Genomic DNA, 144,179 nt, shown 5'->3' on the forward strand with positions numbered 1-144,179 from the left:
CACCGCATTGTGGTCTCGTACTGTAGTGCCAATCTCGACTGACGCGTCTCTTTTGAAGTATTCTTCAATTTTGACAACCATCTGCACAGATTACTGGTTTCTTTCCACACATGCACAATTAGAAGTTTGCTGTTGTTCTTCTGTTGCTCAGACTGGATCAACCCATCATAGATCATGCAGAATAACTCCCAGATTTGTTTATAATGGAAGTACCATATGGATTAAAGTGAATGCATATGTGTGGCATATGGGCAAACTAAATTAACGAATAAAAATATGTTAGGCTGCTTTAGAAAGTTAAATCATTTAAAAGACGCTTCTTAATCTATTTAAAGTTTTTGTGTTCGCATTAACCAAGAGGAAATGTTTATTGCTCAGATGTTTTTAAGCATAAACTTTGTCTCAGATGTTTCTCCTACAATTCCTTCGGAGAACAAAATAGACATGAGGATACTCTGAGAAGCAAGAGATTTAAGCAGAACATCAGTTAGCGTTACCTCATTTCTGTTTATGAGAAACAACTGAGATATCAAAGAAAAAATCCAGAGGAAATTGTTATAGCTCCGAGGTTGCTCTTTCAAAGCTCAGGAGAATTATTGGAGATCATATTTATATTTTTTTTCTTTTGTTTGATTGTTTTTTATCATTTGAATGCCAACTTTTTCCCTTAACCCTACTGTATCATACACATTTCTAAGGCCTCTAAATTATCAACATGATTAAAACTTTGCTGAAAAAAAAACTGTTCTACACAGTCTACATGCCTTCTGTTGTCTGATTGATAGTTGTACTTTTTAAGCAAGTATAATGGCTTTTAGTATAATTGTAAAAATGTCCCCCAAGGTTGTGATACATGTTTGATTTTGCTCTGAAATCTTTATTGATTTTTATGACATAAATGTATGAATAACTTTTATATTGTTAGTGATATTTCAAAAACACTTACTGAACTGAATCATCTTAGATTTACTTGATTATAAAATTTTTTAGAAAAATCATGTTAAAATGTGAGTATCAAGTATGATACATGAGGCTTTTGAGGAATGTACTCAATCATCATTAGTTTTGCATTATATGTTTTGGGAGATATAGTGACAACTGACAACTGATATACTGTTTGCTTTTTATGCAAGTGGTCTGCTATATTGTTATAAAGATCTTATTGATTAACATTACAAGCTATCAGAATTTAATCTTGTTTTGTGACCATATAAATATCTCTAACTGCAGAAAATTGCATATTTTTCCTCAGTTTGGGTCTTTTTTTTTTTTGCTCCTCGAGTATGAGCTACATATTCTCTCATGCATTGCTGAACCATAAAATCCTGATGTATAAAATATAGGGGTGTAACGGCACACAAACATGTCGGTTTGGTATGTACCTCGGTTTTAAAGTACTGTGGTTTTTTTTAACAAATGTGCCTCTGTGTATAAATAAATTAAATTATAATTTATAGTTCAATTCATAGCTAATGCTGTAAATTATATAGGGAGCCCTTACTTGCACATTACTATAATATTAAATGTTAAAAATTAACAACAGAGCCCAAATTATTAAATTCTGTTGCTATTTATTTTTAGATATTATAATTACTCAAATATATAAAAAAAAAACCCTTGTAAATTACATACTGTAAGGCAGGTTTTGTATTATAATTATAAAGTTCATTTTCACCTCCAATTCAATTTTGGAATAAAATCATTTACACAACGGCTGTCATAACATGCTTTCATGACAAATTTATTTAAACATATATTAATCAAGAAATTGTGCATATACGAAATGCTCCCCTATACAGTTAATTCCTCTAGAGAACCAACATGTTGTAGACACTAAATGCCTGAGGTAAATGTAATGCTACGTGGGATATTATTCTCAAGCTGTTAGGAAAAAAAAAAAGCTTCATTTAGACACACAGAGATGATATCTTTCCACAGTGCCACCAATGAAACAGAAGACATAAACCAAAATAGTAAGTTATTTGATGACGTATGCAGCCTACAAATGTGAACTGAAAAACTAGCTGACGCAACTTAATAATTGAGTTCTTCAAAACTTAAAAAATTAAGTTGATATCTTCAACTCAAAAATTCTGTGCAGTCGGTTGCCTTGAAAATTTGAGTTGAACTAACTTTTTCTTTTTTACAGTGCAGCAGCTGGTTGAGAGATTTGCCTTGTCCAAATACCCGCACTTGCGGTCTTGGCCACTTGAGAGCTCGTGCACGCGACAGGAAGTAAGTGCACAAGACTGTCTTAAAAAAGCCCAGTGCAGTGCCCAGTGCAAAGTGTTGCGTATTTTATTGATGCAAAGATGAGTGGGCTATGTGTATTTTGTACAACAATTGCAACTGCTTTTAATCACTAAAAGAAGCACCACAATTTTAAAATAGTGTCTTCTGTTAGTTACATAGCGACCATAGTGTATTTTAAAATGTAGAGTATTGAAAATAATAATTAAAACAAAAAAGCTGTAAATGCTTGCATTTTTTTGCAAGAATATAAGTGTGTCCCATCGGGCAATCAAAAGTTCTACACACATTTACGGTCTTCATGCCCACTTGAACACTTGAGCCAAATACTACGTCATGTAAGTAGACAAGTGGTCATGTGCAAAGACCGCAAGTGTGGGTATTTGGACAAGGCTATTACATGTAAAAATACTGATTGATCATCGCTTCTTCTGTGATTTTTACTGGTAGAAAACAGCATTGCATTACCGAATGCGCCCTCTTCTGGATTGGAGTGTGGATCGCATGTGACCAACTGTATTCATCGTGTGCCTGCATGAACCGAACCGTGACATCCGTATCATTCGGTTACACCTTTAATAAAATATGATACTCAAAACACATATACAAACTTTTTAAATTTGAATATTTCATTTAAAGTTCTAAGTTTCACAGTATGAGACACTTTTGAGATCTCTTTCGAAACACGTGAAATTATTTGGTATTTTTCTTTGTAAAAAAAGCCCATGACACTTCATCAAAAGTCTCAGTTTGATCGCCATTTTATTCTAACGCTAGAGGAAACCAGTGGGATTCAGAAAAGATCTTACGTTACTTTTCTCCATTTGTAAACCTGAAATAGCAAGCATAGTATGGTGCAAATGTGATATTTCAGAATAAATGCACAAAAATAGTCTTGCAGTGCTGTTCAGAGATCCAGCTCTCTTCTTCCTTTGTTGTGCCTGTCAATTAAAACATTAAGTAGTGTGTGCGCATGCAGCGCGATGATAATCTTCCACAAATAATGAGGACAGGCAATGAAACTACCATACACAAATGGCTGCAAGTATCTAATCAATTTCTCACAGGGATGAGAATTGGGTTTTTTTTTCTTCTTCTCTCCCTATTTTATTTTTCTTTCCCCTCCTCCAGTAAATACAAATTGCTTATGCATCAGAATAGTCATTATCTCAGCTGCCAAGGTACATTGAATCTCAGAAACACGTGCGTTTTCCTGCAGTCTCCAGATCACAGGGATAGGCTAAAGTTGCACGGCTATTACAGCGGAATACAGGCCCGGTGTCATTCTAATTATTCCCTATCTGCAGATATGCAAGCACTATAATCTGTTTGGGTGAAATAGCCATTTCTGATCAGCGGTGCTGCGTCGAGCTGTTTAGGAATTCACCGCGTTTTTGATCTAATCACAACATCAAAATATTCATGACACACAATGATATCTCTCCAAGGCAGGCTGACAGCCATTAATGGGGAAACATGGGTAATTTATTAACACTTATCTAGACCTGAAAAGGCCTTTCACTCTGCTCACCACAGAGAGAAGAGTAAAATAGTTTTATGTGATACCAAATGATTTATAATGGTCAGTAGTTATTTGCAAAAGGGATTTAATTAAAACGTGCCCAATTTTGTCCCGAGATCTCCTGGAGGAAGTTCCCTAGAGAGGGAAAAACAGCTGTAGGGTTTTGTTTGAACCACCTTTGCTATATTGTGCATATTGTAAATAACAGTCCCCTCTTTGGTTAAATTGTACGGAAACAAGGTGCGATAAGCCCTCAAACAATCATGCTTTACAACAATGCCCGTACTTACTTCGCTAACTGCTACTGCTAAGTTTTTTGTATACTCCCAGAGGCTAGGCTAACACGGTGGATCTCTTTGTCTTCTCACAACCGTTCAATTAACCCAATCACCCACCATCAGAGCCAGCTGCGAGCTCTGATCGCAGTCTTGATAAACACAAAACAAATCAATATGAGCGTTGTAAAGGTTAAATGATGTTATGTTGTCTGTTGTAACGCCGCTGTGTGCTAGAGCAGTGAGCCACTGACTCGCTCTTACCTTGCCAGACTTTGCGCAAAGCGCTTTTAACTCATTGTATTTACATTCGACCCACCAGTAATTCATTCAAACCTTAGTTTATTTCATGTTGTTAATCCAAGAGCACACATTACGCTTGCTAATTAGTCTAAATTAGCTGATTCTCTCACACACATCTTTCTTCAGAGAAAGGTTGTTTAGTCGATCCAACAAAAACACGACTTTGCTGTTGAAGTGAACATTTTCCAACTCAAATCCTGTAAAGGGTCCAGCAATCTTTTCTTACAGGCATACAGTCACTTTCAAAAACAATTAAGCCAATGACATCACTGTAATTACACTAACTAATTACCCTCTCTAAATGAACAGCTTAGCACACAGAAAGCACGCACACACAACACAAAGTGGTTGCAGGAATAGAGCGTCCACTAAACTTCTTTTCTGCTCACCTCTCAAGACCACACAAAGGAAGCTCTTGTTTTAGGCTCACGTATGCCTCATTCTGAAGGTACATCATAAATATTTGCACTCAGTTCTTATCAGTGAATTTGCATTAGTCTCTTATCAGTCCTCTTGCCGGGCTTAACTTGATAAGGAGGAAACGCATCACACGCCTGCTATTAATGAACCTTTGCTTAGTCTGATGTCAATCTTTAGCCAAGACTTCATCAGCATCAAGGAGTTTGCATGTTAAAGAGTTCCCCTTTTTAATTGGGTTGGCTAAAGCAAGCATCACTAATGCTATTGCTAACATTTAAAGTATTAAACTTTGATGTGTAAACTGTCCTCAATGTTTGTGTTACATATATGAATGATACCTTAAATCACAAGGCTTGTTGAGGTCTGTTAGTACTTTAGACCTAAGCTGCAGTCACATTAATATAATTTTCACGGGCAAAATCCAGGCATTTCAGTAGAAATCCACGCGATTGGGAATTTCAAGTGAGGACATTTTTGCGATGGGTTCAAGCTGGTCATGCAGGTTTGCTGCATTGACCAACAGAAAGGTCATTGCTTACCTTATTTTTTAACATAAGAGCAGGCGTGGACATTAACTTAACGCGAGAGGCATCCAGTGCCATCCGCTTTACAGTTATTTTAGCTGTACAAAAACATTCCATAATGCTGCTTGATGTTGAAAACTGGTATTTGTTATCATTATTTTATTATAATTATAAGCACAGTTAATAACATTTTTCTAGTTATTTACCAATAGCGGCTAATGAATTTGAAGTCTCGTACATTCACAGAAAACAGTTTCCTTTCAAGTGGAACTTGATGCTGCGTCATGGCGTTGACACTATGAGAACGCTGTGATTGGCTGATCAGGATGACATAGTATAGTACATCACTGAAACCATAAATAGACGCCAGACCAACGAGTCGTCAGCTTCTTTGTCTTAAGAAGCTGCATGTTTGAGCATGTGTTTGCTGAACTGAATGTGTGAATTTTCTGTCTTCAGGAGTTAGATTGCAATGTCAGGCTCAAAGTTCAGGAGATGTGTGATGCCTTGCCTGCGTTATATTACGGGTTTTATATTATGGGGCCTGAACCATACTCTTTGGACATACAGGTTCAAGATGCTGACCCTCAAACTAATCATGTCACAAATCCAATTAGAGGATTTGTTTGTGACGATAGATCTATAGACGATAGCTTCTGCCAGAACACAGGAAGTTTCTCAGGTTCGTTTTTGGGGCGAGGCATACCAATTTCGAGTTCTTCCATTAAGCCTAGACTTATCCCCACACACTTTCGACAGAATCAACATCGAAACTTTTCCTCCCATACCTGAGGGGTTATCATGTGTGCACAGACAACACATTAGTAATCTCTTACATAAATCACCAGGGCAGGCTGTGGTTGCATCTCCAGGAGCAGCAGATCCTACTATGGGCAGAGGAAAACTTCTTGTCTCTGAAGGCAGTTTACATTCCGGGGCATGCAAACTTGGGGGCAGATATCCTGTCGAGGCAGGGACTGAGGCCTGGGGAATGGCGACTCCATTCTCAAGTGGAGGAGTCCATATAGCAGAGGTACAGCAGACTGGAAGTGGACCTGTTCACCTCGGAGGAGATAACTCACTGTCCGCTCTGGTTCATTGTCACACCTCTTGCTCTTCTGGGGCTGTATGCCATGGTACAGACATGGCCGAGGCTGTGACTGTATGCCTTTCCTCCGATAGCTTTGATCCCAGGGGTTCTAGCAAGGGTTTGCCAGGACCGAGTCCACCTTCTCCAAGTGGCTCCGTTCTGGCCAGTCCTGGTATGGTTCTCGGACCTGGTATCTCTCCTAGACAGCAATCCATGTGAGATCCTGGTTCAGAGAGATCTTCTGTCTCAAGTGCAGGGGATGATCTACCACCCCAAGCCGGAGATCTGGAGATTTTCGGTCTGGCCTCTGAGAGGTACCAGCTCATAGATTCTGGTCTCTCAACCGAGATTGTTGAGACAATTTTGAGTTTTAGAGCCCCTTCCACCAGGAAACCATATGCCCTAAAATGTGGCCGCCATTTCAACTAGCCTCATATCTTTAGATGGAGCTTTTTTTGAGAGACATCCTTTCATGTCTTGGTTCTTCCGGGGTGCCAGATGGCTGAGGCCTTAGTTGGACCTGGCTCTTGGGATCCTTAGCTGAAGCCCCATTCGAGCCTTTGAAATCTCTGAAAAAAATGCTGATTCTTAGGTGATGATACACAGGGCAACTTTTTGAGCAATGTTGCTGGGCAATGTTGCCGTCAACGGGCAACCTGATGAGACAAATCTAATAGATTTGCTCTCCTGATGAGCAAATCTATTGCCAACCCAATAAATACTTTATTATAAACACTTGTTAGGCACTTTATTTCAACTTTTTAAAGATTTTCTTAATTTTGATTAAAAATAAATGCCTTTCCCATCTGATTTGTGATAGGAAAAGGGAATAAAGCGAGTTCAGCAAAAGGCGGATTCAAAGCCGGGTCGATTGCATCAAAAGCTACCTTCATTTGCCATACGCCCTACAGCCTACTACAGATGTTAAACAGAATCCGTCTTTTTAGTATTTAACTGAAAACATTCAATGGCTTAATTACAGCTTACACGCGTTACATTGGACAGTTGTTGGTATTTTAAGCAATATATAAGGTAAATTCCCTGTTTTGGGTTGACGCATGACAACTTTCTAGCGTAAAAAGATATAAGTTCACACTCCTTTTCTCCGCTCCACTGCCGCTGAGAGGCCGCCATCTTGTCTGAATTTTTTCTGAAATCTCCGAACCGGTCACGTGATCCCACGACCGATCTAACGTATCCAGATATAAATTTGTTGCTCATTCTCAGTGGGAAAGTGCCCAAGCAACATTGCTCGGCAACATTGCTCAAAAAGTTGCCCTGTGTATCATCACCTTTAAAGAGGCTCTGTTACTAGCATTGACTTTGCTAAAGAGAGTAGGAAACTTGCAGGCCCTGTCAGTAGCCTCTTCCTGCTTAGACTTTGCGCCAAGTGATGTCAGAGCTATACTGCATCCCAGACCGGACTATCTAATCCAAAAGCTAATTAAATTTATTATATGATGAACTGTTACCACACAAAAGCTGTTTATTCCAGGAACTGGGAAATCATCTCAATTCACTTACATTTTAAAAAAAGAGTGAACATTTTTTAACATTGTTGAACATTTGAAAATTGTTGAACATTTGAACATTGTTAAACATTTCAAAATGGTATTGCTGTTGATGTAAATAACCTAGCAACATCCTAGCAACCACATAGCAACATTCCATAAACCACTCACGCTGCATCCAAAATCACATACTGTCTAAGTAGGTAATACATTTGAACTTACTTAAAAAAGTATGTTCTATATAGTATGAATATGGGTAGTATGAATGAAATTCGGTAATACATCTAAGTAATAGTAATACATCCACCAGTTGTTACTGTCACTTGACTTAACAGCATCAGTTGTGTCACTTCTCTGCCATTCATAAACTCTCCCGTGGCCTAATGGTAAAGATAGTAAAGTGTCCATCGAATGCGCACTTCAGAATCTCGGCGGAAGTAGTAGGTCATCCAGGGACATTTCACCTTCTGTTTTTCGAGTACTATGTATTCAGATGCACTACTCTTGGCATACTGTATTCAATTTCAAGTGCAATGTCAGAATACCTTAGCAACACATAGTGTTAGCAATTACTACAAACTAATCCACATAACAAGACCCTGACCACTACCCCCAAAACTCTAGCATCATGGAAGATTTACACAGACGAGAACCACTCAAATCCTGGTTTTCAGGAGGTTTAATAGGGGCTAATTAAATGTAATATGTTCTGCCTAGAAAGAAATTTAATTTAGTTTCTAACAAACCAAAAAGGCCAATATTCAATCAAATATTCTGGTTTAAACACATTAAGATATACAGTCAAACCAAAATTTATTCAGACACCTTGAACATTTCATTCATTAATACAGTTTATTCACTATAGTTAAAAAAAATGGTAATAAAATATGACAAGATCTCAGAGTTAAACTGTGTCAGAAAAAAAAATAATCTTAGATAACACGTAAGCAAAACATGGTCAGGTCAAAGTGTCTGAATAATTTTTGGTTACACATTTTTATCAATTTTACTGGTAGTCTACTGTATGAAGAATTTTTGGGTATAATATGTTACAGTTTACTTTATTTTGCTATCCTCTTTTACATAAATGAACTATAGTGTCCTGCCCCACTAGTAAAAATATATCAAAAATATCAAAAATGTCTGAATAATTTAAATGTTTAGACAGCATCTCTATTATGCTGTTGATCCCTCAGAAAATAATTTTAACCCTGTGGGGAAAAATGCATTTATAGTAATGCACTTACTGTAATGCACAATGGACATCTATGTGAGAAGACATTCATGAGGATTGCAAAGTAGCAAATGGGAATAACTGTGAAGCTTTTATTAAAGCAGGTACTGTCTTCCATACAACCTTGTGTGTAGTTTAAGTTGTAAAATTCAATAAATTGTCCTTTTAAGGTGGGGACACTGTTTTAAGTTCTGTTTTATTACTGTTCTACTTTCATGCTAATACATATAATATTCAAGCCTTACAGATCAGCTTTTAAAACAACTTGAATTTTAACATTTATTTTGATGCTGTGCCATCAGACTTCGATACCAGGTACATTACTGTAAATTGTCTTGTTTTGTAAAACATCATGTCACAGATGCTGTCCATGAGCTGCAGAGATTGGGCTGGGATGTTGGCTGCTGCTGATGAAGTGTTTGGAATGTTTTTCTGTGCCTCCTCATCTTTCTCTTTGCTACTGATTTGAAAGAACGGCCTCTCTTCACCTCACACTGTGAGATTCCCCCATCTGCTTCCCCTCCATTTCATCAGCGCACCGATCAACGGCAGCCCTTCCCTCTATCACAGTCACCTCACCGCATGCCACGGATTTGAAGATTAGCTACTCCCATATTTTCCCTTTCAGCTTTTATCTCCTACAAGACACAGCCATACTGAAAAAGGGCAAAATCACAACGAGCCATGCGGTTTCTAATGCCTTGAGGCATTTTAATTACAAAACCAATGAATAAACTGAACTGAGGAGCGGTGTGTGTTAAAATTAAGGAGACAAATTCAATGTTATTTGTGGCCTCTTAAAAATTCCTTGTCTCATTGTATTGCTGTCATTGCATTTTTTTTTTAGATGAAGACAATGAAGCCATACTTAAAATTAAAATTGCTTTCCTTTCTTGTGTGCCCTTTTATGATTTTCAGTCTTGCACTATTGTAAATTATCATATGTTATCAACTCAGCTCTAAATATGTTACAGTTTAGGATTAATTGTAAACTGCTCTGAAACCCTCTGATGTACTGACAAATCCATCCAGTGTAGTTGGGTCCGAGACATGCTCCAACATCCCAGCAACCGTACATAGAACAACGCGGTTTGAAAAATGGATGGATGTTCCCAAGGGTGTGTATTTTCCATCTTACCCTACTTTTAAAAATTAAAGGTGCCCTAGAATCAAAAATTGAATGTACCTTGGCATAGTTGAATAACAAGAGTTCAGTACATGGAAATGACATACAGTGAGTCTCAAACCCCATTGTTTCCTCCTTCTTGTGTAAATCTCATTTGTTTAAAAGACCTTCAAAAAACAGGCGAATCTCAACACATCACCGACTGTTATGTAACAGTCGGGATCATTAATATGTACGCCCCCAATATTTGCATATGCCAGCTCATGTTCAAGGCATTACACAAGGGCAGGCAGTATTAACGTCTGGATCTGTGCACAGCTGAATAATCAGACTGGGTAAGCAAACAAGGACAACAGCGAAAAATGGCAGATGGAGCGATAATAACTGACATGATCCATGATATCATGATATTTTTAGTGATATTTGTAAATTGTCTTTCTAAATGTTTCGTTAGCATATCTGTATAATTCATAAACACAACTTCATTCTTTATAAATCTCTCCAACAGTGTGTAATGTTAGCTTTAGCCACGGAGCACTATCAAACTCATTCAGAATCAAATGTAAACATCCAAATAAATACTATACTCACATGATCCGACGCATGCATGACAAACATCTTGTAAAGATCCATTTGAGGGTTATATTAGCTGTGTGAACTTTGTAAATGCACTGTATTATAGCCGAGAACTCGGGGGGCAGGGAGTGCACGATTTAAAGGGGCCGCAGCCTGAATCGGTGCATAGTTAATGATGCCACAAAATAGGCAGTTAAAAAAATTAATTAAAAAAAATCTATGGGGTATTTTGAGCTGAAATTTCACAGACACATTCAGGGGACACCTTAGACTTATATTACATCTTGTAAAAACTGGTTCTAGGGCACCTTTAAGTTTAAAATTATGAATGCCCACACATCTGATGCAGACACCAGCCATATTAGCTGATTTATTTTACATGGAGCAGGTTGCCTCATGGGTGGCAACATGTCACAATCAAATGACCAGTCTGATACTCACTTTATCTGGGTAATCACATTATTAAACTTGTTTGCACAATAAATAAATTGGTCTGACAGCAAATAAAGAATTTGTATAATGGCATAAGTAACTAAAAAGTTTGGTAACACTGGTAACATTTTACAATAAGGTCTCATTTGTTAACATTAGTAAATGCATTAGCTAAGAATAACAATGCGCAATATATTTTTAAGCATTTATTGATCTTTGTTAATGGTAGTAAAATATAATTGTTCATTGTTCATGTTAGTTCACAGTGCATTAATTTATGTTAGGGCCCAAGCCCTGAAAGAGAGATGCACACGTCAGAGATGCCATCCAGTAGACATGAGCAAAACACTAGAAATGGGCGGGAGTAGGCCCTTTATAGCACCAATGAGGACACAATTATAATAACTTTTCATTTAATTGTAAATAACATGCAATTAAGTGTCCAAAAACAGCTAAAGTGTACTCCTTTTTCACAATGGGAGTTTCATCACATTAACTATCAACGTCATCCGCTAACATCTGACAACCACAATATGTCACCATAGTTTGAGTTTTCTTTTTCTTTTTTTTTTTTTTTACAGAATATCTATTGGTTTATATTTTAAAAACTTGTTTATGTGAAAAAAAGTGTGCTTGTGCAATCTTTCTTTCTTTAAAATAAATAATGAAAATAGTTAAAATGGTGTTAACAATTAATAAATAAATAATAATAAAAATAATAATAAATAATAGTAAAAATAATGAGTTATTTTGTTTTTTAATACAATGACCATTGGACCATTGATGTCTAAAAGACTACTCTTTGAGGCTGATTAAATAAGTATCAGATTTAAAGCTTCAGTAAAAAACAAATGGAAAATAAAGACATTCATTGTACGATACAGACCATGAAGCAGCACAATGATGGATGTTTCATAACTCTATAAGAGATCCTCGTATATGGAGATGACACTCTGAGAGCTATTGTCTTCTCATACGCTAACAGCTGTCTTTATCTTTTGTTATGACACGACAATCTCTGACAGAAGCCTAATTACTGTTTAAGTTAATTACCAGCACTACACTGATGCTCTGCCTTCAGTTCAAAGCTCTCAGCAGCTAATTGACGCGTCGGCTTCTGCATATTCGAACCATAATGGTGGCATGCCATTATCAAACCTCTAATGATCAGGTGCTGGGCATTATATGAGGAAGCAGGGCATTTCTGTCCAGGCCTCTGAACTCCCCTCACCCCATGTGATGACTCTCTTTGCCCCCATCTCTGCTCTGATGCACGAGATGCTACAGCGGTGACAGCGCCAGAAGAGAATGTTCTCAGAGAGCGGAAGTGAGCATGTGATGGATAGTAATTATGGAGTTGTTCATTTGATAATCCTGTCTGCTGTCCCACAGGGAGCTAATTAAACACTGGGAGCATTCATTAAGCCTGCACCTGTCTCACTGCAAATGATAATGGGCCAAAGTTCATCTAAGATGAAAATGTCAATGACGGAATGGAGGAAGTCAGGAAACAATGTATAAGAGCTGCTGTTTTGAACAACTGAAAGCATCAATGTATTTTATTTTTGATGGACGACTTTATAATCTAAGCCCACTGGGAAAACAGTTTTGTTTGATATTGTTTTCAGATTTTTAAGGTGTCCTCTGCTGAACATTTTTTCCCTACTTAAAAACAACATGAAATTAAAATGGACCTTATTTACTTTCTTTAAAAGGCACTCTGTAATATCTTTTCTCATTTAAAAAAAAAAAAAAAAGTACACATATTTCATAGAATTATTTAATTAATTAATCTAAATCAGGGTCACAGTCCTATAGAGTTTAGTTCCAGCCCTGCTCCAGCACACATACCTGTAGTGCTATTTAATAATTAATGAATTATTATACATTTCCAAGAACTTCAATATTCCTCATAACCTACAGGCCAAATGAGCAGAATTATTCAATCTAAGTGACAGACTGGAGTCAAATGTTGTCTTGATGACTGGAAGCATCGTGTTTTATTTTTGATGAAAAAGTGCTTAAAGGGTGTTTGGTGGTTAAGTGCATGCGAAAGAGGTGTGTCTTGAGCTGCTTCTTGAAAGATGTGATGTTCTCAGCAGTTTGGGTGGAGGTTGGCAGCTCATTCCACCAGAGAGGAACAGAGAGAGTGAAGGTTTTGGAGAGTGACTTTTTGCCTTGTTGTGAAGAAAATACAAGGCATCACTCATTTAGTGACCTTAGCTGGTGAGAGGGAGTGTACACTTGTGGGAGCGAATTGAGGTAGGGAGGTGATGTTCCAGTGGCAGTCCTGAAAGCCAGCATCAAAACCTTAAAATTGATTCTGGCCCAAATGGGAGCCAGTGGAGTGAGATTAGGTAGTCTTTACAGTCTAAGCCCACTGGGAAGCCAGTTTTATCTAAATGTATAAGTGTTTTGGATTTTAAATTTTAAGGTGTCCTATGCTGAACATTGATCAGTTTTTTTTTTTTTCTACTTAAATCTAACATCAAATTAAAATGACCTTATTTGGGCGTTTTAAATATTTTTAGTAGCTTTTATTTAATAATTCATAAATCACATATGCATTTCCAACATCTTCAATATTCATCATAACCTACAGGCCAACTGAGCAGAATTATTCAATCTTATTTTCATAATCTATTGTTATTATGTTATCAATTAAAAACATAGACCTGTATGGGTGTCACATTTTCAAGGGTCCAAAGACTAAGATGAGTCAAAAGTTCCAATCCAAAGGTATTCAATAAAGGAATAAACACAGGGTAATCCAACACAGCATACTATAACAGCGTGCTCAATACACAAACAATAGCCGACAATGAACTGAGGAAACACAGGAACTTAAGTATACAATGATAATGAACTAAAAAACTAACAGGTGTGATGATCAAACGAAATGCCAAGGTAACTGATTAGAGTGGGAAAAGTGAACAAACACAACGGGAAATAATGAAAAGCAAACTAAGTCCATGAAAATGAAACTAAAAGAACAAATGAGTAAATATGTGACAATGGGTAAGGGGAAGCACTGATTGATGATATTGTGAAAATATCTTCTTGGATTTGGTGGAATTCAGATCCAATATTGGGATCACTTGAGACAAGACTTACTTTGTTCAATTTTAATTATAAAACAGAAAGTTCCTGTTTTGAATGCTGATTGGTCAATGCAGTTATAGCAGTACATCACTGCATAAAGTCCATAAAGTCCAGCTATCTTTATTTACATGTCAGGGGGTTTACTTGTTTGTGCAAAATTGGCACTTTGTGGATTTTCTAAAAGAAATGTGTGTCCTTAAAGGGTTAGTTCACCTGAATTCATTTAATCAAAAATATCTTAAATTGTGTTCCGAAGATGGTCTAACGGGTTTGGAACGACATGAGGGTGAGTAATTAATGACAGAATTTCCATTTTTGGGTGAACTAACCCTTTAATATTTATTATTGTGTTGATTTATGTAGTTTAACAGTATTCACAATATATTAGGCCTTTTTGTTTTATTGCTTACATACTGTTTATATATAGGTCTTTTGGATTTATAGTAGATGTATTTTTGTTATTTTGGTATTGTAAAGATGAATATACTAATAATGTTATACTGATTATGTAAACCTTAAAAGCACACAAAACCACAGTTAAAAATTGATAATTAATTAGACTTCCTACTTAATGACTTGTAAAAATATATTTTAGTGATCTCATAACCAGAGCTGGCGTGACAGGGGTTGAATTTGCTCTGTGCGAGTGTTATTAAGTAGAGGTGTTGTTCTCTTAATGATTAATTACCTAATGTCAGCGTGCCTGTGCGAGGGGCAGCCACACACAGAGACTCCGTCAGGTTGTTAGTATGTGTGATGATTAGCAGTCCAAGCCCATAGGGACACATATTAATGAGGCCACATACAGTGTTAACAATTCATATCAATTCTTAAGGCAGGGCCTAAATTAATTAAGCTCTCATTTACAGGCACACAGAAACCCCTCTGGATTTGACCCGAAGAGAGGGTGTTAATAATGCTTTTTGGAGTAGCATTTACACAATTAATTAATTCTCATTAACAGCTAGTGAAATATAACAATTATCAAAAGGATGTTAAGGTGATGTCTCAATAATGACAAGCCTGATGCTTCATTACCTCTGTGGTCAGTAAAATCTCATTTAGTCTGAGCGTTTCAGTCAAATATGATATACATTGCATTATGCTGCTTTTAAAATGTGTATATATTACAGGAAGTGCATAGATATGTATGCAACACAAAGGAACATTTTATTGATACTTATTACAGATATCATTATGCTCATCATCTATATATATTACCTTTTTCTAAAATAGACTACAGAGCTGTATATACTGTTCTTCCGTACCACATATACATCAGTCTTGGAAGAATTTGATGAGAAATGACTGAGTTCTCTTCTGACATTTTAGAGGAGACATGTGAGATGGCTGGGGTCTTTTTCTCAGGATGGAAGTCTGAGAGACAAGGGACTACCAGATGTCTCAATTTGATCTAAATTTTTATCTTTAAGCATCAAGCTTTGTTTGAGATGAAGAGAAATAAAAACAGGCATAAATGTGTAGCATCTGGACCAGTCAGACACCCACAAATGATTTGTTATATTTAATGAAAATCTTCGACCATGACAGAAACAAACCCACTCCGCAAGTTTACCATCATTTCTTCATCCAATGCGGAAGAAATCGATTGCAACTTCAGCACCATTGGACCAAACTCTCAGGACTTTCTACTGCAACAGTATATTCGGATGCTCTTCAAACAGTGCAAGTATTGTACGATATACTAAATAAATGCTGCTAGTTAAGTAAAGTTGTGAACCCCTTTATTAACAAAGGAGCTTTGTAGTGAGAAACTCATGGATCCTATAGCTTCATTTTCTGTTCCCAAGTTCGGTTTCATTCTATCACTCTTCATTTTACCTATGTACGTGTGATTGTGTTTGTATGTGTCTGTTAGAGTAGTTGTGTTCGTGATTTAGCTAAAAAAAACTTGTGCACAGTACATGTTTGGTTCTGACTCCTTGCCTGCAGATAAATTGTCATTTAAATGTTCTCGATCTTGTTACACGCTCTAAGTGCTGTAAATGCTAAAAAAATAATTATTTTTCTGTGGCCATGAAAAATGCCCTCTTCTTAGAATGAATTAATAATCAATACTGAGTGTTCACAGGATGAACTGATTAATTGATTGTAATGTCAATGTAGGTACATCAAGTTAATCTGATTAACTGATTCAAATATTCATAATTAATCATAACAAGTTGTGAATAATTATTAATATTTCCCCCTTTGTGCTACAAATGAATCAATTGTTGACATACAGAGAGTATAGTAGAGTATCGTTTCAACATTGATAATAATACAAAATGTTTATGGCACAGCAAATCAGCATATTAGAATGATTTTTTAAGGATCATGTGACACTGAAGACTGAAGTAAATATGCTGAAAATTCAGCTTTGCCTTCACAGGAATAAATTGCATTTTAAAATATATTCAAATACAAAACAGTTATTTTTAATTGTAATAATATTTCAAAATATTACTATATTAATATTTTACTGTTTTTACTGTATTTTTGATCAAATAAATGCAGCCTCGGTGAGCATAAGAGATGTCTTTCAAAAACGTAAAGAAATCTTGCCACCCCAAACTTTTGAACTGTGTATATGCTATAAAACAGGGGTCCTCAATTCTGGTCCACTTTCCTGCAGAGTTCAGCTCCAACCTTGATCAAACTCACCTGTCTATAACTTTCCAGTACAGCTTGTTCAGGTGTTTTTGATTATTGGAGCTAAACTTTGCAGGAAAGTGGAGATTTGAGAACCTCTTCTGCAAAACACTTAAAGGTGCCATCGAACGTTTTTTTACAAGATGTAATATAAGTCTAAGGTGTCCCCTGAATGTGTCTGTGAAGTTTCAGCTCAAAATACCCATAGATTTTTTTTAATTGATTTTTTTAACTGCCTATTTTGGGGCATAATTAGAAATGCGCCGATTCAGGCTGCTGCCCCTTTAATTGCTCGTGCTCTCCACCCCCTCCCGAGCTCTCGACTCTATCACTGCATAAACAAAGTTCACACAGCTAATATAACCCTCAAAATGGATCTTTACAAAGAGTTTGTCATGCATGCTGCATGCATACATCGGATTATGTGAGTAAAGTATTTATTTGGATGTTTATATTTGATTCTGAATGAGTTTGATAGTGCTCCGTGGCTAACGGCTAATGCTACACTGTTGGAGAGATTTATAAAGAATGAAGTTGTGTTTATGAATCATACAGACTGCAAGTGTTTAATAATGAAAATAACAACGGCTCTTGTCTCCGTGAATACAGTAAGAAACGATGGTAACTTTAACCACATTTAACAGTACATTAGCAACATGCTAACGAAACATTTAGAAAGACAGTTTACAAATATCACTAAAAATATCATGATATCATGGATCATGACAATTATTATTGCTCCATCTGCCATTTTTCGCTATTGTCCTTGCTTGCTTACCTAGTCTGATGATTCAGCTGTGCACAGATCCAGACGGTAATACTGGCTGCCCTTGTGTAATGCCTCGATCATGGGCTGGCATATGCAAATATTGGGGGCGTACATATTAATGATCCCGACTGTTACGTAACAGTCGGTGTTATGTTGAGATTCGCCTGTTCTTCGGAGGTCTTTTAAACAAATGAGATTTACACAAGAAGGAGGAAACAATGGTGTTTGAGACTCACTGTATGTCATTTCCATGTACTGAACTCTTGTTATTTAACTATGCCAAGGTAAATTCAATTTTTAATTCTAGGGCACCTTTAAATTAGCACAGATAATTTGGTCTTGGACAGTCATAAAAACTGATGAGAAATGTTCATATTGAAATGTGAGAAATTTGTGAGATCTGTGAAACTCTTGAGGAGACAGTTTTGGAAACTTCATGTCAGGTGAAAAAAAATATATAGGAGAAACAACTGAAAAATAGTTCTTTACCAATAATAATAATACATTTAATAATGATTTGGAGCATGCAGCGCTTTTAGTATCCACACAGCGACAAGATTGTGACAACTGACCCTTTTATTCCCTACGCATCAATGATGTGCGATAGCACTACAGAGTGCGTGTGTGTGTAAACGAACATGTGTGGCAGCCCCCGATTTCTGGCCCCAAGGACTTGTTCGTTCCCTTTCCATCAGCAGCCGTTTTCAGGTGGCATGCAGTAATTTCATGGCTCGTTGAGGGTGTGCAAAACCTGGGCCACTGTCACTGTTAACTTTCCTCTCGCCTGGAGCCTTTAAATGAAGTTATTAATCCAGCAAACACAAGCGGACCGGTCGCTCCCGTGGGGAGGAGCAAAATTTACTGTCCCCGTCTACATCCGTGTCGCTACGAACCGTGTAATGACAATTTCATTTGTTTTTTTGTTTTTTAAAGATAACTTTGACGTCACCTCAGTGGATGTAACCCGTCAGGCCCGGTCACACTTCCACTTCCTCTCGGTCTTATTCTCCACGTCGCGTCCTCCATGTTTCCACCGCTGGTTTCCCAACTTCCATGTTCTGACGGTGCATCTGTTTCCTGTTTAATTGAATCAAGCCTTTCGAGTTTCCATACACCCCCTGCACTGAGTAAATGTGGTAAGACCACAGAAGTAAACATCAGAGGTAGTAGGAAGCAGCTTTTGCCATTCACAGCTTATCACCAAAGACCCATATGTTCACATAATATGCCTCCAATTTGAAGGAAAGGATAACATTGTCTACAAAATATCCCTCACAGACAATGTTGAGAGACTAATACATCAAACTAAATTTGTTTGCCTTACTGTAAATATAATCTTCTGCTTTGTTTTTTAGGGGAGACTTCAAGCACTCCTGTAGGGGTTGAGTTATTTTAGCAAGATTTGGCCATTCTAGATTTTTTTTTTTCTCTTTATGGATAGCATACAGGTGGGTAAAAGGTTGGCGGGGATGATGTTTTGCCAATTTATTTTATCAAATGAACTAAAAATGAACTTCAAATATATCTCACGCCAGAGGCGAAAACATATGCAAAACCCATTACACAGGCTTCACCCTACCCCATTTCACACTATAATTCTATCAGATATCCTTTTAATGGTCTTCAGAAATGTGAAGGTGATGGAAGGTAGGTGCAAGGAGTTGAGGGCTTCAGACAAGTCAGATAAAGTAACAGGATGAATTATGCCTTAATTGTTACCGCTCAAGTCAATCTTCTCAGAGAGATGGGGAAAAATGCATGGAGATGCATGTCACAAAAGTCAAGAACTGTACCTACCTCTGTTGTTTCTTGAGGAAAATCTCAGTATTGTTTGTTGGATAGATCTTTAAGTGCACTTTAATCATTCAGGATGTGATGTTACATCCAAACCATCATGGGTGATTAACTTTGTTTATTTTTATTTATTTATTTTTTGGCAACATAAATGGAAAATGGCTTGTTTGATGCATCTCTATTTCTATTTCAGTGGACAAATGTTTAAAAAAATACACTTTTGGGAGGTACATTTATTGTTTCACAAGTTCATATCTGCTCATGTAATCCTTGAATATAATGAAGGTAAACAAATTTGGCTTGATGTCCAAAAGAGGAGGCTTGAACTTGAGACTCTGAGCTCTGAAGTTTGTTATGAAATGTATAAAAATAAAGGTGGAGCTGCAAGAACTGGTACTTTATGCTACTGAAATATGCAGCTCTTGCATTATATTTGACAATATTAGATGAATTTCCTCATCCAGAACCTTCATTTAGAACATAAAGTAAAATGGGGTAACTACATTTTAGTGTAGTTTACTGAGAACAAGACATTCCAGGAATGTTGTACACTTTAGCATATTTTAAAAAGAGTAAATTTTCATGAAATAATATACTTTAAAGGAATATACTTAATTGTGAAATGTAATGTTTTCAGACACTTAACTGAATGTTAATTGCTACCAAATGAAAATATATAGCTTAAATTTAATCATTTATATTAACTGCAGTTAGCTGAGCTTTAGAGTGCTTTTTCTAAGCCACATAAGTAGGACCTAATATATCTTTTATATGTAGTTTCATCATTACTTTTATTGTCTTTGAAATATAATTAAAGTGCACTACCGAATGACAAGGATTTATGGGAAACTAAAATATATTTTAATGCCATTTCTATTGAAACTTGCATGTCATGTATTTGAATACAATTGTAATTACAATAATGATGAACTTTAAAGGTAATATTGAATAACACACTTAAGTTAAAATGATTATCAAGTACTTTACATGTGCTTTATGTTAATCAACACATCAAAATAAGTGAACGTCTTTAAAGCATGACAAAAGATTATTAAATCATCATGATTTATTATGTACTTTAAAGTAAAACTTAACTTTTAACATTATTACAAAGCGCAATTTTTAAAATTATACTCAAGAGTTAAAGAAAGTCATCAAAGTGTACTCTCTTTATCTACACTTAAGAAGCCTTTTATTTCATTAATATTATATTATCTCAAGTAAACATACTTGTAAGATTTTAAGATTTTCTTTTTCACAAGGGGTAAGATTTCAGTTTGAACTAACCAAAATGGGATATATTCATAGTGCCCTCTAAAATGTATTGCACCCTACACTCTTCAAAATAAAAGGTTCCAGTAAAAATATAGAAGCCCATTCAGTGTTTTACAGTTGGATGCCATAAGAGAACCATCTTAAGTTTTACAAAGAACGTGTCATTCTCTAGTTCTTAGAGATCTTGTGCTTTAAAGAACTCAGAAATAGTTTGTTCTTAAGAATAACACCAAGAACTTTCACCCTCCAAAGAAACAAAACTTCCTACAGAGTGACAGGAACCTATTCAAAGAACCACTGAAGAAGTTTTATTTTTAGGAATTAAAGGTTAAGTGGTTGTGATTTATTGTAAGAGTGCAGCATGCACTTTCACCCATTCTGTATCTTCTTTACCATAGAGGTCATTCTGTCCTCTGTGTTTTATAGACTGTCTTTCCCCTGCCATCATTTTACAGCACAGTTATTTACATCGCCCTCTCGGTTGAGCAAGATACGAGCATAATTGCATGTTAGTTTTTAATTATAAAAAAGTAAGGCGATGGGCTGTAAGGTAGCATCACATTGTTCCCGTCTTATCCGTGCTCTGTGATCGTGTGAGGCTGTCTCCTGTGCTAAGTGATGATAAGCCTGCTTTCTATGCTCGCTCATAATTAATCCATCTCTGGCGCGCCCCCGCCCTTATCGCGCTCGTTCCCGCGTCTCAATGGAACTGGAATTCTCCATTGATATCTCCCATAAAAAGAGAGTTGCAAATCCTTTAGTTGAGCCTTAGATTGAAGACATGATTCCCATTGCGCTAAATCTCAGCATCTATACCCTGAAAATACAAGGAGGAATTTTAGGCTGTTGTATATAAGTGCACTTGACATAACTGAATGTAATTTTTTGGACACCTAATTACATGCCAATTGTAATTGAATGAAAATATATGATAGTTAAATTTTATATTAAACGCAATTTGCTGTACTTTAGAGTTTTTTTTTTTTTGACCCACTTAGGTAGAACTTAAGTACATCTTTATGTTATTTCATAATTACTTCTATTATCTTTGAAATACTGACTGATTTATGGTAAACTAAAATATACTTTAATGTCATTTCTATTGAAACTTGTATATCAACTATTTAAAAATATTTACATACATTTAAAAAATATATTAACTTTAAAAGTAATATTGAATAACTCACTACCGTTAAAATTATAATCACATACTTTACATGTTACATGCTTTAGTATGTTATACAAGACATCAAAATAAGTGAACACATTTAAAGCATGCCAAATGATTATTAAAATATAATGATTTAAAATATACTTTAAAGTAAAACTTTTAATTTGGCATTGTTACAAAGTGCACTTAAAAAAAAAAGTGTACTTAAGTATGTTAAGAAACAGTCATGAAAGTGGATTCTTTTGTACACTTAAGGTGCCTTTTATTTCATTGATATGTTATCAGTTTTTTGGTTGCACTTTATTTTACAGTGCCATAGTTACATTGTTATTACTCAAATAAGTACTGAGTACTATTAATTAACTACATGTACTTACTATAGAGTTACAGTTAGGGTTAGGGTTTGGTTTAGGGTTAGTTACTTGTAATAATGTATAATTTACTGTTACTAGTAAGTACATATAGTAACGTGTAACTACGGCACTAAAATAAAGTGTTACCTTTTTTTTAAATACATATATATTTTTAAGATCTGAAGTACACAGCATATGCACATTCATTACAACTAAGTGTACTTTTGAATTATAAGCAGGTTTATATAGATTATAAGTCATATTCATTGACATTTCAACATTTTTTGCCCATTTTGAGTCAGCTCAGAAAGTACGAAAATCAAAAGCATTTAAGTTCAGAAATGCTGTCTAGGTATGGCAGCTCACTAGGCATATATTCAGAATGGAATACTTGCACACTGCTTATACTGTGCAGTAAACACTGTAAACAGCCTTCTGCTTTTTGTGTGTGTGTGTGTGAAATGCATAGTGAAACATTTCAAATAGTAGTGTGTATGCATGTTGAATTCAGCAAATGGCATCCAGCAATCATCTCGGAAATAAAAATGTTTCTTTCAAATTTTATGCAAAATAGCCTTATCTCTTTGTAGTTCGGACATGCTAAAAATGGTGGTATTTCCAGTTCTTTCTCACACTGGGAAGGTAAACTTGAGCACATTGCATTGTGGGATATAGTGTTGCACAAAGTAAGCTCTGGCCCTGTCTCAAATGGTGCACTTGATGTCTATTTTGATGTCTTGCAGAACCAATGGTCTATGGCATTACATCAGGTGTGGACTTCACGGTGCCATTTGGGACGAGGCCTCTGTTGCATGCGGTACATTTTAGCAAAATGCAGTAAATTATCCAGTCATAACATCCCATAAATTATCAAAATTTGCAAACCACGCAAAGTATGCATACTGTATACTGCAGAAATAGTAGCCTACACGGTTTTGAGACCTGTTCAGTGTAACCTTTTACATTGTGTTGTTCTGAAAATTTCCAGCTAATATGATAAACAAAACAATAAATAACCTATTGGCTGTAACACTTTTTTTTTTTTTTTTTTTTTTTTTACAAACAATCAAACAAAAACAAAACTCACATTAACCCAGAAAGTTACATTTACACCGTATTTAATTAGACCTCATACAAAACCATCCAGAGAGGAAAGAAAAAAAAAAAAAAAAAAAGAAAGAAAAAAGAAAAACGAGGATCTATTAAAATACTACAGCGCAGTGAATGTAACTTGGCTGTAGTGTGTGGAGTGTGTGAGTGCTGCTGCAGCTCTACGGCGCACCGCTGCGCTCAAACCTCCTGCAACAAAAGCACAACACGCGCTCATCTGCGCTGTCAGTGTGCGCTCGGATCACAACACAACTTAACCCTCTACACGACGACACCAGCTAACCCTGACTGGAATCAGACAGACACTGAAACACATCCGAGTCTTACAGACAGCGCGTTTATCTGTGTTTGGATGAATCGCAGTATCATTTTTTAATCTCGAGACCAGCGCGCGGAGCAGGAATGTCCCGGAGGAAACAGAGCAACCCAAAGCAATTCAAACGTGAGTTTGCCAACGCGGATATTCCTCATGCTTTTTTTTCCCCTCAAAAGATGACAGTTGTTTATAGTAGTTTTAGTTCAGCTAAAGTTGATACACAAACGTTTCTTTAAAAACATTTCGATTTGTGATCGGAGCTATTGTGGATCAGAAATCAAAGGCTTGTTTTGTTTCATTGTATGAAATAACTGATATTCTTCTTTTATATTATATCGTAATAGAAATGAAAAAAAAAAAAAAATGAAATTTTGAGATCTTTGGAAAGTTAGTAACTCTTGATTTGTCTGAATGGCTGCATGCAATGTTTGTGAAGTATAAGCCATGTGCATTATTATTACTTTTAATACAGTTAAAATATACACTTGAAAATTACACTTATAATCTTGTCAGAAAAAAAAAATGATTATTTTCTATTGTTTGAGAAATTAATGTAATGAAAAAAATGTCTGGAAATCTGGAAGTTTTTAAAATGGCAACAACTCTTTTTTTGAATAAGGCAAACATTGCAAAATATACATCTTGGAACTACAGAGAAGTGCATTGGTTGACGCTTGGTGGAAATTAAATTTTTATTGAAGCAAACTTGAAATAACAAGGACAGGTCTCTAAAATATGTTATTTATTTTCAGTCTTGGCATAAGGCACTGGAGTTTTTATAGTGCTGAGACTGTTTGCTTAGCAGTCCAGGCATATCAGCCTTCATCATGTCTGTTTTCTGCTTTTCAAGGTCTGCATTATACAGAAGGCAGTTGTTGTGATATCTCAATCTGCAGACGTGTCCCACATATTTCTGGAGTGATTTGAAACACTAGCACAGAGCAGAGAGTTCTTGAAATGACTGTAGGCTAGAGAGCGCAGCAGCACCTGTAAGGAGCACAGCTTTACCAGCCACCTGCTCATAGCAAAGGACAAAGAGGTTGTTATGGGTAGAGACGCTCCTCTCTTTTTTTTTTTGTTACATTTTGTTCCCAATTGAACGCACTTTGCCCTGTTATCTGAACCCTGGCGATTCACCCTGGATTTTCATATTTTGCCTATTCCATTCTCTGGTGTGCCCTCTGTGAAGCAGATAAAGCGAGAGCACTGAAAGAGCTCCATTAATTTGCCCCGATGACTGTGGCGATAAGGGCAGATAATGGGTTAGATAAGCTGGGGAAGATATACCATCAGAGACCCCATTATTACCATTAGAATTCCAGGCCAGCAGTCTGTTCCAGCCTGATAATCCCTCCCCCATCCTCCACTTCGCATGATAAGACAAGGAATAGTCAGTCCGCACTCTCTTTATTAGCCCGCCTGGATATTCAGATAATATGGTGATAAATTATGTATTTTCTTTTCTCCCACTATTTTAGCCCTATTGAAGGATCTGTCTTTCTCCTTATGGAGAGATAAAAAGGGCATTTTGGGTCATCTTTTTTCTTTTCCCATGCAGCCCTCCCCCTCTGCTGGTGTTTAAGGTTTTATTGTAATAAGAGTTTGATGGTAAAGTGAGATTGGATGGCCAAGGTGTCTTGGTGGGAGAGTAGCCGTCAGTGCTATCAGATCAGCATCTCCAGCACAGGCTGGTACCAGCTGTTCATCTCAACCTCTATCACCTCCACGGCCAAGCGCAGTGTAAATTTGTCCAAATTGTTGGTCAGCACATGCCGGGTGCGCCAAATAAATGACAGCGGATTAAAAAGCCTGAATGCGACGAGTCTAGGTTTGGTTTCCGTATGCTAGCATAATTTTTTTTTTTTTTTTTTAAACTTAAACGTTGAGGACGTTCTTATTATCTATGAATGCTTATAACAGTAAATAACTGATTCTGCATGTTATCTTTGTATTTTGACAGCTAAACTGTAGATTTACAAATTGACAAAGTGCCTTGTCTCTAATGCAAGAGAAAAACGATTCACTCTTCATCTCTTTCGTCTCCCATATTTAAATATTTTTAACTGAAATCCATATAATCAGGTCAGGCCATCATTAATACATTAATAAACTCCTTCAGAAAATGCAGCGGCTCCAAAAGTATTTGGACTGCTAAATGATTATGGTCATAATAAGACATACCTGTGGTTGCTTTGTTATGATACCTGTTTGAACATGAGGTGACTGACTTCATACATCCAATTAAATCACCTTGATAGTAAAGAAGTAATTTCAGAAATGACTCAGATAAGTTAACTGAGAGTTAATAATTGATATTTTGAAATTTAATTCAGTGATATTGACATGGTGCTGGAATCGTAGCTGGAAATTACGTCACACCCGAGTTGATCGCGTTCCAGTAAACGGGCCAAAAAGCTAACATGGACGCGTCCAGACAAACCTTTGTTGTGCTTGCTCTTTTTGAATACAAACACATATTTTGCGCAGATAATGCCGAGTATCATGTCCACAAAAATAGGTTGGATATTGTGTGCATCACTGAGTTTATTTAGACAAAAACGAACAGAAGTGCTAATAAACAATAAAGTACTACTGTTTCAGTACGGTTGATGCATTGAGCAGCCATATTGGATTCTGAAGATTCTGGGGTTGTTGTGCTTCCCCTCGAGTTTCCAAGTCGCAAATAGGACTTGAGGGGGCGTTCAAGTTAAAAGTTCCTACTGGGCACTAGGACTTTTCCACTTCCGAGGACAAATGGAACCATAAGTGTAACTTAAGTGTCCAAATGGCGCCACTGTATATCCTTCTAACTACTGAATGTGTAACTCTTTCAATATGGTGTAACCGCTAATGAAGTTTTATCACATAAGATAGTCTCTCAGCTCTTGCAGCAGTGAACTGTCAAAGTATTCCTCTTTCTCTCATTGTTCATAACACTTCAATTATTTATTTGGTGGCTGTCATTGGTAGTTGTCGGCGCTAACTTTGTGCTGTCAAAATATGATAATTTATTTCATTATTATACCCTATCAAGGATGTCAGATTTGTTGCCTCTCCTTTATTCTTTTTTTAATCCGTTTTGATTAACTTCATCTGCCAACTGTCAGCGTGAGGCATCCCTCATTCGTGAGCTATCTCTCACAGATCAGTGCAATATGAAGAGAGGGCTTATTGCGTGCCAACTTTCTCCCCAGCATCTGTTCAGCACTAATGAGCTATGAAGTGCTGTGGCTCACTAGGCTGCAAAAGGAGGAGGGGAGATGGAGAGGACAGGACAGGAACGCCACGCGCCTGTCTCACCCTTCTCTGGGAACGCTGCGAGACATCTGAACAGCTTAGGAATGTAGCCACTGTTTGTCTTTGTTAGTTGCACAGAACAGTTCCACAAGTCAGTGATTAGTAATACCTGGATTCTAGTCTAAAGCAACAAGCCACAAGAGGCTGTGCAAAGGGAAGGGCTAAAATCATTGTAATGCATGGCCTTGCAATATGATAAAACACCAATAAATTATGAGTTACTTTTATTAAAACCATACAATATAAATTATTTCCAAAATAGTAATAAAAAAGCATGTAATTTATAAATACAGTCAAAACCAAAATTTATTCAGACACCTTGAACATTTCATTCATTAATACAGTTTATTCACTATTAAAAAAATGGTAATAAAATATGACAAGATCTCAGAGTTGTGTCAGAAAAAATTAATCTTAATTATGTCAGATAACATGGTCAGGTCAAAGTGTCTTAATAAATTTTGGTCCCAAATGTTTATCAATTTCACTGTATGAAGAATTATTGGGTATAATATGTCACAGTTTACTTTATTTTGCTATCCTCACTACCTACACACATAAATGAACTATGGTGTCCTGCACCCACTAGTTAAAATGTATATCAAAAATATCAAAAATGTCTAAATAATTTTTGGTTTGACTGTATATATATATATATTATGGATGCCAATATAATATTGAACCATTCGGTACAGTACATTCCATACATTACAGCCCTTTTTTTTTTTTGGATTTGAGTTTAAAATTCTGTACGTTTTATTTCTCTCCGAAAGGACTCTATGCACAGTCACTTCCGCGTTTTTCCTCAGACCCATATTTACATCTGGTGCTGCACCGTAAACCACTGGTTTCTTACCTAGAGCTGTCAAAATGACAATTTTACCTTTTACGCCAATTTGATCAGCACTTAAATTTAAGAGTTTAACTTTATAAGCCATTCACCTCAAGGAAACAGAAATTATTAGTTCACCTCTCGAGTCTTTGGGTCCGAGTTGTTCGTTCTTTTGTCATGTGACAGACTTTAGTTAATAGGTTTATTTATTTATTTATTTTTACGTGATGCATTTCTGGTCTCATATTTTTTTTTTTTTTTTTTACAATTTATAAATTTGTGAGCTGCCAGTGTTAATTTTTAAATATATTTATTTAATATTATACAATACACTAATGTGTAAAAGTGGATTTTTTGCTTTAAAGTAAAATAAATAAAGAAAGAGTATTGCAATAAAAATTATTTTTTTCTCCTTAACCTCTTACTGTTCTTTTCGCCTAAGCGTAGAATAACAAAAAACACTCTGATGTGCCAAGCCATCAGAACCAAACCCAACCGAACCGAAAACCGTGGTTAAAAAAAAACGAGGTATGTATTGGACCGTGGGCTAACTATATTGTTGCATCCAAAGTCTCTTTTATGCTCACATAAGCTGCACTTATTTGATCAAAAATACAGTTAAAACAGTAATATTGTGGAAAATTATATATATAGAAAACAGTTGTGCTGCTTAATATTTTTTGTGGAAATTGTGACACTTTTTTCAGGATTCTTTGATAAATAGAAAGTTTTTATTTGAAAATATATGAAACAGAAACATGAACAAAAAAAGGTAGCTGGCCGCACACTGAGTCCAATAAAGAATGAAAAACATAATTTATTTTATGAATTGCATCATGCCATCGTGCCAAAATATTTGACATAGAAATATTTTAATTGTTCAGTAGATATTGGCTCCAGTTATTGAAACTTCTGTATCAGTCAACCAATACAAAATACAACCAAAAATAGAAGAAAAAAAAAAAAAGACAAAAAGACCATGTACAAAAGGCTGTTCTTAAACGGCATCTGTAGGCAGCCTCTGGGACAGTAGCTCTAAAAGAGGCCGACAGAATCAATGCCAAAAACAAGATAAGCAAGATGTTTATTTGACGAGCCTTAATCATTGATGCCCCTGCTGCGCTAGATGTCCTATCAGTGAGGTCCAGCGGCTCTAAGGGAACACGCCACTTTTATTCTCCTCACCTTCATTGAGCCTTTAGAATTCAATGATGTTAAATCAATAACTGTTGTCAGATGCACAAACTGGTGGTTGGTTTTGAATGGGAACAAAAAGACGGCTCAATTAGGGTGTTTGTACTGAAGGTTTGTTAAAGAGCTTGTCCTTCGAGTTACACCAATGTCCCTTTAAGTCATGTCATTTTACTTGGCAGCCATCTTGGTAACTGTTGTCTACTTAAATGGGGAAAGACAGAAATAGCCAAAAGTGTTGATCAAGATTACATTTGAACAATATCTAATCAGCAATAGAATATCATACAGCAAATAAAACATAAAAAACACAATTTCACTTCTTTAGCGTTAGCATATTTAGCTTTTTGAAAGGCAGTACTTCTGTTCCAATACTCACCATTTTAAGTGTTACTATGCTCCCATTTATTGTCCTAAAAGTCTGCTCCTCCTAATACTATTTTATATAAGCAAATTCTCTCCTGGCCAGTTGTGGAAATGAAATATATCTTCCTTCTGTGAATGCTAAGAGTTCTGTTTACTGTTTGTTACTTAGTCTGTTACCTGTAGAGAAGTGCTGAGATTTTGACTGGGTCAGGTGGTTTAAATATTGCTTAAGTTACGGGGAGAGAAATATACAGGCTACAGTAAATATAAGTGCAGCAGAGCTCAGAGCTTTTTGCTTTTTGGATTCGTTTTTTGATGATTAGTGTCTATCCAAACAAAGATGTTAAACATGGGACATGGTCAAATAATCTGGTATTTGGCAAAAAAAAAAGTCTTATAAAATGCTTAATAAATGAGTTATTTGAAAAGCCAAATATGTTTGCTTGTACAGTGGCTTCTGGTGCCACAATATAGAGTGTTTGTTGGGATTAGAGAGCTCTGCGGTCTAATTTTTACTTCAGCACCTCCACAGCAAATGTGATGGCATGCTTTTAAATGCGGAGTGGAAAATCGCTAATGGCACAAATCCGGGGCACTAATAGGTGATAGCTGAAGTTTGTGCAAGCATCTTTTGCGAACTGCGCTTAAAAGTTCATAATTCAAAGTGCTTTTGGGGTTCAGTCTGCAAAGCTGTTGATATCAAATGACAGCCTTTAAGTTCTTTAATTACCTTAGTGATTGCACAGCGTGCTTCCAGGATGCTTGAATTCTGTTAAAGCTTAATTATTAGTTGTGCTTTCTGTTTATATCAAGGATTTGATATGTCAGTTGTTTGGAGTGGTTTATTTGCCATGAAGAATTAACAGAATTAGGATCATGACAGATAAATCACAAAGGAGATCTCCTTAATAACTGAGTTGTTTCTCCCAGACAGTAAATGACAAATTAACAAACGGAGACTTATGTGTAAGTCTGCCTTTTCCAAGATTTTTCCCCTGGGAAAACAACCCAGACTCTCACGTGGATCTCCTGCAGACTTTCACAAGAGATTTTGAAGTCTCTCCATTTAAAAGCCAGAGATCTCAGATTGTTTTCCAAGACAAATGATCTGAGTTGATACTTAAATGAAACATAATGTCCTCAATCTCTGTCTTATAAAATACTTTAATGGAAATTTACCTTTCAGTAGAGTAAATGCCTGTATAATGGAGACTTTAGCTCTGATTAATGTAATTGATTATCTTATGGTGGATTGATTTCTTGTTGGGTTTCAGTGGTTGTGAGCAGATAATTCAGATCTTTGAAGTCAGAATCGTTTTTTTCAGACAAGGGTGCTGTAGGTCATTGTGTTTCCTCTTCAATCACAGTTAACACAGTTTCTCCATCCAGATGTCAGCTCTTATATGAGCCATTGTTCCTACAATTCTCCCTTAAATACTAGTTCAAGGATAAGAGAGTGTATTATAGGATGAGATCTGAACCTTATTTGTGTTTCTAGGCTGTGTACTAATCGTTCATATAATCTCATTTAAAGATCCAGCAACACAAAGGAAGGACTGAGCATGTGTATATTGGGGGATTATGAGAACATGGTGGTCGCTGATGGGGCTTCTGTATGCTAAAAGAAAAAAAAGTTCTCATTGTAACTCTAATTAGTCATGGATTTTTTTTATTCTTCCCAACAATCACACACTGAAAAAAAAGAAAAGAAAAAGAACAATTTTTCTTTGCAAGTTTTTGCATATTGCTTTCTTTTTTAAAGTAAATTTCACATGTATGGAATCAGGTGAAATCTACTTAACTAAATTATGTAATATTAAATCCCTGGGTATACTTCCTTTTTTTACGCGTACGCTAGTGTACGCGCATAGTTGAATCCACAGCCTTGGAAAGTATACTTCATTTGACTCATATGCGTTTTGAGCAATCTCTCGCCACGAGTTACAACCCATGTAAACATCTTTGTGTTCTTTAATGCTAGAGTTGAACAAATGAGGGCACTTTCTAACCTCTTCGCAAAATCTCTCGTCTATGTAGGCGTCCATTGTCGCTGTAGCTTGCATGTGTTCCGGTCTGTTCTGTTCATTCAGTTTTTATTCAACTTGTGAATCGACGGCCCCTGGGCATGGATACCACCTTGTGGATAAACTAATTACTGCCAAAAAATTTAATATGCACAGTATTTACAAAGTACAGTTCAAAGTACTTCTGATGACGAATTTCGTGTCGCATGCACTGTACGCTGACCCTCGCCTACACAAATATACTTTGGGCTTAACAAAGAGAATAAGTAAATTTTGCCTGGTCTATCAGAGTTTGTTGAGTAATTTCTACTTACTCATTTGAAGTTTACTTTGCAGTACTCTGTTTCAAGTACATTTCACTCACTCTTTGTAATTTTTTCTCAGTGTAGCACTGAATTAAGCCATGCTTTTAAAATGTATGCTCTACTTAGAAACATTTAAGTAAACAACACACTTAAGACAACATGTCTACACAATACAGGTAATGAGGTACAACTGAACACAGAGAATGCAATGCTTGGTACACAATACACAATAACAGTAACAATCATTGGATAGTTTTTGTGTATGAATGGGTTATTTTGAGTAAGCATTGACAAATCAAAAATGTATTCTAGATGCCACAAAACAGCAAGTTACTAAAGCTAACAACCAAAAGCAACAATAAAACAGTGTAAATACAACTAGAAAACAGGGAAAAATGCAGCCTTATTAATTATTCTTGCCCCAGAGCATGATGGTAACACCAGTATCATAATTGAGTTGGTTTTACTTAATTTTAAACTTTGGACATAACAAACAATATAAGATTTTTATCCAAGATGCTTTGCACTATTTATTTATGTCACTCTCTGTGGACTGTGCAATAACTTTTGCACCTTTAACTGCACTTTCTTTGTCTTATCTGCATCATTCAGGTTTATACATGGGCTGTGATTATGTTATTGTGGTTTATGTGAGGATAGGTTTTGTAGCACCTCTGTGTAGTCTCTGAAATTTCATTGCATCCTGATGCAATGACAATAAAAGCTTGATATTGAAATTCTTCAAGCTTGGTTTAGAAAACCAGGTTAGTTGCATGTAATTAATTATGGCTAATTTACTGTTATTACTACAGTAAGTACATGTAGCATATTTTGATGACACTGCAAATAAAGTGTTACATAATATGACATTCTTAGCTTTAGGTTCTTGGGTAAAAATGAAAAACACATTAACTACACTACCATACCCTTGTGAATAGGAAGTACATTTTGGTATACTTTTAAAAAGAATACTTATTATGGAAATAATATATGTTAAAAGAATATATTAATGTGTGAACTGAATGTACACTTATTTGTGTTTTTTTAACAATTAAATGAAACTGTTTTATTGTTTAAAATTTTATAAAATGCAACTTTGAAAGTTTAAAAAGCTTTTTGACACTTAATTAGGACATTTTCAATTAAAATGTTCTTTAATGTCATTTCTATTGAAATTTGTGTATTTAAAAATATTTCAAATTACAATTAATCAAAATAAGTGTACTTTAAAAGATGACAAAAGTTTATTAAAACAATGATTTAAAATGTATTTTAAAGTAAAACTTAATTTTACATAATTACAAAGTGTTCTTAAGTGTGTTAAGAAACAAAGTCATGAATGTGGACTCTCTTTAAGTACACTTAAGTGGTATTTTATTTCATTAATATCTTATCATCTACAAGTTCAGTTTTTTTTAGATTTAAAGTACAACACAAGTGCACTTCTTTTTCACAATGGTACAACGTGAACACACGGCCAGATACGCAACAGTGCACCATAGTGAAAATACTGTACTCCTATCCATCTCAGCCTGATTTTATTTGATTGCATCCAATTAAATGTGGCATCTACCCTTGACTATGGTCTCCCGGAGGTTCAAGTTGATCTTTAAAGGACATTCTTGGTTCACAACTTTTCTGAATCCGCTCTTTCTTTGTCTCTTTCTCTATTCTTTCCATTCTCTACATCTCTCTGGCCCATCTACTCCTGGGAAGAACCCAGCAGAATGACTGAGATGTTATGCCACTGAAGTGATCAGGCATGCAGTACAGTGCCAGGCTGCCACAGCTGTTTGTTTGATGTTGTGCCGATGTTTAGGAATCTAAATCTGACATTCACACAGAGAAATGCATGGAAAATTTTATTCTATTTGGAAATGTAATCAAGGATGTATATGATGCATCTTAATTTTTGTGGTATGTTAAAAATTGCAGATATTAAATTAGGCAGGTCAGTTTTTGGAAGATGGACATGTTTGCAATACACAACACCATATAAGTGGTGTGTTCGGAATGCAACACTGGCGTACTACTGTTGTATACTGAGTACTTCGAAGCTTTACGAATCTTTTGTTTCGAATCAGTGGTTCGGAGTGTGTATCAAACTGCCAAAGTCACATGAACCATTGAAATTTCGAAACGTTTTGAAACATTTATGACATAACGAGCCTCCTTTACTGAAATAACATGACTTTGGCAGTTGGATACACACTCCGAACCACTGATTCGAAACAAAAGATTCGTAAAGCTTTGAAGCTGCATGAAGTCGCCCATTATTAGATATTGTTGAATAAAGTCGTTATTTTGTGTTTTTGAAAAAAGTATTCTCATCACTTCATAACATTAAGGTTGAACCACTGTAGTCACATGAACTGTTTTAAATATGTCTTTAGTAGCTTTCTGGGCATTGAAAGTGTTAATTATCTTGCTTTCAATGGAGAGGCCTCATTGAGCCATCACATTTTATCAAATTTATCTTAATTTGTGTTCCGAAGATGAACGAAGATCTTACAGGTGTGGAACGACATGAGGGTGAGTAATTAATGACAGATTTTTCATTTTTGGGTGAACTAACCCTTTAATTTTTGGCACTCCAATAAAAAAAAAGTCAAAAAACAAATGTTAAAAGTCGATATTGCTGTCATTAATTTTGACAAATCTAGTTGATCATATTCTCTGCACACAGAAAATTTGCATCGTGTGCACTGTATGCGTTCTGCATACAACTTCTTTCAAAAATAATAGATAGAATGCCATTTCAACTCATCAATCTTTGGTCAGATGTAAAAAACTATACTGTAGAATACCAGGATAGAAGGAACAGGCCGGAATGGCAAGGAAAAGAAGGCTGATTTCCATGCGGCTCGGTGCTGTCAGATTGAATTAGCTCAGGTGTAATTAGAGCGCTGGAGAGCGTCCTGCTTTGGCTGCGGTGTGCGACGGGGCAGCATGGCTCTACACTGAAGCCAGCTGATACCGAGCCGGGCCGCTATCACCATGCAAACACACGCCTCCAACATCGCAGGCGAGCAGCAAATCCAAGCATGAAATTAGCAGTCACTCAGATCATGCCCGCATACTTGCATATTTCACTTAGTGTGTTTTCAGATTTGTGAGTATGTGTGTGTTTTAGTGGCTAGCTGGATTGTAAGTGCAGTGTTTTCTGGTGGATTGTTAGGAGTTTGCAAACAGCGTGGGTGCATATAGTGACCTTTTTGTCAAATTTAAAGTCAACGTAAAAAAATGGAACTTATTTACCAAACTTCATATTTCTTTATAGTCTTAATTTTTGCACAATTTGTCAGTGCATTCCAAAAAAAAAAAAAATCTCCATTTAAACTTTAATAAAAAATGTCATAACTTACTATTCATCAAATTGCCCTTTCTTTCTTAAAAAAAAAAAAAAAATCTAAAAGCAATTTAGAAATAGGTTCTATAGATTTGTATAGAAATCAAATCTGAAAATCTGTAAAAAGGGTTTCATAGAGGGAAAAATCACAAATTAAATATCTCTATTTTCTGATAATATCCATAGATCTACAGTTTTTCAGACATTTTTGATATATATTTTTTTTTTTTTTACTAGTGGGTGCAGGACAAGTGAGGATAGCAAAATAAAGTAAACTGAGACATATTATACCCAAAAATTATTCATACAGTGGACCATCAGTAAAATTGATAAAAATTTGGAACCAAAAATTATTCAGACACTTTGACCTGACCTTATTATTTTTTTCTGACACAGTTTAACTCTGAGAACTTGTCATATTTTATTACCATTTTTTTTTTAACTATAGTGAATAAACTGTATTGATGAATGAAATGTTCAAAGTGTCTGAATAAATTTTGGTTTGACTGTATATAGATGTTATGAGCTTCCCAGTTTTATTTACAATTACAGTAACTTACTCCTGTTATTTACAGTCATGGGATGAATTAATAAAAAGTTACTGTGATGTGACAAACTATCCATGATGATGCAATGCATGTTACAGTTAAGTACTGTATGATAATATTACAGTCATTTTCTGGTCATTTTGCAGTTATTTACCTCAAAAACCTTATAACATCATATACTATAACAATGTATTTAATATCTATAGTTTCTCCTAAAGCTCTGTTAAAATTATTCCAAGATTAAATCAACTGCTATGCACACTTATTTATACTCCAAAGGAATTTTCAAAGGAATCTTTTTATACTAAAGTTTATGCCTAAGTGAGAGCTACACTGAGTCTCCTGAGCTGTGGAGGAGTAACCTCTCAGCAGTAACATTGTCCTCTGGGGAAGTCTGAACATTTATGGTCAAATATGGTAAAACTGTGACCTTGTTCAGCACATCTCCTCTCATTACGTCCGTCTCGATTCCTTTCATGCACACAGTCATTGCTGCCCTCCTACAAAAGGGCCATTCATAAAGCTAATGAAAAGAAAGAGTTTACTAACCCAGATCACAACATCACAGCTCTTTCTCTCTCTCTCTCTCTCTCTCACACACACACACACACACGGACACACACTTTACTAATAATATATACTCAAGACGAAACAACCCAAAACGGAACCCTATGTTCTGGAATAAAAAACAACACATACTTTATTCATGCCTCGTTTTTCTAACTGAGGACATCTCCAAAGGGAGCTTTTGTCAGGTTTAGTTCACTTCCCGAGACAAATTTGCACACAGACTCTCTCAATGAATGTATATTCACCCTTACAGTTTTCATCCCTGTAAACATGGAAGCGTTGAAGCCAGAATATTTTTTAATATCAAAGGTGAAATACACGCCTGTTTAATTTTGTTCAGGTGGGTGCTACTCCTCCATGCCCCTTGATTGAAGAAAAAAAAAATATTAATATGCAAATATCAAAGTACATGTACAGCTGGAAGGGAAAAGGACTCTCTTGATAGAATGTAGCCAATGTCTTTTTTTTGACAGAGGAATGAAATTAATCAAACAGAGAAAAATGAACTTTGTGATTGCACGGGTGTACCACCCAAAGGCATGGCAAGCAAATGAAAAATCAACATTGTACCCACTGATAAGGCAAATTAATAAGAAAGTGTGCTATGTCTACCTTCAATGCTGCTGCTTGCGTGAACAAGTTATCTTGGAGCAGACGTAACCTTAGGCTTTGGATCTGTTCCTGTGTTGGCTTCGCTTGAACACTTTGCAGTTGCCTTCATTTATACTTATGAAAGGTAGAAAAACATTACAAAACAGACATACTGTCATATTTTGCAAGGTGCATATGGTTTATGACTTGTTAGTGGCATTTGCATCCCGTGGTGTTTGATGGATATGATGTCATGTTGCTTGTTGGAGAGAGGTGTACTGTTGCCTTTCTAAACATCAGACTTACTTTGATTTGGGCCAGTAAGTAAGTTTTCCACTATCAAAATTGTAGTCAATTTTAATATTTCAGATAGAAGAGTTAAACAATTTGCAGTAGTTCATATACTTTTGTCTTTAGCTATGTGCTTCAAATTTTAAAGTATTTAAAAAAATATTATCTATTGCACATTATATAATATTAATGAAATAAAAGGCCACTTAAGAGTACTTAAAGTAAACTGCATCCGATATCGCATACTCTCTTGAGTAGGTACTAATTCTGAATAAGTAAGTATGTAATTGCTTCACGACTGCTAAAAAGGTTAGTTCTATGTAGTATAAATGCATGTAGTATCTTTTTAATCTGGGCATACTACATTTGCCATGTTGTCATTATCATGTGACCTACCAGTCTCAGTAATGTTGTTTCACCACCATATACAAATCCTCTCCCATGGCCTCATGGGATAGTAAAGTGTCCATTGTATGCACACCTCAAAATCTCACCGGAAGTAGTAGATCATGCAGGTACTTTTTGCCTTCTCTTTGGACACACTTCTTTTGTCATGTGCTGTTTGTTGCCTACTATATAGTAGGGAAGTATGTGATTTCTGATGCAGCCTATACGCATAAGTACACTTTTAAAAAGTGGACTTTGTAAAAATGTAATAAAGTACATTTGAAATCATTGTTTTAATAATATTTTGTCATGCTTTAAAAAGTACACTTATTTTGATATGTTGGCTAACATACTAAAGCACATGTAAAGCACTTGAATTTTAACTGTAGTGTGTTATTTGATATTACATTTAAAGTTAATATATTTTAAAGTCCTCCTGTAGTCAGTAATTTTATCCCTTAAAACTCATCTTTGATCATCAAAGATACATATTTAAACAATTTTTCATTGAAAAAAAATTCTTCATGCCTTAAAATAGCTTGAATGTAACTCTACACCCTTGCCTCATTTAGTATACGCGGTTCTTTGAATATGTAAATTAGCCCCGCCTCTACTCACTCACACCAGCTTAGAGGTCCACTAGTTGACATTCACACTTTTTCATGATTGGTTAAAAGGTAGTTTGGAAGTCGAACTGCATTTTTGTCTTTTTTTCACTGCAGTTTCAAGGAGAAAATACTCAGCGATGGTGTTGACTTATTAAAAACATATTAAAAGCATATTAAAAACACCACATAGACATATAAACAACATTAAATGCTTGATTTTCACCAGGGGGGTGATTTTCATCATGTTGATTTGCAAAATCAACATTACAAATGTGTAATTAAATATATTTAAATATACAACATACATATTTCAATAGAAATTACATTAAAATTATATTTTAGTTTACCATAAATGCTTGTAAGTACATTCAGGAGTACACTTTAACCATTTCAATAACAACAGAAGCAATTATGAAATTACAAGTAATGATGTATTTAAGTCCTACTTAACTGGGTCAAAAAAGCACTCTAAAGTTCAGCTAATTGCATTTAATATAAATCTAAACTACAATAGAGTTTCATTTAATGCAATTAACATGCAATTAGGTCCAAATGTCAATTCACTTTAGTGTCTTCTGAAGTGTTAAAGGTGTGCATTTGTTTGTCCTTTATTTGACAGGAATGTTTGAAAATGGGCTTGAGACAGACTCTGAGGAGATGGTCTGTGAGAAGAAGGAAATATTGAAAGAAGACAGGTCTGTGGAGGACGACCCACTTTACTTCTCTGACCCAGAGAACGTCATCTCTAAAGACGGAGATCACTTGAAAAATGGTGAGCTCATTTCCATTACAAAGATAACCAGAGGAAACTTTTATTGCTCAGAGCTTGCTCTTCATAGCTCAAAAGGCTTTTAAACTAAAATACAAATACACATTAGCATGTTTATGTTTTGTGGTGATAGGTAGTATATACGCTGCACAATATATTGGTTTAGCATCGATATCACAATGTGTGCATCTGCGATAATCAGATCGCAGCATTTGCAGTGTCAAGTAGGGATTGTAGTTGATACATGATCCGTATGGACCATTCACCACGGTTCAAACGCATGTTATTCTCAGATTAATTGCAAAATTGAACTGTCATAGAATGAAAGTTTATCATCTTCACGTGTTTTAGGTCCTGTAAGTGTAAACATTCAAGTGATTTTAAACCATTTGAGCACACAAAAACACAAAAGAGAACTTAAAGGAACTCTTTTTTGAAAATAGGCTCATTTTCCAACTCCCCTAGAGTTAAACAGTTGAGTTTTACCGTTTTCAAATCCATTCAGCCGATCTCCGGGTCTGGCGGTACCACTTTTAGCATAGCTTAGCATAGTTAATTGAATCTGATTAGACCATTAGCATCTCGCTCAAAAATGACCAAAGAGTTTCAATATTTTTCCTATTTAAAACTTGACTCTTCTGTAGTTACATCATGTACTAAGACTGGCGGAAAATGAAAAGTTGCGATTTTCTAGGCCGATATGGCTAGGAACTATGGTACGGCAGCAAAGTGATTATTATGCTGGAATGAGAGTATAGTTCCTAGCTATATCAGCCTAGAAAATTGCAACTTTTCATTTTCTGTCGGTCTCAGTACACGATGTAACTACAGAAGAGTCAAGTTTTAAATAGGAAAAATATTGAAACTCTTTGGTCATTTTTGAGCGAGATGCTAACGGTCTAATCAGATTCAATGAACTATGCTAAGCTATGCTAAAAGTGGTACCGCCAGACCCGGAGATCAGCTGAATGGATTCGAAAATGGTAAAACTCAACTGTTTAACTCTAGGGGAGCTGGAAAATGAGCCTGTTTTCAAAAAAAGTGGAGTGTTCCTTTAATTCGGAACTCGTGTTTTCTGTGGTTTTTGCAAACACGCAGAGCCACGAACACCTAATTCTGTTCTCTCTTCAACTGTTTGCACTTGAAAGGACACATACATGCAAAATTATGTCAAAATGCTTGTCTTGGCGCCTGTCCTCGTAAACACAGTCGCTTATGGCTAATGTGAATGTAAAAATAATCAAAAATCGGCACACTGCCACTGTTGCTCCCAAAGATAAATTGATTAAAATGGACACAAGGTCTTCGTCAGGCCATGAACGTAATGTGAACGTCAAAAAAGAAAATGGTTATGTATCGTTATCTAATATACTTACTGCTGTTTGAGTCATTAATGTTAATCAAACTACAAAATACAAAGAGAAAATCACTTTTGTAGCTTTAAAAAGGTTTATTATATTTAATTCATACAGTAAAGACTATGCAGTGTTATTTTACATTTGATTATTCAATTTTTGTACCTGAATACTGTTAGACTTACCTGAAAAACATAGGCTGAAGCACTGTTTATTTCATTTGTATCTTTGTTCTGTTGTATTTATCCATGCTTGTAATTTGTTCATTATTTTCTATGCAGATTCACTCCCCTACAAAATCACCCCAATCATCTAGAATGATTAATTATTTCAAATAGAGCTATTCATCTGGTGAAACAGTTTTCATATCGCAATACACATTATATTGCAGAAAAACAAAATATTGTTAGTTTTTTCCAGTATCGTGCAGCCCTGGTAGTATGTATCTGATTGGAAATCTGCCACAATACACATACAGTTCGTAAAATTCTGTGGATAATTTTAAATCACACATATGGGCTTGTTTTAATATGTAAACAAATACATCGCTACTGTAATTCAATATATAATGTGTGTGTGTGTGTGTGTGTGTATATATATATATGTATATTATATTCCACAATCCTCTGTAAATGTTAGAAGTATCAGACCTTTTCTAGAACACACAATCTTTTCGCACCTTCCCACCGCAGCCCCTTTAGCTCAAAGCAATGTTTGGTTTTGTGCTGAAATTGAATTTGAATATGAAAGAGAAGATTGAAGAAATATGGCATTTTGAGACCTACTGTATATGTTACTAACAGGGTTATTGGTCATAGTAAATAACAACAGAGTTGCTGGTATTTGCTGCAGGCTTCCACCATCAAACTCGAGCTAATAGCATCAGCTCTTTGAACTGAAATTCAATTACAGGCGTTTCTGCCGGCCACACCTTACCGTTACAACGGGATAATTCAGAGCCCCCCCAGCCATTTGAAATTCACTCAGCGTCCTAACGTTATGCTTTTCTATTTGTAAACGATGAATCTTCTCTTTGAAATGCCTGTCTCGCTATCCCCAGTGTCCAAAAGTTTGCGACGGCAAAGTGAACTGCGTAAACTACCTGTTTTGCCTTCGAGCGTGCAATCTTCAAAAGAACAATCACTTTCGCTTTTTTGTTCAAAATTGGTTGAACGATGTGTGCCGGTTTTCTTTTGTTCTTGTTGAAAAGGAAGAGGGGCAATTCTTTTTCATTTTCTCATATGTTTTGACCTATTAAGTTTTGAAGGGCAATGGCAAAGAAACATTTTTGAATATTTATTGTTTTTCTTGATACCCCCCCCCAAAAAAACTTGATCACATAATTGCTTTTTGAATCTGTGAACCGTATAATGGAAATGTCAAAAATAAAAGTATAGATCATGACACCTATACCTGATGAAAATGAGTTATGATTTACCGTGTATGATTTCTTCTGTGGGGTCATTTTCAAGCCGCTCTCAGGACTGCAGGAATGCTTATTAATTACTTGAGCATGAATAAATAAATATGTAAAAACGTCAGTTTTCCGGGCGAGGTTCATTACCGATGTGTTAAGTTATATAATAGAATATTTCATCTGTGAACCGTATAATGAAAATGTCAGAAATAACAGAATAGATCATGACACCTTGATAAGTTATGATTTAATATTTATAATGAATTAATTACTCCAGAACAAATATATGGATCTGTGAAATGTTCACGTTTCCTGTTAAGATGTGTTGAGAATATATCCTATTGGGAAAAAAATCCTATTGGAATCTTATTTTGCCATATGTTTTGTTATTATATTGCTCTTTTTTTACTCTTAATTTGCCCAAATACATTAAAACCCCCTTGTTTGAACACACACTAGCTTTTAGGTGCTATTTTCTTGTCCCTTCAAGAAGGTTTAATGCTTGGCTCTGTCTCTGTATTTATTCAGCTTGAGTTTTAAGATCATAAGGTTTTATCCATTCCTGTCGCTAGAAAGGAATTTCCTGTCCGCAGAGGACACGGACTGATTCCCTCTGTTTGTGTGTGTGTGTGAGAAGTTGTATGAGGATCTGAGGTAAATAGGCCTGTTCTTGGAGTTAACTTCTCTTGCCTGTGACGGTGTTAAATAGTACTTTGCCCGTGGTGTCAGAGCCAAAGGCAGAAAATCCTTAATCACAGCTTAATTAAGGAATCATCTTGTAGCTTAATTTCTTTCCCAACACTGTAATTAAACATTTCCAATAAGTTTCGTCACAGGGCTTAACACAGGCAGCGAGTCTGTGATCAAGGTGGGTCCAGGGACTTGCTCTCTGTCTCTTTTCCATTCTCTCTAAAGAAATGAGCATAAAATCCCACAGTAGACACTTGAAAGAATCCAAAATGAGAAACTGCACATTGGAATTACAAGGAATAAGGGTTTTAAATGAAAGAAAATGAACAGCTGCTGCCGGTGCGAGAGCCTGATCGGCCGTCGCTGTCGGGTTTCCTGATTGTGCTACGTTTTAGCCGCTTGTTCACATATACAGCTAAGCTTTGATGTCTTTTTACAGGTGAATTGTGTGCAAGTTTAAAGGTGGAACAACAAGACAGTGATGGACAAGAGGAGAGGGTCCAGCCCAGCCCACTGACAGCAGAGGAATGGGACGGTCCAAGTAAGACAGCTGTTCAATCACATCTCAACCGTCTTACCACATCTTACATTTATACAATGCAACATACCCTTGTGAAAAAGAAGTATACTTTAGGATACTTACAAAAGAGTGCGTATGGAAATAATATACTTTAAAAGAATATGTGACTCTGGACCACAAAACCAGTCATAAGTCACATGGGTATATTTGTAGCTATAGCCAACAATACACTGGGTCAAAATTTTCGATTTTTCTTTTATGCCAAAAATCATTAGGATATTAAGTAAAGATCATGTTCCATGAAGATATTTTGTAAATTTGGCTCTGTACCAAAAATGTCTTTTTGTGAGTGGATATGCATTGCTAAGGACTTCATTTGGACAACTTTAAAGGCGATTTTCTCAATATTTTGATTTTTTTGCGCCCTCAGATTCCAGATTTTCAAATAGTTGTATCTCGGCCAAATATTGTCCTATCCTAACAAATTATTCAGCATTCAATTAAAAAAAAATTGACCCTCATGACTGATTTTGTGGTCCAGGGTCACATATACTTAAGTGCATACTAAAGGTAATGTTTTCGGACACTTAATTTACAATTAAATGAAAATGTATTATAGTTTAAATGTATATTAAGTGCAATTCATTGAACTTTACAGTGCTTTTTCAACACACTTCAGTAGGACTTCAGTTTATCTTCATATTTAATTAAAAAATTACTTCTGTTGTCATTGAAAAATGGTTAAAGTGTACTGCTAAATGTACTGACAAGCATTTATGGTAAGCTAAAATATACCTTTAATGTATTTCTTTTGTATCTTGCATGTTATGTATTTAAATATATGTGATGTGATCTGCAAAAACTCATCAAGTCAAGTCAAGTCACCTTTATTTATATAGCGCTTTTTACAATGCAGATTGTGTCAAAGCAGCTTTACATTGATAACTGGTACATAATTTTTGCTGCACAGCAGCTCTTCAAGAATAGTGTCAATGCAGGCAGATCAAAGCACTGTTGAATAAATGTCAAGAATACTGTTGAATATCAAATGTCAAGTCAAATGTCAAGTGTCCCCAACTAAGCAAGCCAGAGGCGACATGGTAAAATTTTACATATCACAGATTTCAATACCATATGAAAGCTGGATTTGATTCGAAGCTGGATTACTTCTTTCATAGATTGTCTGTAGCAAAAGTTATGGTTATCTGAATTCGGCAGATCGTTCTGATTTTCAGGAACGTAATTCTGAGAAAAACAGGTTTAAATAACTGTCACCCCCTTTTTTTGCATAGACATGAAAATGCACTATCCAAACATAATTGGTTGTAATTCAAGAATGCTTTGGAATATAGACATAAGGCTGGTCTTGTTTTAAATAAGACACTAGTCAGATTATTGCAGAAGTGAAATAAATTATGAAAGTGAAATAAAAAAAAAGTTATAGAAGTTTAATTTTATGAAACTGTAAAAATATAATTGTTTATATTTTATAATAATATATTACAAAGTATGTTTTACTCTTAAACTGCAAGAAAATAAAAGCCAAAAATGTCAACATTCCAAATTTTAGGTTGAAATATTTCAAAAATGAGCTTTCAGTAAGATTTTATTTGGGCGCAGTTCACTAGATGACATCCAAGCTCCATATCTGACCATTTAAGGGCACCTCCATTTATTTGAGTGATCTGAACCATATATTTCCATATTTTCATACATTTTATGAAGTAGTCATCCTATTTAGAAGTAGTACGGGCAGTTTGGCAGCATTTGATTTGAATTCAACCACTAATAAACACATAATTCGAACATGTTTGTTCATTATAGCTCTGTTGTTCTCTTGTGCTCCGCCTTCTCACGATAACGTTGTATTCGAAAAAAAAATTAAAAATTCTTTGCGTGCCGTAGTTTATACAGGACTGGCAGGAAATTTGCATTAATACATCTTCATTCTACATGTTATGTGGTTTATTTTGATAGGTGAACTGTCGTTGTAGTGTTAACCCTTAAATGCATACCTCGGGTCTTTAGTGACATCATTCACTACCCTCCTCCTCGTTCATTTTTTAAAGTTAGACATCAACCTTCTTGGTATTCCTCAATCAATTCATTATAAAGAATATAACAAGAAAAAAATCATAAAATTATAAAAGAATGCCTATTTTTGTATTCATTTTTTGTAAAAATTGTATAGGGTCGCTAATGACCCGAGGTGTGTATGAGTGTAGGTATATTTTTTCTTCACAACAATAATTGAATCTTAGATGACGGAATAATTGCAATTCACCTTTATTCCACAAGGTGGCAATGTCTGATACACAATGCTGAAGTGACGACTCATTCAGACAGAAAACAAAATAATAAGAAAAACATGAAATGGCTCAGTGATTTACTGCAGAGCAAGTACTGAACGCAATCAAATATGACTGTAACTATTATTGGATGGATCTGGTGAAGCTGTTAGCGATCGAAATATTGATTTTAAAGATGTTGAAAATTATACAGATTTGAGAATACGTTTGAGATCGCGAATGGGCTCATATTCGTGACCTCAAACATAAAGCTAGCCTATTATTTGCTGAGTTTACTGGGAAATGAGCTCTGACGAGGACAGCGGTGATGGCATAAAACATCTGCTCAAACGGAGCCCTTTCAAGCTCCAAAAGGTAACAAAATATGCTTTATTTTATTCTTCTGTAATTGTTACTCTAATATCAGAGGAGTTTTATATTATCGCGACAGGTAGAGATCCTTCCGTGTTAGATATAGATCCGGGTCGATAAAGACCCGAATATGTAAGAATGATTGGCGAAACAGTCATGCATTTAAGGGTTAAGAGAGGGAAAGCTGTGGCCCTTTTTTTTTTAACCTCCGCTGGGTGTGTTCTTAAACAGTAAAGTTAGAGAAAGACAGCCTTACCACTATAAATCGCTATCGCGAATTTTGCCAAGATATTTTCAGAGATGATAGACAAGATGTTATAAAATGATAATTTAATGAAAACCCAATTTTGACATAAAAATGACATTCAAACTATTTTTTGACTTTACTGAAAACGTTCCATCGCAACATCCGACGGGTTTTCCCAGATCGCATCACGTATTTGTAATTACACATTTGTAATAATATAGATGCAATTTAGTTCTTTTAAAGCATATTAACTTTAAATGTAATATTGAATAATACACTACAGTTACAATTTAAATCAAATACTTTACATGTGCTTTATTAGGCTGTCAGCACACAAAAAATAAGTGCATTTCTTTTTCACAATGGTGAGCAAGGACCTCAGAATATAAACAAAACAGAATAAATAGGTTTATAAGTAGGTTTATACAGATTATAAATCGTATTCATTGACATTTAAACATTTTCCCATACTGAGTCAGCTCACAAAGTACCAAAATCAGAAGCATCTAAGCTCATAAATGCTAGATAGGCAGCTCAAAATACATTCAAAATAGAATACTTGTGCACTGCTTATATTGTGTGGTAAACACTGTAAACAGCTTTCTTTTTTTGTGGAAGAGAATGCATAGTGAAACATTAAAAAAATTATATGCCACAATTGTACAGAAACAACAGCGTAGGACAGATACAGATACAATGAGTCTGAAAGGTGCAGCCAAATGATGTAATGTAATAAGCCTTGTTCTCTTTAAAAGCATGAAATCTGATAATGTAATAATGCCATTTTGGGAGGTGCTTTATCTTGCGTGTTCACACTAGATTTACACAATACAGTCACTAGTGCCAGAGCCAAACTGAGCTGACTTCTCTCCTATCTTTATATCTGATCACGGGTCTTTGTAATCAGTTCTTGATGGTGAGATATCACCGCATACTGATATTCACGCTCTTTGTTGCGGTCTCTATCTCTGGATTCTCTTTCTCTCCCTCCAGTCCTCTGAATAAACATGATTAGTTAGGTTACAGACTCATTCTAACAATAATGAGTGTTTTCTTATCTGATCAGGAAAGAGTGTTTTTGTCTCCTCTGAACAGTTTGAGCCTTGGTATGCCAAGCCAATAGACAGAGCATATCTAGAAGTGATGCTTAATTTGTGACCCTGGATCACAAAACCAGTCACAAGTCACACGGGTATATTTGTAGCAATAGCCTACATTGTATGGGTCAAAATTAGCGATTTTTCTTTTATGCCAAAAATCATTAGGATATTAAGTAAGATCATGTCCCATGAAGACATTTTGCAAATTTCCTACCGTAAATATATCAAAAATTTATTTTTGTAAGTTGCTAAGGACTTCATTTGGACAACTTTAAAGGAGATTTTCTCAATATTTAGAGTTTTTTGCACCCTCATATTCCAATTTTTTAAATAGTTGTATCTTGGCCAAATATTGTCCTATCCTAACAGACCATACGTCAATGGGAAGCTTATTTATTCAGCTTTCAGATGGTGTTTAAATCTCAATTTAAAAAAAAAATTGACCCTTATGACTGGTTTTGTGGTCCAGGGTCACATTTGTGTCATTTCTTGCACCTTTTTTGGTTTTGGATCACCTCATAAGCTTCTAAAACAATTGTACAGTACAACCAGAAATGTTGTGAAATATTATTATTATTACTTATATAATGTAATTTATTTCTCTGATGGCAAAGCTGAATTGTTAGCATGCAGTCATCAATTCAGTCTTCAGTGTCACACGATACTTCAGAAATCATTGTAATATGCTGATTTGCTGCTCAAGAAACATTTACATTTCTTCTTATTATCATTTTTTTCTTCATCATTTATTTGAAGTGAAAATCTTATTTAACATTATATATGTTTTTATAATGCCTTTATAATTGACTTTTGATTAATTTAATGCATCCTTGCTGAATAAAAGTATTAATTTCTTTAAAAAAAAAAATGTACTTACCCCAAACTTTTGAATAGTTGTGTATGTTTGATGAGAAATATATATATTATAATGTTGTCAAGTGATATCACCATAAAAATGTAAAACAAAAAGTAACAATACAGTGTTTGGTTAATCATAGAAAAGAGGCGGCACACACTGTTTCTTGTGTTTCACTATTTTTTATTCATAGAGGAGAGAATCTTCTTTGCTACAGTAGCACAATAAACCTATTTGCATATTCATTTACCCCAATGCATCTTAATAGGAAACCATTACTGTAGTAACACTTTTTCAATGCACATCACACTCAATCTGTACTGAAAGCAAGTGTCATGACACAACAAAACAAAGAGTACTTGCACACTAGAGAAAACAGAGCGTTTCATGAATAGGAATATGTTAGATCCATTTAGAGGATGTGGATGTAGTTAATACAGCAATTTGGATTTCCACAAGCACAACTAGACCTGTCTGTCTGAAGCTGAATTGCAACTACTATTTTATAGTTTTGTTGATGGGAGTGATGAAGTTTTTAGTGTGTCGGACCACTCTTTTTTTCTTTTGTTTCATGACCCTGCCAGCTGGATCCATCACTAGACCTTGTACTTGGACCTCATAATTTACAAATTAAAGCATTGCATGTAATGACTTCCAACATCTTAAATTGAATTAGCATCTACAGTTCTAACTTCCCAATGAATATTGCAGTGGAAGAAGGAATGATTGTCAAAAAAAGAGTGAGAGATGAACGAAAGGAGCCCGATTCTGTCCGACTCCTCTCAGAAGAAGGCAGGATGGAGTGAGGGATTTTAATGAAAGTGTAGTGGATTAGAGAAATCCCTGGAACAATATGAAATCATTACAGCTGCAGTCGACATCAAAGTCCCACTGATTGAGCCCCCTAAAGCCTTTTCACACAGGGAGCAGGAACACGGCAGAGAACATGTAAACCAGAACTGAGAGCAGCTGACCACTGAGCTCACAGCCAACTGGAAGAGAGAGAGAGAGAGAGAGAGAGAGAGAGAGAGAGATACATGTACGGATTTCAGACTTCTGACATTTAGACAGAGCATCATGGGACATGAACTGAATCAAACTGAGGGTATTCATTATCTTATATGGCCTCCTTGATTTCAGATTGTTTAAGCAGATATTCTCAACTCTTTTAAAGGAATTTTCTGAGTTCAGTACAAGCTTAAACTCATGGACAGCATCTATGGTAAACTGTTGATCACCAACTTATAATAAAAAAAACCAATAAAAGATACAACGCACATATTTCTGATTTTAAAGTAGGTTTGAAATGGAAAGTCATTTTTTTATATATATATATAAATGGATCTTTTCATTTAAGTAGTTTTTTATGCTCTTATTTTTAATGAAAAATGTCAGGTTGCACTGTATTTTAAAGGATTAGTTCACTTCAGAATTAAACATTTCCTGTTAATTTACTCACCTCCATGTCATCCAAGATGTTTATGTCTTTCTTTCTTCAGCTGAAAAGAAATGATGGTTTTTGAGGAAAACATTCCAGGATTTTTCTCCATATAGTGGAATTTAACGGCTACCAATGGGTTGAAGGTCCAAATTGCAATTTCAATGCAGCTTCAAACGGTTCTACATGATCCCAGACAAGAAATAAGGGTTTTATCTAGCAGTCATTTTCTAAAAAAAAAAAAAAAAACTTTTTAACCACAAATGCTCGCACTAGCTCTGCAATGCGGCACATATTACGTAATCATGTCGGAAAGGGCGAAAACATCTCTTATTTTCTCCTCCATCTTCAAAATCGTCCGACATCGTTGTTTTACCTTTTTTTTTTGTAAAGGCCGTTTGACTTATTCTTTGCACAGTACTTCCGCTTACATTACGCGTGACGTTTTCAATGTGATTACATAATGCATGGCGCGTCGCAGAGCTAGTTCAAGATGAGCATTTATGGTTAAAAAGTATATAATTTTTAATTTTTTTTTTAGAAAATGACTGATTGTTTCGCTAGATAAAACCCTTATTCCTCGGCTGGGATCGTGTAGAGCCCTTTGAAGCTGCATTTAAACTACAATTTGGACCTTCAACCTGTTGGTCCACTAGTCCACTATATGGAGAAAAATCCTGGAATGTTTTCCTCAAAAACCTTAAATTCATTTTGACTGAAGAAAGAAAGACATAAACATCTTGGATGACATGGAGAAGAGTAAATTATCAGGAAATTTTAATTCTGAAGTGAACTAATCCTTTGTTATCTTTGTTACAGTGTAATTATAATACTACTCAATGTAAGTACTGAGTATTATTAATTAACAACATGTAATAATCTTACAGTGACAGACTTTGGTTTAGGGTTAGTTGCTTGTAATTATGCACAGTTTACTGTCATTACTATAGATGTAACATGTATAACAAAGACTAAAGTATTACCAAATGTCATAACTCAACCTTAAACCCCGCCTCTTTCAGGGGGCAGTCGTGGCCTATTGTTTTGGAGAGTCAGACTGGTAACCTGAAGGTTGCGAGTTCGATTCCCAATACCGACAGGAAATGACTGAGGTGCCCTTGAGCGAGGCACTTAACCCCCAATCGCTCCCTGGGCACCACAGCAGCTCCAGGTGTGTGTGTCTACAGTTTGCAGTGTATGTGTGTGTGTGTGTTCGCTACTCCTAATGCATGTGCACTAACTTGGAAGGGTTAAATTCCGAGAAATTTCACTTTCTTACAGCCGACTGCAAGCTCGCATTCAGATCTGCCTCCATCTAACCGGTAGACAGAACCACTCTGATTATTTTTCTTTTTTATTAATTGTATGCCACAATATGGAAGAAAAGATTTGCCATCTGTTACATTCTGATTTAAACCCTCCCTTCCCAATAAACAAAAATTGCTTGTTTTTGTCCAACAGAGGGGAGTCAAAATTATTTTCTGAGGTAGTCTTAAATAGGAATAGAAATAACTAAACATGCATGTGACCTTTCTGTATAGAATAGCATTAGGACAGCATTCACTTCAAAAATCATCCTGAGCCGGGAGATCTTTGACTGTCTGACAAAAGTTTGTGGCTCCTCTTGACCCCTCCTCAAACGGACACAATGTGGCTCATTCATTGTCTGTACGATACGCCTGTCCCTCCTTATGCCTGGAGGAGGGGTGTGGGGGGATGGGGCTGTCAGTTGAATTAAAATACCACGTAATAATAATAATAATATAAATAATGACATTGATAAAAGGGCTAATCTACACAAAACAAAACAGCGTGTTCCTCCCTGATTGTGTGGGTTGTTGCGGTATTCAATTAGGCCATTTTCACTGGCATATTAATCATCTTTTCAACAAACAAGCCGGCGTTAATTAAAGCGGAGCGCGAGGATAAAGACGTGTTGCTGGATCATCACTCCGTTTATCAGCTGTGCGCACACACACCCCGCCGTTTAGCAAATCCCGCGCAGCGCTGCGAGGGGAATTTCAATGCTCTCTGGTTTGGAGCTGGTTTTTGGGAGGGGAGGAGGTGGATTTTGCGAGTTTCAAATACGGAGGCTGTCAGTGTGAAGCCCTCTGCCCTTCACCGCTGGGAGATGAATATATTCGTCAGTTTTATTTCAGCTGAAAAAAAGAGCCCGGAGAGTAAATCGCTTTAGCCCGAAACACACGCAAGAGGAAGTCGAAACTGTGCTTCCCTTTTAAGGGCCTCGACGGGGAAGGTAGTCAGATAGACACCTTTGAATGGGGTTTAATGTGATGAATGAGTGGATGTTTGACTGATATTAATGCACATATTAGCGAGCTCCCAAATGCACATAAAATGTACATAATTTTCATCCTAATTGTTAAATTTACAGTTATATTTAAATGTATCCATTTATCTGTTGGCCAAATAATATAGATTATACATACAGTACCCAGTGCAATTTATTGATCGCAAAAAAGCCATATACAAAATTATGGAGATTAAATTTACACACTATTTTATAAATTAAAAAAAGAAAAATGTGCTGATTATTTTTTATATCTTCTTAATTACGTTTTACACTTATTGAGCCACGTACATGAAACACAAGCAGAGCAAATTTATGCCTAAATCATTTATAAAACTATTCTTATGTATATCGTCGCATTCGGTTCATCGTGACAATCTACACAACAATAATTTAGATTTTGATTTTCATAATTGATCTTAAACAGAGTACAGTTATATTCTTAAATAAACCGAGTACAACATTGTGTGTAGACAACATTGTGGCAGACGGTATGTTTGAACCCTACTCATCCACGTAGTGCACTTTGCCTCTGACATCTCTGCCTGCGAAGGACTACATCGCACAATCATGCTACACTCCCACAATCCTTTTCTTCTCTGGCTGCTTGACTCGAAGCACACTCAAACAGCCTGCTACACCACACTGAGATCTTTCTCATTCTCTCGCACATTCTCTCTTGCCCTTTTCCCGTCTCTCTCTCCAGGAACTCGTGGCAGAGAGAGAGGAGAGAAGTCAAAAACCCGCGACAATGTGCCAGAGAAATATCAGAGTGGCTTTTTTTTTTCACTCGTCACCCAAGCCAAAGATGGGCTGTCTCCAAATCCTGCTGCCCTATCAGACAAATTAAAGTAAATCAAGCATGAAATGAAGCAGGAGAGCCCGGAGATAAGGTCCCTTTAAGTCCCTCACAGATTAGACCACTGAGAGAGAGAGAGAGATGGAAGAGAGGGACAGTATGGAAGGAGAGAGGTGCAGAAAAGGGCGGTTTGCTGGTTTCTCTGTGGCAGACAGTGCTTTTGATTAGTTCACTTTGGCTCTAACGTAGAAGAACAGTGGATCAATTCCCTCAGTCATTTTTTTTTTTATAATGACTTTTGTTTATTTTAGTACTCCGACGTTCCCGAAGTGCTTTGGAGTGTGACTACATTTTTGAGTGACTATATTGCGAGTGTCCTAATGTTCATTTGATGTATTGAAGTGGAACGGTACAAAATATTTTGAAAGAAAAAAATCTTTTTCCTTTAACAGGAAAAAGATTCCTTTAAGTCTGTTCTTAGTTTTAAAGTTAACATGAAATCAAAATTGACCCTTTTTATTTTCTCAATACATGCTGCTGTTGTTATTGTGAATGATCTGAGAACATGATTGCAGAGAGAGAAAAAAAATTGTAATCTTTTGTCAAAATGTAGTAACTTGCTCCACCTCTAAGATAACTTTCCTTTTTGGGTTATGTCAAAAATCTCTTATACTTCACCCCACCAACCATCTGACTTCCTAAAGAAGTATTTTGAAAATTGTTGGTAGCCAATAATTTTTAGTTCCCACAGACTTTTATTGTGTGTGTGTGTGTGTGTGTGTGTGTGTGTGTGTGTGTGTGTGTGTGTATAGTGAACCAGAACCAGACGTGTGTGTGTGTGTGTGTGTGTGTGTGTCTGTACAATAGAAGTCAAAGGGAACAGAGACTATTTTGGCTACCAATATTATCCAAAATATCTTCTTTAACCTTTACAAATCTACTTAGTTCTGTAATGTGTTTTCATGTTAACTTGAAATTTACAGTCTAGATTTAGTCACTCTCATTTTGCTCTAAACTCATTTGGCTTTCTTTCTTCCATAAAGAACACACAAGAAGATGTTCTGCAGAATGTTCATTATGCTCTTCTCCATACAGTAAAAGTGAATGGGGGAAAATTACTATAAAAGTAGACTATAAAATTTTGTTGTTATTTGCTGAAAATCTTCATTTTCATTGCAGCTCTTTTATTATTTAATTATTTTTTTATTATTTTTTCATTATTTAAATGGTTGAAAAAAAAGAAAATTCTGTCATGAATTACTCACCCTCATGTTGTTTCACACCTTCGTTTATCTTCAGAACACAAATTAAGATATTTTTGATAAAATCCGATGGCTCAGTGAGGCCTGCATTGACAGCAAGATAATTAACACTTTCAGTGCCCAGAAAGCTACTAAAGACATATTTAATGCAGTTCATGTGACTACAGTGGTTCAACCTTAATGTTATGACGGGACAAAAATACTTTTTGTTTGCCAAAAAAACAAAATAACAATTTTATTCAACAATATCTAGTGATGAGCGATTTCAAAACACTGCTGCATGAAGCTTCGAAGCCTTAAGAATCTATTGTTTCGAATCAGTGGTTCGGAAGTGTGTATCAAACTGCCACAGTCATGTGATTTCGAAATTTCAATGACTTTGGCAGTTTGATACACACTTCTGAAACACTGATTCGAAACAAAAGATTCGGAAAGTTTCGAAGCTTCATGAAGCAGTGTTTTGAAATCGCCCATCACTAGATATTGTTTTGAATAAAGTCAATATTTTGTTTTTTGGCGAACGAAAAGTATTCTTGTCACTTCATAACATTAAGGTTGAACCACTGTAGTCACATTAACTGTTTTACATATGTCTTTAGTACCTTTCTGGGCATCTGAAAGTGTTAATTATCTTGCTGTCAATGGAGGCCTCACTGAGTCATTGGATTTTATCAAAAATATCTTAATTTGTGTTCCGAATATGAACGAAGGACTTACGGGTAAGAAACGACATAAGGGTAAGTAATTAATGACAGAATTTTCATTTTTGGGTGAACTGACCCTTTATTATTTAAATTTTAATTAAATTAATTTATTTTTTATTTCATTAAAAAAAATTCTCACTTATGCATAAATTTAGTTCCAGTCAGTTATAAGACGTATTTGACATGTTTTCCCCTTAAATTGTTCTGGAGTACAAACATAGGTCATCATATGTAAAGTATTGTTATGTATAATTCATAAAAAAATATATGTATATTAAGCATTTTTGAGTCATGCCCCCCACTTGTGCCCTTCTGTAGTTAAATACATCTATTAATCCAGAGAGGGGATGGGTGTAAAGGCTTAACCCTGATCTCCTGAAAGCACTGCCTCAAGATTCTCTTTATTTATCAATCCATCTGCCTTTTGCATTTCGCATCTCCTCCTGAAACTGGATAATTTAACACGCTTCTGCACTGTTCACATCAAAACTTTCAGCAGAAAGAGGCTTAATCCACCTTATCTGAAGCCCTGTCAAAGCAGTGAGCGAAAGCCTAATCAAAGAGACAGGCAGGGTCACCCAGGAGAGGGTCCGATGGATGGGTGTATGATTTCTAATTGAGCTCCTGTGTGCTCACACTGAGGCTTAGTCTGCTCATGGAGTTGTGTGATGTTTTGGTTAATGATCTGGGCTGGTAACTGTAAAAAAATGTAGGTTTGAACCTGATGAACTTTCAGCATTGTGCCCTTGAGCAAGAATCTAAACTACAGGTTTCCCCAGATGGGTTTTCCCTGTAGTTGAAATGCACATAATATACAATACAATACATTACATCATATTATATAACTACTACCTGCTGCCCTGTACACATACCGTGCAAAAGTTTGGGGTCAGTAAGATTTTTTTTATAGAAATAAATACTTTTATTCATTAAAGATGCACTTAAAGGAATAGTTCACCCCAAAATGAAAATTATGTTATCATTTACAAGTTGCTCCAAAGCTGTATAAATGTCTTTCTTAATTTCTGAAGGATCATGTGACACTGAAGACTGGCATAATGATGCTGAAATTCAGCTTTGCTATCAAAGGAATGAAATACATATTCAAATATATTCAAATAGAAAGCAGTAATTTTAAATTATAATAATATTTAACAATATTATTGTTTTTACTTTTTTACAAATTTGGCAGCCTTGGTGAGCATAAGGGACTTTGTTCAAATATATTAAAAATCTCACTTCCCCAAACTTTTGAACAGTGGTGTACTTGGAAGAGATATTTTTAGTGTAACATCAACAACAAGTTAGAATCAGGCTGAACTAGTTTTTGTTTTTTCTTCTACAGGGGAGCTGAAAATGGTTGGTGAAGGAGGGGAGAGAAGGATATTTTCTTGTCAGGCACTTCTACTGGGCACCACGTGGGGTCCTTTCCCTGGGAAGATTGAGGTGGCCACAGGAGGAAGTGACAAGGTGGGTTTTTTTGTTTTGCTTATTTGCAAAAATATGGACATGATAACCTGATTTTCTTAGGAGAGTTCTTTCTAATTAGTTCATAATTCAGAGCAATGTGTAATTCGAAGCACAGTTGGGTTTTACTTGTTCTAAGAAGCTTTTTTTGATGCCTTTTTTATGCTTGAAACAAAATGAAAATAAAATAAAACACGTTAGGTGTACAGAGAGATGCAGTTGTGTGTTTATACTTTTAGCAAAAGGGCTAACGAAGTGGAAAGTGAAGTGTAACTTCACTTTAACTTCATATACAAATGATACAATCAACCTTCACAATAAATGTGTTATTGTGACTTAAACCAGTTTGCTTCCATCGTGATTCTTTAATTGACACCCATAGTTTTGATAATTATGACATTGTTGTGGTGTTTGTTCTGGTACACTCATCTCATAAATACCATCATTATCACGTGACTTAACATTAATTGGTACTGTTGTGATTTTGCTTTGTCCACCAAATTTTTAAAGGCATACATACAGTCTTAGTGAATCGTGGGTAATTACAGTAAGACTATAGACATAGAGACCAAGTTGAAAAGAGAGCAAGGGAGAGAAGTTAAATCATTTTAAAGGTTTTTGTGTCCATTTTGTATTTTGAGGCCTTGGAGAAGGTGGTGTTGTGTTTTGGAGTGTATAAGAGAGAGAGTGAGTGTGTGTGTCACGGGTAATCTGTGCCCGTGGCAGGTTTACCCTGTGAAGCGGACTGGTATCGCAGGCCCATTGTTGTTGCTCCTGTCAGAGTGGGGAGAGGCCGATGGAGGCCTGTGCTGGCCTGATAAGGGGAAAGAGGATTCAGCGGAGAGAGAGACAGGCAGAAAGAGAAAGAAATGACTCAAGGAGAGTGGAGTGCTGTGTAGACTCTGTCTTTTTCATGAAGTATTCCCACACAGTCAGATCTGCACAAACCTCTCTCTCTTTCTGCGGCTCCATTCTGAGGGTGAGGCTTTAAAAGGAGACTCTATACGTACTGTAAGTGAGTACACAGGTCGCACGTGGAAGGTAAACAAACTACGCAAACTGTTTGTTTGGTTCTCACATGTTTTTACTGTTGTTTAGTAAGACAAGGCAAGCGTCACTGTTACTATCACACATGTTTTATGTTTGTGATCTTAACAAACCTCTAAGCGTAAGAATTAAAGTTCTGTGCATAACTCAACTTGCACTGAAAGGGGCACCTGGGACATCTAGAGACCAGAATGTCATAGATACATGAGGGTGAGCTAAGTAACCATATAGCAACCAACTAGCAAAAGCTTAGCAAGTGTATGAAAAATGCCCTTTCAATCACTCACAACACCCTACAGCAGTGATTCTCAACCATGGGACCGGGGCCCACTACGGGGCATCAGCAAACTTCCAATAGTGCTGCAGGAAGACTCAGAGGTGTCCAATCTAGGTCCTGGATAGTAGCCCCTCACTGCAGAACACAAGATCCAGGGGGCGGAGACGGGTAGGTTTAGGGATATGTAAAGTGGGAATAGTTGGATCCAGATCCAGGGGGTGGAGATGGGTAGGTTTAGATCCAGGGGGTGGAGACAGGTAGGTTTAGGGATGTGTAAAGTGGGAGGAGTTGGATCCAGATCTAGGGGGTGGAGATTAGATCCAGAGGGCAGAGACGAGTAGGTTTAGGGATATGTAAAGTGGGAGGAGTTGGATCCAGATCCAGGGGGTGGAGATGGGTAGGTTTAGATCCAGGGGGTGGAGACGGGGTAGGTTTAGGGATATGTAAAGTGGGAGGAGTTGGATCCAGATCCAGGGGGTGGAGATTAGATCCAGAGGGCAGAGATGAGTAGGTTTAGGGATATGTAAAGTGGGAGGAGTTGGATCCAGATCCAGGGGATGGAGATGGGTAGGTTTAGATCCAGGGGACGGAAACGGATAGGTTTAGGGATAAGTAAAGTGGGGGGAGTTGGATCTGGAACCAACCTCGCCCCCTGGATCTCTTGTTCTGCATTGAGGACCATCTCACCCTGGAGGGCAATATTCCTGTGGAGTTTAGCGCAAACTTGCCTCAACACACCTGCCTGGAAGTTTCTAGTATGCCTAATGAGACCTTGATTAGCTGGTTCTGGTGTGTTTAATTGCAAACTTTGCAGTACAATGGAACTCCAGGAGCAGGATTGGACACCTCTGACTTAGGTATTTAAAATGAATACATTATTAATAATATATTAAAATACTCCAACTCTAATCTAAATTCAAATGCTAAAAAGTGAATCATGAAATATGATTGAAAAGCTTTTATCTTTAAAAATATGTGCACTGATGAATTATTCATAATAAGACCAAAAACATTTATGAAGTACCTCAGTTTTCATTTCAGTTTCACTACTGCTTTTATTTTTCTAGAAAACAATGATCACATGCATCTACCCTAGAGGAGATCTCAAAAATGTCTCAAATTGTGCTTGGATTTGTCAAGACACCAAAATCTGCAATCAAAAGAGATTTCAATATGAATATTTCTTATCAAATTCCTCTAAAGGTTGGAATATAAACTACACAACTTTTGCCCAGATTTTCTCTCGATTTACAATCTGGAGGTGTCAAAGCTAGTTGCCAAAAGTCAGAGGTAGTCTGCAGATTTGGGCCAGTCAGAGGTGACAGATTTCACAGAAAATTGCATAGTGTATGATGGACACAGACTCAAATATGTTTGTTCAAACATGTTTGTAATTTTGAGATGATTTTAGAACACATATTGTTGTCACACGTCTCCTAGTAACAAGACACATTTGTAGCTGCGCCCATATTCAGAGGCTGCAACTTTCGAAGGCCATGCCTTCAATGTCTGCAAAGTGTCGTCTATGCCTATGGAGGGTTGCTCTTCCTAGCAACTGTGTCAACTGCCTCTGACAAGCAGCTAAATATGTTCACCTTAGTCCATTTATGTACATAATGAAGAGTATAAACTATCTATAAAATTGCATCTTAGTAAAATATCATTCAACATTTGAATGGCTTTAAAGTGCTTTTTTTTTTTAAACCTTTGATTCGTTAGATATACGAGTAAATTGAAACCCAATACTTACATTTAATCCAGCATTTTCTCTCTCTCAAAAAAATAAAATAAAAATAAAAATCCAGTCGTCACAGGCGTACAATAAATTCTGGGATATGCTAGGCTGCAAATGATCCACTCGTTCTATCCTTCGCTGCACAAGGAAAGAAGGATGCATTTGTAGGCCGCATTCGAAGCAGCCATCAAATTGGGACAGCCTTCATTGTGCAGCTATGATGCTTTCGGCCTTTAAATGCAGCCTTCGAAGGATGCAGTCTCTGAATTGGGACACAGCTTATGTGTGACTTTTGTGTTCGGAATGACATGAAAGCTCAGTCCTTTAGTTTATGATACACATTTTCTCTCTTTAAACATTTACAAATTAATCAAAAGATTCTAAAAGTTGTGTAGTGTATTCCAGCCTTAAGTTGATTTATGGGACCCTGTATTTTTAGTTTGGCATAAATGTCTACATTTATATGGAGGGACCCCAAGCAGAGCCCCATGTCATCAATTTGCACTAATTTCAGATTAAGTCATCACAGCCCTTTGAGGTGAAGTGGATATGATCTCTGCTACCTGTAGGGATCAGGAAACATCACGCTCTAAAATAGCATCATCCCCCTTATATCCCTATGGGGGAGGAAAGGAAACCAAATGCTTTCCAGACTCTCAGACTGTTATCACTGTGCTTATCTCTCCAGGAGCACACGCTCCCTCTCTCTTGGGCCATATCTGCATTTTTGCTGAATCGTATCATCTTCCTGCCGACTGGTCAATCCCAGACAGGGCTGACGGGGCTTTGTCTTATGGCCTATTAGAAATAGAAAGACAGACACAAAGAGGAAAAAACACTTGTGAAAAAAAGTACACTTTAGCATACTTTTACAGTTTTTTTACGATTACTTAAAGGGTTAGTTCATCCAAAAATGAAAATAACGTAATTTATTACTCACCCTCATGTCGTTCCTGCTTCGGAGCTTTACGAATCGAATCAGAGACTCGGATCTCCTATCAAACGGCTAAACTGCTGAAATCATGTGACTTTGGCGCTCCGAGTCACTGATTCGATTCGCAAAGCTCCGAAGCAATGTTTTGAAATCGGCCCATCGCTATATTGTTGAAAAGTCATTATTTTGTTGTTTTGCCGCACAAAAATATTCTCGTCGCTTTATAATATTAAGGTAGAACTACTGAACTTGCATGAACTGTTTTAAATATGTTTTAGTACCTTTATGGGTCTTGAGAGAGGAAATGTCATTGCTTTGAACACAGGCCTTACTGAGCCATCGGATTTAATCAAAAATATCTTAATTTGTGTTCCAAAGATGAATGAAGGCCTTACGGGTGTAGACCGACATGAGGGTGAGTAATAAATTACAATTTTTTTCATTTTTGGGTGAACTAACCCTTTAAGCACAATTTTAAAAACACACAATTCACATATTCACATATTCACACACACACACACACACACACACACACACACACACACACACACACACACACACACACACACACACACACACACACACACACACACACACACACACACAAGTAGCAGAAACTTGTGAAAAAAAAATGAAACTTCATTTGAAACTTTAAAATAATTTAACAAGACTCAATTTTGACACCATATGGCACAAATATGGTTCATACAATCTGATTCTGTTTGAACCACTTACAAAGTGCTGTGCTCAATCTTAGACGCTAGTAACATTTCTACTTTTCTAATGATATAGACTGGGTTTGATTTTTGTTAGAGTAAAGTAAATGAATATATTGCCCAAACACAGCACACAAGACCAGTACTGCACATTTATTACTTAAATATTTATACCTCTCCACATTGTAAAATCAGCCAATACATCCGTGCATTTCCAAAGGTTGCATTTTGCTCTGGAAATCGGAACATATTCTAAATACAATATAGTACATGAACAAAAACATTTGTGGTGATAAAATGAAAGCATGATTTTAAAAAAGAACCTAAGAATCATCTCTTCGCCTAGCTGGATCTGGCCATAGCACCACATCACAGGCGATGTCCTCTATGAAGAATCTTCTTGAATGGCGAATCCATCCTTATACAGACCCTGCATCAGTTAGGTCACAGGCCTCCTCCATGGCTTAAATGAGAGGTATCCTGATATAGGGCTGGAGATCGTAAACTTTCCACCTCCATTCCAAAAAAAAAAAAAATTCCTCAATGGGGTTAAGGAAGGGAGAGTATGGAGGGAGGTATTGAAGTGAAAATTGTGGATGCTCATGAAACCAGTTTTGTACCAGAGCAGATCAGTGGAAAGATGCATTGTCCCAGATGACACTGCTCTGTATCCATTTGGACTTCTGGTGTGACGATGTTGTGTAGTCTGTCTAAAAAAATGTCAATATAGGCCTACTATAAATGTACATGTAAAAAGGTTCTGTGTGCAGTACACAGTTCTGAGGTGTACATTACTTACCTACACATATTCATGCTGCAGGCTTTTACTCTTTCAGGATTTCTTTTAAATGGCACTTGGTAGAGTTATTTCATCTGTATGTGATTTTTTTTTTTTTTTTTTTTTTTTTTTTTTGTTTGTTGCTAGAGAGACCTGATGGACATAATTGAAAAATATGTGGTCATTCAGGAAGTTTGTTTGAATTTCCCTGAACCGTATCGCATTACTGGCCAAAACCATGTTTACGATAGCTTTCTGTTGTTCTTCTGTGAATATGGGGCCCCTTCCTCCTTTACGTTCTCGACATTCAATCCTATGTAGACCAATCAAAATACATGTTAAAGGGTTAGTTCACTTTCAAATGAAAATTACCCCAAGCTTTACTCACCTTCAATCCATCCTAGGTGTATATGACTTTTTTCTATCTGATGAACACAATCAGAGATATATTAATAAATATCCCGATGCATCCAAGCTTTATAATGGAAGTGAGCGAGACCAACGAGTATGAATCTGAAGAAAGTGCATCCATCCACATCCATCCATCATAAACTTACTCCTCACGGCTCCAGGGGGTTAATAAAGGCCTTCTGAAGCGATGCGTTAGTGTAAAAAAAAAATCCATATTTAACAAATTATGAAGTAAAATATATAGCTTCCGCCAGACTGTCTTCCATATTCAACTTACAAAAAAAAACGGAACTGGTGTCGTGTCAGTTAAGCTTTTTCTGTTGAATTGGGAAGGCGTAAGATGTAGCATAAACATTTTGAAATACGAGAGGCATTATGCTTTCTTCGTAAGTTGAATACGGAAGGCGGTCTGGCAGAGGCTAGATATTTTATTTCATAACTTGTTAAATATGGATAGTTTGTATACATAAACGCATTGCCTCGCTTCAGAAGGCCTTTATTAACCCATTTATAAAGCCATGTGGAGTAAGTTTATTATGGGTGGATGTGTATGGTGGATCTTCAGCTTCATACTCGTTGGTCTCGCTTACTGCCATTATAAAGCTTGGACATGTCAGGATGTTTATTAACTCCCATTGTGTTCATCAGAAAGTCATATACACCTATAGGATGGCTTGAGGGTGAGTAAAGCGGTAATTTTCATTTGAAAGTGAACTAATCCCTCAATGTCACAGGACGGCACACAAGATATTGTTTCAAACATGGAATACAGTGAATTGGTACCAAAAAGAACTGATGGAGGTCATAATATAGTAGGCTACATTGTACCAATTGTACTGTTGACAGTAGAGAAAAATGTTTTTTTGTTTTTTTTTTTAACCTGTGCTCTTGTCGAAATGTCTGTAATTACTGAAATTACTGAAATACTGAAATTACTGTAGTAACATTCTGTCAAGCCTCTCTCAGTGTCAACCCATGGTTTACAACATGGTCAACCAAGGTTGCCTGAATCACATCTGATAAATTTGGTCCCCGTCTTCTTTGTCCATGTCCTCCTCCATGTCTACCTTTCCCTCTCCCTCTTACTGCCTTCCATTTTTGTTGAAGATGGGTAAACTCACCTGTTGCCTTTTTACAGTGCTTACACCTGATTGTTGAGTTTATAATTAAGCACCTAAGTGCACACCTGTCGGCCATGCATTTAGTGTTTTGCAAAACACTGTGTAGTGTTTTTGTGTGTGAGGCTGAGAATGTGCTTATAGTTGTACAGATCTGGACTGAGGTTTTGCTCCTTGAGTGTCAGATTTCTATAACTGTGTGTTATTTTTCATTTTAGTGTGTAAGCAATCGTAAAAAAACTGCAAAAAGACTACTTACGACAAAGGTATCAAAAACTGAAGCATGATCAAGCGCCTTTAGTGTCACTATAAGACGTTAAAGGTATCCCTAGGCAACGCTGTATCTACGAACTAGGAAATCGGTTGGAAAGTAGGAAATTGCTTTCAATTGCTTGCCTTATGTGTCAGATTAAGAAGCATTTAATTAGTAAAACAATAAATATTATATGGATTTTTTTGAGCACCTAATCCCACCCCAACTCTAAAGGCAGGAACACACTGAGCCGATGGTCGGCTGTTGGGCAGTTTTTGTTCGTCGGCCGACTAAGTTTTCTCAGTGTGTTCCGCACCGTCGCTGAAGTTAGTCCTCGTCGCCTTTTTTTGGCCAATTTGACATGTTGAATCGGCGTCAGAGCTCATCGGTCAGTTGGGCCATCTGATCATTCTGATTGGCTGTTCAGCTACTGCCACCTGCTGGTACGGAAAGGCATTTCATCTTAAGCAGGCGCAGAACGGACGTGCTACTTGGCTATCGGCTGTCGAGCATCGATTTGGTGTGTTAGGGCAACTTTGGACTCAGACGCTGCCGATGTGAGCCAACCCCAATGTCTGCTTTCGTCGCCACTAGTTCGTCGGCGTCGGCTTGGTGTGTTCCTGCATTAAACCTAAACACTTCTGAACAATGGAAAACTTGTAACAGCAAAAACTGATTAAATAACAGTATAAAAGTATTACAAAAGAATTGTGTTGCATTACAAGTCTTCTGAAGCCATACGCTATCTTTATGTGAGTGAAACTTAAGGTTTTAATTGTTTATCTGGAAGTAGTTTATAAAAAATATATATACTTTTAGGATTTAAAGTACACTACAAGTGGACATTCAATAATTAAGGGCAATACAATTAAGCACACTTAGGAGTACCCCAACATCACAGATAACACACAGTTGTGAGCACAGTTTTATTATTATTTTAACAGAAAAATCCATTAATTTCAGTCATTCTGCTTCCAATTATGAAATCAAATCTTCTGTCCATCTCTTTGAAACCCATGCCGGTTCTTTAAAATCCCAGTGTGGCGTCTCAGGAAGCTGTGATGCTGGTGATAGAGGGGCGCAATGTGTCTAAAGATCAGTGCTCAGCATTCCGATTCTTCAGTCTCCAAGTCCATGCCGCTCCATTCTGGATTCCAAACCTCCCAAAGGATGAGATCTAATCAGGTGGAACATTCAGAGGGTCTCTAACAATACAGCCATTCAGAGGGTGAGCGGGACAGGGTGTGGCTTCCTGCTCGCCTCTCTCTTCACACACATACATGGAGATAAAGCTTTGGAAGGGCTTTTGGGAATGATGCATTTATGGTTGATGTTGTTTAAACAAGCTCACTAAGACATAGTCTCAGCATCGGATGGCATGTCCACAGTCCATCACTGACCGTCTGGTGTGTTTGCACACAAAAATGGCAAGTTTTGGGTGAAACCAGTTCTAGGCTGTGGTTGGTTGATCTATATATCAATCAGATGGTTTGTTCGAGTTGGCAGTTCTTAGAAACAGCTGGTGTGTGTTTTGTGTTGCAGGTTTCGCTGATGCTGAGTGGAGGTCCTCGCTGGCTGATGGACATGATGTGGGTCAGTGCAGAGGATGGAAAGAGCAACTGTGCTGTTTACAGTAGAGGTGAGAATTTATTCTTTGGGTCTATAAATGTATTTGTAATTCTTTTCAGGCTTCTGTGCTTGAGAAAGTGTACTTGAATGGGGTGTTGAAGACCCCATGAAATGGCAGGACAACACAACTGACAACAATTGATAGCAAAAGGATATCCATCAGCAGAAATGTTTTGATAAATACTAACTATTTGTAATGGATGACTTTGTAATTGTGTTGTGGGTAATGTAGAGTTATCAGTGTTTATTGGATCAAGTCTTGTTTATGATATACTGATTCACATCAGTGAACAATGGGGTGGAATGAGACACAACCAATGATGTGTTGCTTGATATTGCAAGAGAGTTGCAGGTGGTATTAGAGCACATTCCAATTCTAGAGAGCATTGAAATCTTTTTTTTTTTGAAAGTTCAGAAAGATATGGTGTAAAAAAAAAAATATTATAATTAATACATTTTTGGGGGTTAAATATTTTATGTTAAATGGTAATGTGAAAACTGTTAAATTGATAAAAACAGTAACCGTAAATATTTCAGCATTGTTACAAAAAAGAGAATCCATTTCAAATAAAAGCTGTTGTTTGGAACTTTATATTCATAAAATAATCCTGAATAAAAATGTATTGTGGTTTCCACAAAATATATTAATATAAAAATACATAAAAAATACATTATATATAAAGTATAAGAAGAATAAAAGTTAAAAAGTTAAAACAGTTATTTTTAATTGCCATAATTTTTCACAATATTACTGTTTTTATTGTATTTTTGATCAAATAAATGTAGCCTTGGTGATGAGGACTTCTTTGAAAAACATTAAAAGTCTTACCAACCCCAAACTTTTGAACGGTAGTGTATTCATCTGCGTTTGTATTTTTAGAAGGGGTCCCTAACAATGAGATCATCAAATTTAGGGGTCTGTGGTATTAAAAAGTTTTAAACCCCAGCACTACTATATACTGTAGATGACCTCAAAGCTAGCACACATGAGCTAAAAGCCACAGAACTCATAATTTCAATTTCATGGGGTCTTAAAACCCCCATGTCTTGACTTCATATGTACAGTGGATCTAAAAAACCATGGGCCATTTTCCAAGATAAGACCATGGCCCCATTTTTACCAAAAGAAGAAAAAGTGAGCAGTAATAACTTGCCATTCCATGAACAAATACTCAATGTTTAAAGAGCAGAAAGATAACTCTTTGTTGCTGGTGCTCTCTCTCCTTGACTAAAAGTGATATTTCCGCTAAAGTGCTTCACTTTTTTTATTATCTGCAGGGGCTTAATTGATTAATCTACTTACAGTACATGTGTAAGTTCAACAGAGAACAATCCCTTCTCCATTTTGAAAAAAGACTTGAGGATATGAAAGACTTAAAGGCCTTTATCGCACTTATCTGAGAACATAGAGAAATAGAATAATGGTTGAACATCTCCAGCAATGTCAAATTTCATTATCAGTGTATTCAAACAGCACCGCCCCCCTGGAGGAGTCGACTTTCCAGCAGCGAGCAGCACAGCGATTGTGTTTAATTAAAAGACAACGCTGATGAACTGAAGGGCTTTCAGCAGACAAGTTATTAAGGAACTGAAAGAGGGCCGGGATCGATTAGGCCAGGCTGCTGAATATCTCTCGAACTCTCAGGCTTTCTATACTCAACCAGATTGCGGAGTTAGCTCTCCCAATGCTGGTCGCATCAGAGGTTTTTGGGGGTGAGAATTATATACTGTATGCATATTACAAGGTTATATTCACATATTCTGGTTTGGGGGATGAAATATTAGAGTTTCAAAGCGGTTTTCACATTTGATTAACTTACTTAGTCCAAGTCTGAGTATCGTACTGGTCCGTTTTCACATTATTTGGCTCTGAACTATGTTTGCATCATCAGTACAGGACCGCTTAAGTTCAGTGGGCTTATAGACAAACATTATGTGACATTTTCCAAATCGATTTTCACTTTGGTGAAATAACTGGGACTTGACATGGCACTTGCATACTGTTGCAGTTGATTTGATTGCTTCTATTATTCTTATTTTGTAAGTCGCTTTGGAGAAAAGTGTCTGCTAAATGATTAACCCTTAAAGGTGCTAAAGAGGATGTTTTGTTTTATACATTTTTGCAATATTACTTGAAACTGTCTTTACTAACTGATAAAAGACTATTTATTAGGTGCACTGAAAGGAATAATATTAATATACATCATCTGTGCACAAGGTAGGGCCTTAAAAACATCAGATGATCGCGTAAACGATTGGCCCTCTGGCTTGTCAATCACTGCTATTACGTTCCTTGTGAAAGACATGCGCGGATTGGCCCTCTGGCTTGTCAGTCACTGCCATGACGGCCCTTGTGAGAGACATGCGCGGCTGTGCGCTCCAGTAACTTTCCACACTCTACAGGCGCCGCATGCAATGTTTTTGTCAGTAGACAGGAGTAACAACTGCAGATTATGAGTTACCTGCGGTGAGTCCGACATAATGAATCCACTAACACGACACAGCAAATGCTGGTGGTAAACACTCGTGTTCCAATACTCGTGCATGAGTTTTGGGAGGCCTTCCCTCGAAATGAGCTGTGAAGGAGGGGGGTTGTTCTTACACATGCGCTCATTTCAAAAACTCACTAACAGTCTTTGGTTTCTCAGTCGACAAAAAGATCCTCTTTAGCACCTTTAAATGCATACCTTAGGTCTTTATCGACCTGGGATGTCATTCACTACCCTCCTCCTTATTCCTTTTTTTAAAGTTAGACATTAACCTTCGTAGTATTCCTCAATCAATTCATTATAAACAATATAACAAGAAAAAAAAAAAAATCATAAAATTTTAAAAGAATGCCTGTTTTCCTAATCAAATTGGTGAAAAATCTGGTGAAGGATTTTGAAGATGTTGAAAATAATATAGTTTTTTTTTTTGAGTTCACAAATGGGCACATATTTGCGATCTCAAACATATTCTCAAAACTGTCATTTGCTGAATGTACTGGGAAATGAGCTCTGATGAGGACAGTGATGATGGCATGAAACATCTGCTCAAACTGAGCCCTTTCAAGCTCCAAAAGGTAACAAAATATGCTTTATTTTACTCTGTAATTGTTACTCTAATATCAGAGGAGTTTTATATGATAGCGACAGGTGGAGATCCATCCGTGTTAGATATAGATCCGGGTCGCTAAAGACCCGAATATGTAAGAATGATTGGCAAAACATTCATGCATTTAAGGGTTAAATGTAAATGTTTATTTTGTTCCATAACTAGTAGTACAGATGGCGAGATGTTAGGAGGTGCGCTACAAATAATGTGAAGTTTTGTTTTGTTCACACATCTACTCAAAACTGCATAGACTGAAAGATTGATCTTTAGATTTATGAATCAATATCAGTTCATCAAAATGAAGATTATTTGATATTGTCGACCCAGTCCCGGTTGGCGGAGCCTAACAAGTACAGTTATTCCCTTGTGCACAGTCCGTCAGACTGGACAACTATTTTCAAGTTGACTTGCCTGATAAACATTTTAGTTCAATGACAAACTAAACTTTTTGATGTCAAACTCTCTCCTAAAGAGTCTCAATTTAAAAACCCATACTGGTTGACCAACTCACTGGGATATTGTTGGGAATGTGTCCCCATGAGGGTCTGTAGTGGTTCCAGACCAGTGTTCTCTATAACAGAATATGGGTTGTTGAGTTATCTGATACGAAATGTTGTGCCAGTTGCAGTCGGCACATGGCTCACCGCGTCTCATGAACTGATGAGTTCTTGTGAAGGGGGCAGTAAAATTCTTAAGCGTGTGTTTTATATGTGCTCTCTATCCTGTCAGAGGGCTTTTGGCTTATCTTGAGTGAATGTCGAGGCTGGAAATGTCAGGCACGGGCAGAAAAAATATGAGATTATGAAGCTGCTGGATGTTGTCATGGGGTTGTGATGCGTCATAAATCCTGGTTTGATGGTAGTGGATGTCTGGATCAGGAGGGACACGGCTTAAGGACTGCAGAGACTCTGAGCTCTGTCACTGAACAGGAAAGAGGTTTATTCTGGTCATTAGACGATGTAGACCTCATCTTTTGATTTATCATCCCAACCCCCCCTGACTTTCGCTCTCTTCCCTTCATATTTCATGCTTGCTGTCTCTCTCTCTCCCTCTGTCTCATTTCTTGATGGACTGATATCTGACAGGCTTATGGCTGTCTGTGATGGGAAGGAGCAGCTCTATTAAGGTGAATCTGGGGTCAACAGAAAGAAAAAAAAAATCCTGGCACATCACAGCAAGAGGAAACGATGGTTGTTGGCTTATCACTTGTAGTTTCCTGTGATAGTACTAGTGGATAGTAGCCAGAAAGCCATGTGGAACATTTATAATGTTGGTTAAATGTGTAGTTTATCTTGAGAATTTGAAGTTCCTCCACATAGAAAATTAGTCTACCTAAAAAGGACGATTCAGTTAACCTTACAGATAAATTTTTTATAATTTTTAGTACAATTTCATTTGTTTAATTGAATTAATTGTTAGTGTTTTAACAAAATAATGAACTTCACATTTACATTTTTAAACTCTTTTAAAAGGTCCAGCTGCATAAACTGCTTAGATTAGTCTTAAAAAGTTCTAATTTTTAGTCATCTCATTTTTTTTCCTTCAAAACTGGTCCTAACTTTTTAAAGGATTAGTTCACTTCAGAATTAAAATTTCCTGATAATTTACTCATCCCCATGTCATCCAAGATGTTGATGTCTTTCTTTCTTCAGTCAAAAAGAAATAAAGGTTTTTGAGGAAAGCATTCCAGGATTTTTCTCAAATAGTAGGCTTCAACAGGGAGCAATGGGTCGAAGGTCCAAATTGCAGTTTCAATGAAGCTTCAACCACAATCCCAGAGGAGGAATAAGGGTCTTATCTAGTGAAACGATTGGTCATTTTCTAAAAAAAAAAAATGTATATACTTTTTAACCATAAATGCTCATCTTGCACTAGCTCTGAAATCCACCACGCATTACATAATCATGTTGGAAAGGTCACACGTAACGTAGGCAGAAGTACCACAGAAGGGCGAAAAACTCCATCTCATTTTCTCCTCCAACTTCAAAATCGTCTGACATTGTTGTTTTACCTTTTTTGTAAAGGCTGTTTGACTTAGGGTGTACTCACACTAGGCACGGTTGCCTTGAACCGAGCCCGAGCACGATTGTCCCCCCTCCCCACTCCCCTGCTGGCCTGCATTCACATTGCCCTTAACGTTCCAGGCCGGAGCATGCTTACGTCATATGTACGATGCAACTTTTTGAATGGAAGAAAACAGGAAGAAATGCACTTTCGTTAAGATACTGCCTAATATAGGCTATTTATAATTTATGCTGCGCAGCGATTTTCAAAAGCAAGTATCAGAGGATTATTACAAAGGCAGCTGACGTTAATGGAGGAATTTGCAGCTTTACTCGCAAACTACAATTCCTGTTCATCAATAAGGTGAGAATCAGACCCATTATAAACCAAAATACACTCGAATTAATTACATGAATTGAAAAGTGTACTATCAGAGTAGTAATAAAGATGTTTGCCGTCATAATGATGACAGTAGCGCACTGTTAGTGCTCACAATGCATGCAAACCGGGCACGGAACAGAGCGATCACACTTGTCAAACGAACCGGGCTTTGGGGGTCAAACGCTCTTGTTCAGAGCACCTAGTGTGAGTACACCCTTAGTCTTTGCACGTTTGCTTTGTAGACACTGGATTAATACTTCCGCCTACGTCACGCATGACCTTTCCAATGTGATTACGTAATGCGTGCGGATCGCAGAGCTAGTGCAAGATGAGCATTTATGGTTAAAAAGTATATCATTTTTTATTTTTGTAGAAAATTGATTGTTTCACTAGATCCTTATTCCTTGGCTGGGGTCGTGTAGAGCCCCTTGAAGCTGCATTCAAACTGCAATTTAGACCTTCAGCCCGTTGGTCCCTATCGAAGTCCACTATATGGAGAAAAATCCTGGAATGTTTTCCTCAAAAACCTTCATTTCTTTTCAACTGAAGAAGAAAAGACATGAACATTTTAAATGACATGGGGGTGAGTAAATTATCAAGAAATTTCAATTCTGAAATGAACTAATCCTTTAAAGCCAGTTACATAAAATGGGAGATTGGTCTAATTTGAATTGGAACAATAAGATTGATTACTTTTTGTCTTACTGCTAGTTGGTCAAACTAGTTAGTTTTTAAGACACAGTCTCAACATGGTGGCTATGTTTATGCGACTGGCCCTGGTCTTCTAGTCAGGCTTTATATGAAGAACAGACTGAAATTTAAGTCATTAAGTCATTCACATTCCTTTTTGACAGATCTAGTCACTCTGAATTACGTTCACTATATGGAAAATAGCTGCATGAAGATTTTTCAAATTTTCTCCTTTTATTTTCCATAGAAAAAAAATGACAGCTTATGGGTTTTGAACAACATGATTTTTAGGTCAACTACTCCCTTAAAGGAATAGTTCACCCCAAAATGAAAATTCTGTCATCATTTACTCAACTTCAAGTTGTTCCAAACCTGTATGAGTTTCTATCTTCTGCTGAACACAAAAGAAGATATTTTAATGGATCCCTTTGACTTCCATTTGATCCCTTTGTATTTTTTCCATCAGCTGTTTGGATACCGACATTCTTCAAGATATCTTTTTGTGTGTGTGTGTGTGTGTGTGTGTGTGTGTGTTCAGCAGAAGAAAGAAATTCATACATGTTTGGAACAACTTGAGGGTGAGTAAATGATGACAGAATTTTCATTTTGGGGTGAACTATTCCTTTAAATACTGTTTTTTTGTTTGTTTGTTTTTTGGTGAATTCTTCTATCATGCTGTTGTTTTTGAGGGTCTAAAACAGCAATCTTGTGTCTATTTTATTGTGTCTCCTTGTTCAGGGTTACAGCATTATGTCAGAGGAATTTCAGTTTGATTCTCACTGAAGACGAAGTCGACAGAGGCAAAGTTTAATTGAGTTTTCCTGAAACCAATCGGGAGTTTTGCTAGAAGGTAGAAAAGCAGAAGCACATAATCCTCTTCCCACTGAGGCGCTCGCTTGAGGGGTATCTCTCCTCCCTTTCTCCCAATCTCTCCCTCCTTCCGTCCCTCCCACCCTCTCTCCTACTCTATCCCATTACCTGGAAAAAAGAAGAGGGTCCCAAGCTACAATACTGAATACCCCAAGATAAAAGTAAAAATTTTCCTCTAAGACTTTTTTTTATAGAATCTGCAGTTGTTTTTCAGTCACAGATCAAAGTGTCTCACTGGTATGACTCTATAGGGTCATAAACGTCAGAGGACACTCGACTGAGTGGCATAAATCTTCCCAGTGTGAGCGAAGTGATGATCTACTGAGAGAAGTAACAAAGTGATTTGCATAATATATCAGCGACCATAATCCCTAGTGAGGCCCCGGCAGTGTCCTGTTGTGTATGTAACAATCCCTAAGAAAGATAAAGTGATGGATAAGAGTAAGAGTGCAGCTGTTTATTTAACAGAATTCCACAGATTTGGTAACAAAAAAAATCTAGAAATTTGTTGTAACTTTCAGCATCGCCAGACATTCACCATTATGTTAACCTTTTATTTTATTTACATTTAATATTTTTTTTTTAACGTATTATGTTAACATTTACTTTTATATTTGACTAATTTGTTAATGTTTACCTTTACATATAGAAATTTTGTTAATGATTACTTTCCCTTTATATTTGCCTTTGTTTACTAATTATACTAATGTTTGCATTTACTCATTTTGTCTGTTTACCACACCTTTATATTTTTTCTTTTATGTTTGTTGTTAATGTTTACCTATTTTGTTATCATTTACCATGGTAACATTTACATTTATGTTTACATATTTGTTTAAAGTTTACATGTATGTTTACAATTACATTCGTGTTTATCTATTTTATTGTTTATTTTCTGTTTTGTAAGCTAAATGCTTACCTTTGAAGTGTCAAGCATATATATGCTGTATGTGCATCTCAATTCAACAACACGTCAACTGGGCAACGTACAGCACTGACGGGTAGCGCGCAGCTATTAAGGAGCTGTCACAAAGCTTAATTACATATTCGGGTATGGAAATGAGTTGCTGCCTGTCAACGAGTCTGTGATTTGAATGCTTCACATGTAACACAGAGACTGTCAAGAAAGACTTCAATCAAAAATGCTAAAATAACCGAGTTGAACGGCTAGCTACACTTTCCTCCTTTATTAAGATCACCACAGTATGAAAAACAGTAAGTGAGGGGGAGGGATGAAGGGGGAGGAATAGTAGGGAATGGGGGTCTATCTCAGGCAGAATTGATGTGGTTCTATCCATATTCATATTCAGCAGCAGCTGTTATCGCTTAAAAGGCTTTCTAATTACAACAACAAGACAAAAACTGCTTGGATACGGTCCAGACCCGCTAAATGATAAAATAAGCGCTCATTCACTCTCTCGCTCACTTTCTCTCTCTCTTCCTCTCTTAATCTCCACAAAGCACCTTGGAGTCTACTCACCCAAATACATGCCAATGAACAGGGAAAGTGCCATTCGGAGATGCAGGTGTCACGTTTGATAAGAAACTTCTGGATTAAATATGCTGTGGCTAATGAGCAGCCGGGCGAGCCAGTGAGGGTGCGACCATGGGCACGATTGTTCTCCAGCTGATAACATTCTGCGGAAGAAACAGCCAAATTCCATCATTTAATAAACAGCCCCGGCCTCTATCAGAGAGAGCGCCTGGATCCCGGTGTTAAGTGGGAGACATTGCTTTTCATTATGGCAATCTCAGGGGGCTTCCACAGGGGTGTGGAGGTGCAGCGACAAACAAATTGTCCCATATTTAGACACGTTTATTTGTGTGCATCTGTGTGTGTTTCTCAGAGGTGCAGCTGGAGTTAGAATCTTCAGCTTGACAAGAAGTTCTTGTTTTTATTATGATGTTTGCTATGGCATGCATCACTAGTTCTGTTGCCCATACACTGAAAAAACTGAAGGATTTACTTTGAAATTTTGACTCTGAAATTGCTTTTAAATGTTACAATAATCACAAAGAAACTGCAAATAACACTTTGAATTCAAGTTTTGGGGGAGAAATAGGAACGCGGGGGCACCGCGATGCAACCGCAAAGGGCACTTTCACTTTTGTGATCAAAGGGGCAGGGGCTCAAGCCTAACCTTTTTTTTTTTTAAACTTGCCGTTTATCGGTTTTTGCAAATGAACACTTCAATTCTAATTAAAAGTGACAATGACACTGTTTTTCATATTTAATACTGTAAAGCTGCTTGCTTTAAAGCAATCTGTTGAATACAGGAATATATGATGTGACTTGATTTGAATTGCAGCGCTTCTAAAAACACTTCGCATCCTCATCGCTATAATCAGATGCTTGCTTAACTGCTGTCATTTTTGTTGGGTGTCTATTTTATTGAGTCCCTGTTAAACGAACGGCACATTTTCTGACCGCTGCTTTCTACAGCATGGGCAGAGCTGGGATGTTTGCTGCTGTATACCGCTATTATACTACTGTATACTACTGCAAACGTATTTCAAATTTATTTTTACCCTACTTCACTGTGAGTATATCGGGCCTTAAGTGATAAGTGATGAAATCCCATCCATATAATTTCCTCTATCTGTAAACAGCTGTGGAGATCAAAAGTTGACCTCTTCAAGGTCATTTAGATGCCATATTGAATCTGTTGGACTGATGGAAAGAAAGCAAAAAAAAAAGCAAGACAGATGCAGGTCTTGACCTGTCACTCATAAGGAGCTTAGTTCACCCAGCCAGTAAAATCTCACTTTCTGCCAGCATTCGCTTTAGCCGGACCAGTAGGCTAGCTGTCAGGAAGACGATTCATTTCTCAAAGCTCATATTTAGAAATTGGAAAAAGGCGGGATAATTTATTTGGCAGACCTGTCAAGCTACCGCTGCTCTTCAGTGTAAACCTGAAAGCCGGGGGTGTGGTGTGCTGCGAGAAAATAAACACTGACTGCACTGCCTCATGAATATACAAAAAGAGGCACATAACTTCACACCCTACTACCCCAGCCAGATGACTGGCCGTGCCTCACAGGAAGCCGCACAATGCCCCTCTGGTGTGTGTTTGATGTAGCGTGTGGGCCAGTAGATCAATGAGGGTGCAGGTGTGCGGGGCAGATGGTGGAGAGGTGATACCCGGGGCGCTGAAACTCAGCCGGGCCAGAAACACAGAAGCTCCAAGAGGGCGGCCCCCAGGGGAACTGAGTCATATGACTGATGCACTCTTGGATGCAGTGAGGCAGAGATGTGATTTATGGAATAGAGCAGTGAAAGTGAGCTCCCCGCTGTCTCTCTCGCACTGCTGCTGCGCTTGCAAGATCTCAGGCTCTTATGTGTTTTTTGAGACACTTTTTCTTTTGTGTATTGCATTTTCTTGGGACTTTCTCATTAAACACAATATTCTAAAGGGGTTTAAATGCCTTTAATCCCAAATTCTTAAGCCTTTGGGGTGTCAACGGTAGACAACAGTGTGAAACAATGCAGTGGTAGACAAATATTTATTTGTCCAGTAACAGAAACTTTCACACAATAATTTGATGTGAAAAATATGAGGGGAAACAGAGCTACAAATCACCTGTAGAAACTTTTTTTTTTTTTTTTTTTACGCTATTCAAAGGTTCAGGGTTGGTACAATTTTATTTAAAATGTTGGTGCTCAAGAAACATTTATTATTGAAAACGGTTGTGCTGCATAATATTTTTGTGGAAACTTTTTTTCAGGATTCTTTGTTAAATAATAGAAATAATAGAAAGTTCAAAAGAACTGCATTCATTTTAAACAGAATCATTTGTAGCATTATAAATGTCTACAGTTATAATGCTACAAATGTCTTGTCTTTTTTTGTTTTTCTTTTTAGCTGAACACATGTTCAGGCATTCATTATACAACAGATGTAAAGTGTCAGGAAATGAGGGGTAAAATGAAAATGACTACTCTAAAATGGAAACTGTTTTTGATGTGTGGGTTTTAAATGCCAAAACAATTTTTAAAGGATTAGTTCACTTTAAAATGAAAATTACCACAAGCTTTACTCCACCTCAAGCCGTCCTAGGTGTATGTGACTTTCTTCTTTCTGATGAACACAATATTAATAAATATCCTGACGCAATGTCAGTCAACGGGACCAATGAGTACGAAGCTCAAGAAAGTGCTTCCATCCATCATAAACGTATACATGGCTCTGGGGGGTTAAAAAAGGCCTTCTGAAGTGAAGCGATGCATTTGTGTAAGAAAAATATCCATATTTAACTAGTTAAAAAGTAAAGTATCCAGCTTCTGCCAGACTGCCTTCCGTATTTTGCTTTTGATGGATGCACTTTCTTCAGCTTCATACTCATTGGTCCCATTCACTGCCGTTATAAAACTTGGATGCATCAGGATATTTATTAATATAACTCCGATTGTGTTCATCAGAAAGAAAAAAGTCATATACACCTGTGGTTTGAGGGTGAGTAAAGCTTGGGGTCATTTTAATTTCAAAGTAAACTAATCCTTTAAAAAAACTGCCAAAATGACAAATCAAAACTATTAATTAATAATTAACAGCACTGAGAAAAATGAATGGTATTTAAACAGAAGCAATCAAACTACACTTATGAATGATCCTGAAAGATCTTGCATTCAAAGGCGAGGATGTCGCCACCTTGTGGCAAAGGCTAGTTATGCCATATTCCTCACGCTCGCACAGATTTCTCAGAAAGCACTCACACCATTTAAATGAAGCCTGACCAGTCTTCAGTCCATTCAGCACTTTAAAGCCCATTCTCCAAAAAATGTTATTAGCCTACTATCAAGTTTCCCTTTAGCCTGTAACTTTCATTTTTTAGTCATGTATGAAGCTCAAACACTACGAAGCACTACTTCTTTTCAGCTCTGATGAGCAAGAAACTCATTGACAGATCCAAATATTTGCTTGGATTCATAGGTTATAGAGGCAGGGTGGAAAAACACACATGTATTTCATTTATACCTCTCATTGTCTTTACTACAGTGTGTCATGCCAAAATAAACATTGGATTTCTCTATTTCACTGCCAGAACTAAAATAGCAAAAACACAAGAATAGGCTGAGCAGAGGTTAAACACTTTTTACTTTGCTGTATATTTGTTTCATAGGATTGGTTTGCAAATGCTACAATACATTGTGCAGTATTTAGATAATGCAATTTTTATATTATTTGTTTTCAAAAATGCACCCTGTTAACTATATAGTGTCTACAAAATACCAGAAACAACATATATTGTTACTACATTAAAACTGGTAACTTGGTTTAATCATTGTCATCACTAAACGTTTAAAAAAATTTTTAAAAAAATACTTAAAATTTACTATTGTTTCAGTTGGTTAAAATAATTATTATTATTGATTTTGTTTACTTTACATAATAAAAAATGTTGGTACTCTGTTGGGTTGCCATTTGATTTCCATAGTAAAATCTGAATGGACATTGAAAACATCGCTGCAATACCCACAATACCAAAAGTCCCATTCAAGCACATGCAATTAGCATTTCTCTGCAGGAGGTACGACCACATCACAGGTCACTTTTTTTCTCCTTCGACATGTTGTCAGAGAGTGCTTACAAATCTTTGAAAGGTAGCATAGAGTGTACTTCATTGTCATTGTCCAACTCCCCAATTAGTCCACGTCCTAATTCTAGCATTTAGTGTTGGCATATCATGTCTCTTCTTGTTATCTTGCGTTCCAGACTTTTGTAAATAGTCATATTTAAAACTTTAATCCCCTCAATGGAAGATGACGCGCAGACAGAAAGTCCGTCATTTAGACAGATAAATGTTATCTCAGTCACAAAGCACTCTTCTCCTTTTTAACTGGCTAATGAGTTTGTTCTGCGGACTCCAGTGGAATGTTTCATCCGCAGCCCTTCAATTTGATAATGCTGTACTTTTATCCGAGATGTCCATTCTCTTTAGCAGCAGGGAAAATATACAGCGTCTTCGGCAATATACTTGTCCCTCACTTGTTTGTTGTGGCTTCAAAGCAATGCACGCATTTGTGTGTAGCAGGACAGCGTGCTGTATGTGGGTTCAAAAAGTATTACATTTGTATTTACCATTATGCTGATTTCTATGTATGTAGTATAAAATAGATAAAAGAAGAAGCTTACCAATTCTGGTTCTGGAAAAAAAAAAAAAAAAAAAAAAAAAAAAAAAAAAAAGTTTATGAGGTTTTGCACTGATACCACACTGTCAGAAAAATAATTAGGCTAACATTATATTATTATATTATATTATATTATATATATTATATTATATTATATATATATATATATATATATATATATATATATATATATATAATATATATATTATATTATATTATATTATATTATATTATATTATATTATATTATATTATAGTGCTCAGTGTAAATGAGTACACCCCCTTTGAAAAGTAACATTTTAAACTCTCAATGAACACAAAAACAATTTCCAAAATGTTGACAAGACTGTTTTATATAACATCTGTTTAACTTATAACATGAAAGTAAGATTAATAACATAACTTAAAAAACAAAATTTTCAGTTTTACTCAAATTAGGGTGATGCAAAAATGAGTACACCCCACTGAAAGTCTCTGGAGCAAAGCTAAATTTTAGACTACAAATGTCTAATTTAACAAGAATTCAAGTCTAATTATTCATTACACAGGTGTCCAGCAGACAGTTGACTATAAAAGGGTGTTAAAACTAGGGCTGCACAACGATTAATCGTGATTAATCATTTGCAAAATAAAAGTCTGTGTTTATGTAATATATGTGTTTGTTCTGTGTATAATAATTATGTATATATATATATATATATATATATATATATATATATATATATATATATATATATATATATATATATACACATACATGTATACATTTAAGAAATATATGCATGTATAAATAAATATATATATTATATTATATTTAAATATAAATATATATATATATATATATATATATATATAAATATCAAAATTTTCTTAAATATATACATGTATGTGTGTATTTATATATACATAATTATTATACACAGAACAAACACATATATTACATAAACACAGACTTTTATTTTGCAAATGATTAATCGCGGTTGTGCAGCCCTAGTTAAAACCCCTTCCCATTTCATGCTGTCAGCAATGGCACCACATGGAAGAGAAATGTCACAAGACCTGAGAAAGAAAATAATTTCTTTATACCAGAAAGGTGTAGCTACAAGAAGATCAGCAAAGCTTTCCTTATCAGTCAGAATACTGTAGCAAAAGTGGTACAAAAAAACTTTAAAAAGATGGAACTGCAGCCATCTCACAGAGACATGTCGTCCATGGAAGTTAACACCTCGACAGTAGCGTCTTCTGATGAGAAGTAGGGATGGGCGATATTATCGTTTGCGATAAATACCGTTGAAAATTCTCCTCATGATAAAAATTTGTCTCCTCGCGATAATTACGATAAGTCTAGTTGTTGACTTATTTCGTGCGCGACCGATTCACTGTTCATGTGTGGAGTTAAAACAAGCATGACGAAAGACGTGAGGCTGAGGAGCAGCTTGTTGTTAAGCGAAGTGTTCCCTTCACAATTTGGAACTGGTTTGGTTATAGAAAATCAGATGTGGAGCAAACTACGGTAATCACTATAAACAAATGTTCAATGAATGAGCCGTATGTCATTCACGCCATCATCACCCGGGTTTTGATAGCGCGCGAGTGCAGGTGAGACCTGAACATCTCACGTTGCTATTGTTTAAACTAAACTCATTTAAACCTTGCCAGTTGCCACTTTAAACATTCAACTGTAAGACGCAAAAGAGAACTTGCGCGCACTGTGAGGAGATTTATGTGTACTCATCCGAAGCGCGTACACGGAGAGCTGCGTCAGATATATTTTGTAAACTATCTGAAGACATAGTTGATTTGTTACTTTTTGATACAGTTAGGGCTGTTACGGTCGGCATGACAATCGCGCGACATATATATGAGGTTGCGTTAACTGTTTTTGTTTTTTAGCAATGAAAAATATGAAGGCCGTCCGTAAGATTACTGAGGCTGATGTAGCTTGTAAATGTAATTCCCGCCCCTGCCCAGTAGGTGGTGAGCGCGCTCCAGTGTGGCAGCAGAGCGCGAGTTCAGTCTCCAGAATAAAATGATGCGTTTGATTACAAGCACACAGTTTAGGTATATTTATGATAATAAAGTTATGATACTTATACTTAAATAATTCAGTTTCTAATCCAGTTAATTTTGTTTTAAATGGTTTGTTTTCTTATTTTTCTTGCTGACTAATGACTATCAAGTTTATGGTGTAATATATATATATATATATATATATATATATATATATATATATAATTATCGTCATTGGTATCGTTATCGCAATAAATACCTGAAATTATCGTGATAATTTTTTTAGGCCATATCGCCCATCCCTAATGAGAAGGGTTGAAGAAAATCGGCATGCAAGTTCACTGCAGTTGTCTAAAGAAGTAGAAAGCCAATCTGGGGTGACTATTTCCCGTGACACAATATGGCGTACACTGCAGAGGAATGGCATGCATGGGTGCCGTCCACGAAAGAAGCCTCTCCTAAAGCCCAGCACAAAAAAGCCTGCCTAGAGTTTGCCAGGGTCCATGCTGACAGACTACTAAGATGAAGACTACTGGGAGTTTATACTCTGGAGTGATGAGACCAAGATGCCCTTGGTCATCGTGCACTTTTCCAACATGACAATGATCCTAAACACACATCTAAGACCACTGTTGGATTTCTGAAGAAGAACAGGGTGAAAGTGATTCATTGGCTCTTTATCTGAACTCAATCGAACACCTAAAGGGAATTCTGAAGAGACAAGTTGAGCATCACTCTCCATCCAGCATCCAGTCTCTAAAAGAGGTCATTCTTGATGAATTGAAAAAGATAGATGTTGCAAAATGTTGCCAACTTGTTCATTCCATGCCTAGAAGACTTGGTGCTGTCATTAAAAATCATGGGGGCCAAACAAAGTACTAGATGTAGTAGTTTTTGTTGTGGGATGTACTCATTTTTGCATCACCTTAATTTGAATAAAACTGAAAAATGTGTAACCTAAGTTATATTATTAACCTTACTTTCATGTTATAAAATGTTACTTTTCAAAGGGCGTGTACTCATTTACGCTGAGCACTGTGTGTGTGTGTGTGTGTGTGTGTGTGTGTGTGTATATATATATATATATATATATATATATATATATATATATATATATATATATATAAAATATATACAGGGAGTGCAGAATTATTAGGCAAGTTGATTTTCTGATCATATTTTTTTCCCAAGCACATTTTACCAATTCCAATCCACATCAATCTTAATAACTACTATTAATATTGTTTTTAATCATTTATAAGTGATATATAATTGTTCATGAAGGCTGGAAATGAAAAATGCCTTATATTCAGGTGTGCAGAATTATTAGGCAAGTTTTCTTTTACAGGCAAAATGAGCCAAAAAAGAGATTTAACTCAGACTGAAAAGTCAAAAATTATTAAATACTCATGAGAAGGATGCAATACTAATGCAATACTAGAAATTGCAAAGTTAAAGCATGACCAAGGGACAGCAAAATGCTCATTGGGTCAGCGGGGTCAGACAAAAACAGGTGGAAAAGAAAAGACACATGTTAACTGCAAAATAATTAAGAATTAAGGTGAAGAATTAAGTGTGAAACCATCAGGAACCCTTTAGTCTCCAGCGCCACCATTTTCCAGAGCTGCAACCTACCTGGAGTCTCCAGAAGTGCAAGGTGTTAGGATCTCAGAGACTTAGGTTAGCTAAAGAATCCTAAAAATGACCTGCACTTGATAAGAATCACAAGCTGAAGTGTTATAAAATACATGAAGACTGGGTTTTAATAGGGCTTATAGACAGACAGCTTGAGAATGACTCCTGATGGACCAGCACCACATCCTCTTGTACCACTGTTTGAAGAATTTATCTTCCAGAATCTGGCAGTAAGGTGTTTGAGTTCACTTTTAGTCCATCTCTTATCCTGAAATGTCTGTCTTGCAGAGATGGACTAAAAATGATCTTCCAAAACTTACTGCCAGATTCTGGAAGATAAATTCTTCAAACAGTGGTACAAGAGGATGTGGTGCTGGTCCTTCAGGAGTCACTCTCAAGCTGTCTGTTTATAAGGCCTATAAAAACCCAGTCTTCATGTATTTTATAACACTTCAGCTTGTGATTCTTATCAAGTGCGGGTCATTTTTTAGGATTCTTTAGCTAACCTAAGTCTCTGAGATCCTGAGACCTTGCACTTCTGGAGACTCCAGGTAGGTTGCAGTTCTGGAAAATGGTGGCGCTGGAGACTAAAGGGTTCCTGATGGTTTCACACTTAATTCTTCACCTTAATTCTTAATTATTTTGCAGTTAACATGTGTCTTTTCTTTTCCACCTGTTTTTGTCTGACCCCGCTGACCCAATGAGCATTTTGCTGTCCCTTGGTCATGCTTTAACTTTGCAATTTCTAGTATTGCATTAGTATTGTGTCCTTCTCATGAGTATTTAATAATTTTTGACTTTTCAGTCTGAGTTAAATCTCTTTTTTGGCTCATTTTGCCTGTAAAAGAAAACTTGCCTAATAATTCTGCACACCTGAATATAAGGCATTTTTCATTTCCAGCCTTCATGAACAATTATATATCACTTATAAATGATTAAAAACAATATTAATAGTAGTTATTAAGATTGATGTGGATTGGAATTGGTAAAATGTGCTTGGGAAAAAAATATGATCAGAAAATCAACTTGCCTAATAATTCTGCACTCCCTGTATATATATACACACACAGTGCTCAGCGTAAATGAGTACACCCCCTACATATATATATACAGATAGCATAAAACCTTTAAAACCAAATCTTTCCTTTTACTCACAGGAGGACATGTATGGTGTTCCACAACAAAAAACATAATGGAAGGAGACGAACTTGCAGCCTGTGTGGTGGATTTGCACGCGCATCTTCAAACACCAGCTCAAACTCCCTACGGTCAAGGGATGTACCCGGCCCGACAGCTGGACAGCATCCAACTCCTTCCTCAGCAAGCCGCCATGGCATCCATACTGCCCGGCGCTATCATAAACAGTGAGTGCTGCATTATCAGACCTCTGCCACAGTGGATAGACTGATTAATGTGCTTGGTTAAAAATGGAAATCCATGTCAAAGAGTCATCACAGTTCTGATGTGCATGTTTGCCATGGATAAGAGAATTACCAAGAGTTGAGGTTGACCTTCAGTTTGCAGGAATTAGATATTTACCCTCTTCCATTCTCTAATCACAGTTAACAAGAATTTGATGGAAACAACAGCACATTTGCTTTGATGGGTTCATGGGTTATGTGGTTCATCTAATTACAGTTAGATTGTATCCCAGCTTCCATCTGGGACCGATGTGTTCTTCAGCCTAACTGTATTACCTTTACTTTTTTATGATAATATTCTGTTTTAAATTACAAAAAAGCATTTACACCTGGACATGAACAAAGCAATTTTTCAAACAAAGAAATCTGTGTTATAAAATTAATAAAACATATTTAAGATTTTGCATTATTTCAAAGTCACTATTTTGTATTAGATTACAAAACTGTGAAAAAGAAGCATTTCTCTGGTGGTCTCAGACTTCTTGACCCCACTATATTTAACTTTGCAATTTTAGATGTTGGGTTTTCACAAGCTTTAGATAATTCAATATGAATATGCTTGTGTCCATTTCTGTCTTTGTAGAAGACATCTTCCCCTGTAAGGCATGTGGCATCTGGTTTCGGAGTGAAAGAAACCTCCAGGCCCACCTTATGTATTACTGCAGTGGGCGACAAAGGGACCCTGAGATCGTGGCAGAGAAAAACGCCAATATCAGCCATCAAATGCTCCGCAATTGCACATACCCACAATGCAATATGAGCTTTGCAGGCTCACATGCCCTGGAAATGCACTTATCAACACATAACTGTGAGTAGACCAGTAAGACATTCTATTTTAAACAACCAGCAACAAATAAAAAAGAGAAAATTTGTAAATATTCAAGAGCCACTGTTAAAAAAAAAAATGTTCCTTTGCTGAAAAAAAGTCTTAACTAGTCTCCTAGCTTGCTCAGGTTGGTCTAGTTTAATGGTTTTAGACAAATTTTAGCAATTGCCAGCTGGTCAAGCTGGGAAACCAGCTTGACGACCAGCTACACAAGTTGAACACAATATTGGCAAGGCTGGGACTTAGGCTGGTTTGAGATGTTTTTGGCCTTTCCCCCCCACTTTTTATTCATAGTTTAGTAGAGAGACGGCAGAAAATTATGGGTATAGTGGATCAGGAAATGTTCTAAACTTGATTCAAACTAATGTTATCCACACAAGCACATGTTGGAGCCTGTGCACAAACTGCCTTGGTTAGTCTAAACTGTGTATGATAGCGTTGGTCATTAACATCAATCCTGTTTTTTGTTTGTTTTTGTTTTTCAAGCTCTCAAGTCAGATGAGATATCAACTGGAAGCAACTTGAAATGCACAATTTGTGACTACACTGCTGAAACTCTTATGGTACTCCAACACCACATCCTCTCCCATCTGTCCCAAACCGGCCTGAGATGTGGTCACTGCCACTTCACTTTCCAAACCCCCAGAGAACTGGCTAAACATCAGGAACTACATGGACATAGCTGTACGGTCAACAAACTCATCAAAGAAGACAAAGCTGATAACTCTCCTAGCAGCACTGCAGGCAGCCCTCATCAAGTCAGAGCTAATGCAAACATAAAAGACCTTCAGGAAAGAACAGTAAAGCATGATATAAGTCAAATTTCAGAGCTGGAAAGCATAGAAAGTAGCCAGACATCCACTAAGGGTGAGGGGAACTCAGGAAACAAGGGTAGTGTTTCATATTCCAGAGTAAAGTCAGAACCTTCTAGTCCACGATTAGCCTCCTCACCCATTCAGCACCACCTCCCTCCTGCCTTTCCCATGCCCCCTTTCATACCACATGTCCCATTCTCACAGGATATTACGGTGGGCCCACAGGCATCTGAGATACTGGCCAAAATGTCAGAGCTAGTCCATCGAAGGTTACGTCATGGGGGAAACTCTTACCCTCCAGTCATGTACAGCACACTTGTGCCAAAAGGAGCAACATGCTTCGAATGCAATATCACCTTCAACAACCTTGATAATTATTTGGTACACAAGAAGCACTACTGCAACACTCGCTGGGAAAACACACACAAGCCGCATGACTTCCCTGGACTTTTGGATAAACCAGCAGGCACTGTAAGCCCTAAAATCGGAGCCAGTTTGGCTGTTATGTTAAATGCCGGCCATCCCTCTGAAGTAAAAGGGCCTGAGTCTAACCCTTGCAATCCCATTGCAGGTGGAAAAGTGACAGATGAACTGTCTGTGCAAGTTAAAAAAGCGTCAACTCCATCGGGTGCACAGGAGAGGCCAAACGGTACACAGCTGGATTTACAAAGCCAGAAATTGCCGCCAACTGAAACTGACCCCAACCACACAACATGTGAAGCCTGCAAAATAACCTTTAGTCGACATGAGACCTACATGGTGCACAAGCAGTATTACTGTGCCACTCGCCATGATCCTCATGTGAAACGTGCAAACAATAAAGGAGTAGCCAATCAGAAGTCAGTACGTCCACGTAAAAGAAGAAAGGCTTATGAGCTGGCCGCTCCTGAACAAGAACAAATGCCACCCATGGGTATACCATCATTTCTTGGAATGCCCACTATTGGAGGTCCATACTTATCAAAGGACACATTGGATAGCTTTAGGGACCATCAGAGATACAACATGATCCAGGGGTTAGTACCCAAATATCCAGAGGCTTCACTGACAGTTACAAAATCAGCTATTGTGTCAAAATGTAATGCAATCTCTAAGGAAGAAGGTGATGCACCAATAGATCTCAGTAAAAAATGCATGCCACAGTTTGGCAACACTTCGCTTTCCCCTAAAGGACTTATGGATTACCATGAGTGTGTCGTGTGCAAGATAAGCTTTAACAAAGTTGAGGACTATCTTAAGCACAAACAGAACTTCTGCCCAGGTACTATTTTGCAAAACGCTTCCACTGAGAACAAAAGCTTCAAAAAAGAAGGTCCAAGAAATACCAACAATCTCTTAGAGAACACCCTTTTTGAGCTCCCAGCTCTGCATGGGAAGACTGAGCATCCAAATGCAGCAACAAGTTCTGACATCCAAGCTTCCAGTGAGGAACAACTAATGCCAGTCAAAGATGACCTGAGGAGTGTGTTTCAACCCACTGGGGGTTACTCAAGTCCTGCTAAGAAAATGAGACCTGATGAGCAAATTTGGCCTTACTATGAAATCAAACCCACTGATTATGCTACAGGGATGTTGGTCTCACAAAGTGAACGGAGGCAGAGTCCAAATGAGGGCAGTGAAGGAGAGAAAGACCAGCCGATGCCTGATGGTAGCCATCTTAGCACAGATGACCCTGAGAGCCAGAACAAGTCCTCATCCTTAGAGGACAGTCTTAAACTTGAGGACAAGATGGAAGATGCTGGAACTAAACAACATGGTTCCGCTACACCAGACAGCCATGTAGACAGTTCAAACAGCTATAAGGAAAGCACAATGCTGATGCCATCTCCAAAGACTGAGGAAGTCTCGACAAGCTTCAAGAGAATGTTGAGTGGGTCAACTGCCAGTAATGTAAAGTACTGCCGCCCATGTGACATCCAGTTCAACAACCTCTCAAACTTTATAACACACAAGAAGTTTTACTGCTCGTCACACACAGCGGAGCATGTTAAATAGTGAACCTGTCAATTGTCTTAAATCTAGTTCACAGTAGTAAAAAAGGTAGTGCTGTTAATGAGCGCTGCCTCTTGAATTCACATGGGCCCCAACCCCCAGGCACTTAAGCAGTGTAAAGACATGTTTAGTCCCTCCAGGGCCCAGGACAACATTCCCAGTTGTAGCCACTTGACATCGGCCCTGCTGTTTTGAATCTGACACCATTTGCTTGCAGTGGACACTTGCTTGGCTATTATTTGTGAAGACTAAAAGTGACAATATGCCCCCTCCTTTTTAAAGTGGACACAAGCCTTGAATCAGTCATATTAGATGTTTCACAAGCACTGTTTTTTCCCCTTGTAGTCAACAACATGAGACATTTTACAATTCCATGCTGGTGTACTCATCAGCAGGAGGACAATCAAATCAGGAGATTTATCCTACCAGTCATTTATTAGAAACTTTTAAAATATTTGTTGGGAATATTCTGTGTTGATAGTTTTGTGTGTGTGTTTTTTATGTATTTATTTATTTAATAATAGTTGCAGCTCTAAAAAGATGCAGATCTGAAATGAAAAACAAGTTTATGAAAGTTTTAGAATTACAAAAAGCCACATGATTTGTAGAAATTGATTAAAAAGAAAAATATACAGATGGTGGAGCAACCTCTGAATGACTGTCAGCATATCCTTAAATACTTGCAATCAAGTTTTCTGAATTAATAATTGTCAATACATGTAGAGTCTAGTTTGTCCTTGATGTTTCTTTATGCTTCAAAATGTTTTTCTTGTCAATGCAGAACTCTTCTTAAAAAGGTGACCTGTATGTGTGTTTGATTCATTATCTCTTTTTTAAATATTTGGCTTCTAATGCAATACTTTTTAAAAGATGAAACATTATTTAAAGCAGTATTATGAAAGGGTAACTTTTTTACTTTGACCCCAGAAAATGTCTGTGTGAAGTGTTTACTGAAGTCTACCTGGAGAAGGGTTTACACTTGGTATGGATGACTCACTGTAATCTTTCCTACAGAAAAACTAAATAATCTCATGAAAAAAAAAAAAAAAAAAAAAGTGTCAAAAATGTGTTGCTATGCATGTACCTGTATGGAATGAAATTCCAGAAATGTGGGAAATGTTATTTTATGTGGCATAAAAATTAAAATTTTTATCTCAGGACAGCAGTGTCAATGAATTTGCTATAGATCATTTATTATTATTATTATTATTATTGTTATTGTTATTAAATTTATTAAAGGACACAAATTTAGTTCAGGATATACTGAATATCCCTAGAAATCTATAGTCGCATCATTCAGGACAGTAGGAGTTTGTATCTCCAAATGTGCAGGCACTAGCACCACCTAGTGTTAGTTACGATTCAAGACATGATATCATTACCTTTTCTTAATGGCATGCATCACACTGAAGGCCCATATCATAGCATAATTCTTATGGTCTACTGTCTTGTATAGATCTATCTAGTATTTATTAGGTTACTCGTGTACAGTCAGGTCACTTGTGTCAGAGATATCCAATCCTGCTCCTGGAAGATCACTTTCCTGCAGAGTTTAACTCCAACACACCTGCTTGGATGTGTATATTAATTCTGAAGACCTTGATTAGCTGGTTCAGGACATTTTAATTAGGGCTGGTATGGGCAACTTCGGTCCCACTGTTGGAGTAAAACTCTGCAGGACAATGGCCTTCCAGGACCGAAGTTGCCCATCCCTGAATTAGGGCTAAAGTCTGCTGGAAGGTGGCCCCTCCAGGAGCAGCAGGATTGGACACCTCTGATTTAAAGGGTTAGTTCACCCAAAATTGTGTGTGATGCTGGCACAGGAGCCGGCCAATTCTGAGCCAGCGTTTGGACATAAACACAGAAGTGCTGCACTGTCAACTGCATATGAGATTGACAGGGTAGAGAAGAAATTGTTGAATAAAGGCATTTATTTATTTATTTATTTATTTTTTTGCACACAAAAAGTATTCTTGTTGCTTCATAACATCAAGGTTGAACCACTGTAGTCAAGTTGACTTTTAACAATGTCTTTGCTACTTTTCTGGACCTTGAATGATGGTAATTATGTTGCTTTCTATGGGGAGTAATAATCTCAATTTGTGTTCCAAAGATGAAAAAAGTTCTTACGGATTTGTAATGACATGAGGGCAAGTACTTAATGACAGAAATTTCATTTTAGGGTGAACTAAACCTTTAATGATGTGCAGCTATTCTGTGGTTTGTGCATTAGTGGAACATTTTTTTTGAAAATAATTAATCATGAATAATCAGATCAAGACAATAGCACATGAATTAGTCAGGAATCCAGGCAGTTTATTTTCTGAGAGGATACCAGACAAAGACCCAAGCTTTCCAGATGCATCACTAGAGCATCTGTGTTTTGCTTGATGATTAGACTGGATGCACCGGCACTTCTCAGGGCCTCCTTCACATCAACACCTGAGGGGCAAGTGATGGAACACATCGTTCATCTCATAGGGAGCTGAACAGACGTGCTGTTCTGTGAGTCCTCATACCCATCTCTGCAACATCCAGGACAAGGTGCATGTTAAGCTTCTAAGCAGGAAATGCACAGAGGTGCAGTTATCATGGAACCACATTTATGGTGGATTAGCAAAAGCCATGATAGTGTAGCCTATATCCTTTGCAAGGTCGCCACGTGTTTGCTAGTCGACATGAAACGTTCAAAACAAACTCTCACTTATAAATTGTTTTTAAGGGAAAAATTATCTGCCACATCTTACTATAACGTATCAATTTCAAATAATATTGTTAGTGCCTTACAAAACCCCAGCAAGCAGCCCCACCACCACCCCTCCTCAGGCTGTTATTATTTAAAATAAATAAATATTCAACAAACTTTTTCCTTAAATATTTCCAAACTTTTTCTGTTAATAATCCTGTTTATAGTAACCACAAACACTATAACTTCACAGATATCAGTTTTTCTACACGAGTTGATGGCAATTGGGGTCAGTTTAAAAAAAAAAAAAATGAAAAAAATTATTCAGTGTTTCGTCTCTACCTGTTTCACCTGTGGCTATTTCAGCCCTCAGCCATTTATATCAAATAGTTGGATGGCTGAGGGCTGAAATAAAATCTAATAGAAGTTGTCAAAGATGTGTTGCTATGCATAGGCTACCTTTATGAAATTAAATTCCAGAATTATGGCAAATGTTAAATTGTGTGACATAAAAATAAAAATTCTTATCTCAGGGCAGCAGTGTGTCAATTTTCTATATCATCATCATTTTCTATGCACACGTTTAGGACCTACTGAATATCCATAGAACTCTATCATTGCGTCATTCAGGAACAGTGTGTATCACCAAATGTGCAAACACTACCACCTAGCGTTAGTTATGATTCAAGACATGAAATCATTGCCTTTTCTTTAAATTTTAAAGCAAACAGCTTTAGTACATAATGGCATTCAGATGCGTGATTTTGGGCGGTTGAAAACTATTTGAGTTGTTGTCCTAGAACTAATCTTAACCATTTCATTTAAAATCCACAGCTATCATAGCATGTAAACTTAGAGAACAAGTAAGATATTGCTTGTCTCTGGCATTAGTGCAGTCATTTCTTATGGTGTCTGTTGTGTATTAGGGACATTCTCCACAAGGGTGTAGCAAATTAGCTCAAAATAAATATGATAATTAAACTCCAAAAAAAAAAAGTGTTAATTGTTTATTAATTCTATGAAATGTTCATTTCCAGGTTATGGGAAATAACAATCTTATTGTACAGTACTACTCAGAGCATGTAGTCAAGATCTGCGTGATTAGAGACTCCAGTATGAGCATGAAACACGAACAACTTTATGTGTGACATGAACAAGACTTTATTAACTAGACTAAACACTTAAACTACTCTAACATTCACACACATACATACATACAGTTTACCAAGGGAAAGAGAGAGCTGAAGCAGAATGCAGGAAAGCAAGAAGTTACAGCATTGAAATTCAGCAGAACAGCCTTCAGTAAACCATCAGTTTAGTTCTAACACACCCTTCTTTAAAAGGGGTAAGGATACTCAATGTATCAAATAATGAGACTAAGTTTGATACTTGCATGTCTTGCCAATTTGAATTAAAACTGTCCTGATGCAATTTGTGGAGGCTCCTGTTGAATCTTTGCTGATATTGTCTTGATGAAAGAGAACCATTTGGATTCAGAGGATCTTTGGTGAATGGAAGGTCTAGGCCGAAGCCTGGCACAAGCTTGGGGTTCCTTAGAAGCTTCTAGCTTCTTAGCATCATCTTCACATCAGCATTTTCAGTACAGGAAAACAGAGGGAAGAGGGTGTGATCTTGTGATCAGTGACTTTAAAAAGTGAAGATGTCACACCCTCTTGAGGTGTCTGAGCCAATAAGGATTTGCCCCTTTAGAGGGAAGTTTTACGAGTCTTTGTTCTGTAGCAAGATATTAGCATAAGACATTGGATTGGATGTATGAGAGAAGAACCTTCTAGATTCTTATAATACTAATGTGTCACAGAGGTAGCAACGTGTAACATTAATTAACAAATAAAAATGGAAATTGGAGTTCATCAATACCAAACATGCTACCCATGTGATTTTAGTTAACCATAAATTTTCAACTCCGAAACATTATTACCAAAATAGTTCAAAAGAGAGAATTAACCCTCTGGAGTCTGAGGCTGATTTGGGGCCTGGAGAAGTTTTGACATGCCCTGACATTTGTGCTTTTTTCAGTTGTTCATAAACATATTAATGACACAAGTGTCATTACACTGTATTCAGCACAAACTAGGCTACCATAATATGTGAGGAACATGTGTGTACATGTTTGTGTTTTTGAAGGAATAACGTTTATGCGTGGTTACTGAAAAAACAAAAAACTTAAGTCACTGATATAAGGCCAATAAAAGTATATTAAATCTGTGTTCACAAGACTTTTGGGTATTGAAGGTTGTAGACTAGAGTTTTTGCTTCAAAATTATGTAAAAATTATGCTGACTACTCTTTCATTTATAACAATATACTGATTTAGTTTTTGTAAGACACTTTTTGCCAAGAAACACGGTATGCGAGGAGGCGTGAATCTCCATGAATAATGGCTCATTCTCACCTGTGAAGACAAAAGAATTGAATAGTAATGACCTGAAAAGACTTGCATATTAATGAGGCATTTCAGTCAGGTAGGCTGTGAAAAAAAACTTCTGTGATGTCTCAAGCTCATCATGGTATATGAAACATACAGAAAATTTTTATTACAATATAAAATAATGGTTTTATATTATACTTTAAAATATAATGTATTTCTGTGATGCAAAGAGTCTGAATATAGGCTTTTAGTTTAAAAGCATGCACATTTGGAGAAATATAGGATTCTCATATGTTTATGTCAATTTTCTATACAGAGGAGTTATTTTTTATTTAATATTCATTGTTATCTCTATGAGCGCTGGTGTTTGCAATTCATACTGCAGCCGGAGGGCACTCTGTGCATTTTAGTCCACAAATTCACCTAAGAAGAAGACGATATTCCATGAATGGTGTTTACCAATTCATACTACAGCCGGAGGGCGCTAAAGAAACAAAAACTCACTTAAAACTTATCAATAGAAGAAAACAAACAGGAATTTACTGAATGTCTTCCAGAGATCGCTAACCATGGCTTTTTCATCCAGATAAACAATTTTCAAGGCAATAAATACACGATTGAGATGATGAATGCATGTGTTGTCTCTGAATTTGCCTGTGAATAGCGCTGGCTCCGTGGGTGTGGCCGCATTAGTGGGTAATGAGCTGAATCACGGACTTCTGACATGGCTCTCTTTTCATACAGATTACATAAACACAGAATGTTTGTTTTCGATTTGACTTGCACGATTTAAAACCTGACATTTCAACGTTTTGTTAGACATAAGTATGAATTTTTTGTGATTAGTATTCACTAAGTTACAGTTCATTTTCTGAGAACTATCAGATTGGACTTCGTTCAGAGGGAGATGAGAGATCACGCATCATGTTAGTTTTCTTTATTTTACAAAAAGCACAACATTTTGTTTTTACTCTGAGTGTATACAAATAAAAGGAGATATTCTATAGTTTCAATTGATGTATTACTTATGTTTCTATGACAAAAAATGACAGAGTATTTTAAGTCTGTTTTGCTGCAATGTGAAAAAAAACCTGCAAAACGCGCCGGCGCGTTTTTAGACCTCAGAGTGTTAATACATAGCATAAACCCTATAAAAAGAAAGTCATGAGATGGGAAAATTGGATTGTTTATACATTTCTCAAGTGGTTATATATAGAATATATAGGATTAAGAGGATTTATTTGTCCTTCTCAGAAAGAATGAAGTCAGAGTCACTAGTTTCTGCAAAATTCTTTCTGATCGTAAAAGTTCTTATCAGTTTTCCCGTGTCCTGTTCTGCCTGTGTGTTAGCTACGTTTGGGATGCTAGTTGCAGTTTTAGGGGGATGGGTTCACAGAACTTTGATAGAGTGAGTTTCTGGATAATTCATTAAATATAATGAAATATAATGCGAAATTTGTGCCAAATCTAGCTAACAGGCTGAAACCGTTGCACGAGTCCCCCCATAGCATAGCGGAACTCTGGCAGCCACTGGTCCCAGGTCTGATGTTGTTGACCCACAAAAGCAGCAATCATTGTTTTTATGGTTCGGTTAAATCTCTCAGATAGATTTGACTGTGGGTGGTAGCTCGTTGTTAGTTTTTGAACGCAACCCCATGTCTTGCACAGATCGCCCAGAAGGCTGGAAGTAAATTGGGGACCCCTATCGGACACCAGGTATTTGGGCACCCCCCATTGGGTAAATATCTCCTCCCTGAGTATTTTCACTACTTTCTGGGTCTTGCCGTTTATATTTCTGGCATACCTCACAGCCTTTGACATACTGCCACACATCCTTCCTGACGGATGGCCACCATGCCACATCTAGGATTTTCAGCAGGGTTTTCAACTGTCCAAGATGGCCACCTAGGGGATTATCATGTTAAAAATGCATGAAGTCAGTGGTTAATGAGGTTGGTACTACCAACTGATACTTCTCTCCCTTATTCCTTAAAGGAACTTTGCGGTACCACACCCCTTGGTGGTCTTCAAAGGTGATGGGCTGTTCCTTGACTGATCGAGGTTGGATGCCAGATTGCAGGTAAGTGATAGTATTGTCCAAACGTTGGGCTTGAGCAATTTCTTCCAGAGAGTGGGGTAAGGTGGACGAATGTTGTGATGACATGGATAGACATGGTGCATCATTTGTAGAACACGGCTCCTGGACCCGGGATAAAGCGTCAGGTCCCAAGTTAAGGCAGCCCTTTCTGTGATGGACCTGAAAGTTGAATTGTTGCAGGCGGAGTGTCCAGCGGGTTAGACGGGAGGAGGTTTTAGGGCAGTTGAATGCCCAGGAGAGTGCTGAGTGGTCCGTGAAAACATCAAAAGGCCTTTCCTCCAGGTAATGCCTCCACTTTTCAACAGCCCAAACCACTGCTAGACATTCCTTTTCAGAAGTGCTGTAATTCTTCTCGGCCCCTGTTAAGGTCCGTGATGCATACGCCACCACTTGTTCTCCTTCATCCGAGTGTTGAGTGAGGATGGCGCCCAGTCCTACATCATTCGCATCAGTATGAACCTGGAAAGTTTTGTTGAGGTCAGGTTGTATCAATACAGGTGAGTTCTGTAATCTTTGTTTAAGAGCATCCATTCTAGCCTGACACTCTGGAGTCCATTCCCACTTTACTCCTTTCTTTTTGAGGTGGTTCAAAGGAGCAGATATGTCAGCGAAGTGGGGAATGAACTGATGATACCACCCTGCCAGGCCCAAAAACCTCTGAAGAGCTTTGAGATCTTGTGGAGGAGGGAACTCAACAACGGCCCTGGTCTTTTCTCGATCAATCTTCACCCCCCTCTCAGAGACTATATGCTTAAAGAAGTGGCATTTCTTCATGTTCAGCGTCAAATTGGCTTGGATAAGTTTATGTAGAACCGTGTTGATATCTTGAATGTGTTGTTCTTGTGACTTTGAATAGATGATGATGTCATCGATATAGACAAAACATATTTTCCCCCTCAAATCAGCTAGCACCCTCTCCATCAAACGCTGGAAGGTGGCAGCGGCATTTCTGAGTCCATACGGCATAGACTTGAATTGAAATAACCCCTTGGTGGTGATAAAAACGGTCTTCTCTCGACTCAACTCCTCCATCTCAACCTGCCAGTACCCAGACTGTAAATCCAACGAACTAAACCAAGAAGCACCTTCAAGGGACTCAAGGATGTCATGAATCAAGGGCATTGGGTAAGCGTCAGGTACAGTCTTGCTGTTTAGCTTCCTATAGTCCACACAAAACCTATATGATCCATCAGGTTTAGGGACTAGGACCACCGGGGATGACCAAGGTGAGAAGGATGGCTCAATAATGCCGTCCTGCAGCATCTGATCAACTTGCTTGAGAGGTTTCTTGAGAGGAGACACTCTATATGCTCGGGATTTGATGGGTATGTCGTCCATTAATGTAAGCTTGTGTTGTACCACTGATGTCTTACCCAGGGTGTTAGAGGTAGTGAGTGGCCAAGTGGAGATCAATTTCATCATCTCTTCCTGATTGTCTGAATCCCATTGAGTCCTCTTGGGGTTGAATGACATAAGCTCAGAAAGAGTGTCAGCTGGTGGTAAGGCGTAGTATAGATTCAGCTTTGCCGCCGTAAGAGAATGAGCCTGTGCTGTAGAGGTACCTGGACCTGTTGGTATCACCAAAGGCAAGAAAGGGTAATATGTGTATCCTCTTTCAGATTTTAACCCATACCTGCATTGTCCCACCTCCAAGACAGCACCCGTGGCACTCAGGAAATCCAGACCAGCAATAAGAGGAAAGGCGAGGTGAGTATCTTTCAGGATATAAGTATCCATACTGCACTCTTGATCATGCAGGTCTCTGGACTGGTGAATTGTTCCATCCGCCATAATAAATCTCTGAGGACTGGAGTTAACGACCGCTGGTGTCTCCCCCTTCACCTGTTTCCACAGGTTCTCTTGCATTAATGTGTAAGTGCTGCCTGTGTCCAGAACCGCCCTCACTTCTCTGCCATTCACCCTTATAGGCACAACAAGGAGAGAAGACCCAGGATGGGATTGGGCTAGGTTTACTCCAGCCAGGTTTTTGTTGAAGGTACGTTCTCCAGCTTTTTTGTATGGCTTTTCTTTGCTGCTCTGAGTGCTGACTTTTTGCCAGTAGTCTTTGGCTCCCATGCAGTCCTTCTCCACTCTTGACCCCACCTTCACCAGTTGCTCCACCGAGTGAACTGTTCCTCTCAGGCATCCTGCGACCCTGGGGTTGATGTTGTTCAAGATGCGGTTCAGAGGGCCCGGTAGTCATAAGCAAAGTCCCTTAGGCGTTGTTGTGGCTGTTGAACCAGGGTCCTCAGCTTTTCCTCCACTTCAGAGAGGTAATCGTCTGAAAGAAAAGCAGCCACGAATGCCTTTTTGAAGGACTTCCAGTCCGTTACCTTCGCCTTCTCTGCCTTCCACCAGCTCAGAGCGGGTCCCTTAAGGACCGTACTTAAGGTTCCAATAAGCTCGACACAAGGAAGGGGCCTGATCTCCAGGAAGTTCTCACATTGCTCTATGAAGTTAAGCATCTCCGAGGTCTCACAGGAGTCGCCAAAAGAGGGGAACTCAATGCGGATGGGAGGTCGAGCACAGAATGAGGAAGCGACAGCCCCTACTGAAGAAGAGGTAAGCACATTTTGGCGATTAGTATGCAAGGGGGGGGGGGGGGATGTCATATGTATCATCAAGAGGTTTAAAAGTTGGAACTTTCTCCCTAGACACTGGAACAGGGGTCTGTGGATGACGTACAGACGAAAACCGTGAGGCATCCGGAGAGTAGGCCTGTAATCTGGAGAGTGTGGGAGTGCTAGTCAGTCTCAATTTTCTCATTTGACTTTCCCATTTATGGTCTCTCCTAAGAAAACAATTTGTTACAGCCTTTTCTAATTTTTCAGCCTTTTTGGTTAAGGGCCAATAAATCCACTTTACATTGTGCCAGGTCAGTGTGTACTGATTGTGCCATATCAACATTTCTTATACTATTCTCATCATCATCATCATCATCATCAGACTGTTCAGAATCAGGAAATGTACAGTGAACTAATCATAGACGTTATTTCTGCAGCTGGATTACACCTTGTCACAAATGGGCCTGCAGTAAAATCCATATCATTTGGTTACATTCTCATTTTGGACAATTCCAGGTGTAACAGTGTCATCAGTTTGCTCAACATGAACTTCAACAACTGCTTCATTATTTGTCCCATCCATAATGGCAGTTGAAAGAAAAAGAAAAGAAAAAACAAACAAACACCTTAATCAGGAAAAATCCCTGTACGGGCCACCAATATGTAACACTCAGCCTATATAAGGCAGTTTACACAACGTCAACGGGTTCTTTAACCCTTTTTTTTAACGTGTTTGAATAAAATACAAAACAGCTGTACTTATATTATTAATTAGAATAATTTACAGCAGTATAAATATTCCTCTATTATGTGGCTGCGCTACAAATTCTTATTTGGAAGACGATTTACGCTTCTAACTGATCACAGACCTCTCACCTCCATCTTTGGCCCACATTCAGGTATTCCTTCACTTGCAGCTGCAAGAATGCAGCGTTGGGCCCTTCTTCTGTCTGCACATCAGTATGAGATAAAATACAGAAGATCAGAACATCATGCTAATGCTGATGGGCTCTCCTGACTTCTCATCCAGAACCGGCAAAGGCAGAAATGTTCTACTTCAAAGAGGTGGACAATTCCCCTGTAACGGCAGCTCAGGTAAAAAAGCACACACGTACTGACCCAGTGATGTCCAAGGTTTTGGATCTCATGCTCAGAGGGGAAGTAGGAGAAATGTCACCGCTCCTAAGGCCTTATGTGACCAGGAGAAATAGCTAACAGTAGAATCTAGATATCTACTATGGGGCTCAAGGGTCATTATTCCACCACCATTGAGACAACGAGTACTGGAGGAACTTCAGTCGGGACACTGTGGAATAGTTTGGATGAAGGAAATCACCCGTAGCTACCTTTGGTGGCCAGGTGTGGATTCGGAGATTGAGAAAAAGCAAAAACGTGCAGTGCATGTCAAAAGCTGTGAAATACCCATCAACCAGCCCCATTACACCCCTGGCAATGGCCTGAGAAACCGTGGGTGAGAGTCCATATTGATTTTGCAGGGCCATTGGAAGACCATATGTTTTTAGTTCTTCTTGATGCCCACAGCAAATGGCCAGAGGTTGAGGTAATGAAAGGCACATCATCATTGAAAACTGTGGAAGCCTTTTGTTCAATTTTTGGTTGTTTTGGCCTACCACAGCAACTTGTCAGTGACAGTGGGCCTCAGCTGGTCTTGGAGGAGTTTGAGACTTTCATGAAGGTCAACGGGATTCAGCACATTCGATCAGCACCTTATCACCTGACATCACCAACTAACGGTCTTGCTGACGGTCCAGACAATGAAGCAGGCTCACTGCCATTACACGATAGGCTGAGAGGTGCCACACGTGATTAAGTTAGCCGTTACGCTTTCTCCAATGGTAAGAGATACAAACCCTCTTATCTCCCCATTATATACAATCTCTGGATAAGCCTTTATGCAAAATGGAATCTCGCGTGAATTTGTAACACAGATAAGTCTTGCGCTGAGGAAACACACACATATGTCAAAGTGCCTGACAGGGCAAGCCATGTTAAACATTGCGCTAATGCATTAGCTTGAATCTTAAAGGTGCCCTAGATTCAAAAATTGAATTTACCTTGGCATAGTTGAATAAAAAGAGTTCAGTACATGGAAAAGACATACAGTGAGTCTCAAACTCCATTGTTTCCTCCTTCTTATATAAATCTAATTTGTTTAAAAGACCTCCGAAGAACAGGCGAATCTCAACATAACACCGACTGTTACGTAACAGTCGGGGTGTACGCCCCAATATTTGCATAATGCCAGCCCATGATGTTCCCAACATTATAAAAGGAATTAGACAAGGGCAGCCAGTAAATGTCTGGAGCTGCCCACAGCCGAATCATCAGACTAGGTAAGCAAGAACAACAGCGAAAAATGGCAGATGGAGCAATAATAACTGACATAATCCATGATAGCATGATATTTTTACTGATATTTGTGAATTGTCTTTCTAAATGTTTCGTTAGCATGTTGCTAATGTACTGTTAAATGTGGTTAAAGTTACCATCGTTTCTTACTGTATTCACGGAGACAAGAGCCGTCGCTATTTTCATTTTTAAACACTTGCAGTCTGTATAATGCATAAACACAACTTCATTCTTTATAAATCTCTCCAACAGTGTAGCAATAGCAGTTAGCCACGGAGGACAGCCTCAAATTCACTCAGAATAAAATTTTTAACATCCAAATAAATACTTTACTCACATAATTCGAAGCATGCATGCAGCATGCATGACGAACATCTTGTAAAGATCCATTTGAGAGTTATATTAGCTGTGTGAACTTTGTAAATGCGCTGTAATATAGTCGACAGCTCGTGTGGCAGGAAGCTCGCGTCTTAAAGGGGCGGCGCCGAGTGTAAATCAGTGCATAGTTAATGGTGCCCCAAAATAGGCAGTTAAAAAAAATTAATTTAAAAAAATCTATGGGGTATTTTGATCTGAAACTTCACAGACACATTCAGGGGACACCTTAGACTTATATTACATCTTGTGAAAGAACGTTCTTGGGCACCTTTAAAATAAAGAATATGTTTTAGGCAGCTTGGATCGAATGTGGAGAAAATTTCAGTTGTGACATTGTATTTTGACTGTCAGCCATCTACCAGGAAAGTTTAGAGCACTTCATGCTTCCTTCTGCTGACAAGCTTTATGGAGATGCTGATTTCATTTTCCAGCAGGATTTGGCACCTGCCCACACTGCCAAAGGTATCAAAAGCTGGTTCAATGACCATGGTGTTACTGTGCTTGATTGGCCAACAAACTCGCCTGACCTGAACCCCATAGAGAATCTATGAGGTATTGTCAAGAGGAAGATGAGAGACACCAGACCCAACAATGCAGATAACCTGAAGGCTGCTATCAAAGCAACCTGGGATTCCATTACACCTGAGCAGTGCCACAGGCTGACTGCCTCCATACCACACCGCATTGATGCAGTAATTGATGCAGTAAATGCAAAAGGAGGCCCAACCAAGTATTGAGTGCATAGAAATGAACATACTTTTCAGAATCCTGACATTTGTTTAAAATATCCTTTTTTTTATTGATCTTGTTAAATGTGAGCTAAAGTCACCACAATTAAAAGAACCAAAGACTTAAAGTACTTCGGTCTGTGTGCATTGAATTTATTTAATACTTGAGTTCCACAATTTGAGTTGAATTACTGAAATAAATGAACTTTTCCATGACATTCTAATTTATTGAGATGCACCTGTGTGTGTGTGTGTGTGTGTGTGTGTGTGTGTGTGTGTTATATATATATATATATATATATATATATATATATATATACAGTGCTCAGCGTAAATGAGTACACCCCCTTTGAAAACTAACATTTTAAACAATATCTCAATGAACACAAAAACAAGTTTAATTGACAAGACTAAGTTTAATATAACATCTGTTTAACTTATAACAAAAATAAGTACAATCCACAACAAAAACTACTACATCTAGTAATTTGTATGGTCTCCATGATTTTTAATGACAGCACCAAGTCTTCTAGGCATGGAATGAACAAGTTGGCAACATTTTGCAACATCTGTCTTTTTCCATTCTTCAAGAATAACCTCTTTTAGAGACTGGATGCTGGATGGAGAGTGATGCTCAATTTGTCTCTTCAGAATTCCCTTTAGGTGTTCGATTGAGTTCAGCTCAGGAGCCAATGAATCACTTTCACCATGTTCTTCTTCAGAAATCCAACAGTGGCCTCAGATGTGTGTTCAGGATTATTGTCATGTTGGAAAAGTGAAAGACGACCAAGGGCACAGAGTGATGGTAGCATCTTCAGCAGCAGTAGCAGTACATCTGTGAATTCATGATGCCATCAATGAAATGCAGCTTCCCTACACCAGCAGCACTCATGCAGCCCCACATAAGGACACTGCCACCACCATGCTTCACTGTAGGCACCATGTGTTTTCTTTGTATTCCTCAACTTTGCGACACCATACAGTTTTGAAACCATCAGTTCCAAAAACATTTATCTTGGTCTCATCACTCCAGAGTATAGAGTCCCGGTAGTCTTCATCTTTGTCAGCATGGGCCCTGGCAAACTCTAGTGTATGCCGTATTGTGTCACGGAAAATAGTCACCCCAGTTTGGCTTTCTACTTCTTCAGATAACTGCAGTGAACTTGCATGCTGATTTTCTTCAACCCTTCTTATCAGAAGACGCTCCTGTTGAGGTGTTAACTTCCATGAACGACCTGGAAGTCTCTGTGAGATGGTTGCAGTTCTTTTTAAAATTTTTGTACCACTTTTGCTACAGTATTCTGACTGATAAGTAAAGCTTTGCTGATCTTCTTGTAGCCTTCACCTTTCTGGTGTAAAGAAATTATTTTCTTTCTCAGGTCTTTCTTTCTTGTGACATTTTTCTTCCATGTGGTGCCATTGCTGACAGCATGAAATGGGATGGGGTTTTAACACCCTTTTATAGTCAACTGTCTACTGGACACCTGTATAATGAATAATTAGAATCACCTGTGGTTGAATTCTTGTTAAATTAGACATTTGTAGTCTAAAATTTAGCTTTGCTCCAGAGACTTTCAGTGGGGTGTACTTATTTTTGCATCACCCTAATTTGAGTAAAACTGAAAATTTTGTTCTCTAAGTTATATTATTAACCTTACTTTCATGTTATAAGTTAAACAGATGTTATATAAAACTGTCAACATTTTGGAAATTGTTTTTGTGTTCATTGAGATATTGTTTAAAATGTTACTTTTCAAAGGGGGTGTATTTACGCTGAGCACTGTATATCCATGGCTTCAATGAGGTAGCTGCTCGGCCACAACACCTAGTTGTAAACTAGTTGTGTAGTCAAAGTTTACTACTGTTATACTTAAAGTATACATGAAAGTATACTTCATACACTAAAAATTGGCCCTATATATAATAAAAACTGCCTGAATTCTGTAGCCTTCCATTGGCTGTGCTCAGTCAAAGAACATGGCTTTCTTGAGAAACTCTGTGGTGGGGTTTTTCTACAGTAATCAGAGATGGTGGAAGATGAAACCTGACACTGCAATGGTCCCTTACAGAGCAATTAATTTACGGACAATGCCCAAACAAACTAAATCCATATAGTTGAAAAGAAAATTGGAAACCACGCCAATGCCGAGGCCCTGGAGAGGTGATTTCGAGTGAATGGTGGTCTTCATCAGACATTTGATCAAACTGAGTATCTGTCCTCGGGCTGAAATTCATATTAGGAAACACAATTTTACCATCAAAATAAATGCTGCACTGTGTGCAACGCTCACAAGAACTGTAGCCACCATGACCTTTGATACATTTTAAAAAGCTGTTGCTGGAGTGTCACAGATAAAAGCATATGGAAGTGGTACATTGTAGTGTTTACCATTAAAAGTTACACCAACAGTTGTGACAACTTTTCTATAAAATCACGCATGTAGTCTTTTACAGATATTATGTTTTACTAATGTAGTTCAGGAAGAACAAGTCAAATAAGCTACCCAATCATTACGTCATGATTACGTCATCTCAACCAGCTGTCAACAATCTGTAATCAACGTATCTACCCAATCGGCATGAGTTCAGGCCTGTATATAATCACAGTCAAAACTCACCCAAGGATCCTCGACAGTTTCCAGAATCCCTCCACCACCCCGTCTCCTCACACTCTCTGGGTTACTTCATATAATCAAAAAGGGGGGAGGGTACTCTGTGTTCGGGCCGATTACCGAGCTCGGAGCCGTCTCCCCGGACAGCACGCCAAATACGTTTACCAATTTATTTACCTGACTTATTTGTAAGTGTGAACTCGTGAATCAGGTTTACAGGGACCTGCATAGACACCTATTATAAACACAATTGCTTTTGGTAATTCAACTATAGATGGTTTCAGTGACAACAACATGAACGTTACAGGCCCATACTTCCGGTAGACTTCCGCAAAGAATCAATAACAACGGAGTCCCTCTAGAGTAGATTATTTCTGATAACAAGCAAAATAAATAAGTAAATTACATAAGCTAGGAAATTAAAACTATGTCTAGCCAGTATTATTTTGGGTTACCAGAAGAAGAAAAGAACCATTACTTGGCCAAAATTAACCCTTTGACGTATACGATCACACCAGTGTGATTAGTCTTGGCTGGCCCTAGGAGCGTACGATCACACCGGTGTGATTAGAACGATCAACTGCCAAATTCAGATGTGCTTGCACGCTTTGGCTGGCACTAAACCAGAGACGGACACGCGCAGCGCTTTTCATATAATCACAAATATGCAGTGTTTTCAACCACATAGTGTCTATTTTAGGTTTCAGACATTTAAATACAGATAAGTACAAACAAAACAACACATCTAGAGTTTGTAAAATACACACTGATGTCTATAGAAGTGGCAATAACAATTCTTTCTATTATAATTAGACGACACGTTTATTCATATAAGATACACAGTGTTTAAGTAACTATAAAGTTTACTCTATTCTTCCCCAGTTCACAAGCTTACTTACTGTCATGTATTTTGGGAGAAATGGATAAATTCACGTGTTGTAAATCCAACAGAACCTGCGGCACAAACTAACATGGCGGCGCCCGTAACGTGTATAGCTCAACTAACGCGATCATTATAAAAGGTGTTTAAACAGCAAAACACATCCACTTGCTCATATTTGACAATCGGAATATCAGATATTTCATGTTATAGCTAACAAATTTGTGAATATTTTGAATAAAAAATGAAAAATGAAATAAAAGTAGATTAAGATTATCAGTCATACAGCACTGTGGTGTGTGACGTGACAAGCAATGACACATCATCATGGAAACAATAAAGTGATACATTCTAAATAACGAAAAAACTCACGCTGGGGGGTCAGCCAGAATATTTTAAACTTGTGTGCGAAAGGGTTAAATGCAATAAAGTTACACTACCAGACCTGTTCAACAAAATGTTGAGACAAGAATGTTTTTCTACAGACCTGTATGATTTACCGGAGGTAAGTCAGGTTTGAATACCTAGTCGAGAAGGAATGTGAATATACAAGGGAGACGTTCAAGGCATATCGCAGCTTAGATACTTATAACACATACCAAAAGTTAACTTCGGGCCAGACGTGTAACCGCAGTTCACTCTCAATTGTAATTTTCAGTTCTGAAATTATTGGACTTGTAAGCACAAAATGGTAGTAGCTACCCTGTCCTATCTCTTTTACATCACATTCTTTGAATGTACTGAGAATCTTTTTGTAAATTCAGACCTAGCTCCAAAAGTATACCCAATAGCTCTGAAAGTGCAGAATGAGACATTTCGGTTAGCTGCCCATTTGGCCAGTTTCCTTTAAGCATCGGAATGGGGTTCATCTTCAGGGTTATCACATACAAGTCACCTTGTACAAGTCATCAACTTTAGTATCAACATCAAAATCCAGATTTACAGCCTCATCAGCATTGTGTTATGTTTTGAGTTTGCTTTTGATCGGTTTCCCTGTTCTGTTTATGTAGGAGTTTGTTTTTCCTTTGATCACGTTCTTCTTTGTTCTCAGTTTCCCGCCATTTGTTTGTCTCCTTGGTTACTGATTAATTAGTGTCTTTAGTTCAGGTGCGTCTTGTTAATGTACCCTTGCCAACGTAATGAGCTTACAGGTATATAATGTATGGAATAAACCAGCAGTCAAGATAATTTTAGTACAAAAGCTTTTAGTTTTATTGAAAACACCAAAATACACTTCAGCATAGACACATTAAAAAACCTAATAAACAAAAAGAACAAAAACAAACTAGGCAGCACACTGAGGAACAAGTGGAGTGAAAAGTTAATACTCCAAACCAAAAATTAATTCACCACAGCTTTACTTACTGTGTTAAAACCCACACACCAAACCACTGCATCCACAAAAACACCACATGTGCGCCCACTGCCCCTCGAGTGCAACCGCCTGGGAAAACCTAAGAAGAAACAAACACAAAAACTTTTAAACAACTCAGCAGTCACCATTCCTTCTCATGAAAGCCATCGATATGATATTATATCCCGATACACATTGGACATTTATTGAAGAAATGGACTCAACATATACTGAGCACACAAAAAAAAAAAAAACGAACACTTAACAGCGAGTTCAAAACTCATTAAAACACCACATTAGCTAAACACGATAGAATACAAAACTCTAAAATAAACAGAATTGGTGCCAGTCCTACAATAAAAACGGACACGCTAGCACATTTCTAAAACAAGAACAATAAATCAAAACCACTGATTCGCCTACTACTTTGTTGTCTTAAGCCGAGTTCAGACTGCACGATTTTCAAAGTAGTTGGGTCACTGTTCTTTTCACACTGCATGACTATTTTGGCCAGCACTCAGTCACTGCTGTGTTCACACTGCACGATGGATCGGCGACAGAAGGTTTCACACTGCATGACTTTACAATAGGAAGAATCGCCAACAACTTTGTCCGGCACACAAACTACATTTCACAACCAAAGAAACGCGAGATGTGACAAGGAAACAACGGGATATCAAGCATGCAAGACCAGAGTTGTCACGTGAGACTGTTTATTAAAAATGGTAGACCGCAAGAAGCTTGCAGTACGAATTGCCTGTGCGCTGATTTGCAGCGAAAACAAGAAAAGGAAAAGAAGAATATGGAGGAGGAAATGGTTGAGGAGATATTGTGATATTAATATTGCTGATATTGTGGTTTATAACTCCTCCCCGAATTCCCCGCTGCTCTGTATCTTGCTCTCTCATTGGCTGCCGGTCATCGCCGATGTAGTCAGAACACTTTTCACACAGCAGGATTTTGAATCGCTGACAGGTCCAGATATTTAGCATGCCAAATATCTCAGGGGCGTCAGCGACTCATCGGTGATTCTCTCAGATCGCGTCTTTGCTCATTCACACTGCATGATTGTCACTTGCGTGAAGGAGCACCGATTTGCCTGTGATTTCGGGCATTTGTCGGCGATTTCTCGAAACCTGTCGGCGAGCCAAAATCGGGGCTAAAATCGTGCAGTCTGAACTCGGCTTTAGTAGTGTGTGCTATCCTCTGATATAATAGTCATCAGCCCTGCTCCTAAACCATCAAAATATACATGTTAGTACATTTCTAAAACAGAAACAATAAATCAAATCTACCAGTTCCGCTACTACCTTGTCTTAGTTGCTTGTACTATCCATTGATATAATAGTAATCAGTCCTGCTCCTGAACCATCAACATACTGCAACAAACAAGGAACATAACATTATGCTTTGAAAACAAACAAAACCATAAAAGCAGGTGCTACCTTGCCTTAGCAGCTTGCATTATCCACAGCTATAATTAGCATCAGCTTGCTCCTGAACAATCACAGAGCCCAGCTTCCCGTTTCCATTCTATTCTTCTGATCGTTTATCTTCCCTTTAAAATAGTTATTTTCACCTGATAAAATTTGTGTGGCAATCATTAATCTCACTCTCCCCCAGGTCCTAATGTCCCCCTACCACGTTAATTTAGTCTCGTTAACCCCTTGTTTGCTGTGTATTTAAGCCTTAAGTTTCAGTCCAGTCTTGGTCCTGTATTGTTTAAGTGACATGGTGTTGTATAATTTCCTGGTGATTTTCCTGTTCCTTGTTTCTAGTATTCCATTAAATGTTATTTGAAGATATCTCCTTCGTTGTGCATTGAATACGACACCACCAACCGTGACAGAATACAGGACCACAAACAGAAAAAGATGATCCTGGCTGAGGACCGCCTGTGGGGACTGAGGCAGAGTGGTCATCCTTTGAAAAGGTATTTGGAGGAGTTTCTCGAGCTCTCCCATTGTGTGAGCTGGCCTGACGCTTCTCTCATTGTGTGTTTTCGTATGGGATTGGATAGGGATACCATTCGGTATAGCGAACCTGCTTGTTATTTCTCCCTAGTTGAGTCTATTAATCTTATTCTCTATTTAAACTGTTCTAATTTTGAAGTTGAGGAAGTTAAAGAAGAAAAGTATCTGCCTAATCCAGCCCCATCGAAGACACACATAGCGTCGGCAGCTCACCATAAGCCGGTTCCCTCCACATACGCCTCCAATGGATCTGTCCATTTCTGTCCTCTGGCACTTCCCCAAGTCTTCAGTCCAGTGGTTAAGATGGCCACCATCCATGAGCCTCGTCGCAAGATGGCCGCCGCCACGCCTGAGCCCTCGGTCAATATGGCTGCCTTCACGCCAGAGCCCTTGGTCAAGATGGCTGCCGCCACGCCTGAGTCCTCGGTCAAGATGGCTGCTGCTGAGAATGAGACTCTTTCTGAAATGGCCGCCCTGCCTGAGTCCTCTCCAGAGCTAATGGAGGACTTATGGCTGATCGACTTCTGGTCAGAGCCTTCACCACCAACTGTGACACATTGTCCTTCACATCTTTCCTCAATATTTTGCACTGCCTGGTCCACAGCCTGATCTGCCAGCTCCATAGTCTCCATCACAAGGCTTAATAAATGCTGCTGCACTCTGACTTTGATTCTCCTTGTCTGTGAATTGCCATTAAGGTAATCCATTTTACTATACAATACAGAGAGGAATTTACAATACATCCATTTACAATACAGAGAGGAAACCAGGGGCAGAAATAGACATATGGTGTCTCCCCAAAACTATTGGAACAGTCAAGTCATCATACACCAATTATATTTTGTTTTGAGATCAAAGTATGCATAATGGAAGAGAGTTTAGAATTTCAGCCTTTATTTCCTGATATTTATATGCATTATATACAGTTATAAACTACATAAAATTGTATTACAAACTACATAAAGCCATAGCACTCTTTGTATTATACAAGCCAATTAGCCAAATAACAAAACTATTGGGACATCTGACTAAAAGGTGTTTTCGTTACCTAGGATTTAAACAATAAATAGCTCTGAATGTCTACCCATGGTTTTGTCCCTCTGTTTCAGTTGTGAAGACTACATTTGTTGTTAAAAAGCATAAGCCAACATAAAGAGACAAGCCTGAACAGAATACTCAAATAAATATGTAACCATAGAAACAAACTGACAGGGGACAGAGGAGAACTGAACCAATTAACAGATCAGAAGATAAACTAGGTAACACAGACATGAACAGAACTCAAAACGTGACAGTACCCTCTCCTCCGGAAGGTGTGTCCTTGTGCCATAATACATACATAGGGGTGGGAGTGTGGGATCCCTGGAGCCTGACAAGGAGCCGCTTAGGCAGAGTAGGAAGCCTCCAGGGTGGTGCTGGCAGTTCAAGCTCAGGGACGGCCTCCTTGGCCATGTATGACAGAGAGTGGGCATCTCAGGGAACCAGGGAGGTGCTGGCAGCTCTAGAATAGCCTCCTTGGCTGTGTATGAGAAAACAGTCAGCTCTGGTAACCAGGGAGGTGCTAGCAGCTCAGGGATGGCCTCCTTGGCCAAAAACATTTTCTTGGTAGGAGTTATGGCTTTGTGTGCAGCCCACACACACAAAATGGCCATAGCCATGATAGTCAGTGTTACATTCTCTGGGTTGAAGTCAGGGGCTGGAGTGGATGCTGGAGCAGACTCTGGAGCAGACTCAGGGACTGGAGCAAACTCTGGAGTGGACTCAGGGGCTGGAGCGGACTCTGGAGCAAACTCGGGCTGGAGCGGACTCTGGAGTGGACTCTGGAGTGGACTCTGGAGTGGACTCTGGAGTGGACTCTGGAGTGGACTCTGGAGTGGACTCTGGAGTGGACTCTGGAGTGGACTCAGGGCTGGAGCCATCTCTGGACTCTGGTCAGGGGCCGGAGCCATCATTGGACTCTGGTCAGGGGCTGGTGTGGACTTGTGTGCGGCCCAGACACACATAAAGGTGAGAGCCATAATAGATAATAGTGCACTGCTCTCTTGGTTGGTCTCTGGGATTTCCCTCACAGGAATGGACTCGGAACTTTACTCAATGAAGTGGACACGGGCAGATCTCTCACTGGAAGCACTGTGACCACTGGAATTGGCAAAGCTGTAATCCTTGGAGCAGGAGTCCTTATCACTGCTGCTAGATCCATTTTTGTGGGTCTGTCGATATGTCTATGCGCAGCAGTCTTTATTACAAATAAACTCAACTAACAGAAATACTCAGGAATCTTCAGGACTTCAAAACAAGAACAGAACAACCAGGCTGTAAGGGCACTGAAGCGGCGTTAGAATCCATGTGCAGTGTTTTATTACAATCCACAGCAAACAAAGCCAAATCGACAGGCAAGGACATAAACAAGAGGCAGGCAGAGGTTCAAACACAATAAGGCAGTCCAATCCAAACAACAGAACAAAAGGGTAATCCGAGAAGCAGAAACAGAATCAACAGGCAATGGTCATAACAGAATGGCAAAACAATCAATGAAGGGGCAGGTAAACTGGCAATACTTTGCAGTGAAGTGATGGCCTGGCCATGCTTAAATGTCTATCAAACAGGATGTAACCAGTGAAGCAGAGGGAGCGGCACACAGTCAGTACTTGGGAGAGGGCTCCCTCTGCTGGCGTGGCGTTACACTGGCAAAATAGCAACATTGACAGACAACGTCGACAGGACTAAACACAGGCTTAAATACATAGGCAAATAGGGGAGCTAACAAGAAAATAGACGAGACACACCTGAACAGAATACTCAACTCAATATGTAACCATTGAAACAAACTGACAGGGGATAGAGGAGAACTGAACCAATGAACAGATTAGAAGATAAATTAGGAAACATACATGAACAGAACTGCAACTCAGGATCTAAAAAACCTAGAGAAGGGACAAAAAAATGAGTAACGAAAAAAGTTTTTGCACTGGTAAATACTGTATGATTAGAGTTCACTGACAACTACAAAATTAACTTTAAAAGTCTGTAATTAATTAAATATAACCATTTTTTCTATGTACAGGGCAGAGGTGGAACAACTATTCAGGGCAGTGCAGAATGTACTTGTTATTAGGGATGTGCACAAGTCCTTGAGTACTCGGACGTGACTGTGACAATCTATCATGAAAACGACAATCGTCTTGACTTAAAAAATATCTATTTTTATATATGTCACAATATGAGGTAAATCTGGCACTGATAAAGTAGATGAAAATACAGTTAAGTGCAAGATGTGCAGCGCCAATCTGTCATATCATAATGAGAATACTATAGAATGTTGTGATTTCTTTGTGCTTTAGTTGCTGTATTTCAGTGTATTGTGGGAGGAGCACATCCACAACTGTTCACATCATGACTGCCAAGCCAGAGCTTGTTCACGTCATGGCCGACACACCCAATTCAAGTTATGTCAGTTACGTTCTTAATGTCATGGCCCCCATATCAATGACCATCAAGCCTGAGCCTTGTCACATCATGGCCGCCAAGCCTGAGCCTTGTTACGTCATGGCCGCCACACCAGGGCCTCATCACGTCATGGCCACCACACCAGAGCCTCTTCACATTCTGTTACTCAGACTCTGATTGTCTGGCCTCCGTAATGGATCATGGACCTGTTTCTCCTGTGGTTACTTACCTGAGTGAGATCATTATCCTTCATGTTAAGTGCTGTTTATTTTATATTTTATAAAGCATCTGGTTTATCTGTTTGCTTGGTTACCTGAGTGTTGTGTCAGAAAAGAGCTGTACAAAAGTGCATGCAAGGAGGCAAGAAGATTCCTGGGTGCAGGCAAGGAGAGTTGAAGCCTGGATCTATGTGCAAAGCAGTATTAAATAAAAATGAAACACTCTGAAGCACAAGGAAACCCCAAATGCAAAGCAAACCAACAATAGATAAGATGAGAAAAGGCAAAGAACTGAATCAAACAAGAGGTATAAATACACAGGCTAAATGAAGTATAATGCTGCATTTAATTTACCTTGGAAGTGGGATGTTGGAATGACATCACACCCGAGTTGACCACTTTCCAGTAAACAAGTTGGAAAACTAAGATGGACCCCCCTCTTTTGGAATACAAACACATAAAAAAATCTTTATTTTGCACAGCGGTATTTTCCACAAATAGAGGTTAGATAGTACTACTGTATGTGCACCACTGAGTTTATTGAGACAAAGACAAACAGTCTTACACTTACACTCATACACTGAGCAGTCATATTGGATTCTGAAGTCGGGTTGATTCCCAGGGGAGTTTCCCAGTCGCAACTCCGACTTGTTCAAAAAGAGCCAAACCTACAGACTATAAGTGACAAAAGCACTAAAACAGGGGTGTCAAACTCAGCTCCTGAAGGGCTACAAACCTACAGAGTTTAGTTCCAACCCTGCTTCAACACACATACCTGTAGTTTTCAAATAAGACTAAATGACTTAATTAGCTGGATCAGGCATTTAATTAAGGTTGCAGCTAAACTCTGCAGCAGGGTTGTCAAAAGTACAGACTTCGGTACTGTAGCAAATTAGCTCAAAAGAAATATGAATAATTAATTATAACGAAATATAATTAATTATAAATATTTGGATTAGTTTCAGACTGTAGCAGAATTAATTTTACGATTATTTAATCAGCTCATCCAAGCAAACAGACAGCAAAATCAGTTATCAATTCTATGAAACAAATTATCTTCCTGGCCAAGAAAGAGTAACTTTTTCCAACAATATAAAGTACTAGCAGGGTAATAGCATGTAGCTAGATCAAAACGTTTAAGGTCAGATAGAATTTGTTGAAGCATCGAAAATACATTTTGGTCCAAAAATAACAAAAACTATGACTTCATTCAGCATTGTCTTCTCTTCCAGAATCCTTTCCATTGAATTGATTCCATTAAATTGATTCCATTGAATCCTGTGTGGTTCACGACTCCGCAGTGACGCTGCTGATGTAAGACGCTGCTGACGTGTTATCTGGTGCGCCCGAGCTTCATTTACAGTCTGAGGGAGACACATGCTGTATTCAAGCTATTCTATATTGTTTGTATTTTGGTATTGCTATATTTTTTAAAATGGTGCGTAAGTGTGCATGTCGCGGATGTCCTAATCGCCAAAAACAACCACGGCGACGTAAAAGTGCATTACCAACGCCGACAGATGAAAGGATTCAATAGATTCAATTCAATGGAATCAATTCAATGGAATCAATTCAATGGAAAGGATTCCGGAAGAGAAGACAATGCTGAATAAAGTCGTAGTTTTTGTTATTTTTAGACCAAAATGTATTTTCGATGCTTCAAAAAATTCTAACTAACCCACTGATGTCACATGGACTACATTGATGATGTTTTTATTACCTTTCTGGACATGGACAGTATACTGTACATACATTTTCAATGGAGGGACAGAAAGCTCTCGGACTAAATCTAAAATATCATAAGCTGTGTTCCGAAGATGAACAAAGGTCTTACGGGTTTGGAAAGACATGAGGGTGAGTCATTAATGACATAATTTTCATTTTTGGGTGAACTAACCCTTTAAAGGCCCTATCAGTTCACACCCATTTCGGTGAGGTGACTAGTTAACGAATAAAAATGAGACTAAATGTGGTTTACAAAATAAAAACTATATGGAATAAAACAACTGTTGCTTATTACAATTGCATTTATATAAATCTATGAGCATGGAAACTAAAAACAAACAAACCTGCTCTTTCTCGTGAATGCAGGACCGCCATCATCCTCTTCCTCAGCTCTTTGTTTGCAGATCGGAATGTTGATCGTCAAAGTTTAATGCAGCATAACACTCGAGATCCATATAAATGTTCTCTGTCAACTCAGGGTTGATTCGGGAATTTTGCAATTAACTCATGCACCTGAAAGTGAGTCAGTGGAGGCCTATATAGACAGATTGTGCGAAGAGGTTAGAAAGTACCCTCATTTGTACAACTCAGCATGAAAGAATACAAATATATTTACATGGGTTGTAACATGGGTTGGTGAGAGATTGCTAAAAACTGCATATGTGTCAAACGCCTGTGTATGCATATAAGTCAAGTGAAGTATACTTTGGAAGGCTGTGCGTTTGACTGTGTGCACGCATATAAAAACGAAGTATACCCAGGGCTTAAATCTCTTAATTAGATTATGCGACTTTAGCTGGGGTTTCACAGGCGGGGTCACATATGGTTATAGTTAGGGGTTAGTATTTGCTTCAGCATTGTGGTTGGGTTTTTTCTCAACTTAATGCAAATTTTAAAGCTCCTCTGTTCTTTGTCTAGCCTACTTTCAAAACTACTTTGAAACTGTAAAACTACAAGTGACAATTTCAAGCTTGAACAGATACATTTACGTTAAATCTAAACTAAAAAAAGAAAAGAAAAAAACTTTAGTATCATAATATAGTATAGGCTACTTTAGTATCATAACATGATTGTGCATTGTTTTAACCACTTTGAAACTGTGAATCGCAAAGCAGTTAAATTCATTCAAAGAACTAGTAAGCTTTTTTCTCCCATTACTGCGTTGCCATATAAAGTGTTGATCATTTACAAGTCTTAAAGTTAAGAAAGTTCGGTAGCGAGAAAAGTAAGCAACAATGTCTGTGCTGTTATGGTTGTAACTTTCACAAACGCACCATTTTAGCTACATTCTTTAGGACTCTTATTTTGGAAAACACCAACACAGGTCCCTTATTTTAACCACAGTCTGTAGGACTTTTATATTGGAAAACACCAATGCGTGTCGCTTATTTTGAATCTCACATATGTTGTTGCTGATTTTGCATGCTGAGCTACTGCACCGGGAAAATGTCTCGAGTTTACGTGGGAAAATTGAGCTATCGCGCCAGAGAGAAAGATGTAGAAAGGTTTTTTAAAGGCTATGGGAAGATACTGGAAGTTGACCTGAAAAATGGGTAAGTAATATACTCTTTATACGAGCAAATTAAACGTGCAGCCGGAACAGCGATTGAGTCATTAAGAAGGATAAACTGTTTGTTCTTGTGCTCCACATGATTTAAAAGAGAGCTAAATTATGAATTCACTAGCAGCATTACTAATGAATTACGCATAAAAATATATTTGAAAATTGTATCGGCTTTTAATCAGTCATTTTAAATATATTTTTTGCTGTTTTAGCATAGCATGCTATTGCTAACCTCCATTGTTTCCAGGCTGGCCTAGACTGAGTTTCTACATTTTGTCTTTTTTGTCCCATTCACTAAAAACTAACTCATGTTGATATGTATTTTATTATACAGGTACCATATGGTCTGGGCCCCTCGTGAAAATGCTTTTTTTTTTTTTTTTTTTTTTTTTTTTTTTTAATTAATTTTTTTTTTTTTAAACAAATTTTATTACCAGCAATTTGAGTTAAGAGTTTGATTAAAAACGTTAATTGAAAACGAGAATATTAATAACAGCAGCATTCGAGTTGAATGATCGTCAAACGTGTCGAGTTTAAATGCTGTTCATTACATTTTCAGTGTGGTCTCTCTTTTTTTTTTTTTTCTTTTTTTTCTTTTTTTTTCTTCTTTTTACCCTGGTATATGTTTATAAGGGTGATATTTCATTTTGTCTATATGCAATTTTTTCGATTCTTGCTATTTTATTTACATATATTGTTAATAAAAATACGTAATGGATGGAAATCATAGTTCACGGTTTTAACTAATGCATATGGCTGTGTTAAAGAAAAAAAAGAAAAAAACATAGGCGCGAACCTTTTGATATGTCCCGCCTAAACTTAGTGTTTCAAGAGGAAATATGTTAATACAACATAAAACTGTGCTTAGAAAGCTATTTCATGACTTTACATTAAATTAGACTATATAGGGTAACAAGTGTAACCAAGGGAATGGCTGAAAAAGCTAATTTGATTATTAGACAACTGGCCGAGGTGAAAAAAAAGTACACTTCCAAAATACTATCTCTGTATTAAAAAATGTATTTAGTTACCACTTGCATTACACTAACACAGAGATAGTATGTTAAATGCACATTTTAGTTCATATTCATGGTGTCTCAAAATAGCACAGTTGAGTACACTTATATGTTCTTATTATCTTAAGAAATACTAAAGAATTTTTAGTATATTATGTACAAAATTGGTGTGTGAAAATAGAGCGCTTTAAGTACATTATGGAAGTGTAACATTTCACATGCATAATTTTCCTTAAAGCTCATAAATCCTATCTATCTCTTTAGATATGGCTTTGTAGAGTTTGATGACCCCCGTGATGCAGATGATGCTGTGTACGATTTGAACGGCAAAGATCTTTGTGGGAAGAGAGTGATAGTGGAGCATACCATAGGACAGCGCCGTGATGGAGGAAACAGATCTGGAAGAAGTAAGATATTAATTTACCCGCTCTTACAGAATACTATATACCACATATTATTTCTTTTGCATATTAATTTCTATTTCTTTGGTAGATGTTAGATTGTGCAAACAAATTCTTTTTTTTCAGGCTTCTCAGCTGAAGAGTTTGGTGCTCAGCATGCTCATTATGATTTTTAATCACTATACCAAAATTAGTTGTTTTCAGAATTAATGTTTCAAGTGATGTCACTACAGGTCAATAGGTAAAGAAGATAGTTTCTGACATTGTTTCCACAGTTCCATCCACAACTCTGTCGAGTAAGACACTGATGGTTTAAAAACAGTGAATCACTTGTCCTTAGGCATGTTAATGTCATCATTGATTTGTTTTTGTTGTTTTTTTCATCTTCACATTGACTCATTTGATCTAAAAACAGAATAGAACAGCATGTTTGAGAGTGTCTGGTCTCTCTATGAGAAGCCTGAAAATTGTATGTTTGGAAATTTCCTTTGTAACATCATATGCAGTAACTGTTTAACTTTGTAGGGAGCGATATTGTTTGGATCGTAATCTTTACAATGTTATTGATGGGTGATTCTTCAATTGGGAGTATCTTTCTGTCCTTGGAGCAAAATAACAAATGGCATACTTTTTAGAAAAAAATAATAAAAGAGATCTGCCTCAAGTAAGTTTCTCAAGTGTCCCTAAATGAAGAATCACCCTGAAAAACGTTTAGTAATTCTAAATATTGTAATTTCTGCTTCACTATATGCAGATATCCATTATTGCAATATAACTGATTTTCTTTTCATTTTTTTTTTTAAATGAAATAACTTTTTAATTCAAAATAATGTCAAAGCTAGAAATTTAACCCTCAATGTTTTATTAAAAGAGTCTGACCGCCTGCCCCTTTTGCTGGCCATGGTGTCCCCCTTCCCATGCGTGTGGCTCTTTGACCAAACTGGGCCCCTGGGCAGACCATTAAAGCGAGCCAATGTGAATGAGGACCGCTTTTCCCATTAAGCCGGGTGGTGAGGATACCAATGGGTTTAGGAGATGTGGGTTGAGCTCTTTTAGGTGCCTGTAATATGTTTTGGTTTTATTTCTTTCCACATTTTCTTTTTCCCCTGTTAAATCTTTTAAATTTAAGTACAGCGTAAGTATGTTATTTGGTGCAATATTTTAGAGCAAATCTGTCTATTAAAGTGATATTTCACCTAATAATGATTGTCATCATTTACTCACCCTTATGTCATTCCAAACCTATATGACTTATGCAGAACACACAAGATATTTTGAAATATGATTCACTTATTGTTTGTCCAGACAGTTTGTCCAGTTTTGGACCCCACTGACTGACTGAAGGAAAAAAAAACACAAAAAAAACACAAAAAAAACATGCTTTTGTATAGACTTTTCTCCAACATATCGTCTTTTGTGTTACACAGACATGTGGGTGAATAAATAATTCATTTTTGGGTGAAATGTCCAAAATTTCAGAGGGTAAAATTCAGTTTGTAATGTATTACACACTAGTAGAAGAAAATCCAGTTTCTTAAACCATTCCTTTTTTTTTTTTTTTTTTTTCTTGAAATTTACAGATTTTTGTAGATGTTATAAGTTCTTTGTTTAAAGTTTAATCTTTTAGTGTTTCTGTGTGAAATCCACAAAGACTTAAAGGCTAGTGTAGATACTTCATTGTCTTTTACCAATCCTGAATCATATACATCTTATTCTCGTCATTTTTAAGGTAATCGTTATGGGCGTGGAGGAGGGGACAGGTACGGCCCACCTACACGCACGGATTACAGGCTGATTGTGGAAAATCTGTCTAGTCGTTGCAGCTGGCAGGACCTGAAGGTACAAAAACATACTAGTTTTAGTTGTCTTATGTTTGCTAAAGTGAATATCACTGTTACTATTTCTTATGCTTAGGGTTAGGGATTTGAACAAACCCCTGACTCAAAGACATGAATGACTCTGCTTGTTGAGGAGAGGTGTGCTATTAAGATTTTTACTGTAGGATGATAAAATGGATAAAAACGGAAAAAAAGCCATAGACTTGCATCGAAAGAGTGTCCTTAATCCAGAATATTGCATATTCTAGAGACCAGAATATTACAGAGATAAGAGGATGGGCTTTTTATCTTGGGACAATTTTTTTTATCTTTCTAGCAAGTTCAACCACTCATAACCAGTTCAACCACAAGTTCAAACACCCTAGCAACTACATAGCAAAATGCTAAAACACCTTAGCATCATGGTGGTGAGTTATTGCACAAGCAAGCACCACTCACTTTTTCTTAAAAATAAATAAATAAATAATATATAATAATATAATATAATATATATATATATATATATATATATATATATATATATATATATATATATATATATATATATATATATATATATATATATATATATATATATATATATATATATATATATATATATATATATATATATTTTAAATCAGATAACGCTGCCTCTAGCCAAGTTACATTTTGTCCCTCCATATCAAACTATTGTCTTTAAAAATCACCATGAAATCAAAATCATAATACTTAAATCACTAATAAATATTGCAATACTTTTATCTGTGCACATCATTAAATTAATGTGCTCTTGTAATCTTTCATCAAAATAACTTCCCCTCCCTCTTGCAACGACATCTCGTTTGATGAATGTGTTTAGTGGACCAATAGGAAACCACAGTGATCCAATCCGTTCCAGACAAAATCAAATCCCGCCCTACTTTTTTTTTTTTTTTCTTCTTTGAGATGCACAATAGGAAAATGGCTTCTCCTGCAAGCTCAGGTCACTGAATGAGAGATGCCTTGTGGTTCTCTCACAACGAGATGACAAGTCACTCTCCAAAACGTTTACTCTCTCTGTTCCTCTCTGGTGGAATGAGCTGCCATCCTCCACCCAAACTGCTGGGAACATCACATCTTTCAAGAAGAGGCTGAAGACACAGTTCTTCCGCAAGCACTTAACCACCCCACACTCTTAAACCACTGCACTTACACAAACATACGCACACAAAAATTCTCTGCATTTCTTTTTTTCTCTAGCTGGTCCTAATCTAGTTGTCTAACAAACCTGGTATTGTGTACTACAATGATTGTTGGCTCTTTGATTAATGCTTTGAAGTCGCTTTGGTAAAGCATCTGCTAAATGCATAAATGTGATGTAAATGTAATGGGGAAGATGAGATTTCTGTTTTATGCCTACTTCAAGCATTTTGAAAATTGTCATTTGGAAGGTCTGTTCTGTAAACGTGATCAGCGATTTTTATCTTAAGAGTCGCTAATGTGTCATTGATTCATTTCAGGACTACATGCGTCAGGCTGGTGAGGTAACTTATGCAGACACTAATAAGGGTCGCAAGAATGAGGGGGTCATAGAGTTCAGGCAGTACTCAGACATGAAAAGAGCCCTGGAGAAACTTGACGGCACTGAGGTCAATGGAAGGAAAATTCGTCTCATTGAGGACCGACCTGGTGCCAGACGCAGACGCTCCTATTCTCGCAGCGCCTCCAGGTGCAAACAAATCAGCTTTATAATTGAATTATATTGTAAATGTGGGAGACGTATAACTGATAATTTAGATTTTGCATTTGCACTAATGTCATGTTACTTGGTGTTGAAAAAAATTAGCTAAATGAACTGCTTGTAATAAAAGCTACTTTAGAGTTTAACAGAGAACATGTGTAAAGGTTCTTGCTTCTTGCACACATACTTCAGGTCTCGCTCCAGGAGCAGGAGGTCTCGCAGGAGCCGAAGCCACAGTCGAACCAGTAGCCGCTCAAGGTAGGCAAATAAAAGTGAATTGAGTCCACTAGAAGGCAGTAATTTCTATAATAAAAATAAAAGTTCTGTGTGGCTTCAGTCTTGCTAACTGATTTGATGTATTTTTCTTAAACTGTTCCCTCTCTTTTCCAGACCCTCAGGCTCACGATCACGCAGCAGGTCAACCAGCAAGAAGACGAAGGGCAGGGGCAGTAGGATGGAGGAGAGCAGTAATGGAGCTCGCAGAGGAGGTGAAAGCGCAAGGGATAATAGCTTGAGCTGCAGCCCCCAGAACAAAAAGAGTAAACGGGAGAACAAGAGGGGTCGCTCCTATTCTCGATCCAGATCTCGGTCCAAATCGGGCAACAACAGGGATCTCTCCAGGGAGTCTGGGTCCAAATCTCAGGAGGCAACCAAGAGTGGCGATGAAGGCAGAGTGGCTGAACGGGTGCACCGTTCTAGAGCTCATTCTCGATCCAGATCACAAACGTCACCAGATGCTGATCGGCGCAGGGAATCTAGATCTAGATCCAGATCCAAATCTCGCTCACATTCACGCTCAAAATCGTATTCCCGATCTCGGTCCCACTCAAGGTCTCGTTCCTAAGTCCACTTCAAAAAAATTTTTTTTTTTTTTTTTCTCAATCAGTATTTTTCATCTTGTTTTCCAGTCTAACTAAAATCTTTAAAACAAGAATATATCTTAAATTAGTGTTTGTTTGTTTTTTAAATACCCCACTGACAATTTTTGTCACTAAATTGTTAGATTTTTTGCTTAAAATGAGTTATTTGCTGTTGGGGTTAGAAAATAAACTTAATTCAAGGTATACTGTCTGAAAACAAGTCTGAATATGTTACATTTTTTGAGAAGCAAATCTCTTGTTTTTAGATGTTATTTCTTGAAAATAAGATGACAAATAGACTGAAAATTGTTTTGCAGTCAATGTCTAAATGTTATTCTGCCCTTCATTTCTATTATTTTGAAGCGAACCACTTTTTTTTTTTCTTTTTTTTTTTCTTTCTTTTGTCAGATAGATCAGATAGGTATTAGGGAAAATGCTTGCTTATTCACAGTTCAGTATTTTCTGGTATTGTTAACCTTATGCATCATTTTTAGTAGTGTTTTTATTTGAAAATTGCTTGCATATATTTTATTCACCAAGAGTAAAATTGAGCCCTAACCTTTGCATTGTATACTTTAGACATGTTCCATAAATGTTGTTAAGATGGGGCAGAGTTTATGGTCTTTTTACAACAAATTTCTCCATACAAAATAATAAAAAAAACTGCCTCACAATACTTTGTCCATTCAGTTCATTTACAAAGGTGCTTTGTGCTATTGTGGGTCAAATGTATAAAAAGTGAGTATAAAGGAAATTGACTCTCTAATGTCTGTTCAAACCTATATGAAATTACATTCAATGAAAATGAAAAGCCGTTCAAGCACCAATATAGAAAGTTTAGTTTTTCCTCTGTCTCTAAATCTCAGTCTTTGGGGATTTAAAACAATCTTGTCATCATTGATCTTAAACCTGCTGTGATGCTTTGAGAAGTGGATTTGCAAGTGCGAATGAAAAATCTGCTGACTTTGTCTAGTGAGTAAAGAAAATTAGACCATACAGTGCAGTATGACAGGAGAGTGAATAAATTAAGAAAATATTCATTTTTGAGTTTACTAATCCCACTATTAACTGCATCAGAATCTAAGCAGTTTTATCTTGAATATATTCTAATCTACAAAGGTCATTTGCGGACAATTATTTCCCCGTCTCTCCATGTACAAATAAGTCCGCAAGATGTCGCCAACATTCAGATAACAAAAAAAAGCATATGTCCGGTGTCTGGTGTGTCTACTTTACTAACCTCTGTGTGCCTGCTTTTACAGGCATTTCGTCGTCGCTTCCCTAAATATTACACTACAAATCTTTTTATAAACACCAGCATATTTTGAGGCTTTACTTCTCAAAACCCTAAAGGGAGCAATATAGCCTGTTGAATGTGTGTTATTGCCCTGTGATTATATGGAAAGCAAACTGAAGTCTGGTCACTCCATTGAGTCTCATAAAAAGACGACGAAGGAGGCGCTCTCCTCAACACTTTACTGAGAGGAGAACACGCAATGTGAACATTGGAGAACGGACAGACTGTGACTACTGATGATAGAGCGATATTTACCTTATCTGCCTTCAGAAAGTCAGTTCTTTTAACCCTTCAGTGTCCCCTTCTGGAGAAGGAAGAGCTGTCATGGGAGAAGCGCGGCACTTCGCACGCGCCTGGATTGATGGAGAACCGCGAAACTTCGCAATGGATGAAAAACATCACGAGAACGCGTGTCCAGCGCGGTAGAACGATGGAACGCGGACGTAATACACTGTAACAAAGGCAAGTAAACGCATTGTCTCCTGAGGCGCGTTTGATACATTGTTACGCCAAAGCGCCAGTATCAATACAGCAACTGTCTTGACCTTATTAGAGGTCGATAGATCTCTAATGTTATTGATGAAGTCCAAGCACAAGCTGGACAAAGCTTCTTGAAATGTGTGTGAAATTACAAATAATTGACAAATTCTGGTGCATTTATTGAACATTTTTTGTGTGGTGCATTATATGTAACATGCACAAATAAATTGGCGACTGACAATCTTTCAGAAGCTTCTTGAAATGTGCGTGAAATAACAATGAATTACAACGAAGTAATGGATACATTCTGGTGCATTTATTGAACATTTCCTATGTGGTGCATTATATTTAACATTCACAAATTAATTGGCGATTGAGTCCTATATTAAGAAAAAAAGTTTTAATGTTTTAATGAGGCTTACTGCAATGTCAGAAATGATCGTGAACGGACCTTTTTTACGTGACGTGGAAAGTGGTAGGCTAAATACAGCAGAGGTGTCACAATGAATCCATTTAGACTGTACTTGCATCTATGCCAATGATTCCAGTAATATTTTAGTGTTCAGACATGAATGTAAGTGACAGTCAAGTTCAACTACAAAGGGATCTCTTGGGTGCATAAATAATTGTCTGTACAAATAATCAAACAATAATTTGAAACATTCAACACAATTCGGATTCAACGATTGATCTACATCTGCTGTTTATATTGTTTACTCTTGTATAATTAATTTAACCCATTTGGAAACCAGAGTGAACAGCCATTAAAAGTAAAGCTGAAATTTGTAATGGAAAAAAAAAGAGGTCTGGAATTCATCAGTCTAGTCTTTTGATGAATCAGTCCAAACATGTGCTCCAAGATGCATGGCACTATACATTGTTTTTCTATATGGATCTCATTTAACTTTTGAATTTGACATTTGCAGTTGTAAAGGGATAAGTTTAAACATTTATGATGCAGCATTGATTTCAAAAGGCAGTTATTAGTGCCAAACTTACACATTATTATTATTATTATTACTACACACTTTTGGCCACAGCCTCATTGTTTACATTTGGCCATATTACTTTGGATGTTCTGCTAGAGTACTTATATCAGATAGAACTTGTAAGCAAGATGTCAGTATTTAAATATCCAAAGCATTTCCTATGAGTTTAAACAAACCAAGCGAGTCGGCAGAATGGTAAATTACATTTTCAGAGTTGTTAAGAAAACTCTGCCAATGGAGCATTTGTTATTCCAGAGTGAACTGGCTACATATAATTTCTCATTTAAGAACTTTTGTTTTTCCCCACATTCTTCTTTGGTCAAAAGTGGCATGGACTTTAGAGATTCTAAGTGGTTCAATTTATTTTTGCCCTGGTCATTGCCTATACAATCAACATAAGGCTTCCCCTGCCTGAACACCTGTTTCTTCTTTGAGTTAAAATCAACAACATAAATAAATGCTATCTTACATGACAAAATCAGCTATCCATTGTTTAAAATCTGGAGCTCCCTTTGGGAGTCCAGCTGGGTAGTTTATCTGTCAGTGTAGATGTCATGCCTCAAAACTAATGCAACAGTTTACAAATTGTTTGAGGGATTGGGAATACTCTTGCTGCAATAAAATACAGCATCAGCCACTTTACTCGTAAGGATGGCTGTATTTAGAGTATATACAATTTATTTTATTTATAGATTTAAATAGATAGTTAATGATTTGTTTGTGGTGCCCCATCCAGAGGAATCCGAATTGTTTTACTGTACTGTACGTACACAGCTCTGAAAATCACATGCTGCAGTGTTTCATTATGTTTCTGAAATTTTAACTAAATTGTTGGGGAATTACAGTTAGACCCCATAACAAGACCAATATGCTCAATGAAGACCAGGAGTCAAAGTTCAAGTTGACAGAGACTTTACTGAAGACAAATTTCCTAACTTCCAAAGGCCATAGAAATGAATAAGAGGATCCAGCCTCAAACTAACTTAGGATACAGAAACACTTATAGTCATATGGATAATCAGTTGACATCATTTCTGCAGATAGGTTAAAAGTACAGATAATTATAGCAGCATTCAAATATGGTATTCTGTTCTTAATGCAAATTAGGTAATTTAAAGACATCTTTGATACATTTTGTTCTAAATACATAAACTTTGGTAAGGGTCACAGGTGAGTCATAAATTCCAGAAGGACTCTTCTCATCTGGGACACTGTTGAACTCTCCTGGAGACTATTCCTTTGGCATATTCACATGCAAATAAACATTCTACACATTCTACACAAATAAACTTCTACACATGATTCACTGTCATAGTTTAACATATAGTAACCAGTGGTGCCATAAATACTAAAAAGAATTACACATGCTAAGTATGCATATGTGTTAGTGGATACGTGAAGTGCATTATTGACCTTCGTGACTTTAGACACAAGTGTCTTTACATTTCTGATACTGTACAGCTATCATTAGAGCAGAATAAAATGAATAAGAATAAAGTTCACACTGAAAATTCTCATTCTACAAAATGTAACTAGTGATTAATCTGGTTGTATGAGCAAATTAATTAATTACAAAACAAGTATATATTTATTCTCTGGAAGCTGGCTAAATGAGTGAACACTGTTACTGCATTCCTGACATGGGTCAGACCCTCAGAGGGTATCTGAGGGTAACTGTATTTGGAATCAGAGGGTCTGATCCAAATTATGTTATGCCTGTAACATAAATACCAGATACACTGGTTTTAAGAAAACATTTTCAATTCATTATATAATGCAGAAAGAGGTGCTATAAATCCACCTCCTTCAAAATCATTGGATCATCTACATGCATTCCATTCTTTGTTTTTGCCATTTATCTTTGAATGTTTCATCAAAAAGCAAGATGCACTGGTTCAGACATGGGCAGCCTTTTCTCTTTTCTTCTCTCATCCAGTAAAAATGTTATGCAACAGTTATGCAATTACAATTAAAGTCCATGTGGTAAATGAAAAATTCACTAATTTGTTTACATAGCCCAGTGAGTCAAGGGCTTGACTTAACCTGGAAAATTCCTGTAATTTATTACTATGTATTAAGTGCTTTTTGAAGGTTGTGAAGGAGAAATCACAGCACTTGTTTTCTTAAATTATTTAAAACAAGACAAGCCCCTATGGATTAAATATTAATAGAAGCCATTATAACAAACAGTCTCAGGACTAAAAGAAAAAAATCCCAGGAGCATTAGCATCAATGTTTCAATCACACAGTTTAAATAAGGGATTATAATAGTTGTAGCATATAGATAATTCAAGCTGTATATTGATTTAGGGGTCTGAAGCAAATATTAAAGTGAAAAAAATTCTCTTTAATAAATTACTGAATGCATGTCACCACTTGACCTCAACCTTGATATTCCCTTTCCTCCTCACCTTTACAGATTCCCATAAGGGATCATTACAGACCATATGCCATGAGGACTCAGAAGTCCCACGGCCGGACGTCAGGCACACCTTCCCGCCAACGCCTGCCACGTTTCAGTCTTCATTCCAGGAGAAAGAAGGAATGTGTAATCCAGGGAAAGCTGCGTATCCGTTCCATGCCGGGTGCCTTTCTGGTGCTCGGGGTGGTGGTGGTTGTTGTTGGTACTGCACTTGCTGTGGCAGGCTACTGGCCATACAGGGCTCGATCATCAGTGGACACAGAGGAAGGATCCTCTGGAACTGCATCAGGATGGGGATTAGGGTCCAAAGGACTGTTTTCTGCAGCAAGTCTGGTTCATAGCGAAAGGATGAAACTTCTAGGACCTGTCATAATGGGAGTGGGACTTTTCATACTTATTTGTGCCAATACGGTACTCTATGAGAACCGGGACAGGGAAACTCAAATGCTTCTGGCTCAGATGCGGAGCGTCATTTGCTCTGTTTCTGCAGCCATGCCTTCGGCTGACCTCTTGCAGGTGAACTCTCTTGCCAGGCACTACCAATGGGTCAGCAGTTTACCTGCAGCCCACCTGAACATCCTCTGCCTGCATGAAATGTCCAGTTCGGAGCCTCTACTCCGAGTGAAGAGCATGGATGAGGAGGACAGCATTCAGCAGCAAGACACAGTGCACACTGAGGTTCTTCATCATCAGGACTCTTCCTCTTCCCCCTCTATTCACTCCTCCAACTCTTGCAACAACAGCAAAGAGATGTTTTGCACAGAGGTACAGGGGGCCACCTCTGCACTGGATCTGCGGCAAGAAAGTTACTTTGGTCTCAGCAACTGTATGACTGCATCCTCTATGTCCACACTAGGTGGGGAGGACTGTGAGATCTTCTCCATCCCACCCAGACGCTCCTACAGCATGAGCCACAGGACTAAACCACATATACTGCCCAGGGATCTGGTTCATCTAGAGGACAAGTCTGTGTCATCTATGGGTCACCATAGACTGCTTCCAAGACAATCCAGCTCAGAGGTGTGCGTGAACATGGTTGGAGTTGGCATTACAACCCTTGACCTTATACCTGTGGAAGAGCAGAGGCACCGCAGCTGGCCTCGGCTAGACCTCGGAAGCGCCAGGAGGTATCTCAAGCTGGAAAACAAAGAGGACTCTGTGGACAAGTTACTGGATCAGCTTGAGCAGCAATGCTTACAAATGAACAAAAGCTATGGCTCAGGTCCCTTCCAATGAGCTGAGGTTTAATCATTACATTAATGGATTGACAGTTCCCATGGTCATTAGGAGGAGTCTCACTAAGTGACATACACTTGGAATAACTCAAATTGGCACAAGTTTCCAGTGGATATTGTTTGCACAGTTTCTGGAATCCCTTGAGGCCAACTAATTTGCTGATTTCCAAGACCTGGCTATTTATCGCACTTGACTAGTTTTTGCAACTAGTTTGTTTGGAGATTTGCGGAGTATGGAAATGTCACTTGAAAGAACATTAACACCTGCAACATGGTCCCTGCTGCCGCTGACGGTATGGAAATGTAAACATACATATTGAAGGAAACTAAGATGGAGGTATTTTACAGTCATGGGAATATGCTAAACAGTTTGTGATGTCAGATGATTGGATGGATCTCACGGCTTATGTGTAAAACCCAGTTGGTGGGATAAGTTTGTTATTGTTGCTAAAGTCAATACTTGTTACTAGGACACAGTAAGCAGCATTTCTTAATTTACGAGGTAGAATAAACTAAGACCTCAGCAGTGACTAGATTCAAAGTAAACACATTTCTGACTTCCGAATTCAGGTCAGCCAAAAGCATGGCTCCAGATTTGATAGAGATAAGAGCCAGAAATGGAGAATGCTGGTTCTTTGACCAAAAAATGGATTAATCCAAACAGCGTGTTTACTGTTGAATTATTAATTTAAATGATTACAAGTTAAGGTAAAGAAACCTCAGCTGAAATGTCTGTAAATCTTTGTCTGTGGTTTCCCAGAGTGTCTATTCTCCTTGTATCTCACATTTCTTCCATCTCTGCCTGATGGCAGTGAAACAGAAGCATTCATAATGAGGGTGCAATGCCCTCTTGGCTTCATTAACCAAGGTGATCAGTGTTTTTGCATGCACTAATGCGGGTACATAATTGCTTTCCCTTTAAAGGGAGGAGTTGGACAGAGCCCCTCCTCTTTGCAATGAAAATGTGTAACTTCACCCTGTTTACAAAACCAAGGCTGTCACCCTGTCTCTATTTTGTCTGTGTAGCCTGTTTTGGTACGCTGTGTTATTTGCTGTGTGTTCTCAATGTATACTGAGCAATATCCACAGTCTGAATGACCAATCAGTGATCAGACACACCTTTGAACTGGTTTCCATGCCTGTGTTGCAAATAAAATGCGAAACAAAACCACTTCGAATGTAAGTGTTTGTTTGCTGTCTGTGATTTTTCAAGGTAGCATCAGAGGGTCAAGTTTTGGCTTGTTGTGCCCTTGCTGGTGGATTACAACCATTATGCAGGCAAAACGCTTCTTTCTCCATCAATGGACACTCAAATGCAACATGACACAGCATATTTTTTCTAGTTTTAGTTTTCAGTATTTAGTATTCAGCTAAGATTTTAGCCATTTTCAGTATTAAGTATTCAGAAAGAAAGAAATAAAGAAAGAGAAAAAGAACTGAGAGCACATGAAGGTGCCAGTATACAGATTAGAAAATCACCCACTGACTTTTTGACATTTTTTGGATGACATTCAAAATCTAATAAACAATAATGTTATTGTAATATTTTCTTACTGCATTATGGTCTTCTTTCTTATATCTATTTGCATACTGAATGATTTTTCGTGTATCATTTTAATGATCTATAGTCAATAAAGGTGAATGAGTTATATCTTGTTGTGCACAGGCAACATATAGAAGGTGTGCATGAGAATCATGATGGGCTCTTGATGTTGTATATAATTTACAGTACATTGACCCAAAGCTTAAAAATGTTTCAATAATGTATGTTAACTTTAACTCTACTATTGTAATTAAACTCTGAGGACAAAACTAATTGAACTAATTCTATAGTTCTATATTAATTCATAAATAATAATAATAATAATAATAATAAAGATGGTATTTTTTTCAGCAGTAAAAGCAAAACATCTGACTACACCTGATTTTGAACAGTAATCTCTGGTGCAGAGAGGAATAAGATTATTCTAATGAAGCAGAACTCAGCGATGTGCTTTGTTAGATGTGTATGTGCATGATTTATGGATGTTTGATGTTTCATTGCTGTAACCACTCAACCATACAGCCTTAAAAGCAAGGTCTGTTTCAGTGATGATGGATGAAAGCATTGGAAAAGAGGTTTTCTTAAGTGTGAATATATATTTCCAAGGTGTTCCAATACTGATATTACTCAGACATTAAATTTTTTTTCTTCCCAAGTTTAAGAAATTAATTCAGTTCGAACTACTTATTGGACTCCAATCCATCTTTATACTTTTCAACCAGTTTAAGTCAGGTCATTTATGTCACTAGCATTTGTATACCAAATTATGATTTGTCTTTTTGTTGCTACATCATTTTACAGTCTTTACTGCATATTACTATCAATATATTTCTCCCTATTTATCCTACAATGGATATAAAAAGTGTACACATGCCCTTGAACTAATACTTTTTTTTTTATTTTCACTCAGTTTGTTTGGATAGGAGTCTATTAGCTTGGCACACCTTGACTTGGGAATATTTTCCCACTCTTCCTTGCAAAAAAGGTTCCAAAATTTAAATTGCGAGGGCATCTCCTGCACAGTCGTCTTCAGGTGCCCTTACAGATTTTCTATTGGACTCAGGTCTGGGCTCTGGCTGGGCCATTTCAAAACATTTCAAAACATTAATCTTTCTTTGAAGAGGGTCGTGCACAGGAGATGCCCTCACAAATTAATAGATCTGGAATGTTTTTGCAAGTAAGAGTTGTTCCGGTGACATTTTACAATAAGGTTTCATTAATTAACATTAGTTAACTAATTTAGTTATCATGAACTAAGAATAAACAATATTTCTGAGGGAACACACACTAATTGACATGACATTTCAAGCAATATGCCATGAAATACTTTATCTAAAACTATTGTAAATGTTATATTATTATTGTTGTTCTTGTTGTTGTATAATTGATACTTTGCTAAGCTCCGCCAACAGACACATTTTACAGAACTGGTTTTCTTGAGAGAAAAGCTTCATTTGATGATGCTTATAATATTTCTACAACATTCACTATGATACTGTATGATCTTTTTATTATCAACACTATGACCTGAATCAAGATGCAAATATGAATTATTATATGAATTATAACATATGAATTATTATTTGTTTGTATTTACCTCTGTTGCATTTATGTTGCAAATGTTTTTACTGATTTTACACATTTATTTGGAAATTATGGCTGATGCAGTTTAATCCATAGCACTTACCAAATTTTATTTAAAGATTTAGAAAAGGCTGAAAATACGACTTTTATCCTTTCTATAAAATTTAACCTTCACTGTAAAAAAATCATTGTTTGAATATAAACAATACATTATTAGAGTACATTTTACAAGAAAATTTTGGTCTTTTTAATACATTTTGTAATAAATTCATTTTTAATAAAAAACATTTAATAAATATTAAAAAGTTTTAATAAACTTTTTAATAAATTCAATGTGTTACTTGCTGCTTCTTTCCGATTTGTGATATTTACTTTGAAATTGAAAAATCATTTAAAAGTAAATCCTACACCAATATATATATATATATATATATATATATATATATATATATATACTCAGAAATGGCAGTTGCAGTGACGCAATGACTTTATCAATCAACGATTGGCTCTTTTACTTAGAAGGCAGGACCTATTCTGCCATATTGCGTGTTGCAGTTTCTCCCCTTCTTAACTAATAGGAGTGGACCGTCTTTCTATATCAGTAGTCTTTGATAACAACCCATTTAGTAAATAACTGCAAAACTGATCAACGTAAAACATGAGAAAAAAAAAAAAAAACAGACAAAAGCTTGGTGAATTTGGTTCAGTACGTTTCTTTAATGGAAGAGTAAGGAGGAGGGGAAGAGAAATTCCCCTGCTGTAATTATCCTCAGCAGTGTTTTAGTCAGGGGCCAACTTTTCCCCCCTTATTAGGTTTTATGGCTCCTTCCGGGCAGGTATGCAGTCTCTCGTGATCTCTTCTCATTTAATTGGTCATTTACAAGATGGCTTCTGCGATTCTAACAGCTTGTAAAGCTAGCAGGCAAGACCCAAGCCTTTTTTTTTGCCAAAAATTCAATGAGGAAGAGTTGTATGTAGGTGGAGAGGGGGCAGAGCAGAAGACTAAAGTGCAAAACAGTTTTTGCGTGTGTGTGTGTGTGTGTGAATTTGAATATGATGTTTTAAGCAATGGCAATGCTGCCCAGTATGGTGTTACATGGTATGTCAGCTGGTTGCTATACAGCTTCCATATATATATATATATATATATATATATATATATATATATATATATATATAAAATCTACTAATCTAATCTATACTAGTCTAATCTACTTCGAGTGTTAACTAAAGTCAAAGCACATTGGCATATTTATGCACAAATCAGAGGGCAGGACTGCTTTAATGATGTTTACATGTGAGGGCAACAAAAACACAGAGCAATGTGAAAAATACAGAGCATGATCCAAATAATTTAAGACGACGATGAACAGTGTGATTATGTGCAACAATGCAAAATCTGGTTGTTTATGGTTGCTGAACAACTTCACAACTTGCCACATTCTGATATGCAGTCAAAGGTGTGTGCGTGTGTTGGCTATTTATGCACTGATGACAGTTACTGTCATTGATTTATGGCAATCTTGGACAATGGTCTTCATCCAAGACAAATTGGCACAGCATTGCATCTTGTGCTTTACCAGATACATTATCCTCTGGCACATGGTTAGCCACCATCAGCATCTGCAGTGCATTAAAAAAGTTTAGTAAAATCTCTTGCACAGATTCAAAGTTCCTCTCTGCACCTTTAACGTGACAGAAGTCTGTTAAAAACATCACCTCTGCGCTAAACACAGCCAGATGCAGAGATTGGGAAAACATTGTAAGTATAATACAGCCTGTTTACCTTATGCAGAAAACTGCTGGTCACAGTATTTTTAAAGTGGATTATAGTTTTGAATGATACATCATGTAACGCAGCACGTTGGGTCAGAGCATGATGTTTGAGTTTGTTTATATGTGTGTGTTCAGGATGTTAGCAGGAGGATTGTATAAACGGCCTGGATGTAATTGTTTTTTACTGCTGCGTGTCCCAGAGGCACAGTCTCGTTGGCTTGTGTGCGGGCAGTCAATGGGATCCAGGTGTGACAACACACTCACATGGCAATTCATAACTGTTTTACATTTTGGTGAAATGGTGGCTAATTTGTATGATCTCATTTATATGTTTTCGTACGATCTGCTTACACCCCCTAGGTTTAGATGTGGACCTTCTTGCTTACACTTTTCTAAAAATATGTTTTCATAAAAATCAAATATTAAGAATTCATATGAAATTGTGCAATAGTTACGTTTTCTATGAGAACAGACTATTAAAATAAGATGCCACAATACAACTATAGGACAAAGCAGAAGAAGACATGGCTGACACATTGTATTCTTTGCTAATGGAGCAAATGGAAGTATTTTTCATAATCATTTTGTCCATTTACATGCAAACATATATTACCAAACAAACTAGCTCTGAGATGAATCACAACCTCATAATTTAATTACCTCATTGAATTCAAAAAGAAAAGGAAAGGAAAAGGAAATTACCTGTACAAAGGTACAGGACTATGTAATTAGTTTAAGAGGGAATTAACTACTCATCGAATGAAGCATTGCATATGACCATGAATCAAAAATGACAGTACAATATGAAACTTTTGACTTGTCTAATCTACTTTGAGTGTTAAATAAAGCCAATTCACATTGGCATGTGATATTTGATAGTTTTTGATATTTGATTGATATTTGAATAAAATAGGCAGCAAGTGCAATGCATATTCAGCTTTTCATTTCGGAGCGGAGTTTGTTCTGCTCTCACTTATCTAAAAGAGTGTATCTGAAAGAGCCAAGTTCTTCTGGGAAGAAGCCTCTTTGCCTTGGTGTTGGTGTGACGGTGCTGCAGCGGTAGTCACAATCTCAAGAAAGAGCCGTCTACAGAGAGAGCGTATTCAATGAGAGTGTGTGCACAGGCTGCACTAAATCCCTGCCATTGTTGCTGCCATTTCCCCTGTGTGCTTCAGCACTAATAAAGATAATAACTAATTTCCCTAAAAAGTGTTCCGTCTTTTTAAAGATGACATTCCCACCCGTGTGTTTCTGGATGCTCTCGTTACCTGGCGTGGATGGTCACGATTGTTGCCTCACATGTCTGGGCATCAAACTAGCCTCTGCCTCGATCTAGTTCTCTTCCTGGTAGAAACCATGTGAGGACTACTTCAGGTAGTAGCCTGGGTGATCTGAGGATTACGGTGAGGGCTTCCCCTCCGAGGAACCAACCTCCCAGGGCCCCTCATCCCTATTGCACTCCGCAGCCAGTGGAGATGCCCAAGGAACGCACTGGACCTTCTAATCGAAGTGTAACAGCTGTATCCTTCGGGGCTCTTCTTGATGACCAGAGTTGATGACTATGCTTTCTCGGGCCACCGAGAGGGTCAGGCTTGAGTGGAATCCTCCACTGTGTCCCGAGCCCTTGAGGTTGGATGATTGGTTTCTCGGTCCCATTCTTCCCAGAGGAGCATGAGGAGCTTACTAGGTCATGGATGTCACCTTTTACTGCCAGAAGCAGAACTAGTTCCTCCTCCCCCTCACTACCCTCAATGCTGGGGCAGCCAGGGAGTATATGGGGATCCCCTAGTGGAACAGTCGGTTGCAATGCAATTGAGTCTGGGAACCACTGCCACCTGGCAGGGTAACCCGTGTCTCCCTTCACAGGCCTGTAAGTATTCGTCTAGTCTAACTGGCAATGTTTACGGAGCCTGTGGGGAGGCTGCCTCCACCCTGCACGCAATGCCGTTGCTGCAGGTCCATCAAGACAAAACGCTCAAAGACCTGCACAAGAGAGGTCTACAAGAACTTCGTTCCCGCAATGGACCTTACGCTACGAGTGTCAAAGGTCACTGTGCGGTCTTTGGGTTGTGCGATATCCACTTTGGTGATCCAGGAATGCCATCTCTGCCTGTGCCGACATGAGGGATACTGATAAAATCAGGATTCTAAATTCCCCTGTGTCCCTGACCAGCCTGTTCAGCAACATGGTCAAGAGCTTTGCCCAGCAGTTCTTGGCTGCACAGAAGCAGACTGAGGCCATCAAATATATCCTGCCCCAGCGGACAGCTGCTGAATCCACCTGACTGCCAGCTGCAGCGCCACAGTCTGCCCATCACCGAAGGTGCCCTCCTGCATCTGCCCCCACTCCCACGCAGCATCAGCAGCAGCCTCCAACTAAGCAGCGTCGTGGAGCTCGATGTAAGCAAGGGGCCCAGGCTGTCCAGGCCCCTGCCAAACCTAGCAGGAAGCATAAGAGCAAGTGGCCCTGAGACAGGCGACCCAGAGATGGAGGGAGCAGCTCTTCGGGAGATGGTGACTGCACCACTCCTTCCCCCTGAAGAGGGCTGGGTGGAAAATTTTAACATTTTAAACCGGGTGGTTTCATTTTATTTCTGTTACGCCCAAATTTTCAAAGAAAGAGGCATGGAGAGACTGAATGAACATGACTGACTCAAAGAGGCATGAACATGACTGACTGAAATGGAATGTTTCAGTTACTTGTGTAACCCTTGTTCCATGAAGAAGGGAACAGAGACGTCATGTCCCATCCCGTCGACACAGTTGCTTTTCCACTGCTGGGGCGGCTGGGTCACCGACTCAGCTCCTCAGCGAAAATCTGAATGTGCTTTGCACCTGCTGCCTGTTTAAACTCATGTTTCAGGTCTTGGCAGTCAGATGCCAATGTGCATTGGCTCATTTAATTAACACTCGAAGAAGATTGGTCTCTCTGGTGAGATTCCCAATTTGATGGTCACTGATGTGATGTCTCCGTTCTTGAGGGAACGAGGGTTACACTGAGTAACTGAGACGATATATACAGGGAGTGCAGAATTATTAGGCAAGTTGATTTTCTGATCATATTTTTTTCCCAAGCACATTTTACCAATTCCAATCCACATCAATCTTAATAACTACTATTAATATTGTTTTTAATCATTTATAAGTGATATATAATTGTTCATGAAGGCTGGAAATGAAAAATGCCTTATATTCAGGTGTGCAGAATTATTAGGCAAGTTTTCTTTTACAGGCAAAATGAGCCAAAAAAGAGATTTAACTCAGACTGAAAAGTCAAAAATTATTAAATACTCATGAGAAGGACGCAATACTAATGCAATACTAGAAATTGCAAAGTTAAAGCATGACCAAGGGACAGCAAAATGCTCATTGGGTCAGCGGGGTCAGACAAAAACAGGTGGAAAAGAAAAGACACATGTTAACTGCAAAATAATTAAGAATTATGTGTGAAACCATCAGGAACCCTTTAGTCTCCAGCGCCACCATTTTCCAGAACTGCAATCTACCTGGAGTCTCCAGAAGTGCAAGGTCTCAGGATCTCAGAGACTTAGGTTAGCTAAAGAATCCTAAAAAATGACCCGCACTTGATAAGAATCACAAGCTGAAGTGTTATAAAATACATGAAGACTGGGTTTTTATAGGCCTTATAAACAGACAGCTTGAGAGTGACTCCTGAAGGACCAGCACCACATCCTCTTGTACCACTGTTTAAAGAATTTATCTTCCAGAATCTGGCAGTAAGTTTTGGAAGATCATTTTTAGTCCATCTCTGCAAGACAGACATTTCAGGATAAGAGATGGACTAAAAGTGAACTCAAACACCTTACTGCCAGATTCTGGATAAATTCTTCAAACAGTGGTACAAGAGGATGTGGTGCTGGTCCATCAGGAGTCATTCTCAAGCTGTCTGTCTATAAGCCCTATTAAAACCCAGTCTTCATGTATTTTATAACACTTCAGCTTGTGATTCTTTCAAGTGCAGGTCATTTTTTAGGATTCTTTAGCTAACCTAAGTCTCTGAGATCCTAACACCTTGCACTTCTGGAGACTCCAGGTAGGTTGCAGTTCTGGAAAATGGTGGCGCTGGAGACTAAAGGGTTCCTGATGGTTTCACACATAATTCTTAATTATTTTGCAGTTAACATGTGTCTTTTCTTTTCCACCTGTTTTTGTCTGACCCCGCTGACCCAATGAGCATTTTGCTGTCCCTTGGTCATGCTTTAACTTTGCAATTTCTAGTATTGCATTAGTATTGCGTCCTTCTCATGAGTATTTAATAATTTTTGACTTTTCAGTCTGAGTTAAATCTCTTTTTTGGCTCATTTTGCCTGTAAAAGAAAACTTGCCTAATAATTCTGCACACCTGAATATAAGGCATTTTTCATTTCCAGCCTTCATGAACAATTATATATCACTTATAAATGATTAAAACAATATTAATAGTAGTTATTAAGATTGATGTGGATTGGAATTGGTAAAATGTGCTTGGGAAAAAAATATGATAGGAAAATCAACTTGCCTAATAATTCTGCACTCCCTGTACAAATATGACTATATATCTTTTCCATGGTCCCTGCTAAAAAATCTAGCATCGCTGGTCACCAGCACGATGTATGTTTTGCACGCTGGGACCAGCATGGGATACTGGTTACTGGTTTGCTGATCCCCAGCAATTAGATGCTGGTGTACTGGTGGATTGTTATCTTTTGAGTGCTGGTATTATCTTAGCAAGACCACAACAAAAGTCATATGTGTTACATATCACATTTCTTTGTGTGTGTTCATAGTAAAAAAAAGACCAAGACAATTTTACAATTATTTAAAAAAAAAAAAAAAATAATAAAGTTTGATAAAGAAAATGCATGTTGAAGGTGACATGTTTACTTGTACACAGCAAAATCCTCAGTGTTAAATAAATACTGCTCAGTTTTCATATGGCCCCAAACTATATAAAGTAAAAGTAACACTGAAGCAATGATGCAGTTAGTGAAATAAAGTAGATTCACTCTACAAGTGATGATTGACCATTAATGATGACACCTGCGGTAAAGAAGCAGAATTGCTGAAGATAAGAGGAACAACAAGAACATAAAAAAGAGAAGAAACACAACAACTACAACTGATTCACAGCCACACAGCCTTAGATGAAATAAAGTGCAAATAAAATCAATATCTCACCAGAAGATGCTTAAACAACTCCAAAAGCTGAATTACCATGTTCAACCAGTTTGTCTTTATTTCTTTCATATGGTACTTGCTCAAAAGCTGTTTGAAGTCACCACTATGGTGGTTAGTGTTCCTTTTTGTTAGGTACTTGGCTATTGACTTGTTAAATTAATTCTTTCAGCAAATGTTGAAAGTGCATGCTATCACTGTTGTCTAAAATATGTCATGCTCCTGCCTGCAATGACAACTTTTACTGTGTACACTTTTTGGAATCAATGAGCTGGATTTTGACACGTCAGTTGTCAAATGAGCATGAAAGTCTTTAAAAACAACTTTCAATTTTGAACTTCAATAATCAAGTTGTTATTAACTGTACCATTGAAAGAGCTCTTCTCATTACCCCTGTTATTGAACAAACTTTTATTTGGCATTTTTCTTTTTTTCATATCACTAAATGTTTTGTTTTGGAATGTACACAAGCTCTTTTTAAACTGATTTTAACTGATTTGAGTAAAGATCATTTGAAACAGGTTACAAATCCTTTGATTCTTTGAAACATTTGACCAGTTTGAATTTTTTCTTTGTTATTCAGATGACAGTGATTAATAATATAAATCATAACTAAAACAATTAAAATGTTCAGTTCTACTTTCAACAGAGGGAGCAAAAGAATTTACAAAGTTATATATTACATAAATCATATGTTTTAATCTTATATTGTTTTTCTTTGCATAATCAATGTGTTAAACATAGAAATGTGAAAGCAAAAACAATCCTTGTCCCCAAAACACTGCTTGCATACAGACAACTGGCCTACTCACAATCAAACCATGACCATGCTGGTGAACCATCTTCAGCTCTGTTTTGTTTGAGAACAGCATGACTATGCTGATCCACCAGCTAGCTTCTAGACCAGCACTGTACCAGCACTATACCAGCACTAACCAGCCTAAACCAGCCTGGACCAGATTTTTCATCTGGGAACTGTGCTATCAAACATGATTGTCTTGTTATTTATTTATTTTTAAATCCCACTGACTTTCACAGAAGCATATATCATCTCTTTGAGCTCAGGTCTCTCTTATATCTGTCTTAAAAGGCTTATATCTCTAGAGAGAAAATGAATGAGATTGCTACTTCCAGAACCCTACTGTGGCACTCTATGAGGTTACATCTAGAAAGAAGTTCTGAGCACACATCTTCAAATCTATGCAAATCTGACAGAAGAGAGAACAAATAAATAAATAAAAAAATAGATAAAAGAGAAAGTCTTTGATGGAACTTAATGATAACAGTCCTTTAGATCTGTCGTTGCTCCTCAATGAATAAGCATATATTGACTTTAAGTGAGAAGGATGTAACAATATTCTAACAATGCAGAATGTTTACCTTAATATTATCAGGTAAGAGGAATCTGACAGCATGTAACAACATGAAATGCATTAGATAAAGCATGCTTTGCATGAGATTTTTTCTTTTTTTCCTTTAGTATTAAAAAATATTAAAAAATATTTAGCTATAACATGAAATATCTGATATTCCGATTGTCACATATGAGCAAGTGGATGTGTTTTGCTGTTTAAACACCTTTATAATGATCGCATTAGTTGAGCTATACACTGTATGTGCGCCACCACGTTAGTTTGTGCCGCAGATTCTGTTGGACTTACAACACGTGAATTCATCCACTTCTCCTGAAATACATGAAAGTAAGTAAGCTGGTGAACTGGGGAAGAATAGAGTAAACTTTAAAGTTAGGCTACTTACACAATGTGTATCTGATATGAATAAAACTTGTTGTCTAATTATAATGGAAAGGATTGTTATTGCCACTTCTATAGACATCAGTGTGTATTTTACAAACTCTAAATGTATTGTTTTGTTTGTACTTATGTGTGTTTAAATGTCTGAAACCTAAAATAAACATTATGTGGTTGAAAACACTGCATATTTGTGATATATGAAAAGCGCTGCACACGTTCGTCTCTGGTTTAGCGCCAGCCAAAGCGTGCATGCACATTTGAATTTGGCAGTTGATCACGTGATGCACTGAATGTTCTGATCACACCGGTGTGATCGTATGCTCCTAGGACCAGCCAAGACTGATTATGCTGGTGTGATCATACACGTCAAAGGGTTAATAGCACCTGCTCTGTCCTGCAGCGCGGGTATAAGTACAGATGCAGATGCACACGCACTTTGTCTTTTGCTTCAGAGCCAAGCATTTGAGTTCCTGCAAGATCGCCTTTACTGAGTAAAGCACGAGTCTTTTGGAGAGAAGAAAGCCTTCTTGTGAAGTCTGTGCTGGTGTTACGGCACTTACAGTGGCAACCGCAAACTACAGAGCTCTCAACTGCTGTTTTTACAGCAAAGCTGTCTTTGTCCGGTTGGTCTACGATTTGGGTGGTTCCTTCCCTGTGTGTGTGACTGTAGGCGATCAGCGTATACCTGCAGTCACACCGCGGCTGATCCCCTGTGTGCTTCAGCACAATACAAAGAGCTGTCTCTTTCCCCCTTCTAAAAGAGCTTCACAGACGGACACTGCGTCTTTTTCAAGATGTCATTCCGTCTTTGCGTTTCTGGAGGCGGTCGTTTCCTATCCTCACTGCCTTTCTCGTAAGGGCTTGAGTGTTCAGTGCGCCGTGTGCCGTCGAGCTGCCGGCTGTCATGGTAACCCAGTGCATTGTTCGGTGCTCTAGATGCGCGGTCAAGACTCGAGTGCCTCAAACGAGGTGGAGTCCCCTCACCTATTCCCTGATCTAGTTTCTTTTTCTGAATCAGAAAAGTGCTACTTTGGTGAATAAGCCAGGGTGACCTGAGGATCACAGTGGGGCAATACCCACCGAGCCAATCTCCATAGGCCCCCCACTCCTCTAGCGCATTGCAAACATTCTGTGACTGTGTTCGTGGGTGGTTTATGTTTAGTAAGAACATGGCCATGTCGGCGCCCAGCCAAGTTAGACGGCCACGTTCACTGTCCCACATGGCTGGTAGCTTCTGGGTGGATTGCTGGTCCTTCTCATGGGTGACCTAGCGTTTTAGTCAGGGCTCCAGCAGAAAATCAGATGTCAATTGCTACATTGGAGAGAGGGTTGTTGGGCTCTGGAAATGAAGATGAGGCTGAGCGTCCCACAGTTGTGGTGTGTACTCATGCTGAATCAGATTCAGAGTTGACGACCATGCTTTCCCGGGCCCCTGGGGGCGTAGTGTGAGACACATACTCACCTTGCCCCGCCCCCTGTCTTTTAGCCCGGATGTGCATGAAAAACTTGGTGGTATGGAAGCCTTTTGGTGCCAAATATGGAACGCCAAAAGGGCCATAATCTGCATTAAAAGTTTTTCCTCTCTTACTACCCTCGATGATAGGGTGGCAGTGCTACGGGCACACCACCTCTGCCCTGCATGTGTCTTGGCCCCCGGCGAGTCTGTGGAAGGCCAAAGCACTCATTGCATGTGGGTAGTTCTGAGTCGGGGTTGAGCTACGCATGATGCAAGTCACAGCGCAGGCCCCTGGTCAGACGATGTCCACCATGGTGGTCCAGAAACACCCCTGGCTAGCTTTGCAGAGGTGTGAGATGTCATCAAAGTGCATTTTCTCGATGCTTTCATCTCACAAGCTGGCCTAAAACCCAGCCCGCTCAGTCCGCAGCCAAGCTAGGTGGTTAGCAAGTGGTCCTGTAACGGGCGACCTGGAGCAAAGGTAGACAGTTCTTCGGGAGACGATGCCTGCCTTGCTCCCTCCCCCAGAGGAGGGCCGGGTGGACAATCTTTGGTTCCGTTCTGTTCTCTCCGGGGTCCAGCAGTACCCACCTTTTCACAAACAGCTGTTTCCCAATCCTCCAGGTCCCAAGAGGGCGCGGCTGGCATTGTGCAGCGCAATGCCTCGCCACTCTCAGCCTCCTCTCACCTCACCAGCAGGTGCCAGGGTTTATGTCGAGGCCTCCTCTCTTGTGCTGTCTCCCATACATGCTGTCACCTCGCGAAGTCCGACCCCACTTCGGGCCGCTAAGCCATCCGAGTCGGGTCCTAGCACTCTGCCTCGCTGCCTCGCGCCGGGTACGTCTGTCATGCCTTTGGTCCCACTGGCTCGGAGTCTGGAAGCCTAGTTAGCGCTTCCCAGCCTGTCCCAAGAAAGGCGGTGGGTTACTGGCAATCCTGGATCTGCGAGTCCTGAACGGTCCCTTCACAGGCTGCCATTCAAGATGCTTTCGCAGAAACGCATTTTCGAATGTATCCGTCCCCAGGACTGGTTTGCAGATATCGACCTGAATGTACATTAATCTGCCTCAACATAGACCCTCCCTACGGTTTGCGTTCGAGGATCGGGCATATAAGTACAAAGTCCTACCCTTTGGGCTGGCCCTGTTGCCCCGCGTCTTTACCAAGGTTGCGGAGGCAGCCATTGTTCCCCTCAAGGAACAGGGTGTTCGCATTCTCAACTACCTCGACAACTGGCTCATTCTGGCCAGCTCGTGAGAGCAGTTGTGTGAACACAGGGGCATGGTGTTAGCTCACCTGAAGGAGGGAATGGAGACGTACATCCTGTTGCCACAGTTCCTGTGCCTTCGCTGTAGTGCAGACTCATGCTTGTCTCCTCAGCGAAAAACAAAGCGCACGTGCATCTGCATCCGTATTTATACCCGTGCTGTGGGATGGAGCAGGTGCTATTAATCACGCACGACAATATCCATTGGCTCGTTTAGTTTACACTCGAAGGTGATAGGGCTCTCTAGCAATATCCCAATTCGTCGGTTCACTTCTGAGGTATGTCTCCATTCCCTCCTTCAGGGAATGAGGGTTACATACGTAACCGAGACGTTAATTGTCATGAAATTATTTTAAGTGCAAGTGATCGCACCGGCACCTCCATGTTAGCCATCATGCAGTGTGCTACTATTCAGCTTTCACACTCCGCACAACACTTGAATAGCCAACATTTTTCTAGGTTAACGTTAAAGTGAGCGGCCATGTAAAGTTGCTACTACTTACATGTTTCAGATGATAAGCCATATTTGAGGTCGATGAATGATAGGTGAGCATTTGGATGTCCCGCCCAATGCACTGTAATTACCACATAGATGATCTGTCCGTCACAGACTGCGTGACTTCGCCACTTCCTGTGGATTTTTTTCCTGCGACTAAGCGTCTAATAAAATTTAGGTTAACTAAGCCTCTTCTCATCGACTAACAGTTAGTCAACTATTAGGTGGGCAGCCCTAATAATATTAATAGTAAATATAGCTGCAAGCAGCAATTAACAGGGCTCAAATGTTTTAAAGCCTTTAAGCACATGCGTAAAAAAGATTTTTAGTTTTATTTAGCAAGCCTGTAACCATATCGATCATACATGGAAAATACCAATACAGGCAATTTACCATAGGAAATATTATGGTTTGTAAAGCTTTTTAACAGTTATCAAGGTTGATCCAGAAATCTAGGACTAGTTCACCAAAGTTGGTTTTTGAAATAATCTCCAATATTTAATGAGCACCAGGCAGGAAGAGGGCCACTTTCAGCCATTTCATGGGATTCTCCATAAAAGTATGCATGCTTCTTTAGAATCATATGCTGCATGTACTCATGTAATGATGCAAAGTTCTGAGTTTTCATTTAGGAATGATAGGCTTTTGGGTTGACTAGGCTATGCCTGTTTCTCAAACCACCCTGCTGTAGCTATCCCGAGAATTGTGCCGCAGTGGTTTTATCAAGGTTGAGCCAAAAATTAATGAATGATTTGATCGACAGCAGCAGTCCTAGAGCAAAGTTGCTAAGAATGAGAAGTGGCCGATTTCCTTTGAATTTTTTACAGGTCTCTTGGGCCTTGAGTTAAAGAGGCCCAGCAAGTTTCGGTCCGATCACCCTCCTTTAACCCCTGATAGCTGTTCAAAATTCAGTGGCCGATGGCTGACATGTTTTTTGCGATGTGTTAGTGTCCTCATAGAAAGTCGTGGCTCCTCGGACAAAGACACTGCATGCCATTTTTTTAAGTTGATTGAGCTAACAGTGAAGTCATTATAGCCATTTTCAGGTTTTTTTCCTATTATAGCGCCACCAAGTGTCCATTTGCCTTCTTTTTCACGCGACCACAGAATGCACTCTTACATATGTGTGAGTTTGGTGAAAATATCTCATTCCATTCTTGAGTTATAGCCATTTTAGTAAAAGTGTCTCCACCCACCTCAAACATTTTGGCAGCCCTTATAGAAAGTGAATTGGAATTTCAACTTTTTGGGGGATAACTATTGGCAATCAGACTCCAGAGAATCTCGCTGCACTGGTTTGGTTCCGATCTGGCCAAAAACCTAGTTTGCAAAAGTAGGTGTAAGGCCCGCCCAAACGGCCCAATGGTGGTTTCCCACAGGACGGGGAAGGTTTCTCGTGCATTCCGTCTTTTCAGCGTGGCAAAGTAGTTTAATTCCAAATAATCTTTTATCTGACTCCATGTTATTATGACCTTGAATTTAGTTTAAAATGTCAATTGATTATTGGTCATTTGTATAATAATTTGGCTTTACATTTGAATATTTTATTTAACTCTTTACACTTATTGTACTCGTTCATTCGGTTCTCAGTGTCGCACAGGGTCCTCGCACTGGCCATTCATTAATATGCGGGCCCACGATCACAAACTCGCCAGTCTTGGTCACTAGACAGAGGTAATTGACTATACTAATAGAGTGCCGCTCTCATGCTTGCTTTCTCTAAAAGTATTTGGTTTAGTCCCCCATAGATCTGTATACACTTGAATTAAAGTAACACTAACTCTAGTCAGAGGTCACAACCACTACTACAGATAAGCCGACCAATATTACTTCTCTTATAGCAGCTTTGGTTTGGTTATGCCATGGTTTCCCATGTACACTTAGCTAGAGTAACATTACAATAAACAGAGGTAAGGCTCACCCTATTTAGGTTGGTCGATCAACATTTTGTTGTCCTAAACGGAAATTCCATTTTAGCCTTTACAGTCTAAGTACACTTGAACTAATGCCAAGCATTAGTCGGAGCTCTAAAATCACAGTTGGTGTGCCCTATGCTCCACTCAAAACTGGACTTTAGTCCGTTATTAACCCGACACAGATTTGCGGTAACACTGGATGCATCGTAATCTACTTGAAGTCAATAATTTCAGAGTAAATCAGAATACAGTCAAATGTGACAATTTATTAGTCAGGTAAATGTATCATGCCAATTACATAATCAATTCAAAGGTGATCAATACAAAACATCAAATGCTCAGAAATAGAGTAAGATGCATACCTGACATGAAAAATACACATTGCTGAGTGTCCTGGACACTCAGCAATGTGGGCTTCCTGAATACAGAGTCGGCCAGAGCCTTTTGCAACATTTCTTTAAATACTCAGACCAACCCCCAATGTGGGGCATGAACTTACAATCAGAATTTGCATTTACTAGGGCCACAGACCTAGGGGGTTCGCACCTTGCTGTGGAACAGGAGGTAATTTGGATGAAAGACCCTGGGAAAGGGGCACACCCACAGTTGCAACCAAAGTATCTGTAAACTCTTAAAACCTTTAATACCTTTGGTTTACTTCCATGTAGATGAGACCATTGTACCAGTTGCACTGAGACATTTCAAACGATACCAAACATGACTGTTAATTCATTTGCATTGACAGAACATTATAATTTGTATATGATCTTTTTAAGTGAACTGAGTGATGGGAAGAATGTGTAAAGGGAAGGAAGTGGGGGAGAAGGAGCAAATGTGAAGGAAGGACAGGATGGAAAGAAGCTTTCCCGCAACTTCACTCTGTGGGGTGTGGAGACAAATGGCTGTATGTGTTTGTGCTGTCCATATCTCAGGAGATCAAAATATCTGAGGATCTGATGATCTTACATAGGTTTTTCCTAAAATCCAAAATACCCGGGAATTTGCATCTTGTCCGTGAGCCAAGGACACTTTCAACCAGCTTTCAAAGTTCTAAGTCTCTATGACTTAAGGTTTGGTCTGCCCGATCATTTTTAGGGGAGAATGCTGATCCTTGGAAAATTTAACAATTACAATAGGGTTTCAGCGCTACACACTTAAACATTTCTTAATATTGAATATTTCTTTCAATTTTGGGGTGAAATATTACCCAGACAGGTTTTTATAATATTCAGTCTTCAATTATCTTCATTATCTATAGTGGGTGACTTGTTCTTTCATTAGTTGCTGCACAGTTTATTATTTGCTGATCTTAAAGGTTATACACACAAAAGAATACAACTGAGATGAAGTGGCAAATGTTGTGAACTTTCTATACAGGATGTTTCTAGAGAAAGTTTTATTTTTAGCAAAGCTTTTGAAAAAGACACTTAAGCATATTAAGTGTGTACAAATGCATTTTA

At 37.8% G+C, this 144,179-nt stretch overlaps 3 protein-coding genes across 6 annotated transcripts; all 3 read left to right on the forward strand.

Annotated features, from left to right (window-relative positions):
• Positions 1–23,644: 23,644 nt before the first annotated feature.
• On the forward strand, positions 23,645–87,702 carry zfpm2b (zinc finger protein, FOG family member 2b). 3 transcript variants are annotated; one of them, XM_048201953.1, is made up of 8 exons: positions 23,645–23,931; positions 38,784–38,936; positions 42,835–42,936; positions 55,638–55,762; positions 64,571–64,667; positions 82,630–82,836; positions 83,477–83,701; positions 84,206–87,702. In XM_048201953.1, the coding sequence occupies exons 1-8, from the start codon at positions 23,892–23,894 to the stop codon at positions 86,527–86,529; spliced, it is 3,273 nt and encodes a 1,090-aa protein (XP_048057910.1). In that variant the 5' UTR covers positions 23,645–23,891; the 3' UTR covers positions 86,530–87,702. The 3 variants fall into 3 exon arrangements, with proteins under 3 accessions (XP_048057910.1, XP_048057911.1, XP_048057912.1); XM_048201954.1 differs by lacking the exon at positions 83,477–83,701; XM_048201955.1 differs by lacking the exons at positions 23,645–23,931; positions 38,784–38,936; positions 42,835–42,936; positions 55,638–55,762 and adding an exon at positions 64,168–64,256.
• A 25,608-nt stretch (positions 87,703–113,310) lies between these two features.
• Positions 113,311–120,003, forward strand: srsf4 (serine and arginine rich splicing factor 4). Of its 2 annotated transcripts, XM_048201958.1 has the most exons (7): positions 113,311–113,501; positions 114,793–114,935; positions 115,801–115,966; positions 116,659–116,768; positions 118,249–118,457; positions 118,662–118,727; positions 118,860–120,003. In XM_048201958.1, the coding sequence occupies exons 3-7, from the start codon at positions 115,909–115,911 to the stop codon at positions 119,311–119,313; spliced, it is 897 nt and encodes a 298-aa protein (XP_048057915.1). In that variant the 5' UTR covers positions 113,311–113,501; positions 114,793–114,935; positions 115,801–115,908; the 3' UTR covers positions 119,314–120,003. The 2 variants fall into 2 exon arrangements, with proteins under 2 accessions (XP_048057915.1, XP_048057914.1); XM_048201957.1 differs by lacking the exon at positions 115,801–115,966 and having other exon boundaries at positions 113,316–113,501.
• A 337-nt stretch (positions 120,004–120,340) lies between these two features.
• Positions 120,341–126,935, forward strand: tmem200b (transmembrane protein 200B). Its single transcript, XM_048201956.1, has 2 exons — positions 120,341–121,088; positions 124,515–126,935. The coding sequence occupies exon 2, from the start codon at positions 124,548–124,550 to the stop codon at positions 125,751–125,753; it is 1,206 nt and encodes a 401-aa protein (XP_048057913.1). The 5' UTR covers positions 120,341–121,088; positions 124,515–124,547; the 3' UTR covers positions 125,754–126,935.
• The last annotated feature ends 17,244 nt before the right edge of the window (positions 126,936–144,179 follow it).

The sequence above is a fragment of the Megalobrama amblycephala genome, linkage group LG9 (assembly GCF_018812025.1).
Source record: "Megalobrama amblycephala isolate DHTTF-2021 linkage group LG9, ASM1881202v1, whole genome shotgun sequence".
Taxonomy (NCBI): domain Eukaryota; kingdom Metazoa; phylum Chordata; class Actinopteri; order Cypriniformes; family Xenocyprididae; genus Megalobrama; species Megalobrama amblycephala.

Coding starts and splice junctions, on each gene's coding strand:
- zfpm2b (XM_048201953.1), top strand. CDS start 23,892: ATGTCCCGGAGGAAACAGAGCAACCCAAAGCAATTCAAAC. Junction 42,937..55,637: donor AGAGGAATGGGACGGTCCAA/GTAAGACAGCTG, acceptor TTTCTTCTACAG/GGGAGCTGAAAATGGTTGGT. Junction 82,837..83,476: donor GCCCGGCGCTATCATAAACA/GTGAGTGCTGCA, acceptor CTGTCTTTGTAG/AAGACATCTTCCCCTGTAAG.
- tmem200b (XM_048201956.1), top strand. CDS start 124,548: ATGAGGACTCAGAAGTCCCACGGCCGGACGTCAGGCACACCTTCCCGC.
- srsf4 (XM_048201957.1), top strand. CDS start 113,371: ATGCTGAGCTACTGCACCGGGAAAATGTCTCGAGTTTACGTGGGAAAA. Junction 113,502..114,792: donor GAAGTTGACCTGAAAAATGG/GTAAGTAATATA, acceptor CTATCTCTTTAG/ATATGGCTTTGTAGAGTTTG. Junction 118,728..118,859: donor CGAACCAGTAGCCGCTCAAG/GTAGGCAAATAA, acceptor TCTCTTTTCCAG/ACCCTCAGGCTCACGATCAC.